Raw genomic sequence first — 104,214 nt, forward strand, 5'->3', positions numbered from 1 at the left:
TGACCTTGTCCGGACCAGAAATCCTCATGGAGACTAAAAACCTGGTCCTAATGAGGCAGAAGCTCATTTGCTGAGGAACTGGTCAAGTTTAAGGCTAAGATTTTGAACTGTGGTTATGGTTAAGGTTGGGGATAATACTTTTAGTTTAGTCAATGAGGTGTCCTAAGAAGGGTAGCTGCACAAACGGTGTGTGTTTTCTTGTATTTATACCTTTGTGGGGATATTTTTGACTGGTCCCCACAACTTTTAAAGGTTTTTAGGATTAGTGTTAGAATTAGATTTAGGTGCTAGGGAATGTATTATGTCTATGACGTGTCCTCACTAAGATAGAAAAACAACTTTGTGTGTGTGTGTCTGTTTTCCGGGTTTTGTGGGGACCTAATTCCGTTTACACACAGTAAATGATTACATTTTAAGATTTATGGTTAGGGTAAGGGTATGGTTTGGCCAGTACTATATGGTTAAGGGTTAGATTAAGTCTCCACGGAATGAATGTACTGCAAGTCAATGTCATGTCCTCCGAAGTAATGGAAACCAGCTTGAGTGTGTGTGTGTTAATATTTATCCATAAACAAACACGTAAAAACATGATAAAAGGCTAAAATATGAGCGTGTCCTCATGCAGAAGCACGTGCATGTGTTTATGCACCGCTGGGTTCACACTGTGTACTTTCCATGTGTTGTTGTGTTCTGATGACACACTGTATTTGCAGTATAATGTGTGTGTGTTGGAGCTGCAGCAGTAATAGACCGCAGTAATGAGTGTTTTTTTTTACACAGAGAACCTCAGCCTTATCAGCAAACTGTGTGCGTGCGTGTGTGTGTGTGCGTGCGTGTGTGTGCGTGTGCACGCTCCCAGTTAGTGCAAGACACCGTGTTCCCCAGTGTCGTGCCGGGGAATAAAACAAAACAACTTCTCAACACTTCTTCTCGTACACAAACCGGACGGATTCAGAGCATGAAGAGGTTTTAAAGCGTCTTCCTGTCGACACGCCTGCAGGAGATTGGTGTTGTTTTTTTAAAAATAAAATCCCACGTTTTACCCCTAGAGCTCGTGATTATTATGCTATTTCTGAGCTGCAGAAGTTTAGCGTTAGAATTATCTAAAGGGGGGGGGGGGGGGAGAGAGAGAGAGAAGTGTGGTTGTATATATATATATACAGTATATATTACATACTCAGATTGTATGCATAATATCATGTGTTATATATTTTAAAACGTGTTTATCTCATTGTTGGGCAGCCTTTCCTATCAAGAATAAGAGTTTTAATAAGTGATTTAAGAAAGCAGCAAAGAGAAGGTGGAGCTTTGACGTCATCGTCTTTTCCAAAATTGCGTCTGACACTTCTGTGATCAGATTACAATGAGATAGTGCCTGACCACTTATACGTACAGGTGTAAATACACCCGAGACACATTGACCGTGATCAGATAGTAATATACGTATATATATATATATATATACGTATATATATATATACGTATATATATATATATATATATATATATATATATATACGTATATATATATACATATATATATATATATATATATATATATATATAAAATATATATTATGTATGTATGTATGTATATATATACATATATATATACATATAATAGCGTATTATGGCTCTTTTCCATTCTACAGTTCCAGCACTACTCGGCTCAACTCGACTCTACTCATAACACTAGCTTTTCCATTAGTACTTGGTTCTTTTATATAAATACCTTTGCAGAGTCTCCTAAACTGGTTCTTGCGTGGGCCCTTAGATTATAGAGTCATAACAGATACAGATGAGCAGGAGGCGACAGGGACAAGTTGGCCAATCAATGAAATTCTCACATCACCATGCAGACTCTGCCGGAGGTTCTGAGGATGAGATCCTGAACATAGAACAGTCTACTGGTTCCTTACAAATATATATATATATATATATATATATATATATATATATATATATATATATATATATGCTTATGTAAAACAGGAACACGGCTCCTCTCAGATGTCTTTCCGCTCCCTTACCTCAGAGCGTCGAGTGCTTCTTTCACAGGTCTGTACATGCAAAATGTATGAAACTAAATAAACGCTCTTCTCCGCTGTGTGTGTGTGTGTGTGTGTGTGTGTGTGTGTGTGTGTGTGTGTGTGTGTGTGTGTGTCCTTGGCTCTGTGTTACTGCCAGAAAACAGCACAAGGACACATGGTTTTTTACATTATAACCACGTACTAGTAAAAAAAAAGCACCGGTTACTGATTCCCTTTACACATATTGCTCTGTACTAATTTCATTTTAGCATCAAACACACACGTATAAATTATGACACCACGTGGAACGGTTCGGTTTGGTTCAGTGCTTTACTGTACTTATTATTCTTTTATAACCAGCCCCAACCATTCCATTCTTTGACACCCTTCCCTTGGGGTACCAGAGTAAAAATGGTACGGTCAGGGTGGATCTACACCGAACAGAATTCTGGATTCCTGAGTGTGCTGCAAATTTTCCAGTCGGAAAATCCAACTTGATTTATGAAGAAGATGCAGGACAAGAAGACTTTTGAGGGTTTTTTTTTTGGTTCCACAGTGAATCATGGGAGACATCACGCGAAGGTTGAGTTGCGTCGCTTTAACAGTTCCCTCACACCGTCTCCTCCCTCAAGCAGCACTTTTTTTTTTTCTCCGTCTCCGTCAGCGATGCCGTGGAGATGAATCACTCCCTACTTTCATGAGGTCACAGCCTTCTCCCCTGTGCTCATTCACAGCATCTCATAGCAGCAGCAGCAGCATCATCATCATCATCATCTTCATCACTCCCTCAAGTAGAACAATGAGTCCATATAATCTGACAGACCTGAGCTGCACGGACGCTTCCTTTAAACTGTGCGTCGAGATGTTTTCAGAGCAATCAACAGATTGTCAGTGGGCCTTCATTCATTAGTCTGCACCTCTCGACTGAGCCCGAATTGTTTGATAGAAACCCACGGGTGATTCTGATTAGACTGCAGAGAGCACTTAACTGATTTTCCCCTATGGCCTGCAATCAGTGTAGGACCAGAGTGAACCAGCGCCGGTTCTACCACTGAAAACTCCCACGTCCTCACATCACTCCTGCAGTGGTTTGTGAAACTGTCGCCGTGGTAAAGTTCGGTTAAAAGCTCGGTCCAGAAAGGTTAGTGGCGCCAGACCCAGCTATGGCTTTTCCTTTAACCCTTAACTCCTTATATGGACATCCTGTGTGTTTATTGGTCACATCTTTGGGCTTCACGGTGTTCTTTTTACGTCTTCTTATGTGTCGTTATGATTAATTATATATATCGCATTGTACAGAAGTCACAAAATAAAGAGTTTTTCTTTTAATTTTGTTCATAAAAACGAGACAAACAAACAAACTTTTACGAACTGTAACTTTGACATAAGTTCAAATTTCCTTGCAGATTAAAATTAGGGAAAGACTGATTATCGGCACTTTTTTAAAAATTTAACGGCCGATAAGAGATCAATTTATTTTATTTATTTATTTGAAATGTCTGTTAACTTTATAAGAGATGCTACTGAGTCTGGGAGCTTCATGCACTTTTTGTTAGAAATTTAAAAATATTGTCCTAGATGAAAATAAAAACTTTAACAAATTTTAATATGTTGCAAATCTGAAAAGCTGTATAATAAACATAAGCTTAAAGGCATTTAAACGAAGTCAAGAGTTGGTGTTTGCGTTATATTAAAAATGTTGACGCCAATATTTTCACTTTTACTGGAAATTAATATCGGCTCCAAATATCGGTTATCGGCCTCCTTGACTACTAATAATCGGTATCGGCCCTGAAAAAAAAACGGTCTATCTCTATCTAATCTATATATCTATATCTATATCTAATTACAATAGTGGAAAAAAGCAGCATAAATGCTGTTCTAAGGGTTAATAATCAACATTGTGCACTAGGACCATAACAATAACTAAATTAATCATCACCTGTTTTGATAGTTGAAAAGAACGTCATCATTTTGAAAGGAGGCGGCCGTGAATTAACATCATCTTCTGTGTTGTGACATTTTCAGTCAGAAAAGTCCTTCTGACGAGGAGATAAAGAGACGAACACGTCCTTATGACAACATAGACTTAAACTGATGAAGACTGAATCAGGTGGGCCTCTTGTTTCCATCATCTTGGAGGAAATCTACAAATGTTCCTCTGTTTATTTTTAAACTGTAAACGTCAGCGGTGACATCAGAGGTCGCGCTCCTGCTCCACGGCTGCTGCACCGGTAATTACAGATTACTTACCATTCAGGAAACTCATCTTCAGCAAGCTCCTCCAGTCAGACGCATGAACCCAAAGCGCTCAGCCTCCGAACGCACAAAATGTCATCCGAAGGGTTTTATCATGCGTCAGTGTGGTCCTCAACTGTAAAAACACAGAATAATCAAAGGTTAGGAGCGCTTCCTGGACTCATATTAGGTTTGTAAGAGGTTTTTCTTTGGATTTCTGGATGGAAAAGAAAATATGAAACACAGTCAAGTCGAGTGGAGAGACGTAATCAGGACTGTGTGAATTAGTTTGCCTGTGGTTTGAATTTTAGTGACCTTTGTTTATAATTAAAAGTCACGCTCTAGAGTTTCAGGAACTGAGGTTTTCATGTGTTTAATTAACAATTACTGGATTGTAAAAAACTCTTGAAAGCTGTTGATTGTTAAAGGAGACATATTACACCCTGTTTCAACCATGTTAACCTAGTTCCCTGGTGTCCTCATGAACATGTCTGTGACATGCTTTGGTCAAAATACCTTAAGGATGAAGCACCATAACAGTTCAATCACTCTGCCAAAACAGCCCTGTTCAGAACGCTCAGTTTTTGAGTGCCTGTCTCTTTAAATATGCAAATGAGACACAGGAAACTACGTCAGCGTCACTGAGGCTCCGGCAGCTAAAAGCAGTTAGCATTTGGAAAAGCCATCATTTGCCGACTCCAGCCGACACATTGCCGTCACGTATAAAATCCATTGGACACGTAAATCCTCTGAGGCTGGAAGTTTGTGTAGAACTCTGTGCTGCACTGTGGAGCCAAGAATAGAACACTTCGCGAACTTTCCGCTTTTCAGGATACTATTGCCCTCGTCTGCACTCTCGCGTTTTTTTAGGGACAAAGCGGAGCTCTGCGAGACGACAATTCCAGGAATGTGTCACTGTGACGCAACAATGAGCGCGGAAGTCAACATTGCGTGTTCTAGACGGCTGTTCTATTTTTTTTTACCCTAATTTAACAGCTTCAAAGTCTAGGGATAATCCGCTGTCTGCTAGCGGAAAACAAGGCCACTTTTATTGTGTTTATTTTATTTTATTTTATTTTAGTTTTCCTTTTTCAGTCAAATGTGAGGTAAGATTGTTTTGGTTGTTCTGCAGTTGTTGCAGATTAAGGGTGGGGGGAATCGATTCACATAGGAATCGCGATTCTAATCATCCACGATTCTGTAGCGATTCATAAGCTTTGTTGTACAGTAAGTACGTTTTTATTTGTTTTGAATGAATAAATGTTAACTTTTGTCTCAAGTGTGCCTTTGTGTGATCACATTTTCTTATACAAACTGTATTGTTTTGATGTCATACTTTGCCTTAACACACTATGTATTGTATCAATTGTTGAATCGAGAATCGATTTTGAATCGAATCGTGAGCCACCCAAAGATTCACGTCCCTATTGCCGATGCTAGTTAAGCAACCTCTCGACTCAAAGGTGTACATGAAGTAGCTTAATAGAAACGGCCAGTAGGAGGCGCCCCCTCTCTGTGGGATTGGTCAGAGTGACACGCCAGGTTCCTTACTTGATTTACATTAAGCTAAAAGGTTATTATGGAATTAGTGATCGTTGACCGTCACCACGTGTTGCAGCTTTAATAAGCAGCAGAGGACGTCGATGCAGGAGAATCCAGTGATCGCACAAAGAGTTGAAGAGGGGTTTGTGTTTTTTGTTTTTTTTTATCCTTCAGCAGGGCCTCTTAGAATTCAGGCCACATGCCAGTCAACTAAGATGACTGAGATGACTCACGCCTGTTACACCATGCCTATGCATCCATCCCTCTGTCTGCTGCGCGTCATCTGTTTCTGCTCTTCTTTTGTCTACCTCCGCTGCCATTGTCTCCGGCCGCAGCTGAGAAGACGCCCGTCGACTTCATTCGTAACAAAAGACACGAGGGAAAACGATTTAAGCTCTCCTCATAAAAGTCTGCAACAGCTTAAGTCAACGAGAACACACTCCCTGCTTTATCTCCCCGTTTACAGCCTTTTTCGACTGGAAACTCGTTTTTTTTTTTTGTTGTGTGTGTGTGTGTGTGTGTTGCTTAATTATCTGCAAACTCTCTCCCACTAAAGTCTGCAGAGAAAATCAGGAGATTTTAACACCACAGCTCACAGGAGTTGTTGATCCGCAGCTGCTTCCGTCAGTGGGTTTAAGTGTGTTATTATGATATAAAGCCTTTATTCAGACTGACCTCAGGGACACAAACGTACTCGGCAAAGGCAGCAGGAGAACAGCAGCTCCTGTGTTCCCGGGAGATAAAAATCACTTGGTTTCTCTGTGGAGTTTGGTGCAGGTTACAAAGCATGTCCTTTTTTAAAATCACTGAAACACATGCATACAGTGACTTCCAAACATTTGGACACCTTAACCTAACCACAATTCAAACTTTAGCTCTAACCAGCTCCTCATAAATGGGGTTCTGCTTCATTTGAGCCAGGTTCAGATCTTCAAGATGACCTTTATGTCAGAAAAGGTCCTAAAGAGTCAAAAAATACATACACACACACACACACACACACACACACACACATCAATCATTTTGCGAGGCAAAAAAAACAAAAAACTTAAAACACTGTCCTCTTCTCTGCCGCCAATCTGTGGCCTCATTCTAAACATATCTCCTGCCTAATTCTCTCAGTTACGTAACACACAATTATACAACCAGTCCACTGTGCTTCTCAAAGACTCAGCCTCACAAGGGCACACACGCGCTGCAGTGGTGAACACTGTCGTGGTGATCGAGAGGAGGTGTGTGTGTGTGTGTGTGTGTGTGTGTGTGTGTGTGTGTGTGTGTGTGTGTGTGTGTGTGTGTGTGTGTGTGTGTGTGTGTGTGTGTGTGTGTGTGTGTGTGTGTGTGTGTGTGTGTGTGTGTGTGTCATTTTAATAAAGAGTTAGAACACAGACAAGTGTCCTCATGGACACATGATTAGGAATAACGGGCGGATGAAGACGCTAGAGAGAAAATTGTCAATTAGGTTGTTCTTCCTGTGGTGACTTAAAGTAGACCTATGCAGGATGTTTTTAGCTAATTTAACAGTGTCAGAGTTTCTTGTGATGCTTAAATGTCTGGGTGAGAGATACACAAATTGCTTCACGGCACTACACGCACACAGACACCACGGCCATCAGGCACGATCAGGTATTTTAGACGCAGAGTTAGACGCGAAATTGTCGTCGGAGGACACGACGAGCGAGCGAGGAGCCACGCAGGCTCCCAAAGTTCCAGTTGTCACTTCCTGGTTTTTCAATAAACCGGCCTGACTATTTCCAGTACGCTGTCGGTCAAAAGATGCAGAGATGTTCTACAGTCGGTGTCTGTACAAGCTACTAAGAGGGTTTAGTGGCGAATTATAGAAATTGGTGGAGGCTTTACACAGAGAAATGCGGCAGTGACGCTTAAATTTAAAATACTTTTTTCATTTTAGGACATGTTGAATTTCTCAGAGCTAAATGTAAACGTTCTTGATCTATATCAGAATTTGAATCACTGTCAAAACCTTAGAAAATTTCCGTTTAGTGCCAACTGACCAAAAAGTCCGCTGTAGTTAGATTCTTCTTGCGTTTGGCATTTATACACAGTGCATGCACCATGTCTTCTCCGAGATACAGCACCACCTACAGGCCTGGCATATATACAACAGCTTCAAAAGTATTTTTTGTCGTTTGTATGAAGGCATTTCCTGGAGTCATGTCCCGTAAACATGTCTGTTTACGGGTCATTTTAACAATGAAACATCAGAAGATCAGGGTTCTCACACGGTGGTTGATATCAAATTCAAGGATTTTTCAAGAACTTTCAAGGACCAATTCCCTCAAATTCAAGGACTGAATGTGCCGACACAGCTTAAGTTGGGAGGGGCAACTTTGTAAGTGCTTCTTCGTCCATGACGTATACTTTTATTTATTTGAATCACACTTTGCATCTGAACAAGTGATTGTCCTTGGAATCCTGGTCAAAGTCGGTGTTTGTCATTTTCTTTGGTGAGACAGAGATGTTGGAGTTTTCAGTTCCCAGACATCACGTCGTCATTTTTCTCTCTTGCTTTCAATGACCCAGGACTATTTCGGGTGATTTTCAAAAAAAAAAGGACCCGTGAGAACCCTGGATCACATAGGGTAAATTCTGTTTCTCACCTGATCACAGATCTGTTTTGTATAAAAGAAACAGCACTCGTGTGGTCGTAGCCTATAAGCTCCCCTCCTCTTTCCCTTGCTGTTGGCCACAAGCTTCCCACTGTTCACCCACAACAAAGCCTTACATTCCTGTGACCATGTGACCTCCTCGAGCCCCTCACCCTCCAACGCTGCAACAAGCTCCGCTGCTGCTGTGAGCGTCAGAAACTACACTAACTGCAGAGTCGGCGAGCGATTAAGTCCACTTTTGTCGCCGTTTGCCGAAGCTAAAAATCAAACACGGGCAACACAGCCTGAGGCCGAGCGTCCAGATGTTTACACGTCCACGGGTTGGGATCAAGATTAAAACATCTGTGGTTCACTACATTCCAGTCATATGCAAGACACAATATGAGAGAAGGTCAGCGGACCAGCTGTTAACACGGAGCACCTGCCTCACATGTACCAGCCACTTGTGAAACAGATTAAAAATATATATATATAAGCATCTAGTTAATTTTCTGCAGCTGTAAAAATAAGCCAAGGTCATTTGTTTTTTTCATATTTGGGGGAAGAGGAGGTACTTTCAACACTATTTATAACAGCTCCACTTTTTCTTCCAGGCTTAATTAGTGTATTTGGAGACGGTCCCTCAGCAGCTGCATGATGAGGCTGTGAGCAGCTCAGACGGCCATGGTCAGGACAGATCAAATGAAGGGGGGAGAAAACATCTGTCACACAGAAGACAAACCAAATGCAGTCACTTCTGATGATACTGATGATAAGATTTGGAGGAAAAACGGGAAGAAATGTCCTTGCAATGTGGAAAAAAAACAAGGACAAGTGGAAGGTTTTTTTGTTTTTACGTCTCACTCGACGGCAGCAGGAGGCGTTTTGATTTAAAGTGACAGTCAGTTTTTTTTTTTGTGAGAAAGTGACACATCATCAGAGCTGACTGTGCTGTCTGCACGTGCCAAGAAGCAGCCTGAGCCTCTTAACTCAATAAAATACACCACTCAATCTGCTGCACCAAAGTTTATAGTGGAAATTAGAATTTATAGCCAACAGTGTGACACAGGAGCTACTGGTCTATGGCTGCATCGTTTTAAATTAAAGTATAAAACCAGTCTTAATTTAAATAACAGCAGTCAGGATTAAGTCTAAAATCAATCCGACCATAAATACAAGTCTCAAGTCAGTTGCAAAAACTTCCAGTGAAGCCTTTAAGGGTTAGTTTTAGGTGTCTCAACATGACTGCAGTCGATTTTAGCCACAAAAAACCTCTAGTAAAAATATCTTAAGAATATGTCCCTCCCTGAAGATTCTAAAGCGCTCACGCTCCCAAACCAAAGTCCATAGAGAAAATCAGTATTTTTAGCTCACAGATACACAGGAGCGACTGGTCCACTACCGCCTCATTTTGGACCGTTTGTGTCATTTAGATAAATTAGAATAACAGATTTTAAATGGCGAAATAACAAAAGAACACATTTGAACCCACTGATGGAGGCGACAGTGGATCAACACTCCTGTGTCTTGTGATGTAAAAATACAGATTTTCTCCATGGACTTTGGTGCAGGGACTGAGGGGTTTACAAATCTGGACTTTAATGAGACTACAATGTATTTCTAAAAGGTGCCATATGTAAGAATGTGGCCAAAAACGGTTACTACATTCAAATTCAAAATACTGAGGTCTTTTAGGTTTGGTTTTTTTCTGACGTAACTGGCAACCCGTGGTTGCTCGGCAGCTGAGACTCTACTAACTGCAATGATTGGTAGACGGCGGTAGGTGGCGCCACATGCCAAAACATGATTTGCAGTCTGCAAAAGATTTTTTTACTGCAAATATTTTGTCTGTACTGTTGTTGTCGGTGAGTTCAGTTTGTTATATGAACATTATTCCTGAGTCTCTGTGACATATTAGGAGGATTTTATGGCCAGTTGCTTTAGATTTATTACATAATGCACCTTTAAATCTTTGTCTCATTGTGAGGATCCTACATTTTAAAAATGAGCTGCAAATATGATGATGTATACCCCATAGCCTTTATATCTAGCTCATAAATATGTGAAATTGTTTAATTTACCTAAATTAACGTGAGTCAGTGAGTGAAATTGGTCAAATCACCACAAACCAGGATCTTTAGGGTCCATCAGAAGAGTCCTGTGTGCATGTGCATTACTGTCAAGACCCAAATACGCTGTACATTATTATCCTAATGCAGAGATTTATGCTAACCGTGGCTAAGGCTGAGGGTCACCTGCCTGTCTGCTGCTTCTGTTACAACTCTAATAGGAGGAAATGGCTTGTGGTAAGGACAGGATCCAGCTCTTCTGTGGGAGTTTAATTCAATCACAGCTCTGGTCAAAAATGAATTAAAACTCTCATTAAACCCCCTCCTCCTCCTCCTCCTCCTCCTCCTCCTCCCCTACCTCATGTGTTCCAGAAACTGAGTCGGCTGCTGCAGGCTCACATGAAGAGATTTGGGTGTTACATAGACGCACCAATCAGCTCTGCAGTTATCTGTCTGTGAGTCAGCCATCAGCCACTAATTCCCTCATATTTTTTTTTTCCCTTTTTTAATTTTCATTTGCCTGTGCTCACCCACACAGTGGAATGGAGTCGGTGGAACGAGCTGAAGATGATCCACATAACAGCAGGCCGTGTGGAAAGTGTGCCGTTTACTCCTGACCTGAGCCTCCCCTGCCTCCGCTCCATATCTCACCGAGCACAGGGAGGATTATACACCGCAGTCCACATCACAGGAACCAGTGACCTTTCCACAGTACACTGTAACTAACCACTCTGGACTGTGGCCGTTTATTATATATGGAGCAGAGCGGCACAATGTGTTGTCCTGTGTCAGACACAGAAAGAGGAACTTGTGTGAAGGTGCTGGATGTACAAAGTCTTTGTGTGTCTGTGGTAAACTGTGGTACGTGTACCACCAGTGGTACGCGGAGCGGAGCTAATATTTACTCAGGTGGTACTTGGTATAAAAACGTTTAAGAACCACTGCTCTAACTCATATGAAAGTTAAAAGTTAAGGTTTAATGACGTGCGCTTTAATGAGGCACTTGTGGTTGTGTTTAAATGAAAAGTCACAAAGCGTATCTTGGGGCTAGCTAGCAATGTTAGCCGTCGATAGCAACGCTCTACGTGGCGTTTTGCTCACACAAATAGCGTAGCAACACGTCTACATATAAAATCTGAACAGTGCAACGTGTACGACTGATTTATTGCGAAACAAATGTGACATAAGTGCAATTAACGGTAAAAGAAGCAGAATGTTTTCTCTATTGATGCGAGTGGCAGCCATCTTGGAATCCTATGGCTGGGTTTGTGAGGCTGGTGCATTAGGTAATAAATCTAAAGCAACTGGCCATAAAAACCATAAACTATGTCACAGAGACTCAGGAATAATGTTCATATAACAAACTGAACTCACCAACAACAACAGTACAGACAAAATATTTGCATTAAAAAACCTACCGCCGTCTACCAATCATTGCAGTCAGTAGAGTCTCAGCTGCCGAGAAACCACGGGTTGCCAGTTACGTCAGAAAACTAAACCTAAAAGACCTCTGTATTTTGAATTTGAATGTAGGAGTAGTTTTTGGCCACATTCTTACATATGGCACCTTTAAAGGAACGTGCCCTTAACTCGGAAATTGCGACGACAACATTCCGTTGACTGAAGGGAATTCTGAGTTGCATCTACAAATGGAACGCACCATCATCATCATTACTGAGCAGCTCGAGACATGGACGCTTACCGTCACCAGTGGTGGAAAACAAGAAAATCAGATTTTGGCTACTCAACAAAAAGGCTTACCAGATGGGTTTGTTTGTTTTTATCTAACAAAATAAAAATTTGCCGATGGGCTTTGGTGCAGCGTTTAACACACTTCAGTCTCCTGTCAAAACAGTGAGATAAAAACAAACCCACTTCAGTTGCTACAGTTCGTATATATTCCTGTCACTGTAGTAATTCTGAATAAAGGATTAATAATGCAGTCACAACAGCAGAGTCAGCGCTGACTGTGAACTAATTTAATTAATTCACAAAAACAAGAACGATCCTTTGAGTGTATTCTGCCCATGTCTTTATTATGTATAATATACAACAGACTCAGGGTTAAATAGAATAATCTGCTGCTGGGGGGAGAGAGAGAAGCCTTGAACAAACTGTAAAACTAAACTAGACTAACATGGGTTTGTCCTTTATCAGCTGCTGCCTAAAGGTTTGTCTCCATGAGGAAAAGATGTCCCTTTTTTTATCGTCGCCATGAGCTTGCAAACGTAAAACACGAGCGCCCCCTGCTGTTTGATATGTGTGTGCAATAAACTGTGTTGCCTTCAGGAGCTCTTTATAATTAACTTCCAAAGAAAACAACAGCGCATGTGAGGAATTGTAAGGAATATAGGCAAGAATTAAAAAAATAATATAATAGATAGATGAGTATTAGTTATACCCTTATAATATCCCATAAGTATGAGATGATATGTCACAGTAATTAGATATTAGGGCTATTTCGAAATTATGACTTAGCAATTACGACCTAGTTTCTCATAATTATGACTTAGTATCTCAGAATAGTATGGTTTTGCGTGTTAAAGTGTGACTTAATACATTTTTATATAAATATGCTGATGTGACGTGATTTTAACAAGTTGGTGAATGGGTTTCACCTTAAAGTATCATTTTAAAATCAAAACATAAAACCACAAACATGATAGAGTGATAGAGATCAATAAAAGCATTGTTCTTCCCACAAGCATAGACCTAATGATTCGTGATAACAAAACCCAAGTGTCCGAGGCGTCCCTGAAGGCAGCATAGTGTTGAGTGGATGAACGATATCGTGGTTCTTACACGTGTGGAGCTAACGCGTGGGTCCATGTGTTTGTAGTGAAACACTGTAGAGCAGCGCTGCTGTTTAAAGAACAACAACAACCTCGTGGGTCGTTTCCGTCGTTCGCGGTTTGTTCTGAAGGCTCTGGTCGAATACTGTTTTTGTTGGTGAGTTTGAAATTTGATGCTTAAGCTAGTAAGCGAACACCGAAGTTACGGGCTAAAAGATGCTGTAAAGTAAGTTAAACTTCCGGTTAGGAATCGAACGTGAACACAACACGCGCTACTACAATGTAATGATTGGTTATTACCAGCCATTATAAGTCAGACTATTATTGTGTTAACACATCGGTTTCTAAAATACGGTGCAATAATTGTCACGTTTAACCGAGCAGGCAGCTACGTTTGCTTTTATTTTGAAACCAATGTGGACACATGCTGGTCTGCTAGCTTGCCTTGAGTCGGTGATGACAAGTGGAGCGTTAAAGCCTTTAGCTACGCTGTGGTTGTTTTTGAAGACAGTCGCCTTAAGCACCACATGTTCGTCCATACTGTGTGTTTTACCGTTATCCGGCTATATTTACAGACTTATGGCAACAATAGCTTGTAGCCGAAAACGGTGACCCAGCTAGTCGTTAGCCGAGTGCTACATGCGCTCGCGGTTTTTACCTCTCGGTGTCGTTCACTTAGCTGACGGTGGCAATCCCGGTGGGCGGTGGTTTCTTCTTCTCGTCTTAGATTGGTGGTGGTTGATGAATTGCCCCTTTTATATCCCGCTCTTTAATTGTGTTTGATTAAGACGCTTAAGTAAAACACGGCTGTATTTTCTTCTGGCAGATTCGTGAGCGAATTTTGTGATTGCCCACCCGCGCGGGCCGCAACGTTGTATTTATCGAACGCCGTGAATGTGCCGCGCTCTGTGTTGTGGCTGGAAATTTAATATGTTGTGCTTTCATCTTTGAGTACGTATTTGATCTAACAAGGGTCAATGTTGTTCATTCAGCCGCCGTCTTTAGCAACTTGTTTGTTTGATTGCGTTACCTTAGCAACACGTGTTACGTCCACATTTTAGGACAGAAACGTGTAAGTGGAGCCAATGTTTTTCGGGAAATTGCAGCAAAAAATTGCAATTTACTGTAAATGTTTCCCAACTTTCACATAATAACATAATGTATAAATAATAATTTAGCTATTATGATTCTATCAAAAATATATTTTGTTCTAAATACAAAATACACACCACAGGTAAATGTCACCCAATACAAAATATAAGGTTCATTTTGTTTAATTCTGTGAGTAAAGATGAAACAACGCATGATTTCCATGATTCTTGACTATATTTAATGTCCCACAAAGCGGTTATAATTATCTTGTTTAACTTGTCTTTTAGCTGTGATGTAAGACATGTTTGTTCCTCACAAACAGTAGTTTAGGTATTACGATAATATTGTGAATAGCCATTATTTAGGATAATGTATCTCTGTAAACTGGTTGGTTTTTCAGTTTTTAAACTTGATTGACTATCTGTGTATTATGCTGTTTTTATTTAAACGTGAACATGAACACAGCTTGAGGGCAAAGTTCCCAGAGAACAATGATGTTGGATGTTTTTTTCCTCCCCCTAACTTTCCTCTTACATCGTGTCCACTGTTTAATTAAAGACATTGATCTTCCAGATACCAGAGCACTATGATGAAGTACATCCTTGTAACTGGAGGCGTCATCTCAGGCATCGGTAAAGGAATCATCGCCAGCAGCGTGGGCACAATCCTGAAGTCATGTGGCTTACACGTGACCGCCATCAAGATCGACCCTTATATCAACATCGACGCGGGGACATTTTCACCATATGAGCACGGTACGACATCTCATCTTATAATATATGTTACAGTTAAGGGTGTGTTGAAGTACGCTGACACGTTGATACATGCAAGTGGGGACAGGATGAAAAACAGGTTTCTTAGGAATCTTAAACATGTGGGGGGTTTTTTCTCAGTGTTAGTAAAGGCTCACGTGGTGTGTTGAAGCCCCATAAAACCTAATTTAAAACCTCAACTATCAATTAAATATACACATGTATGTGATGCACACCTGCAGGCGAAGTGTTTGTGCTGGACGACGGGGGTGAGGTCGACTTGGATCTGGGGAACTACGAGCGCTTCCTCGACATCCGGCTGACAAAAGACAACAACCTGACCACTGGCAAGATCTATCAGTCTGTTATCAACAAAGAGAGACGAGGAGACTACCTGGGCAAAACAGTGCAAGGTAAACATCTGCTGCCCGTGTCTGAAAGAAGGGATCACTGGACACAAGTGGACACAGAATAATATATCCTTTGTCATTCCAGTGGTGCCACACATCACAGATGCCATCCAGGAGTGGGTGGTGAAACAGGCCATGGTACCAGTGGACGACGACGGTTTGCAACCTCAAGTTTGTGTAATAGAGGTAATAATGTCCAGCTGATTGTTATCAGATTTTCTGATAATAAAAAAGATGACACCGAGGCTGCCAACAGTGTCACTGATAATGTATGTCTGTGTTTGCAGCTGGGAGGCACAGTGGGAGACATAGAGAGCATGCCTTTCATCGAGGCCTTCAGGCAGTTCCAGTTTAAAGTGAAGAGGGAGAATTTCTGCAACATTCACGTCAGTCTCATACCACAGGTAAGAGAGTGACGATTTAACACCTTGCTGGTTTTAATCTGAGGGTAAATATACGCTTCGTCCATACTATTCTGATTTAAAAACATGCCTAAAACGTGTTAGCTTGGGAGCAGATTTTACGTAGTGGACTCTTGCTGATGTATAGATGTAAGGTTAGCCTGTTGTTTTTAGCCAGTTTAACTTGTACATTAACGCTCTGTTGTTGTGTCCAGCCGAGCGCAACAGGAGAGCAAAAGACTAAACCGACCCAGAACAGCGTCAGAGAGCTGAGAGGACTGGGCTTGTCACCTGATCTGGTGAGTCAGTGGCTGTTCGCTATGTTTTGTACACGTTTCTTGAAGCCGCTTCTCTAAGATCGACACGCTGCAAACATCGTAAAATGACTCGGTCTTTCTTTGCCGACAGATCATGTGTCGCTGTTCCACCGCTCTGGAGAACTCCGTCAAAGAAAAGATCTCAATGTTCTGCCACGTAGAACCTCAACAGGTATATATCACTGACAGTAAACACATGTGACCTCTGACGAGGAGCCCCTCACTCACTGTCCCGTCGTGTCGCAGGTCATCTGTGTGCAGGACGTGTCGTCCATCTACAGAGTGCCGTTGCTGCTGGAGGAGCAGGGCGTGGTGACTTATCTGAGCAGGAGGCTGAACATGCCCATAGAGACCAGGCCCAGGAAGATGCTGACCAAATGGAAGGAGATGTCTGACAGGTGGGGCAGCAGAAAATGCTTCTGCCAACAGCACACAACAACAGTCATTATCCAGTCCAGCAACTTGATTTCGTCAGTGTTTTCCCCCAGTGTGGCCTGTTGCACATCTGTCAAGCAATCTTGATTGGATAATATGCCGTCAGTCAGTGTTTGGTTGGAACTGTGGCACGTTTGTTTTTCTTTTTCATCTACCGGGCTTTAATGCAGCTTACATCCACGATGTTGCATTACTGCCATCTTCTGGAATAAGCCTGTCCAAGTCTTTCTTTTCCCTTTAGTGTCATCCAATTCTCATCCTCTCCTCAGCCTGATCTCATCTCTTGAGTCTTATCCTCTTCTCATCCTCATGTACAAACACCACCATGACAAAGTTCAGTTCAAGACAAAAAACGAGTGTAAATTTCTGCTTTAAAGTGGAACAAACGGTGAACTAAATGAAGCTGAAATCGTCCGCTCTGCTGCTGTTTTCCCACAGTGTTACATAAGGCAGGTGTTTGTTTGATTGTTTGTTGGTGGTGAACTAATATAATGCACTGTCTGTCGTCATCACAGGTCAGACAGGCTGCTGGAGCAGTGCTCCATAGCTCTGGTGGGGAAGTACACCAAGTTCTCGGACTCTTACGCGTCAGTTATCAAAGCGCTGGAACACTCGGCCTTGGGCATCAGTCACAAACTGGAGGTCAAGGTACAAACACACTGTTGAGTTGTATTAATGCTGAGAACATTCCACTTTAAATTTCTTGGCCTGGTTAAAGCTGTGATGTCTCCTCTCCTCAGTACATAGACTCAGCGTATTTGGAGCCCAGCACTCTTCAGGATGAACCTGTGAAATACCACGAGGCGTGGCAGAAGCTCTGCGGTGCCGAGTGAGTCCTGAGTCTTCATCGATACAGTGAACAAACACAGCATGACCACGACAAGTTGTAGTTTCATCCACTGTTTGTTTGTTTTCTTCTTCTCTCCTCAGTGGAATCCTGGTTCCTGGAGGATTTGGCGTCCGAGGAACTGAAGGAAAGATTCACGCCATCAACTGGGCGAGAAAACAGAAGAAACCTTTCCTAGGTAGCTGCCACTGAAAACTGTACACATTTGCTGTGTTGACGTGGGGTAAAGTGAAAAACCCTTAAACACACTGTGTTTCTGCAGGCGTGTGTCTCGGGATGCAGTTGGCCGTATGTGAATTTGCCAGAAACGAGCTCGGCTGGAAAGGTAAGGCTCTTGTTTTACAACGCAGGGGTTCACTCTTGTGTTTTTCTTTAATGTTTAATGCTGTCCTCTCCGTTTACCATGCAACTAATGACGTCCTTGCCTGTTGTGCACTTAGATGCCAACTCAACAGAGTTTGACCCAGAATCGACGCATCCTGTGGTGAGTTTTTAAAAAAAAGAAATACACGATCAGTCTCAGTTGTCATTTCACCTGAGGAGAGAACTAAAGTCCAGACTCGACCTCCTGCAGGTGATCGACATGCCAGAACACAACCCGGGTCAAATGGGCGGCACAATGAGACTCGGCAAGAGGCGAACCATGTTCAAGAACACCAGCATACTGCGTAAGACATTCACTCTCTACAAATCATTCATGTGCAGAGTTACACCTGGGGAATATATCAATATATATTATAGACAAAGATGAGAGAACTTGTTTTAAGCAGTAAAAATATACTCGATAAATCTCACAATTGTTCTTTGTTGCAGGCAAACTTTATGGAGATGTAGAATATGTGGATGAAAGACACAGACATCGCTTTGAGGTACGTTCTTCTTAAATTGGTTACTGAACTTAAGCGGTTTTATTATTCGTTTTAATTGTTCAGTCCAACAAATGTCAAACTTCAATTGTTCAGTTTCAATGTTTATGAGCAAAGAAAGAAAGAAAAATTCCCACTTTAGAAACTGACTAATGTGAGTGCTTTTTTAATTATTAACACAATAGCACTCAAAGATAAATCTGGTAAACGTGGTCATCTGCTGTCAGCTGCCCTGATTTCTAAAAATCGGTCGTAGAAAAATGCACATCAGTCAACGTCTACTCGTCTGCATTTTTGAAACCTTGTCCTCTTGTGCAGGTCAATCCCGAGCTCAAGTCTCACTTTGAGAACAAGGGCTTCCGCTTTGTAGGTCAAGACGTGGAAGGAGAACGAATGGAGGTCATCGAACTGGACGGTAAATACATTTTTGTTAACGTTTTAGTCACAACTCGCAGAATTCCACGTCAGTCATTGATGCATTTTTTTAAAACATCCTGTCTCTTTCCAGATCATCCATATTTCGTAGGCGTGCAGTATCATCCAGAGTTCACCTCCCGCCCCATCAAACCGTCACCACCGTACCTCGGTTTGCTGCTGGCTGCTGCCGGGAAGCTTCAGGGCTACCTACAGAAGGGTTGTCGTCTGTCTCCACGGTAACCACAACACCATACCCTGACTTATAAAACCAGATCAACATCTCCGGTTATTAAAAACAAAAACTCTCGTTTACAGGGACACGTACAGTGATCGCAGTGGCAGCAGCACCCCAGACTCTGAGATATCAGAGCTGAAGTTGCCCTCCATCTCTAACGAATGACCTCAACTCACTCCCATCTCTGTTCACTTGTAACTTTAAGTGCGGTTGTACGAGGCACTGGAAAGAACAGGCTCTTGACATGGACACTCACTGAGAATGTGACTGCGCGCTGCCATAAACATCTCCACTGACAAATCTACATCTGCTTAAGCCTGGGATTTCTGAAGAGTTACTGCTTTCCCCTCAACCTTTTCCAACTAGAAGCAGCTAACATTTGTCAACTGCTCATCTTCCTGCACCAAAGCCTGTAGACAAAAATCTGCATGTTAGCTCACAACACAACTAAACCATGAAATGTTCAAGTGTTTTGTCTAAACAAAAGTAATCCAGTTGTATTTACTTGTTGCACAGGGCAAAACAGAATTACTAACACATTAAAGATGGAAATCAGAGCTTGTAGAGTTGCAGCCGTCGCTTCCATTCTGTTTTACCGATTAAGCAGCTCGTTTGATAACAGGTTTCAATGCTGAAAGCCAAGTATCCTCATTAGTGGCCAAGATATCAAAAGTATACTATTACACCACACAAAAAAACCTGAGCTATTGCATAGTCTGTTTTAGAAGCAAACATTAACTTATGAAACTAGCATGTCATTTACTACTGTGGCCTTATGTTCAGGTATTTGATTGACAACCTTTCAAAGCTTCAACAATGTACAAATATCAATAAAAATGTATTCATGTTTTAAACTCTTTATTGTTCCATCTTTCCACAAATCATTTACACGACAGTCTACAGGTTTCTTCTTCCAGGGCCTGCAGCAGGTCCAGACTTCCTGTGGTCCAACAAATCCTCATACCTGAAGACAAAACAAAAATGTTAATAAGCAGTTTAAGGTCCTGAAACTGTCTGGAGAATCTTTGCCTGATCTCAGTCCCATATCCGCAAGCTTCATCCAACAGTCCACATATTGTGTTTAGTGATCATCATAGATCAGAGCAATTTACAGCCATTGGATAAATACACTTCACATACCTTTAAAACCAGGAAGGCATCATGGAGCCCAAACAGCCTGAATAACTTCACCTCATGAGTCAGAGTAACACCTGGAAATAAAGTAAAGCCCATTAGAATCATAACCCTGACAGGATGTGCATGTAGGACAGTTGAGTGACTGCTGATGACACAAGGAGCCACGACAGCCAAAGACCATCCTGTGTTCTCTTGCATGCACTTGGAGAACCTTGAACTACTGAACAAGCCCAGGTCCTTAGGATAGCATGCTGGAACTTGGAACTCCAGACCAAAGATCCAAATCAAAAGAATAATCTTACCTTTACATGACTCATCCTCATCTTGTCACTTGTTTATCAGTCATGGTCACCTAAAGAGAGCACCAGCTTGTCAGTTTACAGTTGAAAACACCATTGCTACTCGGTTAAAATGTTTATTTGTGGTGGCTCAGTTCCATTAAATGTCTCAATCAGACCTATTTCAGTGAGGGCAAGTTTGTCATCACAGCCAGAATAACCCTAACCCCCAGGTTCTTAGGATAACATGCAGTAAATTTAACTCCAGATCAAAGATCCAAATCAAAAGTATAATCTTACCTTTACACGAGCCATCCTCATCTGGTCACTCGTTTATCGATCATGGTCACCTACAGAAAGCACCAGCTTGTCAGTTTAAGTTTTAAAACACCATTGCTACTCAATTAATGTGTATTCGTTGTGGCTCAGTTCCATTAAATGTCTCAATCAGACCTATTTCAGTGAGGGCAAGTTTGTAATCACAGCCAGAATTAGAGTTAAAACGTGACTCAGGAACTTACATTTAAGTCATGTCGCTCCTCTGCATTGGATTCTCGGGGTCATCCAAAAAGGAAAACCTGCAGAGAGGTGAGTCATTTTAAAACAATGTATACTAGTTGAATGATTTGACCAGTGAACTTTAGACAAAAGTGATGGCAAAACATTCAAATTACACAGATCGATTACATTTTAGACTAAATATACTGCAGATTTAGTTGACTAAAACATTAGAGCAGATGTCCTTCCCCAAAATGTTGCTGAAACAGTTACTTTGAAACTGAACAGCGACCGTCGGTGAAAGTCTTCATCTCGGCTTCGGTTTGACCAGTCAGTGCTACATGAGAGCATGAACGGCTTCGATCGGAGCCTTTTGTGCTAAAACATGAACTATAATAAAGTTATCGTACCGGTTTTGAATGCAGACGTCCACACTGGGAGCTGCTTGGTGGAGCCATGACTGGTTCAACCTGGAGGGAAAACAACACATTTATACGGTGTTAGCAATCACAAAAAAAACCTTTAAATTGAGCATGGGTCATATACAAATCTAATCATATCCTTAATTACAGATCAGTCTATACTAGGGATTGCCTAAAACAGTTTAGAAGAATTTCCCCAAAACGCGAGCTGTACATGACTTCCGTATTACGTCGTTTCCTTAATTGCTCTTTCGCAACAAAACATAAAAGCAACAAAAGGCGTTCACTCGGACAACTGATATACGAAAAATCTGTTCTAATGAAGATCGTGAAAAAAACACCACGTGGTCCACGCGAGGATAAAGTTAGCTACTGCTAACCAGTTTCAAATAACTAGGAACGGCGCTAGCTGCATTAGTTAATGTGCAAACGTAAAATGGTTTCACGTTATTAAATAAATGTAATATAATATTAAAGGATCTAAGTTGAAAGTAGCGGCCGGGCCTTTCTGACCACACCAGATACTTTTGCTAGTCATGCTAGCGCAGTTACTATTCATAAGCTAGCAAAAATTAAAACGTACAGTCTACAAAGTTACGTGAGGCATTACAAAAAACATGCGCGCAGAAAATTGTAGTGTAAACTGAACAAATGACTCTCCAAAGTCTTACCATTGCAAAATGTTGGACTGGTTTACGCCTCATGGAGAAGATGAAGAAGAAGAGGACGGAAGAAGGTTCCCGACCGTTTTTATACACGCTAGCTCCGAGCAGCTGCTCTCTGATTGGCCCGGGTAGGTCACGCGCGCACCACTTGCATGATGGGAGATGTAGTGTTACAACTTTTTTTACGAAACTGTTGTATTTTGGGCTTTTTAGACTTTTTTTTTTACTTTTTAATGCAACAGTTTTTAAATAGACGAATACAATTACGGGAAATACATGATTATGCGAGTATAATGACACAATTATGACATTATGGAGCGAGACCAAAGCCGGAAGTGGGGTGTCTGTTGTCCTACTTCAGAACCACGGACAGCAGCCTGTCTCGTCCTCTCTCTCTTTCTCTCTGTATGTGTGTGTGCGTGTATTTTAGCAAACAGTTGATAAATATCGCAGTTCCACGTCAGTACTTATATTTAAAAAATGACAGAATCAGACTGAGCCTCGCGACCGAGACAAAAGGCTGACTGTGCGCAACAACGGCAGCAATTAGAGCAGTAACAATAAACCCTCAGCTGCGTGTCCGTGTGACTTTAAATCCAGATTATCCTGCAAACATTTCTTCACGCACAATCGACTCATTCAGCGGGTTTTACAGGAGCGGAGCTAAAGGTGAGGGAGTCACATGACCAGTGCTGCGGTCGCTCCGTGAGCAGCAGTAGAAGAAGAAGACCGAGCTCCATGTAAACACAGCTCCACACAGGGCTTTGTTTCACACACACACACACACACACACACACACACACACACACACACACAGACGGAGACAGTGCTTTGACAACCCGTCCGCTCGTCATGCCATGGATATTTTGTGGCAATACCAGTTCAGGATCATCCTGCTCGGGGACTCCACGGTGGGGAAGTCGTCGCTGCTGAAGCGCTTCACGGACGGGATCTACAGTGATGTGGCGGATCCCACGGTCGGCGTGGATTTCTACGCCCGCTCCCTCGACATCGAGCCCGGGGTGAAGATAAAGCTGCAGCTCTGGGACACGGCAGGCCAGGAGCGCTTCAGGTAAGAACCTTTAAAAATGTATATACATATATATATATGAACATATCAGACAGTAATTGTAATTAAATAATAAGAGAACGAAGCGTTATTTGATTCTTTTGCGTCTTCCATTGTGATGTAACGGAGTGGAAACATTGGGAATAAAATGGTTAAACACACATTCTGGTCTGAGTGACCGTGAATCACTGCATCCATGCACAGATGATGAGCAGCCTCCTCATATTTAGGCCCCATTTTCTTTTTTGATTCCCTCACACAGCAGTCTACAGTCCACAGTCTCCACGGCAACACATACAGAGAGATGGTGGTGTCTATGTCTGAATCTGGGTTCTTGTTAGAGCCGTTTTCCTCCTGGAAAATAAATGTTTTGCAGAATTGAATTGTATTTGTGTAGCGCCAAATCACAACATAAACACAACACTTTACACGCAATAAGCAAACACTAGGCATCAGTGGAGAGAGAGAGAGAGACCACACACAAAGATGTGTGGCCATCTGCCTAGACGGGTTGGGGTGAAAGGAAGAATGGGGGACAGAGGAGAGGCGGGGGAGAGACAGGAGAAGAGGGAGGTGTAACAGATGTATGACATGTTTATAGAACTACAATGAATAATACAATAAAACTACACTGATTATTGATTAAAATGCTAACGCTCCCTTTTTTTCTTTTTCTTTTAAGTTACGGGTGGATTAAAGGCACAGTGTGTAAAATGTCATGTCGCAGCTGAATATTCCTCACCTCGTCACCTTTGTAGCTTTCAGTCAACATCAGAACATGTTGAGTTCGTCCATTGTGGGCTACTGTAAAAAAAACATGGTGTTCCAAAATGGCCGCCTCCTGATATAAATATAAATATAAATATGAAGAGGTCAGTGTGAGGTTGCAATGAATCGCCCCGTCTTCACTCACACCAACCATGTGAGTGGAAATGGGGCGAATCATTGCATCCATGCATTCACAGATGATGGGAAGACTCATATCTGGGACACATGGATGGTTGAGTCCCTGGTACAGCAGCTCGTCACTGTCTCCAGGGCAACACACACACACACACACTCAGTCTGGTCTCCGTGACTTACATTAAATATTTGGGAGACGTTAACCATAACTACTACAAAACATGTTTTCACCTTAAAATGTAATAATTTACATTATGGAGACATGATTTTTGTGACAACATGAGTAACACATGCAACACACACACACCCAATACATACTTGGACAGCAAAGTAAATGCCTAATCTTTAACCAAGACTGTATTCAAACCCTAAAACTGAGTCTCAAAAAGTCGTTTAAAAAAGGTGAGACAGAACACAGGGATCAGCTAAACTGTCCTCACTTTCACAAAATGTCCTCATTTCCTGTTGTACACATTGTTTGTGCCTTACTAGGAGGTAGTGTACATACAAGTACATATTCACCCCTAAACTGAACCGCAACCATAACCATAGTTCCTCAGAAATGAGCTACGACTACTGGTCCAGAAACAGTTCTAAAGAGGTAATAAATACAAGAACAAGCGCACACACACAGAAACAGAGATGTGTGTTTTCTCTTCTTCTCTCATCTGTTGCTTCTTCTCTTTCATGGATCGTCTCTCAGATCTCCTCCAGCGTCTGACAGTGTTTTCCTTCACTTCACTCGTTCACCTCTGCAGTCAACAAGTGTGACTGTGTTTGTGGAATAAAGCAGTCAGTTTGTTCTTGTTGTAATCATCACAGACACACGTAGAGCCAGTATGTGTGTGTGTGTGTTTTAAATAGTCTACTGTTCCTAAAGAGAAACTGTCCCCATAGTCCAGGACCTGAAGATCCTGGTTTGGGGAAACTTGACTAATTCCGCTCCAGAAGAATCTCCAGTTCCCATTTGGAAAATGCTGTTTAACTGTGAGATAAAGTGAAGTATGTATTCTTAAGAGGTTTTGTTGACCTAGTCACATGATATGACAATCCAAGTCTAAAAAAACGTGACTTGGATTGTTTTTATACACGAGGTTGGACTTTGACCTGTCTTAAATGATTTAGGACTTGATTTTGGACTGACTTGACACAGGTTCGAGGATTAATGTGGTCCAGATGAGTTGAGACTTGAACCAAAATCTTAAAAATAAAACCTCTTACTCTGCAAAAACTGAAGGTTTCTGGGAAAGTGTACTTGTTTTGTTCCCCTTAAAAGAAAGGTTTTGCACTAGAAGAATATCTAACTTAACTTCTTAGTGAGATATTACAGCTTACTTTTAACTTTAATACAGACTGAAAGGCGCCATATGTAAGAATGTGGCCAAAAAACGGTTACTACACTCAAAATCAAAATACCGAGGTCTTTTTGGTTTCGTTTTCTCCGCCATTGTAGCTCAGACATGACTGGCAACCTGTGTTTGCTCGGCAGCTGAGACTCTACTGACTGCAATCATTGGTAGATGGCGGTAGTTTTGTCTCATTTTTGTCTGTTTTTCCTTCCATTACAGTTAGACAGTGGCTCCATTTACAAGTTATCTTCATTAACGCCGTCTCTCCTCCTTCCAGGTCCATCACGACCTCCTACTACCGTAACTCCGTTGGCGGGCTGCTCGTCTTTGACCTCACCAACCACAAAACCTTCGAGCACGTGAGGGAATGGCACAAGGAGGTGAGCGAGCACATCCTGCCCCACCACATGGTCTACATCCTCATCGGCCACAAGAGCGACCTGAACAAGGACCGCAAGGTGACGCGGGACGAGGCCGAGCAGCTGGCGGCCGAGCTGGGCATCCGCTACGTGGAGACGTCGGCCAAGTGCAACAGCAACGTGGACCGCGCCTTTGAGCTGCTGACCAGAGACATCTACGAGCTGATGAAGATGGGGGAGATTGTGACGCGCGACGGGTGGGACGGCGTGAAGAGCGGCCTCACCGCCAAGGTCCTCTACCCGGCTGACGAAGAGGAGGAGCTGGCGGCCGCGTCGGCCGAAAAGGGCTGCCATTGCTGACTGAGAACTCTCTCTGTGCCGTCACACCGACAGCCGGCCTTCATCCCCCCCGCCGTCGTTGTCGTCGGCACACGGTGATGTCCTCATCCGTCACTTCCTCACCTTTGTGCTTCGTGTCCTCTGAGATTCTGTTAGGGTTCGTGAACGTCGTGGCGTGTGTCTTTGAAGTTGTGTCCACATGAATGCGGTCGTTTCTGGACTCGTGGACACAGAAACCACGTGGAGGGAGGCCGACAGCGATCTGTGGTCTGAACTCTCGAGGACACTGTGGTCTGGCCCCTCCCCTCCCACCCCCGCGCGTCGGTCCGCGTGGTTTCGTCCTGTCCACGTTTGCTTTGCCTGCCACCCCATAATGACTGTACTACTGTAAATAATAGTGAACACTGTAGAGACAAACGCATCAAAGGTCGCTCAATGCAAATTCATCGTATAATCGCGTGAACAGACACAGTGCACTCTGTAATAATCGTCACCGTGTGAAATCAATGTGCTCCTCCTGCTACTGTAATCTGTACATGCACTTACGCCAAAACTGACTCTAACCTCTGTGAATACATGAGTAAGATTATGTATAAAAACAAATAATAATAGAGATTATTTCTAGGTAAAGTGATAGTTCAGGTTTTATGAGGTCCTGATACACACTCAGGGCTGACTTTGCAGGACAAGCAGATTTTATCCACTTAACTAAAGACTCACAGAATAAGATCTACACCTGCTTAAGTCTACGGTATCTCAAGAATGTGTCTGCAGCTTAATCTCGCTGCTACATGGCCTTTTCTGGCTGGAAATGTGTAGTTTGTAAGCCACTCAGTCTCCTGCACCAAACCCCATAGAGAAAAGCAGTGATTTTAGCTCACAGTGACACCGAATTGAGACAATAACACATGTTTATTACTGATAAGATTCTGATGAAGGCAGCAGTGAATCGACGACTCCTTTGTGCTATGATTGTAAATTCGTGCAATTTCACAATGGAATTTGGTGTGGGGCAGTGAGTGGTTTACAAAATGACACAAACTTCCTGTTTTCTGACAGAAAAAAGGCTGTTTAACGACAAGAAAAAGTCTCAGAAATATTCTGAAGATGTCAGAGAATCACTCAAACACAGATTCTACGCCGATAAGAATTTTTTGCGAGTCGCACGCGGCAACGTCAGCGCCGACTGTTTTCAGCACCTCACAACAAAAACCCTGAATTATCTTGTTGTAATGAGAATATTTAGGTATCTGTAATATAGCAACAGAAATAAGACAAATATCAAATATGTCAGAGGTTAATCTGTCAGTTTTAATAATCTCATCAGTATTAGTAAAATATGTGCAAGAAAAGGTAGTTTAATTTTGTGATATTCTTTTTGGACTCAAAAGCTCAATCGTGCGTTCAGCTAACAAACGTGCAGCGACTCATTAAACTCATGATCACAGACTTACTTACTCAAAAAACAAATCATATGCAATACTAAAAACGTGTGTTTATTATCGCCTGAAAACGAAGACGTGACGTGTTTCCGTAACCGTAGGTTGCGTTGTGACGTGATGGTCTCTGCGTTGTGACGTTGTGACGTGACGGTCTCACTCATGACTCCACACAACAGCAGTTTTAACTACCTTCAGCGCAGAGAAGCGACCGTGTTTGTTTTCAAATCTCCACAGTCTTTCTTTTAGCTGCAGATGCTGTTAATCCACTGATCCTGACCTCTGACCTCTGACCTCTCACACACTCACTGCAACCAGCAACAGATTCTCATTCATGTGATGAAGCTTACTTACTTCAAGCTTACTTTTTTTCTTTTTTTTTTTTACATTTTATGCCCCCTTTGAGTTAAAGGTCCACTGTGTAAAATTTAAAATGCTGTTTTAACAAACTGAAAGCTAGACATAGGAAGACACACACACACACACACAACTCTGCCAATACATTTTACACACTGTACCTTTAATAAATGCTGTATGTATGGTGACTGTGCTGTTCTCACTCGCAGCTTATATCTGGCAAGGAATGTATTGTAAAACATTTGCAACAACCCTTTATCGATATATTTTACTTCCTGCTACAATATTCTTCCACCTCATGTTATATAGTCATATATATATATTTTACTGTATAACAGAGGTTCTCTGTTCCAAAAAAATCTGGATCTTAAGACCGGTCTGGAGAGCAAGGCTACATCAATTCTACTGAGTGTTTAGGTTTAAAAAAAAAGGAGTAAGATCTGAATCTGGATTAGTGCTTTAACCAAACTAATGCGTCTAAAAATGTGTATCATGTGACCATTAAGGGCGTAAACATGAAGCTAATTCTCTTCTGATCGTTAAATCATGGCCGATAAGAACCAAACAGGAAGTGAATGTGGGGGTAGCTTTCACATGAAATTGAAACAGATCCATTAGCATGTTTTAAACGTCGCCATTTTGGAGCTCTTAAATGCCGAGGTAGTGTGGATGACGAGCGTTTCGAGGCCCATTTTTAAACAATATGGAGTAAGATAGACGTAGACAGTAAACCCACGGTCCTTCAAAGGTCCACGCTCCTGACTTTGAGAACCACTGCAATTTGTACAATATGTTTTTTTTGGATAGTTTGACAATCACATGTAAACATTTGGTGTCTGTAGTGAAGATGGGGATCGCCACCTGCTGGCCGGACTGTGTTTAACACGTCTTTTGTCACTCACGCAAACAGGGTTACATTGTACGATGTCTGTCACTGCGATTTGTACGTGGAGACGCTGTTTTTAGCAAACTGTACGCCGATAAACACGATTGTCCAATTCCTGAACGCCGCACAGACAAGACGACCGACTGACAGACAGACAGGCTAAAGGACAAATCCGCTTTTTGAAGGACTCGATATTATGCTTATTTCTATATCCAAAATTTAGACTCCACTTGTAATCTTATAGTTAGAAGTGCCAATCTTCTCTGTTAGTAAAACCTGGGAAATAAGCAGCTCCTATATATACATATACGTATATATATTCTCTCACTCTCAGAGAGACAGCGAATGAGCATGTTCAGTGAAATGTTGAACTGTGACTTTAATGACTTCACGTCACCGCACTGGAAAGATCACATCAACCCACTGACAACAGTGATCATCTTGGAACCTTCCAGCCCCATACACACACACGCTCACATTTCACAGCTTTATTCAAATAAATGTTATTTATTTTCTATATTATGTATACGGGAGTCCTTTATCTGATGTGATTTTACTGATTGGTTTTAAAAAAAAATTAATAAATAGATGCCCAGTGAAAAATGTTTGTCCTGCCTGTGTCATTTTTTTTACAAGGTTTGGCGCCCTCTAGTGACATGTTGAAGGAGGATCATCGTGACCTAGTTTGGTTATTTTTTGTTTATTTATTTATGGCTGTCAATTAAAAGAACATATTTACTGCCACACTAATCACGAGCATGTACTTTGTAGTTAGATGTTGTAGTTAGATGTTGTTGTTGTTGTTTTAAATAAATACACACTGAATATATATTACACATTATCTCACACACACCTAGAAGAAGTCTTCTAATGATATAATAAACTACATTTTCATATTGCGTTGTTTTATTTGATTTTATTCATTGATACAGGTTGTTTTTTGGGATTGGAGATAGTTAATAGTCCCTGCAATACATGAACGCAGCACCGTGTGGTTAGAAGCCCCGCCCCCTTTACCCATAATGCCTTTCGGATATTAAACCCACACAGAAATCTGCTCTCAAACCTGTATACAATCGCTTTTACGTACATATTTATGTACAAAAACGTCGTCATGTACGTCGTAAATATAGAATGTACCGCGAACAAGGTTGTGATTAATGTTGTCGGTTTTTCAACCTCTGACTGAGCGACGTGTTGTGTTTCCGTATATGCTGATGCATTCACGGACTCTGGTTAAAAAGGGCTTCTGCTGTGATTGGCACTGGAGTTGCGGCGAAAGCTGCATATCCAGCGGAATCGCCATCAAAAGATTTCGGAAGCACAATTTTTGATAAACCGGGCTGCCAGTGATCTACTGTCCTGGCGCCCACACATGCTGTTCAACTAAAACTATCATAAAAGCTGAAAGTCTTAATCACAGACATGCACTGGAAATGAGATGAACTGGGGAAATAGTACACTTACTTTTAATAAAATAGTCTATGCACTAATTATTTTAAACACCTTGTTTGTATTTATTGCAGGTATTTATTTATGTCAAGTATTGTACATAAATCCCATTGATGGTGAGGATATTCTCTTCAATATGTGTGATGCTAGTTAGCTGCTGCTTATGCACGAGTAGTATCCCAGAATGTAGCTTGGAAGTTGTGCTGAATAAATACCATCCTGGAGTTCACTTACCTCTCATCATTTGACCTCTCAACAGTTCTCCTCCTCCTTAGGGAAACTACGGAAGCCTTCACGTGCCAGAAAGGTTGTCGCTAGCCTTCGTTTACGCAGTAAAGCTCCAAATCAAAGTACCAAATGCTTGATTTTCTGTTCATGCTGCAAAAGAAATGTGACAGTTAGCACATAATGTCAGTGCTTGTCTAATACTGCATTTCATTTGTAGTTGGAAGTTGGAATTTCCGAGTTAAGGTTGGATGTCAAACCTGGAAATGTTAGACATGCCACATACAGGCCTGGTATAAATACTCTAGAATTTTCAGTCTTTTTGGAAGGTTTTGACACTTTTTTGAAAACAAAAACGATAAGGACCGTATAGAGTATATTGGTCGAGCACGAGTATCCTCTGGGTTATTTTCTTTTCCATTAGCGATAGCTCCTGGTACCTGCTCTGATCAAAATGACATGTCTGATACCAAACCGAGTCGAGCCGAGTAGTGCTAGAACTGTATCATGGAAAAGCACCTTTAAGTATCCATATACGTAACTCTCTTGTCTGTCTGTCTCATGAAACGTGAATTAGTTCATGAACCATAAAATAGCTTCTGAAACACTAATAAGATCATGGTTTATCTACTTGTAAACAGATCACATCCTACAATCGCTTTTACGTACATATTTATGTACAAAAACGTCGTCATGTACGTCGTAAATATAGAATATACCGTGAACAAGGTTGTGATTAATGTTGTCGGTTTTTCAACCTCTGACTGAGCGACGTGTTGTGTTTCTGTATATGCTGATGCATTCACGGATTCTGGTTAAAAAGGGCTTCTGCTGTGATTGGCACTGGAGTTGTGGCGAAAGCTGCATATCCAGCGGAATCGCCATCAAAAGATTTCGGAAGCACAATTTTTGATAAACCGGGCTGCCAGTGATCTACTGTCCTGGCGCCCACACATGCTGTTAAACAAAAACTATCATTAAAGCTGAAATTCTTAATCACAGACATGCACTGGAAATGAGATGAACTGGGGAAATAGTACACTTACTTTTAATAAAATAGTCTATTGCACTGATTATTTTAAACACCTTGTTTGTATTAATCACAAGTATTTATTTATGTCAAGTATTGTACATCAATCCCATTGATAGTGAGGATATACTCTTCAACATGTGTGATGCTAGTTAGCTGCTGCTTATGCACGAGTAGTATCCCAGAATGTAGCTTGGAAGTTGTGCTGAATAAATACCATCCTGGAGTTCACTTACCTCTCATCATTTGACCTCTCAACAGTTTTCCTCCTCCTAAGGGAAACTACGGAAGCCTTCACGTGCCACAAAGGTTGTCGCTAGCCTTCGTTTACGCAGTAAAGCTCCAAATCAAAGCACCAAATTCCATTAGCGATAGCTCCTGGTACCTGCTCTGATCAAAATGACATGTCTGATACCAAACCGAGTAGTAGTAGTGCTAGAACTGTATCTTGGAAAAGTACCTTTAAGTCTCCATATACTTAACTCTCTTGTCTGTCTGTCTCATGAAACGTGAATTAGTTCATGAACCATAAAATAGCTTCTGAAACACTAATAAGATCAAGGTTTATCTACCTGTAAACAGATCACATCCTATGCCATCCTTATCTTTGTTTTCTGTAAACATAGCATTGTTTTTCATTCATTGTCTTCATGCCACTGGAAGAGTCATGAACTGACACAGTAATCAAACTAGATCGGTCAAAATTCTGGATGTGTGTTAATCTCCTACATTTAACAAGGACATTTTTAAAATCTTAGTGTTTGTACAAGAGAAAAGGGCCAGAAAAGTGTAAAAGTACATCTCAGTGCTTCAGATGCAGTGTACTACCAACTTTAACATCATTAAAACACCAATATTATCTCATGAAACTCGTTAAAACGTTGTGTATTGTACTATAATATTAACGCACGTATGTCTTACACACACAGTGAAAACCAGAGTCGTTTAAAATAAAGTGAAATGCAGTAGAATTTGAAAAAATAGAGGTTCTGGTTCACGAGAGCGGGCGCAGATCAGCAGGAAGTCAAGCTACATGAGCGGAAGTGCGCATGCGCCGCAGCTCTCCACAATCTAAGGGATGCGTTTCTGCTCTTAAAACGGTAAGGATACGCTCATTTTCTCCATGTACCGATTCAAATGTGGTTTACGGTTAATTTTAGCCGCTCGTACGCGGCGGGCGGTTGTTTAATCCGCGGCTATCGGGCGAAAAAGCGGAGTCGGGGCGGCGCGAGAGACAGCCTCGCGCGGAATGGAGGGGCAGCAGCGGCGCCGCCGCCGCCGTGCCGTTGTTTGCTGTACGTGCCGCCGCACAGGGAGACGTCATTTTGAGGGGGAGCGGAGAGTTAAAATGCACAGTTACGAAAGGACGTACGGTTCATAGTCGAGCGGCACGTAACCGCCACATTCTAAGTGCCGAGCCAAGCCTGCGTGGGCCACTATAGTTCACGTTGTCACCGCACATTCACGCTACTCGTGAGTTACGCCCTTAATGCGTGAGCCACAATGGCTGCTTAGTATCGCGGCTGCTGAGCCGAGTGAGCTCTGCTCTGCTGCCCACGGACGCCGTGACAGAAAAAACCCACTCAACTTTACCGAAATAGACGCATTCATGGTGAATTCAACACTAGCGTTTACACGTGAATGTGAGCGGGCTGTTTATAGCGTCACTCAGCAGCGGCTTCGATAAATCAAACGTATTTGCGGCTCTCGTTTCCAGATATTGTCGCACTTAGGTCGTCACTTTTGCGCTAAAAGTTGACACTTTAAAAAAAAAAAAAAAAAAGCGGGTGGATTTACGTACACGAGATAAGACGAGTGTGGTCTTGGTGATAAAAGAGCTCATCACAGGAGCCTTCATTTCACATTATTTCATATAAATAAGTCTTTTTAGAGATAAATATATATCATTTAATTTATTTGATATTCTGTTTACATGTACATTTTGAATTTATCTCATATTTTCCATTATGAAACCAGAAAATATTGACATATAAGAAACTGAAATGTCAGAGATAACTTGTTTTAATGATGCAAAAACGACTCGATTATCAAAACAGTTATAATATACATCTATAATTTAGTCTCAGCCCTATAAGTAATAGAAGATAAATGCAAAATAAACATGTAAACAGAAAAATATCAATACTGAATTTATCATGTTTTTTTATATATATAGACAATTAATTTAATAATCATATTTTATATTTTTAATTTGTCTGATTTTCCAGTTTCTTAAATGTGAATATTTCCTGGTTTCTTAATGGAGCGCATGAGATAAATGCAAAATAAACATGAAAAATTAAGAATATGTTATACAAGAAAAAGGCAAAAAAAGAGTTTGTCAATGAAGTTATCTCGTCAGCTGATGCAGTGATTTGGGTTGGGACCCATAGATACATCACAGGAGATTTTTGAAATACATTAAGTGAAGTTTTATTTAATTTACCAATTGACATAACAATATTTTGGTTAAATTTAGCTAAGTGTTTGTGCGAAACTCATTCGTTGTACCATAGATTTGTTTTAGTAGTGGGTTTTAGTCAAAGGGATCATCCTGGTTATTTGAAATAATGACTTACTATTAAAAATGAGTGTCTGATTAGATGCTTATGCTAGCAGTAGAGCAGCAACTAAAAACATCAATTATTTCAATGGACTCCGATGTCTTCAAATGTCTCTGTCTTCTAAGAAAAGGTTGTCCTCTATCAGGTTTTTATCTTCGACTTTCACCTTCTATGATTTGTCCTGTCTCTGTCCTTCAGATGAATACACTCCTGGACAGCTGTCCCGTGAAAGCAGCCGCTCTGTCGAGTCTACTCTGAGCGCGATGGCGACCGCAGATGAGGTCACGGTGTCCATGGGGGAGGTGGTGATGGTGAAGGCCGACGGGGACGGTGACCCCAATGACCCCAATAAGACTCAGGTCATCCTCCAACTCCAGCCAATCACCACTGGGTATGTAGTCAAATGGGAATGATGGTATTTTACGACCTGGGTCTTATGTTTATTAGTTAAGTTTTCTGATTTTTCAGCTTCTTAAATGTGAATATTTTCTGTTGTCTTTGCTCCATATGAGAAAGAAATCCTTAAAACTGAGTAAGTTTGGTTTTTTTGAAGAGAACTTCATAATTTCCAGGTTTGGTAAATATTTTTCAACATTTTATGACACAAGTACTCAAATAATCGAGAAAGTAATCATCGGATTAATTGATAATTGTTAGTTGCAGCTCTATTTTAGTTATCAGTTATATCGGGAGATCTTGCTGTGTTTGAACTCTTGAACTCTACCTTTAGTTTTGTGTTTTGTTTTGTCTTTTTCCAGAGATGAATCTGCTGAAACAGATGCAGCTGTCATGGCGGTTGAAGAACATGCCGGTAAGAGGTTGTTTGTTGTTGTTAGGATAGCATTTTTATTTTTATCGCTACAGTCTCTTCATGTTTAATTGTGTATCTTTTCTTTTTTTTTTTCCCACAGACAAAGCAGATGGAGAAGAAGTAGAACTCGGTTGTCCCATAACGTGTGGCGACTGCAAAGCTGTGCTGCTTGTGAAGAAATTTGTGTGTCCAGGAATCAACGTAAAATGTGTGAAGGTAGGTTGATTCATGATTGTTTTTAAAGAAGACGCTGAAGCAAAACTCCCATCACCAGTGGTTGTTTTTCCTCCAATAATTGATTCAGTGTTTGGTTAGTTGTTTCCCAAACCTCGAAATGATGATGTTAAGTGATTTCTTTGTCATATGGAGCAAATAAACCGGAAAATATTCACATTTAAGAAGCTGAACAATAAGAAAACATGTCCTAATAATGGAAAAAAAGACTGAACATAGTTGGTGATCCATTAAGTAATCAATGAACCTCAAACAAAATGAGTTGGAGGAAAAAAGAAAACAACACCACTATTCTTATTTTATCTAGCTAATAAAATGAAGTAAGATCAAATAAAATACTTAATCTATGTTTGCTTTATAAGCCTCAAAAAAGAAAGACATTATATTGGACTAAACCACTTAATCAGCTTCATTGCTTTGTGACATTATGAAGTTTCAATGTTTCCTAAAGACTGGGTCGGGACCCACAGATGGGTCACAAGATATTATTTTTGGTCCCCAAATTAATTTTTCCAAAGATTTATGTGTATATGTTTTAAAAACATGTTGTAGTCCTGGAAATGATGTAAATTAGAAGCTATAGACACATTTGTTTGCTGTCTTTAGAAGGTTGAAGGTAAACACTGATGTTACTAACCTTTCTCTGCTCCAGTATGAAGACCAGCTCATCAGCCCCAAGCAGTTTGTGCACATCTCTGGAAAAGCCACTCTGAAAGACTGGAAGAGAGCCATCAGGATGGGCGGAGTCATGCTCAGGTCAGGGGACTTTAATGTTCTCACTTTTTAGTCATCATCATCATCATCATCACAGGTTACATGCAGGCCGTCACACGCACGGCGTGAATCTCTAATCTGAAACGAGGACAGAACAAATCATTCCTGTGTAGCTTTTTATCTTTATAACTAACGACACGCTGCTCTGTAACATCTGTGCTGTAAATGAGATGATAATTAGGATTCCAGGCCTCACACTGTGTGTGTTAAATTTACCACTGATGCGTGGTTTCTCCTCTCCAGAAAAATGATGGATTCAGGTCAGCTGGACTTTTACCAGCACAGCACTCTGTGCACCAACACGTGCCGCAGCACGAAGTTTGACCTGCTCATCAACAACACGCGCTTTCCTCCAGACGGCAGCGGACTGACCACGCCCACATCTTCTCAAGGTGAGAGCACATCATTCACGTGACACAACGTGTTACATATGATGTCATGTTTGTGGTCGACTTGTTAGCCTTTACAGCCAATGATATTGGTTAGAATATTCACGCTGTCTTTGTCTTTCCATCATGAACTGCAGCTCAGGTGGTTCTGGGTGATGGTGTGACGGTGGCTGAGGACAGAGCAGAGGCTGTGACTGTGAAAACAGACTGGAGCTCCATGTCACAGGAGTCTGTCGACAAGAAGGAATCTAACGAGATCTCAGGTCAGAGACACACACATGCCAGCACAGACCTGCTGTGGAAGGTTATACATAAAAACTCCTCACTGACAGGTGCTATGTTTCCCTCTGTCTGTCTGTCTGTCTGTCACAGAGGACACACTGAACTTCTGGAAGGGAATCGCTGACGTGGGTTTGCTGGGTGAAGTGGTGACCAACATCAGCACCGAGCTGCTGGAGCTGCTCAACGGTGTCCAGCAGCTCAGGAATCTGGCTGCTTTACAGGACACAGGTACACAATGATGCCAACACACACACACACACACACTGTTCTGCTGAGAAGACTCACCATGACATCACAGCATTGTGAATAAAACTTCATTGACACCTTTTCGTTCTTTTAAAATAATAATTAACGACATGCACAGTCAATGATAGAGATTAGTGAAGTTTGCGCTCAGTGGGATTTAGCAGCGCTTACATTTAAATGCCTTTTCTATTTAGGCCATGTTGAATCCCTCAGGGTTAACCACTAAAAGACAATGTAAACATTTTCCATTGTCCACTTTGTGCATAAAGCTGTAGTTAGTAAAGCTGTAAAATGTCTGTTAGATTCCAATCATTGTTCCATCAGCTCCTTGTGAGGTAAGGAAATAAAAATGATTGGTACTGCACGAACAAAAGGAGGGGAAGAACAAATTCAACAGCCGGTTTTAAGCTGATGGATGAAAAAAACAATCAACAGCAGGACATTTTAAAATGTCTATGAGCGTTGTCAGTGAATAAAATGTACAACGGCTGAATTTGTTCCTTTCCTTTCTGACTGATCACGTGACCCTTTTGATTGATTGCCGCACTGATCCCAGATTCCTGTCTGGTAGAGGTGGCGGTGCTCAGTAACCTGGCTCAAGTGTTCGGCCTGCTGGACTCTGTGAAGAAGGTGCTGGAGAGGAGGAGGCAGCAGACGGATCCCAGCCAGCAGCAGATCCTCAGCACACTCAGCAGTGAGTAAACGTCAAAACACGCCGTTCATCTTCTCGTTATGCGTGAACAGAGCCTGTTTAACCTCAAATAATCACTGTTTTCTTCAAGCAGACACTTAAAGCAGTTGTTTTCCTTGGTCTGTGTTCAGGTCTGGAAGTGCAGCTGGAACAGCAGAGGAAGCAGCAGCAGGTTCGAGCTCTTCTCTCCTGCCCGCAGCCGGCCAAAAGCAAACCCCCCAAACGTCAAACCAAGCGGCCTCGCCTCCAGAGACCCGCCTCCACCACCACGCTCCTGACCTCCCCCATCAACCATCAGGCCACCCTGCACCCGCAGCAGTTCACCGTCCTGTCCCCCATCTCACTGTCCGGTCAGCCCTTCACCGTGGCGGGTTTGCCCATCGCCTCCCTCGCCCAGTCCTCAAACACCGTCACGCTGCTTCCTGCCGGGTCGCAGCTCTTCACGCGCTACATGGTGGCTGGAGACGGGAAGTCGGACACCATCACCTTACACCCGTCCTCGGGGCTCACACTGGTGGGCACCACCGCTGCCATGCAGGACTCCAGCCAGCTGGGGACAATGGTGAGCCCTGTAGAGCTGGTGCACCTGAGCCAGCAGGGCGGCAGCACAGAGGTGGTGCCCATAGAGGCTCAGATGATGGACGGCACCATGCTGGTCCAGAGCGAGGTGGACTCTGGTCAGGAGCACACGGTCATCGAGATCAACCCCACGCCGGTGGAGCAGACGGTGGGAGTGATGGAGCTGCAGCTGAGCGGAGACTCGGGCACAGACGCAGCCGCCATGGTCGTTCAGAGCGCCATGGAGGTGACGATGGCTCCCGAGGGGGAGGAGCCTCAGTGCCAAATGCAGGAGGAGCAGACTGAAGGGGTTCAGGGGCTGCAGCTGGACGCCAGCGGACAGTTGTCTGGCGTCCAGATAGTGGTGATAGAGGACAGCACTCAGGAAGAAAACAAGGTGAAATGAGACTCGTCTGAAGTTAAACCATCTGGTATTAAATCAACGTCTGTCCTGAGAGATCTGACCCCAGGTGGAGGGCGCCGAGTTAGTGTGGCGTTAAAATGCTTCCCACTTCACCACCGCTCTTTGCTAATTCACACGGAAGTTAGTGCAGTTCAGAGGAACAAAATGACAGCACTGTGCTAAAGGTCTGAGGTCGTGTGAGGTCACCAGACCTAAAGTCTGAGGTCGTCTGAGGTCACCGGCAGCTTTATTGTTTTTTATGTCTGACAAATTCTGTCATCGTAGACGTTTGGATTGAAATAAAGTGACTGAACGTTGGTCAATGAGTTAAACTCAGACAACACGGGTATGTGATGAATAAACCTGGTGTAATTCACAGCAGAGATTTGTTTAGTAGGGATGCACTGATACGTACATTAGTATTTAATAATAACATTACAGCAAACAAACTAATGTAGAAAACAATATTTGTTTGCTTCATTTCGACTGTGAACAAAAACAGGGCTGCAACGTTTATTCAGTTAATCGTCAACTATTTTGATTATTCTGTTTTAGAGGGGTTAAAAATTATTAAAACATTAGATACTATTTCTGCTTAAACATTTACAGTTCCCTTTCAAAAAGAATTTGATTTAAATGAATAAAACTTACTATTTAGTGGCAAATCCTTCGATGTTATGTTTCCGTGTCTTTACAAACTGCTGAGTCATTGCGACACATCTGCTTACTGCTGCTCAGCTCACTGTCAGTATCAGCGCATCCCTATGTATTCAGGTTTTAGAGGGTCAGAATGTAAGAAATCACATCTGTGTCTTCCAGATTATGGTTGGACATGGTTCAGTCCCATTTAGGTTCAAGTTCAGATGTTAATCTCAGCGACCATCAAAAATTTAAACATTTCAGGTGCTGGATTGTGTTCAAATGTTGTCACTGTGTGGTCATTCTATCATTTGTGATAAAAGACAACAAATCTAGCGGTGGCCTGAGACTTTTGCACACAGTGCTGCGTGTTTTTAAAGACTCTGAATGTTTGTCATCAGTGTGTCACACAGCGACTGAGACACAGTTTGAACTGAGACGATTTTTTAAAGAAAAGACGCTGAGTGAACCACAATCTTCCACGTGCTGCTGTAAGGTTTCAACCATTAGACGAGAGAGACGAGACTCTAAGTGTTGATCAGTGTTGATATTGTGGTGATGTTCACAAATAAATCAGCGTGTGAAGAGCTAACGGAGTGTAAATAACTGCTTTGAGTTCACAGTCAAACTCTCTAACCGGTGACAACAAAACAACAAAGTGCTAATAAACATGTTCCTTTTTTAAATAATAATAATAATGTAATATTAATAAACTTATTTATATGGAAACGTGTTACAAAGTGCATTATCGTCATAATCAGGTAAGAGAACTGTTAAAAGTACGACATTAAAATGAGTAATGAGTGAAAGCAAAAAAACATATTTAAAACACATTTAAGATGTGATTTGTCTGAAATGAATTGGAAGACGGGGCTTTGTGGTGGAGCAGGGGTTAGCATTGCTGCCTCACAGCAAGAAGGTCACAGTTTCGGATCCCAGTTCAAATGTGAGCCTTTCTATGTGGAGTGTGCCTGTGCGTGTGTGTGTGTGTATTCAGATTGGGATTAGGTTAACTGGGCGCTCTAAGGGCTTTACAACCAATACACAGCTTTCATAAAAATGATGATGTCATAGGCTAACCTCTCTTATCTTCGGCTTCTTTAGTTTGGAGTTTGTACTCAGCAAACACGCTTCATGCACGTCCTCCTATGGAAGCTCGTTTGCGCCATCTGTGTAAAAAAAGACACAACTAAGTCATAATCATGAAATTGAACATGACCTACCAACTTGTATTATTATTTATTGACAGATTTTCAGTGTTGAGCACAAACACAAGTTCCACACACTCTGACAAACTAAACCGAGCCTGATCACTAACCTTAACCATAACCAGTTCATCCTTAACCATAACCATAAGTCAAATCTTGGCCCTTAATGTAACCAGTTCCTCAGAAACGAGATTAGTTTTAGTTTGTGAGGATTAGTCACCAAACCCTTTCAGAGAGCTTCTTTAAACAGTTTGTCCACTAGAGGGCAGTGTCGCCCCATGTTTGCTTATTTTTTGGGCTTTTTTTCATTCAAACAGAAAATCCTGAAAGCAGAATGATGTCATTCATAAAAACACAGACTTTCAGACTTTGTCGTCTCGTCTTTTTCTACGTGAGTGAATATGAATGCTGTGAATCCTCAGACTGTAGCTCAAAACTATAATGGCATACATTAATTATCATTCAAAATATATCATTTATTTATTTAAGAACCTTAAATTCGTCCACTGCACTGAGATACAAACACACAGTGATGTGACTATCAGTGACCATTCAAGCCTAAATATATATTTTTAAGGAAAACCCTTAACTTAAAAACGTTAAACTGTGCCCTGATGTGATGTTTATAAAAGGTCTTAAACTGGCCTGAAATGTCCCATAATCCCTCAGTGTCCCCCGGTGTGTGGCGTGTTCTTAAAGAGGGAAGATTAGAGCGTCTGGTGGAGTCAGACAGAGACAGATGTGTCGTCAGGTGAACCACAGCTCAGCTCTCTGTCCTCGTTCTGCAGCTGCAGCGACACCATCGTCCCTCACCAATCCTCTTCTCCTTTTTCACCTCATTCTCATCTCTCCATCCCTCTCTCTCTCTGTGTGTGTGTCCTCTTCTACCACTCCGTTACTGCCCTCATTTCTCTCATCTCTGCTCTAATTTTGAGGCTGGATTTAAAGCTCCAGTCTGTAACCTGTGTTGTCTGGACCAGACACAGACGTCAGGTGAGTGTGCAGAACAATGTGAGATACTGTTATCTCGCTGACATCAGAGAGGACGGGATCGTTTTATGTGAAAATAAGTTAGACTAACCTCTCTTATCATTGTCGTCTTCTTCTTCATGACATCACTTCATGACATCCTTCTATGGAAGCTCATTTGTGCCATCTGTGCAAAAGTAAAGTCAAAATCATGAGATACTAAGTCAAAATTATGGGCTAGCAAGTCATAATTAAGACACACTAAGTCATATTTTTGAGACACTAAGTCAATTATGAGATGCTAAGTCATACTTAAGAGATGCTAAGTCATAATTAAGACATACTAAGTCAAAATTAAGAGATGCTAAGACATACTTAAGAGATGCTAAGTCATAATTAAGACATACTAAATCAAAATTAAGAGATGCTAAGGCATAATTAAGAGATGCTAAGTCACAATTAAGAGATGCTAAGTCATAATTAAGACATACTAAGTCAAAATTAAGAGATGCTAAGTCATAAGTAAGAGATATGAGTCAAAATTATCAGATACTAAGTAAAAATTATGAGATATAAGTCAAAATGTAGACACACTAAGTCATAATTAAGAGATACTAAGATCCTACTTTGTTTGACACAGTGATCTAAATCTAAATTTACCTGCTGTGTTTATTTGTGGACGGGTTTAAAGAACGACAGCGCTGATCTAAATACTTCAGGGAAAAGAAGAGTAAGAGAGAGTTAAGTATCAGTTTAACCTGGTGTCACTTCATCATCTGCACAGAGACAGGATTTAAATAATCTGAATTAACAGTAATGAGGACACAGTTATAGCAGCAGCAGCAGCAGCGGTTGTTTCTGTGATGTCGTGTATTTCCTGACACAATCCTCGTCCTTCTTATCTCGTGGTTTTGCTTGTTTACCTCTAACTCTCTGTAGGGAATTCCTCACAAACAACATTATCTTCTCGTTTCCCTGGAGACGTCTTTACAGTTTTCCTTTCACGTCGTCAACATTCCAGGGAAGACGCCGGAGTGATTGACATGAATGAATAAATACATATCACAAAATAACCACAATTGTAATTCATTGTCATTGTCTGATTGTATAATAAAACTAGAAAAGCACTCGGAGAGCGCAGACCACCACCAAGGCAGCTCAATCTGCACTTTCACCATTAGATGCTGCCAATTCTTACACACTGGACCGTTAAGTCTTTAGATTGTTTCAGGTTTCATGTTTCATGTTTTTATGTGTTCTTATATTTGTTGCCTCTTTGGGACAATTTTCAGTCATAAACACTGACCTTATCAGGACCAGTATAGTCCTCATGGAGACCATGGAGAAACTGGTCCTAATGCGGCAGAACCACATTTCTGAGGAACTGGTTAGGTTAAGGGCTAAGATGTGGATTGTGGTTAGATAAAGGTTAGGGTTAGGCATTAAATTGGTTGGGGTTAAGTACAAACCACAGGGAGTGAGGATATTTTTGGGGTTAGGGTTAAGGCTTTCTCAGGGTTAAATTTGGTTTTAGGGTCAGTATTGGGTTTAGGTTAGGGATTTATTTACTGAAGTGATAATATTGCGGGGAACCAGGACAGCGCATGTGTATGTTCTTGTATTTATATATTTGTGAGGTCCAATAAAACCCCTAAAAAACAGTCTTTGTGAGGACATTTTCTCTGATCCTCATCTTTTTTCCTCACAGGGTTTTTTCAGGGATTAAGACCTGGTTTCAAGGTTAGGGGACTAGGGAATGCATTATGTATATGAAGTGTCCTCATTAAGATATACAACCAAGTGTGTGTGTGTGTGTGTGTGTGTGTGTGTTGGGAGGAGGTGAAGTGAGGAGTCTCTCTCTCTCTTTAACAGCAGGGGTGGAGAGTGGGAGGAGGGAGGGAGGCACAGGCTCAGAGGGTCCGGGCTGCAGACGCTGATCGTCGGTCAGTGAGCTTCAGCAGCTCTCGCTGTGCGCAGGTTCGCGGTGCGCGCTCAGACTTTTACGCACGGATCTTCAGCTCCGGTGAAGACATGGATTTGACTGAAAAGAACTGACTGAAAAAAGTTGCGTTTGTATGTTTGTTTGAGACCTCAGACAATGGAGAGACTATTACGCACAGTGAAGCCTCTCACATCATCGGGTTCAGCGCTGTGGTGAGGGTGTGAGGAGCAGCGGAGGAGGACACCTGCACACTCACAGTCTCCACACTGACCATCACTGACCATCACTCTGCTCCGTGTGTCCAACTCACGCGCTGCAGCTGCACAAACGGCGCATTTGTTGCGCTTATTTTGCATCAACGAGGACTGCGGTTGAAACAAAAAGAGCGCGAGCATCAACACAGGTGAGTTTTTATTCCAAAAAAACAAAGCATGTGTATGTAATTAATTCACTGAAATGCAAATGAGATGTCATCAGAGATGAAAGAAACTCAAAATTATACTGAACTATTAACATCTCTGATAATAAGGTAATATTTTCTAGATGAATTGAGTAATTGTTCGGCTACAAACCTGTAAATAATGATATTTTCGAATGTCTTGTTTTGTTCACAAACCAAAATGATTCAGTTTTAATGAATTCTTTGTCGAACGGAGCAAAGAAAACAGAATATATTCACACTTAAGAAGTTTAAAAATCAGATATAGTTGACGGTCAATGTAGTGATCGACTAATAATTGAAGAATGGTTGCAGTCCTACTGATACTTGTTCAGTTTATTCACAATCTCTACAGCCTGCACATGTTCTTTGTTTATGTTGTATGTATGCATCTTGTGGTAAAAGAGCTCAGCTCCCAGTGGATCTGAAATTTGGTTTGTGAAGGTTTGCAAATCAAATTATGAGCGAGTGAGCATCTGTTTTAAACTCTTGCTGCTTATTTTTGCATATACTATATATACTATTGTAACAGAGAAGAGAAACATGGGACTTCTAACAGTTAAAAATGAAGGATTTAAGGAATTAAACCAAAGAAATTGCACTTTACATGTTGAGACTAAATGGTAAATGGTTCGTATTAACGTAGCATTTTCTAGCCTTGGTCATCAATCAAAGCGCATTAACACTCACACCATCTCTGAACAGCCAGGAGCGATTCAAACACATTAGTGTGTAGATGAGAGCAGTCGGGGATCAAACCCTGACTTTCCGGTTAGAAGCTGCCCACTGATCCACAGCAGCACCTTACAATACAATGAAAACTGTCATTATTTGGTCTCTCAAGAAAAAAACAACATGCTTCCTTCACAAATCGGAGAATTAAACCTTTAAATGACTCAACAACTGTATATAAAGGGATGAATTTTTGCATTTTTGCTTGTAAAATGTAATTGCAAATTGAACTGAGTAGAAAACTGTATATTTGTGACAATAATCTCTCTCTGTGTGTGTTTGAATGTTGCAGGAAATGAAAGCGGTGTAGATCCTGACATGTCTGCACCGTTCGCCTCGTCCCGTCTCCAGGAAACACAGAAATAAAAGAGAGTAGAGGAAAAAAACACCAAACCCCAGGGGTTATTTCTCTGCACAACCAGTACGACTGTCTCGCATCTGGAGTTGTGACTCACCATGGGCACCGTACTCTCGCTGTCACCTGACTCCCGCAAATCAGGCTACTATGACAACCGGCCCGGCTCGCTCAGCCACTACCCGAGCATCAGCAGCCGCTCTCTCAACAGCCAGAAAGACCGCGGGCTAAAGAGAGGACAGTCCATCTTCCTGCCGGCGCTGACATGGAAGCGACTGGTGGCCTCAACCAAGAAGAAAGGCAACGCCAAGAAAGGCTGCGGCGTTCCGCCGGCGCTCGGGGAACCGCTCAACAACAACAACAACATCAACATCTACCAGAAGGACTCTGTGCTGCACCTCAACCGCGAGAATGTGAAGAAGTCGATGTCGTGCGCTAACCTCTCCAGCTACGAGGGCCCAGCAGGACTGGGTCTGGGGCTTGGGTACGGGCTGGGCATGGGTCAGGGCCACGGATACGCCTACAGCAAACCCCAGCAGCTCTCCTCTGTGAAGAAAGCTCCTCAGAACGTGTTGACGTCGTCGCCGAAGCGCGTCATCGTCCAGGCGTCCACCAGCGAGCTCCTGCGCTGCCTGGGAGAGTTCCTCTGCTGCCGCTGCTACCGCCTGAAGCATCTGTCCCCCGCCGACCCGGTGCTGTGGCTGCGGGCCGTGGACCGCTCGCTGCTGCTGCAGGGCTGGCAGGACCAGGCCTTCGTCACGCCCGCCAACGTGGTCTTCGTCTACATGCTGTGTCGGGAGGTCGTGGGCGGCGACCTGGTGGCGTCGGAGCACGAGCTGCAGGCCATCCTGCTCACCTGCCTCTACCTGTCCTACTCCTACATGGGCAACGAGATCTCGTACCCGCTCAAGCCCTTCCTGGTGGAGGCGGGTAAGGAGGCCTTCTGGGACCGATGCCTCGCCATCATCAACGCCACCAGCGCGAAGATGCTGCGAATCAACGCAGACCCACACTTTTTCACGCAAGTATTTGCCGAACTGAAGAGCGAAGGCGGCTGCGGGCCTCAGGATTACAGTCGGGTTCTGGATCGGTGAGACGAGACATCTCCGCTGACCTCATGCCTTTTTGTGTCTCACGCACAGAAATACACATCTCTGATCCTTTTCTCTGCTGATGCAGAAGCAAAGGAATCTTGACAGCAGACTTTATTTATTCATTCCATCCCCAGATTGAAACTTCCCCACTGAAGATTATTTGATTACCATCTCATAAACACAAGCTTTACTCCCGGAATATCCGCTTGCGTTTGCACAACACGAGGGAACCATTTGGTCCACCTGTCCCACCATCTGACCCCATGTGGCTGCTCCCAGTGACTCCCAGCTGTGCTCTGTGAATCCACGCTCCCAGAACCTGAACCTGAACCTTCTCCATCATCACCACCATTAAGGAGCTTTCTCGAAAACCTTGCACGTGGATTCAGACTGGTCCTCACAGGCCTCGCAGTTATTTTCCTGGACGACACATGGACACATGTTGGCATCGTCCCTGCAGCGAAGAGTGACTCAGACTGACGGGAGCAGCTGAGAAGTCCACGCTTGGTCCCACTGGTCCTGCTGTGCGATGTGTAATCAGCAGAGCAAGGAGAACAGGGTTTTTGTTTTTGTGGAGCCTTTTGGGGGTCGTCTGGCTCGAGGGGACAGTTGCTGGTTTTTCATCATCGCCAAACTTTTCTGTGTTTACGTCGTATTTAATCTGAGGAGAGAGTTTCTTGGTGGATACAGAATTACAGAATGCTTGGCGAGTTTGCGTAGAGTGTGTAGCAGCGCGGTGGACGGCAGCCGGGGTCATCAGCTGTTTACCCCGTCCTTTGTATCCCTGCGTTTTGTTGACAGAGCGCCCACAGCCGTGGTATTAATGAGATTAGCAGATTACCGCAGGCCCTCCAATCCCTCCCCCCACCGCTCTCACCCTCTTGCCCCCCCCCCCCCCCCCCTCTCGTCCACTCAGCAGCTCCACAGCAAACACACGTGTGCACTTGAAACACATTTAAACGCACGGTATGTCATTTCTGCCACTAGGGGTCTCACTCACAATCAAAGATAGACCTAGATTGATGACGTCGGGCAGCAGAGTGGGATCATGGGAAGTGTTTAAGGGGAAAGATTCGACGATAGGTCGCAATGAGTAGTCGTGATCCACTCGCAGCACCAATAATTTCCGTCCTCACTTTGACATTTATCCAAGAAGTTCCAGCAGAGACAGTAAATACGTATTTCTATGGATTTAACAAATGATGGAACCCATTTGGCTAACATAAGGACACTACACAACAAAAAGCATTCAGATACAACATTAGTCTTGCTGTTTTTAGGTTTTTCAAGTCAGAAATGTTACGTACTATGTCTTTAAAGGTTGGCTACAATGTTCGGCTCAAGCCTGAAGGTGGTGGAACTCAGCGAGAGACAGATTAAGGAGCTGTTGTCCATGAAGGAGTTTGTTTGTTGTTGCTGATTTAATTTTACCGTCTCATCTGTCACCTGCGTGCCCCCATCTGAAGATCAAGACACTTACAGGGTCAGGAAGTTGTTTTCCCTCCCTCAAATCTTCATATTTTGCTAAATTAGTCCCTGCTTCGGTAGATTTAATCTCCATTTCCGATGTTTTTTATCCATGACAGAGGTCAGACCCAATATTACACTGAAAAAGCAAAGTGTGCTTTTAAAAGCAGGTCATATTAGATCTGTTTTCAGTGGGATTTTATCTCATAGTTTTCTGTCTCGGTCTGACTGCTCTGGAAGTACTTCCACTTGCAGAAAGTAGATAAAAATAGCAGGAGAGAACAAATCAGCTGCATCACAGAGGCTCTCGGTGCATAAAAGGATGAATAAACAAAGCAAGTACGCATTCATTGCTGCAGGTTACATGTTTGAGTTGAGAGTTTTTAGTGGATGTTTGCATTTTTGAATCAGTCCCAGTAATCTCATTGATTCTGAACCTTTATTACTTCAGATTTAACCTCAAAATCTCAAACTTTTAAACAGTATTGAGACAAGTAGTACATGTATACGAGATGGCCTCCCTTTTGGAATTTGACAAAAAATATCCTTGCAAAAAAATTGCAACTTAATCCAGGTCACGACACCCATGATGGGAACTACAGATTACGAACGCAGTGGCCAACTTCCACCACCATGTGATGATGCCCACAATAGCATGTGGCAAAGCTTTAATCTCATTGTCTTTTGGCATCTGGAGGTTTTTTTTTTCCCCTCCTTCACGTGGCAGACACTCAGCTCTGTGTCGCAACAGTGTTCAGTATATTTACCCACAAGGTCGAATGCAAAACAAAAAACTTATAAGACGTGACATTTACGCACATGTGCATACAAATACTCTCTCCTTGGGGAAATCTAGTCCTAATCCCACCAGCCAATGAAACAGAAAGAGGGAGTGCAGACTGAGAAGATGGTTCGGAAGGTGAGGAGATTCAATGGTGTCGCACTTCTTGTTACAGTTGTGGCTCAGCTCTGACAAAGCAGAGGCCTGTTAGCGCTGATCCAGGCCTGTTAGAGTCAAACCTGCCTTTGTGCTCACTGGTAGAATCTCCACCAGTCGACGAGCGCGATGCAAAGGCAGTGATTGAAGCTCGGAATGAAGTGAAACATTTGCTGCTGTCTCTGTGTCTTGAGCTTCGACTGGCAGCCATTTTGTGCTACTTGTTGTCGTGGCTTATACGTTAAACAGTTCTAGCTCTAGCTCTCTTTACTTCATAGTATCTCCTCAATGTGTGGAGCCGAGTCGAGTCGTGCTAATAGGATAGCGCTATTTCAGGCTCGGTCCTATTTCAGCCCTTGCCGCTACCACTTAGCCTGACTCCTCAGTTTTTGTGTGTTAACATGTCAGTGTAAAATGTCCCACTTCTTGTTGAAATGGCGCGAACCAAATCCAAGGAAGCTAACGCTACTGTTGTAACGCCGGTTAGCTAAAACTGACTAGCTAGCATCATGAGGCTGACATTGTTTAAAAATGTTTTATAGCTAAACTAGTGTTACCGTCATGATTAAAGCTTACACTGGCTAGCATGTTGTGTAGCTATGCTAACCAGAACTTGTTTGCAATCTCTTGTACATAACATAAACTGGTCAGTCAGTATTCCTAGGCTTGGAGGACATTTTCAGACATGTTTGCAAACAAACATTTTATAATTCTTATCGTCCACGATAGCGACAGAATAACAGAATTTCTTGTTCTTGATGGGACCCTACCATTTTCAAAGGGTAGATTTTTAACTACTTCCCCTTGTGAACTAATTTTCTTGGGGTAAAGAAATGAAATGGGACTGGACCTCTCTCTCTTTCTGTGTCTGGCCTGACTCTGGCTTTAAAAAGGACACTTGTCTCTTGACTCTACCCCTCCCTCCCTCCCTCCCTCCCTCCCTCACACACTCAGCTGTTGTTCCCTGACTGTTTCATTTGATTTGACGCCCCACACCCGCCAGCCATTGTCAGGACGAGGAAGGGCAGAATGGGGCTGTTTGTTGGCATCACTGTTGGTGGTGAATGTGGGTCAAAGTTAAGGGCAACATCTGCTTCCACCGGTCCGTCCACCGCGGCCCAGCACCCTAATCAAATCACGTCACGCTGATGGGAACTCGGCGACAAATCAGAAATAATCGGCTGCACGCTCCTGCTAATTCTTCCTTCAGTGACGCAGACACCGAGGAGCCGTGGTAATTTAAGTCCAATCATGATTTTAAACAATTTGTCAAGTTGGCTTTGACGAAAAAAACCAGCAACTCATGGAGCTGCTGCTCCTCCAATCGTTTTACAGAACAGAGCCAATTAACTCGCGTCTCAGCCGAAGCTCTAATTCTGTTCATCCAATCAAAAGCCCTCGGCTTCATCCCCCGAGGTCTTATACGTGAGTGACAGCAGACGGACACATGACGATGATGATGATGATGATCATTTTTGAGACTTGGGAGATTGAAACACTGACTTTGAGTGCAAACTGGACTTCATCATTCTGTGGATGAGATTTCAGATGGGCCTTCGACTGGTTATGTCTTAGAGACGTTTTTGAGTTTGTGTGAAAAATGTGATATGGATTTTTAAGGATGAGTCGGGGGATTTTTTTTTTGTGCTTTTCTTACTGTCAACAAATCCAATGTAGCAGAACTACACTGTTTTATACTTACTATCCTATGGTTCTAAAACTGTGGTACGTGTACCACCGGTGGTACGCAAGCTTCCTCTGGTGGTACCACTAAGGTTTCAGCTTCATAAAAGTAAATATTTTTACAGACAGTGATTTTGAGGTTTGGGAAACACATAATGGAACAAACAACTAATAAAATAATAATTGCCGCATCCACACATGTATATATATATATATATATATATATATATACCTCACAGGTTTCCTTAGTGTAGCATTGAAAAAAGCTCCTGGATCTGATTATTTTCCCGATGAATCGGGGACTTGTTTGGTCCAAAAAAGTGTTTCCCAACTCCAGCAAATATTCACATTTAAGAAGATGAAAAAAGCTCAGACACCTGTTTCAGATACTAAAAAAACATGACTTGACGATCAAAATAGTTGACGATTCATTTAGAAATGGATCAATAATCGATTACAAACAGAAAATATTGCCAGCGTGCATCATAACAAGCCAAAATTCAAGCTTAATGATGCAATTGAATACGGTTTCCAATACAGTTATTGATAACAGATCAATTTGTTTTTTAGTGTGTGTTTCAATGGGATTTGTTTGACGGTGAGAGAAAACATAAAGACGTCTCCTGCTTCTCGTTAAAGTCACCACAGCTCTGTGAGTTGTGTTATTTCACTTTGCTGCTGCTGTCGGTCGGTCAGTGTGAAGTCTGACGATGATGACGATGATGATGATGTACAGATAATATGTGAGCGTGCGACAAAAAAGAGCCATTAAGAATTTAAAAAAAAAACCTAAATAAAAACCTTGCTGTGCAGTAGCATGCCTGCCAGCAGCGTAGCGTAGATACTTTTTTTGTATGTTTCTGTTTGTTTGTGTATGTTTTTTTGTTTTTTTTACACCGAGTCGTGTTTTTGATTTTTTTATATGTGATGTTTTAAATGAAAACTAACTTAAAACCTGCTCTCATTGGAGTGAAAACATGGTGACGTCAACAGTGTTTAATCATGGTGCTTTCTGTCCGTGTGTAGAGCAAATATCAACTCTCCTGAGACGCTGTAGCAGAGCGTGTGGATTTATGCTAACGACGTCAGATCCGTCGTGTTAAACTCGCCGTGCTCGGTTACACGTGGTCACTTTGGTGTTTTTCAAACTGGAGAAAACGTCTCCCTCAGATTCACACAGTTTATGTACAGAGTTAGAGTCGGATCAGTAGCTGTTTTCATGAGCGCGGCAGCTGGCGACACAAAGGCGGCCATTGTCGCGCGCGCGGCGTTTGTCGCAAGGCTGCTCCGTCTCCGGCTGCGTCCGCGCTCGCTGTAGCAGTTTCATCGGAGGCAGAGATTCGATGACTTCACATTCTAGTGATGTCACCACACCTTTTTTTTTTTTCCTTTTCTCGTCTCGTCTTGTGTGACATCACAGGGCAGGCGTTAACACTGAGATTAAACAGTCTAGTTTCCACGGTTACCACCGTTACGGCACATGAACCTCGGGTGACTTTTGTAAAGCCACTGAAATGTGCGTCGCTCTAAAAGTCAAATTTACTGTTGATTTGGGGGGAAAAAAAACTTGAAGAAAAACAAAATGTGATTGTTTCATTTCTGTTGTTTTCTTTTTCATGATGACGATGTTTACTATGTGGATTATTTAATAAAGTATTGAGCTGAAACCTAGCCGTCTTATTTCCCTCACCCTCATACATCTGCAGCACTGCTCACACACACTTTAACCACCGTCGCCTTTGTTCTGCCTCACATTACATGTGATATATTCTCCCGCCCGCAGTGCCGGCTAACTTAAGGCTGGCTGTAAATTTATGTCGCACATAAAAAAAAGCTTAATGCACAGCGACACAATGGCCCTGTGCTGCAGATGGCCTTTTGGCTTCCTGGCGGCAAGAGCTGCTCCCCATCTGAGTTTGTGACAGTCAGTCAGCGCTCTCTGCTGCCGCCACAGGTGGGAAAACTGTCAGGAAATCAGCTTTATAACGGACTAAAGCACGATTCAGACAGGATTAGTTTGACGTGGATAGGTGGAGTAATGTCATTTCACCACAGGACATGTGTAAGGCTTCTCCAAGCTCCTCCATGCTTGAAAATCAGCATAAAAATTTATATGACGGAATATTTACACACATATTCACTGCTGCTCTCTGCGCACAGGATTATTATGACCTGGGCTAATTTTTCCATACCTTTTTACCCAAGGTAAAAGTCACCGTAATCTCTAATGCTACCTTAAAAAGGGTAGCATTACTTAAAAGGTAATGACACCAATCATGACTTACCCGCGGGACAGATGTTTGGCCGTAAAAAACCCCCAAAACTACTAAGACTCAAAAATGGCTTTGCAGTGAAAGCAGCTTACTGGTGGAGTCGCGCTGCGCTCGTCTGCTCTGTGTGTCTCTGCAAATGTTACTGGAAAATGATTATTTAAATGCCATTTATAATCTGTTCACAGGGTTGGGTCCAGAGGGCAGCGGTGGGGGGGGGGGGGGTTAAAAACCATATGCCACCGGTCAGAGACGAGGTCAGTGGACAGAGAGGGGACAGAGGTGAGGCCAGGATACTGTTTTAAAAAGAAGAAGAGGACAGAAGAGTCAGTGCAGATGGCTGCCACACAAGCGTCCTCCACAAATCACCCAGCTCTCTGCCTCCTAGTGTCACACTTCTATAGCAGCGCTGCGTTTTCCCACTGGCCCTGAAAGCATCGGCTGCTGTTCACTGGCTTTTGTGGTTCCTCTGGGATCGACATGCTCCGCTCTGTCACAATCCTGTTTAGTTCAACAGTTTTCTAGGTCATGATCATCACAAACTACTATGTATGTCAACAAACATGCTTTAAAATAACGAATAGTGATTATTTAGAGAGTAAAGATGATTTAACACAGATTTCAAATCAGTTTCTGGGGCGCAAACGTGTTTAAAAATAACGTAAATTGATTGTAAATCAATATCGATATCACTCAAAAGCTATTGGGAATCACGCGCTAGTAAATGTTAGCTTTTCCTCTCCCTAACCTGAACCTGCTGCCAACTAATAGTAACCATGGCAACTACTAATTTTGGCGACACATCGACCGAACTTAAAGCCCCTCCTGCTTCTCTGAAATCACCGGTGTGGAAATATTTAGTCAATTATCTTGTAATGTTACAATAGGGACAATAAAACAATAAAAAACTGTATGATTGTTTGTTTCTCACTTTCTTTCTAAGCTACAGCGGCTAAACAGGAACAAAATAACAGCCTTAAATGTGTCTTACTTTCTATAAAAACAATCTTTCTGCCGCAAAACAAAAGCAGTGCCATTAAACTGCTCCATCTCCAGTATTTGTTTTCATGTCGTCAGCCTTTTATGGATGAACAAAACAAACAAACGCTGCTTTAAAATGACAATTAAAAGCCACTAAATCTGTGTGAACAGTCCCTTCATAAAGTACAGTGACCGGCTGTGTGACCTAAATCTGCATGTGTGTGAAACATTAACTCTGCTTCTGCTGTCAGAATAAAAACGTTCTTTTTACCCTGGGGACAAAAAGAAAGACTTTAAACTGCCGCTGAGCTTCAAAAAGAATAATATCGGTTTATTTCCCACAGATCTGTGTGGAGTTTGGGGAGCAGAGAGTCGCTGGCACCATCGTGACAGAGTGAACAGATGGTTCACTCAGTCATGCACCCAGAAGAAGAGTGGGTGAAGGGCAACGCCAGAGGGAACTCCACAAATACTGCGGGGACAGACGTCCCATTAAAGCCTTTCATAACAACAGAAAGGTAAAACTAGTCACAGCTGATACTAAAGGAACGAAGCGTTAACTATATTTAGTTTTACGTAAACTTTGCTGTAGATACATATGCCAGGCCTGTGTGTGGAGCTGTAGAACTGCTACACCAAAACCAGAGAAGAAGACTGTTTTTTGGTTTTTTTTTACATTACACTGTATAAAATCACAGAAACAGAGACTGAATAAAGAAAATAAAAGTATTCATAAAGGAAAAAGACCAAACAAAGTCCCATCACAAGAAGAAGTTGTGTTCCGGGTGTCTACACGAAAAACACAAAGATGTCGCAATTTTTTTAGACTTTAGTTTACACCACATTTACGAAAAATTCGGATGTTCTTGTGTCACACCGCAAGACAAAAAACATGACATAAATTACATAAAATATCAGGTTTTGTTATATATTTGAGTATAAAAGCAGGTAGAACTACCTGTTGAGCAGCTATGACATTAAAGCCCAAGATTTCAGCTTCTTAACAATAGTTGAAATGTGTAAAAGGACCATTTTTCACAAGCATAAGAAGAGGAAGATGACACAACTCTCAACATGATGCTGGATCACAAAGGAATTAGCTTAGCTTAGCATACTGGAAACAAACAATTAGCCATTAATCTGCGCTGCTCGTAAAATGTTGTAAAAACAGAAGATATGAGCTGTTAAGTCACTTCATAAGGCATTACGGGAATCCCAGTGGAAATTCACCGACTCATGACCAGTGATGTGAAAACATTAATTTGTATAAAGTTTAAAATGTTCATTTTAATCCTAGTGAGAATTAAATTAACCTCCAGACAAATGTTACAGATTTAGAAAAGTAAAAAAATGATATATTTGGCGACAAAACAGCTGAAAATCAATTGCTTTTCTGTTAAAATGTTGCATAAATTGGTTTCCTGTGGAGCCAATTCAGTTGTTATAGCCGCTTCCCTCTGTGTTTGCTATGCTACGTTAATCTAAGCTGTCTGCAGGCGGAGGACACGCACAAGTGTCTCAGTGTGTTTTTCAGACCTAAAGTGTGCGAGGGCCCGGGTTCACGTGGTGACGTGGATGAAAATTAAACCTCCTGATTAGTCCACGTTCAGACTGATGGCATGTTGATTTAGAGCAAAAAACCAATCTGCCCCCCTCATGTTACTGTAATCTGCGGCATGTGACCTCTGCTCGGCCCGTGATGACGGAGCCGCGCCGGAGAACCTGCAGGATCACCAAACCTCTGAGAGGATTTCAAATGGGGAAAAAAAAACACAGCAGCTCTGGGACACATATTATATTCCCACTGGTAAATCCTCTCCAACTCATTACCAAATCCTTGCTGCCTGCATGGCTGCTAATCTCTAAAGAGAGACGGACCAGGTGCCAGGCTTGCTTCTTTTTTTTTTTTTTTTCTTTTTTTTTTTAATGGAATTGCTCGGCAGGTTTTAAGTGATTGCATCAACAATTGCCAGTCGTGATAAATTAGATTAAGAAGTAGCAGAGTCCTGTTTGTTCAGAGCTGCAGCGAGAAACGACGACAACAATCTGAGACGGAAAAGTCATCAAAGTTGTGTGTGTTTTTGTTCACACTGATGATGGCGTTTGAGGGGAGCTGTCAGAGAAGAGGAGGGAAATTTATGTGGAGGAAAAACTGGCAGCAGCTTCTGTGACTGATGAGGAAACAAACACGTGGAAGGAGAAGCTTCAAATTAAAATCATACCTCTGTCAGTAGAGGGAACGATGATAATGATGATGATGATGATGATGATGATGATGATGATGATGATGGTGTTGTCCAGCCCACTCGCCAGGATCATCTCTGCAGAACACAGATTGGTGTCTGAGTTAATGTCCCTAAACCAAAATGACGACGTTCAGATACAGATTGAAGCACGGTATAAGGAAGTGCAGGAAGAAGGAAACAGTTGTTAACGACATTGTTAAACTAACACAATGTAGTGTATTTGCTCTCTGGCTCCCCCCACAGTTGGTAAACAGCATTGTTTGTTACTTAACGTGATATTTGTTGATGAGCCAAAAACGACACCAGTGACCCAAATGAATGATTGTGCATCTAATGTGCAAACATCATCTGAACGCACCAGATCCAATTTTTCCAAAGCGAATTCAAAACCACATATGGAAGTGGTTTTGATTGGCTTTTTAGTGAGTGTGTTCTGCGTCAACAACGACGTAGATCCAGACAGACGACGAGTTAAACGACAGACACTTTGGAAGACATTAGTTTACAGAAATACAAGTGGTCTAGACTAGATACCATCAAGATGGATACACACAGACGATCGTATATGAATCTGTTATGAATCTGATTTGGGATCAAACACATTAGATATACAGTAGATGACAAACTTAACTGTTTACACTTACAGATCCAACAGCTTGTGACGTCTGCCATAAAGTAGAATGTTTTCTGGCACGGACCTGAAAAGCAGAAGTTAGATCACGTCAATGCAGGTGACGTTCAATCTGTTATGACTTGATTTAGCATCAGACGTTAGACATTAAATATGTTGCGCTGAAACTAGTGATTTCACTTGTAAAAGCAGCAGAATATGTTTGTTTTCATAAACAGTCTGTGATACAAATTTGACGGAAAAATAAAATAGCACAGTTTCTGTTTGGGAGACCAGTGTTTGATGCCGTGACAGAGACTCTGCAAATGTGCTCTGATGTGATGATTAATCATTCATCTGCTTTTGACACACACACACACACACACACACACACACACAGTAGTGCAGAGTGCCGCAGAGGAAATGTTTAAATTTGCATCTCCAAAACGCTGCTCTCACACTTCATTTACAAATCACAGCTTTCACATCGATGATTAAAGGAATTGGCAAATCTTTGTTTGTGATTGAATATGTGATATAATATATGACGGACAGTCAACTGTAACTGGGAGAACCGACATGTTGTTTGTGGCGTTTTAAGCGAAAACAACATTCGACATCATTCGCACAAGCTTTGGCCGCAGGTGTGAGGACGATTTGAATTTAGGTCACAGATGTGACTTAATCACACTTTAAATTACGTACACATTGAACTTTATTTTGTCCACAAACACAGTTTGTTAGTTCAATGTTCAAGTTTGTTGGTTTGTGTCTGATGTTTACTCACAGTATACAGAATTCTCAGAAGTTCTCAGTGAACCTGAACAAACTAAATAATTCTTATGTTTTATTTCTTATTGTCTGCATAAGTGCAGTTAAACAGAGAATTATACGCTTTAATGTATTACATCTTTATATAACTGTTTACATCTTCTTTAACTATTTTATTTTTCTATAGATGTATATTTTGTGTCTGGACGTACCTCAGCCCTTGACCTGACCCAGGATTTGAACTGACAACCCTCTGGTTCAGACTGCCCTCTTGTATTTGAGGAGTTGTTGATTACCTGAAACAAACAAACAGACAACCTAACTAAATTAGCTAGTTAGTTAGCTTATTAGGTAATATCGATTTATCTAAGCTATCCCAGCTAGCTATCAACACCAAAACCAGAAAATATCTAAACTAGCGTAGCTTGCTATTCATTCATCTTCTGCTACCTCTACATGAAAAACAAAAATGTCTATCTCTAAGCTATCCTAGCTAGCTAGCTAGCTGGCTATCAACACCAAAACCAGAAAATATATAAGCTAGCTTATCTTGTTAGTATCATTCATTTATTCATTCATTCATACATTTATCTTCTACACCAAAAACAGAACATGTTGTCTACAACAAAAACAGGAAATATCTATTTATCTAAGCTATCTTAGCTAGCTATCAACACCAAAACCAGAACATATCTAAGCTAGCTTGTTCTGCTGCCTCTACACGAAAAACAGAAAATGTCTATCTATCTAAGCTAGCCTAGCTAGCTTACTTATTAAATCATTCATATTCCAACTCTCCTACACCAAAAACAGAAAATATCTATCCAAGTTAGCCTAGCTTAGATTCAGGGCTTGTACACACAAGAATGCAAACATTTTCTATAATTTCAGCTTTATTTTCCAAAAAGAACTGGAGTTTTGTGAGCCCTAAAAATGTTGTTTTTTGAAAACGTGTACAAAGACATTTCCTGAAAGGAGGGGAAAAGAAAAAAGATAATAAAGGTGAAGTTCTGTTTCTGTGAGGATACGACCTACTTAACCCCCGTCAGAGTGTGGGAGGAACGTGGATAAACCTCACACATCCACCACTGGAGAACATGCACTTTAACCTCACACTTCACCACTGTGTTTCCCCTCTCTCCATCACCATCCTCTCACCGGTCACCTCAGCTTTTCCTCGGGGTCGTTCATACGTCGATGTCACCCATTCATCAAGGTCTCGTCACAGTCACGTGAGAGTCGTAAGCGTAGGAAGAATGACGGTGTGAATTGGTGTCAAACGGCCTGTGGGGGGAAGTCAGGACGGCTTTATAATCAGCATGTTCACATGTGAACTCCTGCATTACTGTCTGCACTGTAACACTGTGACATGATGATGTCTTCAAAGGAAGAGGCGGATACAGACTTCTGCTTTGGATCTGGACTGAAGAGGTTCTTTTCATTGATAAAAAGGCTCCAAGATTTTTTACTGATTCAGACCAAACTTCCACTTTTTAAAGACAACAAACTATCCTGAAGCAAATATGTGTGCATAAAATAGCAACATTTACAGGCTTATCCATTAAGGTTCATTTCATTTTGAATAGGAAACAGAATAACTTCTATGAGATGTTTAATAAATTAAATAAAACTTCATTTATATGCATGTTATTTAAAACATATAAAGATATAAATCTTAAGAAAAATGTTGGGAAAGATCTGCAAATGTTCGGGGACCTAAAAATGTCTCCAGTGACCCGTCCGTGGGTCCCAACCCAGATTTTTTCGGCATGTCAAAGATTATTTAAAATATTACTTATTTCTTTACAACTCTTCTGCAAACAGATAAAACGACAATAACGTCAGCTTTGGACTGAAATCATCGGAAATCCTGTCAAATCTAAGCTTGCAGTGTCCGCGTGCTAATCTGGATCAGCTGATCGTGTCCAAGGGGACACAACACAAGGGACGAGACAGGAAATGACTCTTACGTGAGCAGGTCCACTTTTCTCTGGACAGCAGGACACAAAAAAAGAGAATTAAAGGGTTTTTTTTTTGCTTTTAGCAGCGAGGAGACGAGAGATCTTTGTGAGGTGTTTTTTAAAGAAAATATTTGGATCACTATATTATGTGCAGCCTGCAGCCACTTTCATACTTTCTTCGACTTTTTGTTTTTATTTCTACCAACATGGAGTAAATGTCACATCTCTGCCTCTGCAGCATGAGATCGGACACAATAAAGAGTTTGCTTTTTACAGAATATACTCCCAATATGGTATATTTATACATTTTGATGGACACTTTCAGTTTTTCTCCTTTATTTTTCTCATAAAATAACTTCATATATCACTTTTAAAAAAACTACAGTATCAACAAAAATATGAATTTGAAAATCTAATTTCCCAGATTTGTTTACTCAGCATCATCCCTCTGTCGCTCAGGATGAAGCAGACTCTGCTCAGGTCTCAGATCTTTGTTTCCTTGTTCAGATCAGGAGACCTCATGTCCTCCAACACTGAGCTCCAGATGTTTCCAGACTCCAGCAGCAGGTCCATGAGCTCACTCTGCTCTGTGGTTCGTTTGGAGCCGACGTCTTCTAGTTGCCGGGAACCAGCAGGATGAAACCGTCTCGGCACTTCTTGAAGTCCGCGTTGGTCTGACCCGGTTTGGTTTCCACGGTGACCGTCTTGGGTTTCCCTCGCATGTGAAGCTGCAGAGCTGAGGGACACACCTTCACAGGAAACTGGACTTTTCTTACACTGGAAAACAAGAGAGACAAAGATTGATTTTTTTATAATGCGTTTCGTGTGAAGATAAATTGACCAAAACAGAGATTTTTGGTGACGTCACTTCCAGAACTGACCTTTGACTGTCGAGAAGCAAGTAAAAATCACTGAGCATCAGCTCATTTTTTATGTCTGTTTCGTGCCGTGAAGCAATTTTTTACTGGTCCTTAACAATTTATTTGCTTAGTTGCACTAGTCTTTATGTAAATAGTGAGGTTGCATCCAAAAATACCTCTTGTGGTCTCTGTCGATGTGCAAACCTGCAAAATGAATCTTTGAAAATCTCCCCAGAGAAATCTGAAATTAATGATACAAGGAGCACAAAAACAACAACAACAGCAGGTTTGTTGTTGTTGTTTTTGGACAATTCTGGCATCTCATTATTATAAGTGATGGTGGTGGTGCTGCATCCTCCGCCCAGCCTCATCCCTGCTGCAGGGAGGACGAGAAGCTCGGTCAGTGCCTGGTCACTGCGCAGTCAGCTGAAGATGATCCAGTGTGAAGTTTGTGCTTTCCTCTCAGCCCTCGGGGATCCTGTAGCCTCGGTCTGGCCGAGGAAACCTCGCTGCTCCCTCCACCAAACAGAGCTGGCTCTGCACGCGGCGGAGTCTCTGCAGCGTTTCACGCAGAGAGCGCCGACAGTATGTCACAGTCGGAGGCCCGGGAGACTCTACTGCACGTGAGGATGTTTTTCTCTCGCGAGTGGATTCAGAGGGAGATGTTTTTCTGTCTGTAGACGAACTGTGTTTGAACCCGACTTAAAGCAGAACTTTGCAAGACTGGTCGCTGTTTCGCCCCCCTACAGTTTTGGGGTACATCCATCCATACGTTGTCCACTTTAAGGCCCGACACATCGTTGTGTCCTCCTTCACAACATCCATGAACCTTCTCTATGGTCTTCCTCTGTTCCTCCTGCATCTTCAACATCCTTTGTCCAATATAATCACCCTCCTCTGTACGTGACCAAACCATCTCACCCTTTACAAACCGTTGATCTGTCCCTGGAATATGCTCATTTCAAATCCTGTGTCCATCCTATGTAGACAGTGCCACTGTCTCCCAGCCATTCATCATAGATGCTATTGTAGACCTTCTACTGGTAAACCATGATGAAAAAAACATCAGGGGCCTCACTGGACCTGGTGCGACCAAATCTGACATCTTGACCCAACCTGAGACTAATGACCAGAACTTGAAAATACCAAAACAAACCCAAAGTCCAACATATGATATAGTATAAACACCAACAGCAGTACAAAAAAATAACTGTTTTCCTATAGAATCACCACAGTTTGACCCCAGCAGAAGAAGCAGTAGAAGAAAAGCTTGTCATTCACACCATTTGCTTTCCTGCTGCTAAAGGAATTTGCTCTCAGCCTACAGACGTTTCCAAAGCTGTGCTGCTGCTCATTTCACTGTCGGTCGCTCCGACAGGTGCAGCCTTGTTTTTCTGCACAGAACCATTTGGCTCGAGGAACCCCGTTAAACCAGCTGTCCTGACCTCTGCAGGGGTTAGATTCGTTTGAGATACTGATCTCATCGAGCTGGTGAAACCTGACGCTGGTGCAGCATGTCGGGAAAAGCCCCCTCGGGGCTGTGCCTGAGGAGAGTGGATGTTCTGCTGTCTGTGAAGGTCTGTGTTTGTAGAAATGTGCAGAAACCTGTGAGACAGATTTGTCTTCAGCTTTCTGTTGAACAGAGTTTATCGCGGCTGTTGCTCATCAGGTCGAGGACGAGCTACGATCAAAACCCATGATTAACTCCATGCTCTGACTCAGTGGACAGCTGCTGAGCAGTGAAACATTGATTTCCCGCCGAAACGTCGGTCACTTGGCAGCTACGGACGTGACAGTTGTTGCAACGTGGCTCGATAACAACCAGCTGATACGAGGCCATTCGGTTCCATCGATTCAAGCAAGTTCAACACATTGTCCATGGTTACACTGCGTCCAAATTTTTTAGATTTAATGCCACAACTAATTCCATCATGGCATTTAGTGCACAAAAGTCCCAGTCAGGCGCAGTAACACAGGCAGCATGGACATGTGGGCGCCATAAGGCTCATATTCCAGCTGACAATAATACAGTAAGTCCAGATCGGGTTTGTCCGTGGGTTCCATGATGGCCCCACCTGTGTTAAGCATAATTTGTCCACTTCAAACCCAAGCTCACTTAGCACCTACTTAGTCCCCAGGCTGTCGAGATAGGGAATTAAGTGGGCAAAGATGGGTGGGGCCACATTAGAAAACCATGGACAAATCCACTCGGGACCCACACTGTCAACCCACATATAATATAACCCTTATGGGGCCCTCATGGACATGCATGCTCTTAAAAAAAAGCTTTAAAAGTTGCTCATGATCTTGTTTTTTAGGCCTATCATCGGACAAGAGTTGGAAATTAGCAATAACTATAATTTGTATACGTAACGCATCGGTTTATAGAGTGTGATTATATCAGGCTGGAGTCAGACTACGATATTTTGCATTGTCCCCATTAAATTAACTACATAAATAAACAGAAATAGTCGCAAAAACCTGAAGTAATTTGTCAGATATGAAACATAAAGTCTTTATATCAATTTGTAAGATTTTGAATTTGGTATTAATTAGTAATTGATGCTAAATTAACTCTGATCAGGAAATTATAATAAAGGCAGAAAGTGCCTATTTTAATAAAATAAATATTAAAATTACATAGTGCATAATAAGAACAACACGTTTTCTCTCAGCTTCTAGAAATAAAATGTATATTTATAAGTCATTTATTACGTTTTAACTGTCAATAAATAATTGACTGGATTTTTAGTACTTTCTCGTCACATGACTCTTGTGTTCTCTGAACACGAGCGTTTACATGAGAGTTCACGTCACGTGAAGTGTAGCGTTCAGACTCAAAATGGCCTCCACGGGCATAATAAAGGCAGCAGCACAAGCGGCTTGTTTTGACATGTGTCTCTCTTTGCAGTTTTATATGTGTGATCTCTTTGTGTGTGTGTGTGTGTGTGTGTGTGTGTGTGTGTGTGCAATGGGATTCTGTTCGTAAACAAAGCCCACGGTCGACTGTCTGCCAACAGTCCTCAAGCTGCAGTCGGATAATTCAGAGAGTGAAGCTGCAGACAGATCTGGGGCAGCAGCATCAGCATCAGCAGCTCCTGGAGGACCACACCACTCCTCCAACCACCTTCAACTGCTCTCCCCTTATCTTTTATTTGTCTGCCACCATCCTTCATCCCCTCTGTGATTCAGGCTGCTGCTAATCTGACATGAAAACCTGCCTCTGGTGTCTCCATTATGGGGAATTACGGGCCGTTTTATTTTGCTCAGCCGAGCCGCAGAGGACGGACGCGCGGCGAGGCGTCGCCGAGGATCTGAGCGCTGCGCCGCGTTACTGATGCTGTTTGTGCCGCATTGTGGGGGAAAATCAGATCAACACCAGGCCCGGGCAGAAGCCGCTCCCGGGGGAACGACGTGTCATCTCAGATAAAAGATGTTTCTGCTGACAACATCAGCTTTGTTCCCTCCTGGAGGACAAAAATCTTTCCACTCAATAAACTGAAAATAGAAAAAAAAAGAACTTTTACTTTTACTTACAGGAAAAAGGCAAAAATAAGGGCTCAGAGAACCAGACAATATCTCATCACTGAGTACGAGTCTTGGAAGTTGGTCATTGATCAACAGATGGAGATCAAACGGCGCTTTTCCACTACATGGTCCCGGCACGACTCGCCTCAGCAGGGCACGTTTTCGTTGCTTTTCCATCAGTGATAGTACCTGGTACTTTTTTAAGTACCTGCTTAGGCGAGGTTCCAAGCGAGCTGAGCCAATACTATGCGTCATCAGACTGCCGACAACTGATTGGTCAGAGAGTGTCGTCACTGGAAGAGGCATGAGCGAGAAGTCTGACGCAAGAATCAAACCGAAGAATACCGAACTGTAGATCAGTTAAAAAGGCTTAAATACCCTGAAAACCAAGGCTGAAAATAAACCAGCCGCTGAAATGTTTACATTTTGACACAGTGGATCTGTATAAAACTCTTAATCTTAATCTGTTAAAATGAGCTATACACACCTGAACTCCTTCAATGGGACTGAACCATGTTACATTTTGATTGCCACCAAATCCATAATCTGAATTAGACCTAGATGAAATCTATTCTGATAGTTTGTTAGAATCAGAGATATGTCGTCGTTGTTTTTTGGCCATTATAAGAGATGGATGTTCCCATTACATTCCAATGTAATGGGAACATACTTGACTGATCACCGACCAATCATAAGAAAATTCTGATTGTTGTCCACAACTGTGGACAGGAAGTTGCATTATTTACAGATAAACTCCTTGACGGAGGTAAAAACCCGGGAGCCATCACATAATCAACTGTGTCTTTTCGTCCACACTGGCCTCTCTGACAGCCCCACATCAAAACAACCCTGCAATTTTCCCCCATCTTAATTAGTGGTTCCCCAGCTGCCTGGCAACCATCACTGGGGCAACAGCATCATCCCAGAAACGGTGGGGGGGGGGTTTGGACAACGTGGGCCGAGGCCGCTCGGGTGTCTACAGGTGTGAGGTGCTATGGGTGAGGGAAGTGCAGGGTCTGCTTTTTCCATCACGGCGTTGATCACCTCTGATCCACTCCGATATAATTAACACCGCCGTCATCGGGAAAACGTCTCCACCAGAGATTCTAGGAAAAACTTAGTCATAGCTGTAAAAGCAGCAGGACGTAATGAGGCTGTCTATAAACGGTGGAATCAGATGCAGAGTAGACGCTCACGGCTTGATTCATCGACGCGTGACACCGGCCGTGACGTCGTTAACCAGGGGGGGGGAATCAATCATTTTCTTAACACCGATTATTTTTCAAGACCCCTGACACATTAATGAGAAAGTTCAACAGTGAATCGGTGACGGAGGGAAGTAAACGGAGACTTAAGCTTCTCCTCAAACCAATTATCAATGGGAAGAAATCTTTGCATCCACATGAGACCTTGGATGAATCATGGGTGTGACTTCTGGCGCGTAAGTGGACGATAAAGAGAACGAACCTCAGAAGAGAGGATGTGATCATTCACCGTCTTCTTCTGTATAAATATTACACCTGGTGAAAGTAACGCTGAAAACGTCAAATACAATGTGTTCATTTGAACTCAGTAAGTGGTTAAATTTACCTTTTTTACTGTTATTTTGGCACAAGCTATGTTCACATGGACATGGAAGTTATCGGAATAAAAGCCTGATCAGAAAAAATGATCATATGAAGATCATATCAAGTGGAGATCCGATCATGACTTATTGGGTCGCGTAGTTTGGTTTGGTTTCAGTATTTTTTTGCGTTTCCTTGAGGAATAGTGTCAAAATAACCAGCCCCCTAACTGTTCCATTCTCTGGCACGCTTCCCTTGGGGTACCAGGGTAAAATGGTACGGTACGGACCGGCTCTCGTAGTCTATTCTCATACAAAGCTTTGACGTCTTGTTGAGACAAACACAACCGGAGCAGGACAAAAAAAAAGCTACTTGAGGTCTTCCATTGTTTCGTGTTGTGTCACGTTCAATGTCATCTTTTCTTGGCATTGCACAGTCCACATGGCGCCTACCAAGTACAGGTAGGCAGGGTTCTCAGCCAAAAACGCAAGCCTGACCATACCAAACCAGACCGTACCATGATGGAAACAGAGGGTTGTGTCAAACATGCCCAAGTCTGGGTTTAGTTTATTGCAGCTTCGTCTTTGGTTCCCGAAGTTTCACCCACCATGGTTTCTCCTGCAGGACTAAGGTTGGACAGCAGGGACATTTAGCCTTGTAAACAAGTCAGCTGTTTGTGTTTTGTGTCTCCAGCGCAGCCAAACAAACATGTGCCGGACTGAAGATAAAAGCCTTTGTTTAAACTGTTAAATTTGCCGTGTAGTGCTCGACACAAGTGCCACTCTGTGGCGGAGGAATCCATTTGTCGCACTCTTGCGGGTCGAATTTACAGGCAGCACATGTAAGATGTTCTGAATCCACAAAGAGGCCTTTTGATGGCGCCGCGAGTTTTCCGAGGTCAGTCGCCGAGTCGTTCGCCCGCTATTCCACGAGGCTGTGTGTGTGTGACGCCGCTCGAGCGAGTGTGCGAGGAGGCACAGTGAGGATACAGTCTTTATAAAAAGCAACCGCTCTGCCGGAGGCGACGTCTTTGATGTGAACGTGTGGGAATGAGCTCATGAGAAAGATACGATTGTGCCGCGAGCGTTCACCGCCTTTCCCACCTGTGCCATCGCACGGTTAAACTCTTCAACTTCACCTCTGCTGCTCCCTCATTTACAGTATTTACATTCAATCTGGGGCAGAGGTCAGCATTTCACCTCCGCACCATGATATTATAAATCATTATTTCAAGATTTGGGAAACACCAATCAACATTATTTCGTGGATCAACAACTCGATTAATTGAGAAAATCATCAAAAGCTTCTTGGAGTGGTGAGAAAGAGTCGTTACCCGGACACTTTAATACTGAGCTCACTTGTCATGAAGGTCACATGGTTCGTATCGCTGACTATTAGTGAAAGCGTCCGTGTAATTCGCCAGTGGCTAAAACACAGCAGTATTTTATGACCCACATCCTCTTGTAATATTAATCCTGTCTGAATGGAGCTTTTGTCAAACGGACAAATGAAGCATCTCAGCAGTTCAAGTCAACACAAAAGTCCCCTCTTTATCGTCACATGCTCTCGTTACTGTCAAGTCAAATATATAGATATATACTCACATCCTGTTTATTACACTAACGATCATTTAATTAACGATCAACATTTGCCTCCAAACATCCTGGAATCCTCTTCCTTTACCACTGATCACCTCACTCTTTAGATGTAAGAGCCTTTTATTTATTTAGATCTCTGCTTGTCTGTGTCCTCGCTGAACCTCGACAAAAATAAACATTTTTCAATCAAGTTGCCAAAGAAATCAAGAGTGAGTCATCCTCTTTACTCTTTCTTTGATGGTCACATGGTGCGAGGGGAGCTCGAGTCTGACCCCCCGAGTTAATTTAAGATCAACTCCGAACAAAGAACGACAGTAAGAGGCAGATTTGCTTTTTCTCGCTTTGTTTTGATGAACATAGGAGCCGTTATGATCCATCTTTGACATCAAAACAACATTGCCAGAGCAGTACCCTTTTCATTTTTGTGTATTTGTGTTTGTTTGTTCTTTGTGTGAATCATGAGGTCACATTAAGGTGACACTATATTTTGATTTTGATAGTCCACTCTCTCTAGACCAGGGGTCTCAAACTCAAATGACCTGGGGGCCAATGTGCAACTACTGTGGTCAAGTGGGGACCGCCCGGGAGAACAAAAACTGTAGCATCATGATATCACACGTATACTTATTAATACTATTTATGATGCAAAATTAATGTATTAATATCAAAAACAGACATTTCTTTTAAATTACATAAATAATAGTGTGGACAACTGTAATTAAATTTCGTACCAGGAGCCGTTTCGGCCATTGCCATTCGAGGCTCAGGCCCTAACAATAGTATTTATATAATTGAATGTTGTATATGACACATTTAATAATGGGATAATTATGACCATATGTCTTAGTATTACTGTTATAATAAACATTGCTAACAATGCTACTGTGTGTAAAAGACGCTGAGGTGGTGGGCCATGTTTTCATTATAACATGATATTAAGTGGGGCTCCTTCGACAGTCAGCTGATTGGGCGACAGGAAGACGTGACTACTTTGCGACCAATGTTCCTTCAAAACCTGCAGTCTGTTCTCATACAAAACCGAGCTGCTGGACGTCCTCCATTGTTGTCTGTTGTGTCACGCTCAATGTACTGGGATGATGTCGCAAACCTGACTGTTCCTCAACCGTACCAAACCAAACCGAATCATCCCATGGTGGAAATATGTCACAGACTATGAAGAGAGGTCTGTTCTGGTGCTTTTCCACTACACAGTTCGATCGTGAGCCGAATCACAACCCGTTCAGTCATATTTCAGTTCAGTGACTGTGTCAGGAAGTACTTTGTTTTTGATTCTTTGATTCTGTGAACAAATCTTTTTAATGAGCTGATTCTAATGATTCAGTTACACCGAGAACAACTGCTTTACAAGTCACTAGTTTGTGTCTTTGTGTCGCGTAGAGAACCACGTCACGGCAGTTTCATGCAGCCGTGCTATGACGACTTCTACTATACTACAGTAATGGAAAATCATACCAGACCGAGTAGAGTTGAGCCGTGTCGTACTGTGCCAGAACTTTATAGTGAAAAAGCGCCATTTGATTCAGACAGAAAATCAACAGATAGATTGAGGCAGGACTCTGTGGTTTAATGGGGAAAAACCAGTGAACCACATGACCGAGCCAGCTTTTATAGACGAGTAAATAGGTCAGGTCTTTATATACATCCACCCCAGGTTAAAAGCTGTTGCCATAGTTACAATCCATATGATGAAAAAGTGCACAGGCTCTGGTTCCGTGCCATGCATCAGGAACCAAAGCAACAGCCACATCAAAGCGAAAAAAAAACAAAAAAAAAACTGACATAAATGGAGAGAGAGGGGGAGTAAATGGAGCGGGAGGTCGAGCAGCCTCTGCTGTCCTGTCACTGCAGCCAGCAGGACTGTCAGAGACACCAACACATCGAGGACAGACACAGAGGGAGGGGGGAAAAGAGGGGAGGCAGCAGAGAAATGAAGGAGGCTATTTCAGGCTCAGGATGACGCCTTCCACGACCTAAAAAAAAAGTGAATTTAGAACAGAGACGGACAGGACGATTTTCGCCGCGGCCGACAACAACCTGACAAACTGTTGACGTCCTTCAAGGTCGAACAACTAAGTCAACAAGTTCTTCTCACATCAGTAGCTGTGTTTATACGTGCGTGCGTGTTCTTGTATTTGTTACCCAACCCCACTGGACCCTTTGTCCTGGCATAAACACTGACCTTGTCAGGACCAGTAAGTCCTCATGGAGACCAAACAAAAACCTGGTCCTGATGAGACAGAACCTCATTTCTGAGGAACAGGTTAAATTTAGGAGTAAGATTTGAATTGTGGTTATGGTTAAGGTTAGGGATAAGGCTTTTTTTAGGCTGTTAATGGAAGTTTATGCAGTGGGTTAGTGTGGGCGTTCTTGTATTTATTACTTAACCTCACAGGACCTTTTTCCTGGCATGAACACTGACCTTGTCAGGACCACTAGTCCCTCATGGAGACCAAAAATATGGTCCTCATGAGGCAGAACCTCATTTCTGAGGAACTGGTTATGTTTAATGAATGGCTGTTATGGTTAAGGTTACTGTTACGCATTAACTGGTTATGGATCAAATTAGGGATAAGGCTTTGGTCTTTTCTGTCAATCCTTAAAAGGGCTTTTAGGTAAGGTTAGGGTTAGGGTAAGGGTTGGGGTTAGACCCTTAGTTGTGATGGTTTAGGTCTACGGGACGCATGATAGCTATGACGTGTCCTCTCTAAGACATAAAAATTAATTTGTGTGTGTGTGTGGTCACTTCCCTTTGGGAGTTCATTAAAGCCACATCACAAGACCACACTAACATATGCTTTGAGGTTAATGAAATGATGTTGTTTTTTCTGAGGGTGACCCAGATGATTTCTATTAATGCAGGTTTTTATAAAGAAGCAGAGGAACTGCTGGAGAAGAAGAAGAAGAAGAAGAAAAGAGGAAACGTTTTCTACAGCAACAGAATAAGAGTGATGCTCGACATCACAAAAATGGAACGCAGCATTATTTTCTTCTTCGTTGTTGCAAGTCAAACTTAACTAATGTGGACTCTGAAAACACATTTTTGATTAGTTGTGAATTTTATATTTTATATATATATATATATATACTCCTCTGGCCCACAGCTCATAAAAAGAATATACATTTAAAAACAGACTCATAACGTCCCCATATTGACTTTTTAAGTAAAGATTCCTCCTCAATCTTTAAGGTTGAAGCAGATCTTCCCCGAAATCCTGTCTGTGCTCCCCCAGCTGTCCCAGCAGATGGTCCATGAGGCCGCCACCCCCTTCCCAAACACACACACACACACACACACACACACACACACACACACACACACACACACACACACCATTCATGGTAACAGTTCAGACTGATCCACATGCAAACAAAGGTGTCCCTGTATGATCTTTTAGATTTTTGGTTCTTCACTTCGACACTAAATGCTGTAGTACATGTGCCAGGCCTGTGTGTGGCGCTGTAATGATGTCATGGAAACGGACCAAACACAAGAAGAAAACGGCGACAAAGTTGGCGACAACAAATGAGAATCCCAAAGTCGCATATTGTTTGTACACAAAAACACAAGGGTGAGGTTTTGACGTTTTTCACTCTGGGAATGAACCATCAGAACACTTTTTCAGATTCTCCTAAACTCACTCCCATGTGTCCAGTTCCTCAGAAACACGAGGACGTACAGGAACGAGCGACAGATGAAGATAGAGGAGGGACGTGTTTCTGTCTTTGAAGTCACCGTTCTACCCCGTGTTGCCTTCACTGACCCAGTTTTTTGTACAACAAACAAACTGAGCCACTGCCACCAAACATCTTCTCATCTGTAAACACTCCCACATCAGGCTCTCTCATGTTTGAATTAGAGCCATTCAATTTAAACAACAACAACAACAACAACAACACGAGTCACAGTCTGACTTCACTCTCCGAACATCACAAACAAAAATGACGCCCGTGTGACTCGCCCGTGATCTGACTTCCTGACAGAAGGAAGCACAAGAGGAGTGTGTGTTTGAATCCTCCTCCTCCTCCTCCTCCTCCTCCTCCTCCTCCTGCTCCTCCTGCTCCTCACACACTTTCACAGCTCAACCCTGACATTGTCTCATGAGTCTGCTTTTAATGAGTAGCTCTGTGGAGGTCACAACCCCCACCCTCCGCCCTCCATTCACCGCAGATGGCGGCACAAAGACAGGCGGAGAGCGGAAGCTCGCTCCTGATGGTCGGCTCTCCTTCTCTGACACCCGACAAACACCGGCCAGAGCCGTGCAGCTGCCGCTGCTGCTGCAGCAGCCTCTCACACAACATTCTTTCTCATAGACATACTCTTATCTTTAACCCAAACCCAATTCTAACCCTAAAACACAGTCTTATCCCCAAACAGGCCTTTAAAGTTGTGGGGAGCAGAAAATATCTCTTCATTTTCACAAAATCTCTTCACTTCCTATGGTTTATATGTCAGTTATGGACATATCCTAATTTTTTAACCTGACCTGACCTGACTTCATCTTTCACCTAAACCCACTTCTAACCCTAAAACCAAGTCTTAACCCTGAAAAAGCCCTTTAAAGTTGTGGGGACCAGACAAAATTACATAAGAACACACACCCACACACAGTCTTGTTTCAATGACTTTAGAGGACATTACAGTCATTTCCTGGAGACGTAACCTTAATCATAACTAGTACTGGCTGAAATTTAACCTTAACTCTACCCTCATCCTAACATGCCTTCACCTTGAAATTTATTTTTTTATGTTATGGGGACTTTTTGTCCCCATAATGAAGATATGTCCCCATAATGTGAGTGTGTGAGCAAATGTAGGTCCCCACAAGTAATACCTGAAACACACACATTCTTGTATTTCTGTCCATTTTAAGACTCTGCATTGACACAGAATAACCAAGGCTTTATCCCTTACCTTAACCATGACCAGTTAATGCCAAACCCTAACCCTTAACTTCACCAAAATTCATATTTTATCCAGAAAACTCCACAGAAATATGGTTCTATTTTATTATTTAATTTAGATTTTATTTACTTTATGGTTCATGCTTTTATCAGTCCCATGTTAAGTGATTTCAGACTTTTTTTATTATTATTATCAAGGTGGAATCGGAACAGGAATTCCATTCGCCCTCAATAAAGTCACTCAAATTGTGGTTAAAATCAGGACGTCCACATTAACCTTTGTTTTGAGTTTTTTTTTTCATTTACAAATGTTTTAGCGACTACTTATGTAGTTTATTTCATGTTCAGTCATATTTATTGCTGCTTCCAAACTTTATAAGTAGTCACTGAAGTGTATAGTGTTTCTAATTTTGTAATCTCGCCTGAGTGCTCAGAGACAACAGATGCAAACTTGAAAGTATTATTATTATTATTATTACTAAAACAAACCCCTCAAGCTCTATATAATGACAAATGGTTTATGCCATTATCACATGACCCACGTCTGTGTGTCGAGTCTATTTTGGATTTAATATCTTATATTATTTACTTTGTCTTAAATGTCAAGAGTCTGATCTATAAAGTTAATCTATCTATCTAATTATCACAGCATAAAAAAGCATAGATTTGTTGTTTTTGGGCTGAAACACAATGAAAATACACAAAATGAGCACTGATGTGAGTTTGTTTACTTTTTCCTCTCGCTCTCTGCGTCACCGAGTGTGATTCGTAGAGGATTTAAAGGACTAATACTTAGCGATGCGTCTCAGCGGGCTGGACTTACGACAACTTGCCCACGCTCACCGATTATCACCGCAACCCAAACAGCTCTGCTCTGTGTGAGAACTTGCAGGTTGCCCCATTCAGATCCAGCTAAAAGTGGGCGGAAGTGAATCAGATTCATAAACAGCGGCGACACAACAGGTTCGCGGCGATAAATGCGATAAATGTCAGCGTGACTGATTCATTTCACGGCAGTTATTCAGAGAAAAGGCGCAGACGGCGACAACTATGACAGTGATAAATGCCAAGAATATGATTTGTGTAATTGTTATGCTGCGTTAATAGACCTTGCTTTTCTCCAAAGGCCTCTGACCAGCGACAAAGAGTATAATGCTGCGTTGTTTGTGCATGTGGCACAAAGAGCCACAGGGCTGCTGCCTGTTTTCTTAGCGCATAATCATTTCACCACCTGATGTCACCAATTAACTCCTCTGTTTCTTTTCTAATCAGTTCAATCAGCTACTGGAGAGTTTGATAGTCAGGGAAATCTGCATAACAATTACTTTATTAAAACAAAACTCAGTCATCGATGCAAGCAGGGCGTTTAAAATGTGTTGTGAATGACCACTTTTAAATTCCACTTCAACCACCAAAGATTTTGTCATGACAGCAACTAACAAAGGGTTTTAAAATTAAAACTAAATAAAAAATTGAAAAACTGAAAAACACTGGTTAACCTGACACCCCAGTTAAAATACCCATAATAACACTGACGTGTTTAGACGCACACGTCACAGCAGCTGAAGTCATCACAGCTATAACAGTGGAAAAGACTGTGAAACTTTAGCTTCGGTGTTAAATTCCATATGAGCATTTCATGTCAGTATTCAGTACCAAAGCGGCCGTTTTAAAAAAGTGACTTAAAAGCATGTCACTACTACAAAACAGAGTCAAAAACCTTTTATTTACAGTTTTTTTGTGTGTAGATAGCAGGTTCAATAGCTAGGCTAAATAATCTAGCTAGATAGATCGATACAAATAAACAACAAGGTTGCTAGGTAGGTTAGCTTAGATAGATGTGTTTTTTTTGTAGATAGCAGGTTCAATAGGTAGGCGAGCTAATATAGATAGATAGATAGATAGATAGATAGATAGATAGATAGATAGATAGATAGATAGATAGATAGATAGATAGATAGATAGATAGATAGATAGATAGATAGATAGATAGATAGATAGATAGATATTTTAAGTTTGTATGAAGTACTGATAGCGCTAGAGCCAACCAAAATCGCTGTTAGTGCTAACATGGCTGCCAGCGGAGATACAGGGAAAAACCAATTTTAGTCACTTAACAAAAAATCTGTGCCTATTTTTGCCTACGATAGCTTAAGAATAGGTTTGTCGCTTCATCTAAAGTCAGTCAACCGCTCACATGTCTGCACCAAAGTCCATAGAGAAAATCAGCGATTTTACAACACAACTGCTGCTTTAATCAAGTGTTAAAATGTATTATTTTTGACTTTATTGTTTGCAAATCTGATTCAAACTGATCAAATGAAGCAGCATTAAACACAGATTTTCTCTATGGAGTTTGGTGCGGGCGAGTGAGCAGTTTACAAAGAACAGTTTCCATTTTGGAAACAGCTGCCTAACATAGCGATAAAGATGTGTCACAACATAGATTATTTTCTCTCTAGAATAGAGAATATGATGATAGTATTATAAAGTAGTAATAGTAGTAGTAGTAGTAATAATTGTTGTTGGTACTGACCGTTTAAAATAGTCGACCAGCGCTCCCACCAGTTCGCCCACTCGGTCCTGGTTAGGGCACAGCTCCCCTCGCTGCAGACAAAGCAGTACATCATCCTGTGTAGACGTGTGTAGCGCCACCATCTGGTCGACCCCGCTGGTCACACTCAGTCCTGTGAACTGAAAGTGAGAAACATGAGAAATGTGAGTGTGTGATTCAGATTCATAAAGGTGTCTTATTATCACAATGCTACACAATGTGATATTGGTTTTTGAGTTCACTGTTCGTGTTCATGCCTGACTGAGCAGCGATGAAAACACTGACACATCAATGAAAAAGGAAAATAAAAGACTACGACGATATAAAAACTGGCTTTTAATATGTCTTAATATTTGCAAATCACAATACAATCACGGCAAGAGCAAATTTGTCTAATTTACAGCTGTAAAACATAATTTTGAATGAGTAAATTCATTATTTCCAAGAGATGTTTAACAGGAATAATAACATTTGATTTTACGCAAGTCATTTCAACCATGCACATAAATCTTAACTAATAGGTTGAGAAAATTCTGCAAATTTGTTTTGGGATGCAAAACATCTCCAGTCCACTGCATTGTATAATAAAACAACATATAATGCACAGGAGCTGCATGTAGGCTAAGAGATACTCAGTGGTATACATATACTGTACTTAAAGAAGTGCCAGAATTTAATTTGTTTAAAAATGTCAGGGATTATCACATCAACGTATAACACCGGTGAATTTAATACAGTAGAGCACCGTATATCCTGGATATAATAAAAAACAATAATAATGCATGAATGAAGTCAGCGGATTATATCTGCTCTCCGTATGTAGAGTGAGAGGAATTGCGCCCACGGTACACGTGAGGTGCAGCGAGGGGGAAAATCATGAGGTGTGACCCAGTTAGAATTATGTATGGATTTAATGCGGCTGAGAAAACGTGAACGGGAGAAAGGTGAGGGAGTGCGAGCGAACGAAAGAGCAGGGAAAAGAGAAAGTGGAGTGTGCCAGAGATTCTTAGAAAGACAATGGGAGTTCAGTCAGAGTTATCTAAGCCTCTTAAAGCCACACAGGTTAATCCAGCAGTGACGACCGTGTACAGGACGTCCCTGCTCGGTCAAGGCCAGAGTCTCGCCCTCGAAGTGACATGAGAAAAAAAATGATGAAAAAAAAAAAATTGACATCTCGAGTTTCAAAGTCAATATCTCGAGTTTCCCAAAAATTATTTCAAAAAAGAAAAAAAATGTGTCAATTTTTTTATTTTTTTTTTAAATCTCGAGTTTGAAAGTCGAGATCTTGAGTTTCCCAAAAAAATCAAAAAAAAAAATTCATAATTTTTTGGAAACTTGAGATCTCGACTTTCAAACTCGAGATTTCAAAAATATTATCCAAAAAATGATGAAAAAAATACTTGAAATCTCGAGTTTGAAAGTCCAGATCTCGAGTTTCCCAAAAAAATATTTAAAAAGCAAAAAAAAATTGGTTAATTTTTTTTGTTTGTTCTTTCTAAAATCTCGAGTTTGAAAGTCAAAATCTCAAGTTTCCCAAAAAAAATGATTTAATTTTTTTTTTCATAATTTTTTAACTAGAGATCTCAACATTGAAAGTTGAGATTTCAAGTTTTTTTTTTTTTTATCTCATGTCACTTCAGGGGCTCTGTACATTTCTGAGTAAAAAGTAATGAGAATAATTTTTGAACATTATGTTTGTTGCTTTATTCATGGCTTTTATCATAAGGAAAGTGAAGTCTGTAAACTGCTCACTTGCCTGCACCAAAGTCCATAGAGAAAATCACCAATTTTACATCACAGCACACAGGAGTTGTTGATCCACTGCTGCCTTAATCCATAAATTCACATATATATATTTGACTTTGTAGTTTAAAATCCTTAGAAATCAGATTTATCCGAGTGACTTAAACTAAGTAACTGGGGCAGCAGTAAACTAGCAGCTCCAGTGTTCCAGTGAGCTAAAAACACAGATTTTCTCTATGGACTTTGGTTCGCGCACAGATGTCGATGTGTATCGTATTGTTTTTCCTGTCAAACATGAGTTCTTCTTTTAAAAAATTTTTTTATATCCAGTGGATTTAAGAAAATCGGTGAATTAGCATCACTGTGACACTGCACGTTTGGTTCTGAAACACCTGACCGTCCAGCAGATATATGATGGTCAGATCTAAAGAATCAGAAGCCATGTTCAGTGTGTGTGGTCATGGCTTCTGTGCGTCTTTACTTCCCTGTTTCTGACCTGCATAAGACTCATACAAGGCTCCGTCTGAGCGGCAGAGCTTAATGGCAGCAGCTATCTTTAGTCGCTCCGCTGCTGCATACTGATGCTTTTTAACCCTCTGGCGCCTTTTTGAGCCATTTCCTTCTTCCTCTCCTTCTTTCTGTGCCTCGCTGGCGTCCAGCTGTGCTGACTCATTTCATTAAGTAGGTGTTGCTGCCTTTCCTTTCTGCACTAATGCAACATTTCAACCTGAGAATATCTTCCCTCCAACAGCCAATGCACGTCAAGCCACAGCGAGGGACAATTTCATGAATGGAGCGACACATAAAAGACAAACCACATGAAATGAGAGAAAGATCAGCATTTAGATATATAAATATAAGGAAAAGAGACATTCAGTGTCCCTTAACAACCATATAAGTATATTAAAGTGGAACTTCACAGGATTTTTACCCTAATTTAACAGCTTCAGAATCATTGCTATGGTTGAATGTCTTGTTGTTTAAGAGGCCGCTGTGACATTGACCTTTGCTGAGCTGAGTTTTTGTTATGTTCTTTTGTCGTGAACTACACATCAAAACAAACACTTTTATTTTGAAATTGTGAGCAATATTATCCTGGATATTTACAATTGTACAATATCATGATGGATTATCAAGATACAATATTAATCACTGAACAGTTCATTTTTTTTTCAAATCTGTTGAACTTTTATCGCCCCCTACTGACCAGCCTAGAAGTTCACTGGACCTCCAGGACATTTTGAGTTTGAGGCCCCTGTAATCTTGTAGCACAATAGTCACAGAGCATATATGTATTTACAGCTCTCTCTCTCTGTGGACACAGTTTGCTTTAATAATAAACTGCTGAACTCACTAAATGGTCAAGATAATTCCAGCTTCTCTTGAACTTCTCTGACATTTAGTCCCTGCTGTCCTGTTTCCATCAAGTAAAGGGGGGAAAAATCATGACGAAAAAGCTATTTGAAATGACCTGAAAGGATCAGATTAAATAAAAGTGTCATCTACCATCTTCACTTTTAGTCTCCTTCAGTAACCCCCATGAGAACCCTGATCCAGTTTCTCAGATTAGACCATAAAAATTAGCCAGTTTGGCCCCAGACGACAGAAAACCTTCAGACTAGTTAACTCAACACTGCAGCATCACGTATACACGTATATACACAATAACATCATTGTGCTTTTTCTCTGGGTTACAGATGAACGGCAGAGACTCAGGTTAGAGTTTGGGGGACAGTGAGACTGTATGTGTGTGTGTGTGTGTGTGTGTGTGTGTGTGTGTGTGTGTGTGTGTGTGTGTGTGTGTGTGTGTGTGTGTGTGTGTGTGTGTGTGTATAAAGGACATCTGGGATGAAGTACAGCACACGTCTGACCCACATTAGCAGCAGCTGTTAGGAAGTGGAGCTGCTATTTGATGCCGTTTCCTGTTCATTAAGAGCCATATTTTACCTTTTTTTAATATTTCTTCTTATTCAACATCATGATTTAAATCCCCTACAGTAACCAAAACTACACGGTTTTATAGTGAATCCTCTTGACAAGAACCCATGGATCTGATTTAGAAATTTTGGAATAATTGTGTATACTGATGAACCAGGGTCAAATACAAAAGCCCTATTGTAAAAAAACAAACAAAAAAACAGCCAAATATTCAGAAAGTGATTTAAAAGTTCTTGTTTTAAGAAGAATCTGCCAACGGGGGAAGCAAAACTTAAAGGTGCCATATGTAAGAATGTGGCCAAAAACGGTTACTACATTCAAATTCAAAATACCAAGGTCTTTTAGGTTTCGTTTTTTGACGTAACTGGCAACCCGTGGTTGCTCAGCAGCTGAGACTCTACTGACTGCAATGATTGGTAGACGGCGGTAGGTGGCGCCACATGCCAAAACATGATTTCAAAACATAAACATGATTTGCAGTCTGCAAAATATATATTTTTTTAATGCAAATATTTTGTCTGTACTGTTGTTGTTGGTGACTTCAGTTTGTTATATGAACATTATTCCTGAGTCTCTGTGACATATTAGGAGGATTTTATGGCCAGTTGCTTTAGATTTATTACATAATGCACCTTTAAAACTAACAGACCGTAATGTTCCTTAAGAGGAGGAAAAACTGAGGCTAAAAACTAGACCAGGTCAAAATGTAAAGAAATTCTGTCGGGTCAGAAATGTTTACTTAAAATAAGTTCTACTTAAATTGCTTAAGCTGAATTTAAGAATTTATACATGGAATGTCTCATACACACACACACACTATTCTGTGATAGTGAGTTTTAGCTTGTTACTGGTAATTAAAGCATATAGTAAAGCTTATTAAGACAAAGTCAGAGATTTATTTTCTTAAAATTAGAAGATTTTTCTGCTGCCCAATATTATTATTCCTCTTACGGCAAAAAATAAGACCAATATCCCAGAAATGAGGCAGGGCAGAGTGAATATAATCACTGGTGACTCCCGACAAGCATCACAGATCAGTGTGTGTGTTCCATTTCTTTGTGTTTTCTCCCACTCGAGTACTCACTGCGTCTAAAGGAAGCTTCTTCAAAACCTTGTACTGTTTCTTCGGCTCTAATTTGTAGACGCACTTGTCGGTGACGAGCACGCAGCGATCTGTGCTCCTGTTGAATCTGTTCACCTGCGAGGGAAAAAAGGAAGATCATATAAGTACAACTGATGTGTTTTCTGTTTTCATTTAAAGAGCCGTTGTTTGCTGCTTGTGGAAACATCTGGGTTGAAATTCCGCGCGGAGCCGCAAACACACATGAACAGCAGAGGGCGAGCCGAGCCGCTCTGGTGTTTCCGTCACTGTTGGTTCTTTTATTCCCGTTATCAAAGCCCACATTTCTTTAGATGTTTTAAATCTAAAGCTTCACTCAGAACGTAGAGAACGCCTCGCGCTGCACAATCCCTGATAGAGAGAATATGGCCATTATCATCTCCAGAGATTATAAGAGAAGGTTCATCAGGAGGTGAAGTCATCAGAAAAAAGGCTTTGGCTGCCGTCCATGGAAACAAGGATGAGTCTTAAAGGTTAAGATAAGTTTAGAGATGAATTCATACTTGAGTTTCTTTCATGATTAATCCTTTGATTTTTTTTTTCTTTTTATTATTACTCTCTGAGAGGGTTTTATTCACTGCTGCTGCATGAAATGTTGAAAGATGAGCTCGTACAAGCACGAGGGGTTGGGGGGGAAAAAAAAGTGAGAAAAACATCCCAACAATAGAGAAGAAACTCCTTGTGGCGACAGAGCAGATATTTTCTATCACTGTGTTCTTTTCCCACCTTCCTGCAGAAGCTGGAGAAGAGGACCTGACTGTACTCGTCCCTGTTCCTCAGCTCCTTGGACGCTCGGATGAAGCAGGAGCTGGTCTGAGGACAGTCTCGTACCTGCGGACATGAAAGACCGTCATTATCACATGACAGTTCAGACGGCGTCAGATGGCGAGAATCGTCATTAGTCGTAAAACTCCCCGTGACCTCCCTCAGACTCTCTTTTTATCGCTGTAATTCCCTACGTGGAAGATCAAAGCCTCGGGGCCTGGAGCTGCTGTTACCAGACACGGCGTTTGACACGAGGGAGCAGGGAGGATGATACTGGAGCTAAACTGCCTGATGAGAAATACAGTCACGGACGGCGGAGGAAGAAGGAAATTTAAAACCGTGTCATAGTCTTGTAGAGCCGTCACGATAATAACGTCCTAAATCTTCTGCGGCAGTTTCTCCTCACAGCTATTTTACATTCAAGTATGTAAACGGAGGACACGGAGTGACCCGGCTGGACAGATGAAGCTAAACTACAACGTAAAGACAGATTTGTCTACGTGGGGACAAAAATAGTGTCGCTCAACACTTCGGTCGGATGTCACTCACCTGAACAGTCTTATTTGTTTTTTCTCTTAACATTAGGACGTAAACATCTTGTTGCACAATGTCCAACTTTGGCAAATTTAGGGGTTGTCCACACGAAAACAAGGCTAGGTCAATGTGCCGAAGTTTTATTTTTATCGCGTCGGCATTTCATCCATTTTTTTTGTGTAGCCAACTTTTTTTTTATGTAGCCAACATTTTATTGTGTAGCCAACGTTTTATTGTGTAGCCAACGTTTTATTGTGTAGTCAAAGATTTTTTTGTATAGCAAACGTTATATTGTGTAGCCAAAGTTTTATTTCCTAGCAAAGTTTTTTTGTGTAGCCAACGTTTTTTATTGTGGAGCCAAAGTTTTTTTGTGTAGCCAACACTTCATTGTGTAGTCAACGTTTTATTGTGTAGCCAACATTTTTGTTTGTGCAGCCAACGTTGATGATGAAACAATGTCGTCATAGTTCCACCTCTGTCTCACACTGGCTTTCTCTGTCGCCGCTATCTTTGTCTTCGTTATCATCGTCCTCCTCTGGAGATCGTTTGGTCTGGTGTTACAGCACCACATACAGGCCTGGCATATGTACTACAGAGGTTTGAGCATTTGGAAGACATTTCCTGAAATGATGGCGTGTTTACAGGAAATTGTTTTGATTGGTTTAACATACATCCAATTGTGTACAGAGGCTTTTTGATCTACATCCATTGGTCAGACCCTTTTCCAGACCTTTCTGGTGTTAGCCAGGCTACAATACGCCACTTCAGTGCGGATAAAGACACGATACAATACAAAACTTTTGCGGATTCTCCTAAACTCGTTCATGTGTATGGGCCTCTAACTTCAAGTCAGTTGTTCAAGTCTCATGGTAAAAAAAAAAAAAACACAAAACGTCTATTAAAACTGATAGCGTGTCAAGTGATAAAGTGTTAAACAGCCACCTAAATACAATCCAGGGCGTCCACGTGCTGCGTCACACGCACTTATCTATAGGTCTTTGTAGAATTAACAAAAATCACGTGAAGTTGAAGCCCAGAAGGAGGTCAGGCAAGTCATGGATCATGTGACTGAGTAACGAGGAGAGTGACTCAGGATTGTGTGGCGGTCATGCTCACAGTCCCCTGAAGGCACCGCTCAAGCCTCCGGCCACCAAATAACCCCAGATTAGCTGCTAAATGAGCCCACTGTGGGATTCATTAAAACAGGCTGTGTTCACCAGCACCATCCTCCTTTCATTTCACGCCGTTTATTGCGAGTCCCGTCACATGCGCCGCATACATTCACAACGACAACAGATGATTTTCTGTGATTCTATTCTACACTGCGAGGTCATTTAAGTCCTGCTCCCTGTGAAACTCCCACCAGGAGGCAGGGAAAGTCCAGTCCACTGGACAAAAGAAGGTGAGGACAAATATGACAAAGATTTGCTGTTGTAAAGTAAATAAAAAGCTCACATCAATTAGAAAATAAAGCCTGGATGACTTAATAAAGTAAAACTGCATTAAAAACCACACTGGAACCCAGGCTTCATCTGATTCTCTTACGTTGGCCAGGTAGTCCCTCTCCCAGGCTCGACTGACCCCCCAGTCTTTCCTCTCTCCGCTCAGAGCCGTCAGAGCCGCCACCTTGGCCCGAACCTCGGCTATGTCAGACGGAGGGATTTTCTTTACGATCTGCCTCGCCCACCACCTGACAACAAGGGACGAGAAGCAAAGAGTGTGCTGCGTGGGCGAAATAATAAATCAAAAGGTGCTGTACAGTAGGAGCTCCAGGTAAAAATAAACTTTATCTGCAGAGCCACAACACACTATCGATAAAACACACAACAGCTACAACAGCAAAAGACTAATTCCAGCTACAGTTGCAGAAAATGTTTTTCAGTACTTTTTAAATAATACTTCCAGGTGATTTTTCTAAAATATGCCTTTTTTATGTTTTTGTAATGGTTCATACACAAGTATGGAGAAGCCAAAAAAAAAACTCAAAATACATTATTATTATTTATTGTATCTGTATTAAGGAAACACAGTAATACATGTCATAAGTGCTACAGAGACTAATGTAGGCTAAGCTAAGTGCATGCTAGCTGAAGTTTGAAAACGCAGCAGCCATGCTGTAATTTGTCCCAACACAGTTAAAACACAGTTGTTGTTTTTTAAATTTTACATTAAATGTAATGAAAAATGAAATAACATTTTTATTACATTTTTCATGACATAAGAGCCCTCCAACTTCCTAAATGTGTTTATTTTGTTCAGCTGCTGTGCTGTAGATGCACATGTAGCGCTGTTTGCATGAGCTAGCATGCTATCACATGCTCACGCTTTTGCTGTCTATCTTTTTCATGACCTAAAACAGATTTATTTAATATTTTTAATTGTATGATGTTATTTTCACATTTGTGTATTTTATTGCCTAATGTGAGCTTTTATGTCTTTTTTTCTTCTTCTGTACAGCACTTCTACTTTATCTCCTTGTTCAAAGCTGATTTGTGCTTTGTTTGGATTAAAAATATTTTTAAAATATTCTTGTGAGTTATTTATGGTGTTGAAGTTCCCTTTAATAGGGTCTGACCTGCGATGCAGCATGACAGTATTGCTGTGAAACTGGGACAGAGCTGACGGCGGGGTCGGCCACTCGACGCTCTTCCCGTAGTCGGCCATGTTTCGCACATTAGCGAACCTCTGCGCCACCTCCAAGAAGTGAGCCTTGACCTTGTAGCGTTTATAGCAGCCCATGATGGTGTAGATGGCCCTCATTCTCTGGCACCTCATCCGAGCTAAAGCACCACGCCAAACCTACGAGTTTTGTGAAAAAGAGGGACGCGTTAAAGAGAAGGACGACGTCCCGCTGAGTTGGAGACAAATTTGCGCTCCGGTTATAGAATCAGACTGTGCACAGTCATCAAAGTAGGTTAAGGAAAGGAGAAGGATTTCTCACTGAGCAAGCAGAGTAATTGACTTTAATGTAACTATACTCTGGATCTCATTAATTCTCCCAATTATTGTTACAGGAAATTAGGATTCACGCTGGCAAGATGAATTTCAGTGAGTCATTACCAGGAGCCACATATTCATGAGGCTGTGGGGCAATCTGCCATCTCCATTTTTAAAACCCAGGAGCCCAATGTTTGAAAGTGGAGGAGATAATGTTGTAGATGATCAAATTAAGTCTCTGTGACGATTAATTCTGTCTGTCACATGGATACATGCCCATTATATTACGAGCGAAGGTTTTAAGGGAGGGAGGGATTCGAGATCATGTGGAGGACGTAAAGAAATGATGGTAAATTACCTTCTGCAGGAAAAGCACCAGGATGGGGATGAGTGTGGCTCTCTGCTGTTCCAGGGTGAAAAGAGAGCGCGGCGTTCGGACAAACAGCTTGGTGTGACCGTACGCCACGTCGTCCTGGAAACCATGCTGGGTGACGATGGCCTCCACCGCCTCCCTGTCGGAGGCCATCAGGTGGTTTGGCCAGGTGTACTCGCATGTCATTTTATACCTGGGAAATAAGTCATCTTTTATGAACAAAACAGTGCTACTCAATATCTTCGGTTTACTCTACAAGGGTAAAAGTAAAAGATGTCATACAATTACTACTTTGAAATCAATTCATTATGGTTATTTGCATTACAGCAATCCACATTTTCTTGTGCTCTTTTTAATAAATTATTTCCACAAATTATGCCATCTGAATACACCTGGAGTGCTCTCTGAAAGATAGGTTTTTCTGCATCTGTGCATAAAGACAGATTTTAGCCACGAGCAAATAAGAGAAAGGTCATCTGGTTTCACTTTATTATGTAAATTCTCTTTAAAAATCAGTGAACAGCATCTAGTTTGAACTTTCTCTTTCCTAAGGTTAAAAGAGAGGATCATGTGTAGCAGGTCTTCATTGTCAAATGATATTTGTTCAGTCAAAGAACTTCCTTATATACTTCATTCATAATTCCTTAAATATCCCTAATTTGAAGATTTGACTTGATTTCCATGATTACTCCATGTATTTCCTTATAATTATATATGATCTATAGAGAAGACTGAAGACGGAGCTGAAATCCTGAGGAAATTCTGTTTCTTACCGCTGCAGGAAGCGAGCGTAAGGCTGCCTGTAGGCGAACCCGGCCCTGCGAACCCTCACGTTCTCCAGCAGGCCGAGGTACGCCACCTGGTGCTGGCAGCGAGCATTGTCAAATAGCACCGGCGACTTCACCTCGTTGGGCTTTATGCAGCGCACATAGTACGGCTCCTAGAAGACAGAGGAAGGGAAAAGCAAAATAACTGAGCATTTACGACAACTGTTCAATCATCATCAACTTAGCGCTAACTAACTTTTATAATTAAAACTAGGGATGAGCTGATTCGACACTTCAAAATCACTGGATAGGATGTTGGAATGATGAAAATGTGAATACAAGCCTATATATCACATGCTTCATGATGCACAGACATGTAAATAAAAATCTGGATTTTCAAGAAAGAAAAATAAGCTGAATTTCAGGGAAATTATTTTTTGCCTGAAAAGAAAAAATAATCTTTGCAAGCAAGTTTTGTACCTGAAACATCATTACCGTCAGGAAGTGGTAATAGATTTAAGATGGTTTTAAGTATTCAAACCATTTAATTTAAGGATTATTTTTCTTAAAACAAGAAACAATCAATCAATTTAAGAATATTTGACTGTTGCAGTGATCAAAATGATCTGAATGGGGCAAAAAAAAACAACACAAAAAATATGGTTTCCTTTCATTTCTCCTGAGCCACAGCAGGACAAGATAATACAACAGCCTGACAGCAGGCCATCCCAAAATAACAGCAGGAAATGTCAGACTTCAGCCAGCGAGATGAGGCCAGCAGAGGTGAGCAGCAGCGGCAGCAGCACATCCTGTGGTCTCCCACCTCCTCCCTCACTCACTCCCTCACTCCAGACTCCACACAGTCAGACAGGATGAGGACAAGCAAACCTACAAAAAGTGTCTGACACCAAAAACACGGCACACGGCCACATGTGCGTGTTCCTTCAGGACAGCTGCTCACTTCCTCACACACACGCCATCATTTCATGATGAGAGGAACAAAAAGTCGCAGAGGCACGTCGGCCGTCTCAGAATAGACCATGACTCAGACAAGATCGGCTTTTAAGAATCATGTTGTTGTTTTACGTAACCTTTTAGAGGGGTTCTTAGGGATTATCTTGTTGGTTTGGCCTTTATACTGCTGCACTTTACTTTATTATACATCTCTCTTTTTCACTCATTTAATTACCTCCTTCTAACGAATATATTCTTTTGTGAGAATATTTTTATCCGAAATTGGTCTGTGCTTCTATCTTGACTAAATGTCATTGTAGCAAATGAAGTATCTGCATAAGATGCTAGCTAGCTAACACAATGGATAAGTTTCACTGTTTTTTTTTCAGCCACTGACTCGAAATTCATATAATGTGATTACGTGATATTTAAATACCTTGTGTGAATGTAATAAAGTGTCTTCTACTGTACATATAGTAGACATTGGAAGAAAAACTAGCCAAAAGTGGCAGTTAAAGGTGCCATATGTAAAAATGTGGCCAAAAACGGTTACTACATTCAAATTCAAAATACAGAGTTTCGTTTTCTGACGTAACTGGCAACCCGTGGTTGCTTGGCAGCTGAGACTCTACTGACTGCAATGATTGGTAGACGGCGGTAGGTGGCGCCACATGCCAAAACATGATTTCAAAACATAAACATGATTTGCAGTCATTTTTTAATGCAAATATTTTGACTGTACTGTTGTTGTTGGTGAGTTCAGTTTGTTATATGAACATTATTCCTGAGTCTCTGTGACATATTAGGAGGATTTTATGGCCAGTTGATTTAGATTTATTACATAATGCACCTTTAAGCACCAATAGCTGGATGCTAACTGCTGGATGTGATACTAGTAGCAATCTTAAGGGCTGAAATAACTTATTGTGTAATACCTACCTACCTTGAAAGCCACAATAGGCCTACCTAAACGTTTTTTCTCAACTTCACAGCTCTCACATTGTCAGAATCAACTAATAAAGAGCTTTAGTCGATCTAAAAATTGCAATACGAACATGTGCAGCTTCCCCTCTGAGGTTAAAGCAAGGAAGGAAGTCAATCATGAAGTGAAACCACTGACCTTGCAGGCCAATTTATCCACCAAGGCCACAATGGAGTTCTTGAAGAGGGTGGCGGCGGTCAGAGGTCGCTTCGTGACCTCGGTGATGCCCAGCTGACCATCTGGCCACATCTCCTTCAATACTGGGTTGGAACTAGGAGAGGGAGCAAGAGATGGAGAGGATGCTGTTAACTGGGCTAGTGAGAGGGGGGGGGATAAAAACTCTCATTTCCTCTTAACCCAGTTACTGAACTGTCAAGAACAACATGATTAAAAATTTGAGAATGCATTCAGCACCTGTTGTACATAAGACGCTTGAAATCTTGGAACAGCAGGTCCTTGTTTTTGTCCAGAAAGCCCTCGACGGAATATCTGGAACAGACATAGAGGGCGAAAAAGTGAGCGTGATTGGACAAAAGTAGTTCAAAAGAAGGTGGGAGGCCTCGCTGAAGGGTCCTCAGACTAAAGCAGAGGTGTCCGGATGCTACAAGTCAGACAGAAAACAAGACCGTTTGAAAAAGCATGTCTTTAAAAGGGTCACCATCATGACCCACTAACTGACTGTAGTCTGCACCGGATGATTCACGGGCCTCAGGCCAGAGGATTAGAACTATAGTCATGCTGCTTAGATGATTTACAAATTAGGAACATGGTGAAAAATGAAAACACTTAGTTGTCGACAAACTAATCTGAGCGGCTGATTCCAAACTGCCCGCGGGAGAGAAAGGCTGCTGTTGTACAAACACTTCCTCAAATCCCTTTATCTCACTCACTTACATCTCACACAGTGTAAATACTTTAAATAAAAAAATTAAATTGATCTTTTCATCAGACACTCTTCTACTGAAGCACAACACAAATACAGTAGCCGAGTACTCTATCTGCAGTTTAATATTTGTTCAAACATATTTAAATATTGGAGAATTTTACTAATTTGGGCCTTAATATTTGCTTCAAAGAAAATTTAATTTAGAAGCAAGTTAAAAGCAAGTTTCGGACATGAACGGGGTCCACATATACATATATATGTTCTTGCCGTTCATATATAACAAACCCAGTGGGAGATTGTCTGGGTCAGACGCTTTCACACCTTCACAAGCTGTTCTTGCTGTTCTCACTTGGACATTTTCTGCAAATTTAATTAAGGAGTTGGTAAGAGAAGTTCTGGAAAATCTTTCCAAACTTCTGTGCGTGTTTGAAAACGGCTTATTTCCCAATGTCAGCTGAAGTTGTCTCCTGGATGGATGGATGGATGGATGGATAATACTCTTAAAACTTCACTGCCATAGCGTATTTCTTGGGGCATACTTTTAAATATGAAATATTTCCTCTTACATTCAAGCCAATGCACCATGGGACTCTATGTCTCGGTATAATGGTGTTTTGAATCCCTACATTTCCCCTGCTGCGCACAGGAAGTGATTTATTTTATGTCGAGACTGACAGAGGCATGGATAAAGCGCAATGGTAAAATTGAGCTATAATGGCTATTGTGGCTGGAAACACCAATAAGCCTCAAGAAAAGTTTCAGGAACCGATCAGTTTGATGCTTCTAGCAACTGAGTAGCATAGGGGTGGGGGTGTGAGATCACCTATGGACATTCGTCATGTAGAGACCGGGGGGCGAAGTCCCATACTCCAGGTATAGGTTCAGTATAGTATGTCTTTTTTTGTATTTCCATTAGAAATAGTACCAAAATAACCAGCCCCATTCCTTCACTTGGGGTACCATGCAAAAGGGTGTGGTACGATCCGGACGGTTCCAACCACGACAGTCAGCCGATTGGGCGACAGAAAAAGTCACTTCCTTTGCGATTGGTGTTTCTTCAATGCCGTCTATTCTCATACAAAGTTTGATGGGTTCCGTTGTGTTGGTGCAACATCACGCTATACTCTTAGAAATAAGGGTTCCGAAAGGGTCCTTCTACAAGGGCTGAGGTTCTACCTGGAACCATTTGCTTCTGAAAAAGGTTTTTTCAAGGGTTCTTGGTAACACTAATGGTTCCAGTAAGAACCATTTTGATCCAGAGAACCCTTTTAAACCACTTTTAAGGGTTTTAAAAGGGTTATTGGTGGAACCCTCCAAAAGGGTTCCAGGTGGAACCTTTATAAAAAGGTTCTCCTATGACGACAAGCCGAAGAACCTTATATGGTTCTACTTAGCACTTTTATTTCTAATGAGTGTACGTGGCCATCGTGCACAGCGCACACTCCGTCTATTAAGTGAAGGTACCGTTTCTGAGTTGAAAAACACAAGCCTGACCCAGGACTTTACCATTACAAACTGAACCGTACCATGATGGAAACATAGCACTACAAACAAACAACACGTCACAGTGTCTCTGTTTGTGTCTGTGTCCTCATCCGGAAGCAGCGGTTGTCCATGATGACGGATGTGTCCCCTTTGGACACCACAACCACCGGACCACATTCTGGGACGCTCGATGAAGGAGCGAGCAACAAGAGCACACACTTCAACAACAACAAGCCACAGCGCTGGTTTTACAAGGACAGGACATTGGATGGAACAGGACTGACAGGACAGGACAGGACAGGACAGGACAGGACAGGACATGCGGTGATAAAGGCAGAGGCTCTCCAGAGACCTGAGGAATGATTTAGAGGGAGGTGTACTCATGTGAAGGTCAAGGTTGGTGAGAGGGGAGAGTCAGGTGACACAAAGATGAGATTTCTTGTGATGCGGAGTTGTGCAGCATAAGGGACAGTGATATATATCTAATGGCCGGCGAAAGTGCTGCATGTGCAGGCTTTAATACTGCAGGGAATTAAGAAGGTGAGCGTTGCAGTACAGGAGAAGAAACAGGAGGAGGAGGAGCAACAAAGTAGGTCAAAGCTTGTGATGGTGCAGTGGTGTTTTGGTGAGAGGAGGAGGAGGAAGAGGAGGATAGGATGGGACAGGCGATGATGGGGGGGCGTTGCCGTCAGAAAGCAGGGCATGAGCGGTGACAGCTCAGCTGGAGTGACCTCAGATGTGGCCCGAGATGAGCTGAATCTGCCCAGTGATGAGGACAGGTAGTGACAGTGCTGAACATCTGTCATTATCGCTGCAGGTCTGTCACACACGCCCTTATATGGGCCGTCAGGTTCACAGTGGTGGAATGTAGAGACAAGTACATTTAAAACAACGACAAGGGGGAAATAAACCTAAAACACCAACAATAACTATTTTGTCCACTTGGAAATTATAGAAATATAGAAATGAGAGAAATAAACAAAACAAATGGTACAGCCTTTACCATCCAATCAGATCTGTGTTCTATTCTACTCTTTTTGCTCTGTTTTTGGTCTCTACCAAATCTTGAGGGAAGTCTCCGACTCTGAAATTTGGAAAATTGCTGTTCATTTCTCAACAGTAAAACGTCTAGAGCAGGGGTCACCAACGTGGTGCCCGCGGGCTACCAGGTGCCCGCGGGCAGCCAATACGGTGCCCGCGGGCTCACTTCACTTCACCTCACTTGCATGTATCCGTATGATCTGTCAGTAAAATATCTTTGATATTGTTTATAAAAACTGGTAATCGTTAGGAGTAAGCACTGGAAGGAACGTGTATGCAGTTGAATGCATAATATTAATCATTTAAATGGTAAACAAACAAAAAAATATTATATGGTAGCCCTCCATATTATTTTTTACCCTTAAGGTAGCTCTCTGACTCAAAAAGGTTGGTGACCCCTGGTCTAGAGCATCCAGACAGTGGATGGTACCTGTTTGAGCAGGCAGGACACACTTTGTTGTCCACTTTTGGACAATAGAAATGTAGAAATGATCATCACTTATAGTCCAACCATTACTATACATTCAGATATAATCCTATTCTGGGTTGTGTCTGTCTGTGCAGAAGCCTGCTGTGTTGCTAAAGGGAACACAGAAATGTGTTTTAACTCTTTCTGGCAAATTTAATTGGCCTAAAACTCAAAGAGAAAGAAAGAAAAAGAAAAGGATGACCTGTGCACAAAGCAATGCTTGGGCCCTAATTTGCAGCAAAAAAACAAAACAAAAACCACAATAACAATAATTCATATTTTCAGTACGAGTATGTGAGAGCTACAGTGTATGAGCTTCAGAAATGGATTGAATTTGCAGATTGTTTGTGTGCTTGATATCATGAACCCTGCTCGAGTTCTTCATGATTGCTCCATCTCAAAGAGCCAAAGATTCTCTCATCAGCTGCCTCCATCCCTCCTCCTCCTCCTCCTCCTCCTACTGCTGATTCCATGTTCCCTTGACACATTAACATCCTTCCCCTCTCTAGACTGAGGCCAGTACACGTGAGCATTGAGGATCGTCTTGCCCAGAAGTCACAGAGGGTGACTGACTGCTGACTGTTGGCCAGGAGGCCCCATCTGGCCTCACTGCCACTTTAAAATCCACTGAGCACATTAGGGAAGTGGAGCATCGATGGAGGAGGAAAACACACACACACACACACACACTGTTTCATCTCCACTCAGTGACTCATGAACAGAAAAACCACAGACTTCAACACAAATTACTGTACTTTCAGAAAAGGATAAAAACTAAAATGTCTCATTTATCAAACAAAAACAATCACAAACCTTGAATCTCAATCTCAATATTAATAAAAACCATAATAGTTTTATCAGTATTTCTTCACATTCTCGTATTAATCTTAATAAACGTTTGGATGAATAATTTACAAAATTCATCCCACGGTGCCCCTTCAATAAGATTATAAAGGTTTAGCCTCCAGCATATGAACAGAGCGTGTCTATGAGACTCACGTGACGTCTCCAGCGTAGTGACGAACACGAAAGTGTCTCTGGAAGTCCATGGTTTTGTTAGTGGGGCTCAGCTGGAAATGAGGAGATGGTGTGAGTGTTAATAAAGGGGAAAAATCTCTCATTGAATGTATTTTTAAATCACAAACATGTACAGAAAACAACACAGATGTTGACCTTAAGACTATTTGTAGCCACTGAATTATTTTGAATTAAAACATCTTTATTTCAGTCTATTATATATTATATGTATATTCTCTTCTATGTTGATGTGTAAAAGAAGTCTGAGCTCTGAATATTAGAGAAACTCTGCTCTCTACTGGCAGCAACACAAAACTGCACCTGGGTTAGAGTCACACTTATTTTTAACTTTTGTGTATATAAAATGATAATCAATTTAATCGAATAACATCTTTTCTGAGACACATACAAAAAAATGTACATATTTTTGATTGTATTATTTAACTTCACAAAAAAAAATCCCATTATTTCCTGTATTGAGTAAATGTTCCATGAGGATGACTCAACATTCAACATGACACAATTTGCAAATGTATATTTTTAGTTAGTTATTTACTTTCACGGTTCAGCTCATCATAAGTCATTCACAGTGGACTCCGTGTGTTTATGACCTAAAGTGCGTCTAATTTGAGGTGTAAAACAACTTGAGGATTGTTTTGAAATCTGTCACTATGTTTTTTCGGAAAACGGTGACATCTGTGGCTTTGGCTAAAAATAAGATTTACCCACTTCTGTTTTTTACCCCCTCACAGTTACTGTAAAAGTCTGAGGATATGTCGACAAAGAATCGCCACTTCCTTCTACAAGACACGACAAATAGACTTTTATCTTTTGTTAACACGCTAAAAACACAACCTAAAAATGTGATTATAAATTTACCATCACAGGCGATTAAAAAATATATATATAAAAAATTCAAATCATGTAAAATTCAGTAAAAGTCACTGTTTGTCAGTGTTTGGATATTACCGTAAAACAATCAAATTGCAAGCGACATTTCCACATATTTGGCGTCAGTTTAACAACATACCGTAGTTACTGTACAAAAACTCAGAGCCGGTTTAGCTAGTGCTGCTCTCTGTCTCCCTCTGTCTCTATGAGTGGTACTGCAGCCTCACAGCAGGAGTCTGCTCTTCTTTCACTTCTCCCGCTCTACTTTAGCTCCTCATTTTTAGCTGTTTCAGTTTTTCTGTGTGTTTTTACATCGAGACACATTTTCAGGATAAAGCGCTAGCTAGCTAGCTAGCCAGCTGAGATAGCTAACAACCCAAAGACAGCAGTGTAGGAGCAGGTGTAGTTTTAGCACCATCAATTTAAATCAGAAGTCAGAACTGGGAATACATTTACCTCCAAATTGGCCTGGGTAACGGATGTAAACATATCTCGTTTTGTGTTGTTTTTGTTATTTACACAAGTGGCAGCCATCTTGGCTAGCTATCTAGCAAGCTATGTGAGGTTTTGAGAGGTCACTCCCAACTTTCCGAGTCGGAAATCCTACATTTGATGACAACTGGAAACACACCGTTTCACAACTTTTGCTAAAGCAGGACAGATCTTATTTCTAATTCTTTACTCTTTTCTTCACGTTCTCAGCCACTATTGTGTGAAGAAATGATTATTCCGGGTATGGTGGAGAAGCTGACGTGTTAATGACGGAGTCATGGTATGAGCGGCAGAGACGCAGCTCCACACTTCACGCTGCGGTCTGTTCTCACCTTGCGGGACGTGTAGTGGGGGTGTTGGGCCAGTTTGGTGTCCATGCTGTCCAGGCAGACTGTGTCTGTGACGTTACCCACGGTGAGACAGGCCTCGTCCAGGATGGAGATGATGCCTTTGTGCGGCTGCTCCACCAGATCCACGATGATCTGGTTGTTGAAGTAGTCGATCTGTGTGAAACGGAACAGAAAAACAGCGGTGTTGTGAGGAATAACTGTGTTGATCTCAGAAATGTGGACGTCCTTCTGTCAGTGTTTGCCTCTCACATGTTGCCAGGTGATTCCCTCTCTCTGATATTCGCCCTGCTCCTGTCGGAGGATCAGCTCGATGAAAAGCTGCTGCAGCTTCTCGTTGCAGTAGTTGATGCAGAACTGTTCGAAACTGTCAGGAACACGACAAAGAAAGAAAAAAGCTCTTCCGTTAACTCCGTCAACCATGAATCGCGTATCAAAAAGGCAAAAAAACACTGACCTGTTGTTCTCAAAGATCTCAAAGCCGTAGATGTCCAGGACTCCGATGACTGTGTTTTTCCCATGAAGCACTGGGTTGTAGTTTTTCACTTCAATGACAGTGTTGATGCGGCCGACGATCCAGCCGAACAGTCTTTCATAAAGAGCCTGCAGTGAGGTGAGAGTGTGTTAACAACGTTTCCTTACACTAAGTGATTCTAAATGCTTCGTCAAAAAACAAGAACCTTGGCAAAAGCGTTCCGTCCGAAGCAGGCCTGCTGCTCCGTGTGACCTTTCTCGATGACCTCGCGGCCCCCGGTGGCCACAGTTCGGTACAGCAGGCTCTTTGTGACGCTCTCTGGGTCTGTGGCCGTCAGCTCAGCGATGTGGTTCACGGTCTCCACTCCCACGATCTCAACACTCTCACCGTCGCTCTCAAACTGCATACTCCCCTGAAGAAAAGGAAAATCAAATTATAACTATAAGAGTTTTATGCAAATTATACCTTTTTCTACATCAAAACAAACACTTTTATTTTGAAATTACAAGAAATATCATCATGGATATTAAAATATTGCGACATCGCGGTCAAATATCCTGACATTAAGCTCATGTTGTTCACCAGTACTGAACACTTGACCACACTATGACACTCATTGACCCTCAGTCCCGGTCATCTAAATCCTTTTATATGAGCTTTACGGAGTCAAATCATCAGATTGTGCTGTAACGTACCAGCAGAAGAATGGAGGCCAGGATCTGGTAAATCGAGTCAATCTCGTCTTTTGTAAAGCCGATAACTTCCAGTGCGCTCCTGACTGCTTTGTGGCTCGTGTGATCATCGTTGAAGGTCTGAAGAAACAAGGATTATTGATCAGAAAATAATGGACTTTGACGACTAAAATCGTAAAAATTTAAAGCGCAACTCACAGTTGCTGCTGCTCCCTCTCTGGTGAACGTATAAACAGCAGGGTCGTTCTGCAGGTGAAGCGACTGCAGCATTTCACTAGAGCCTCCACGCAGCAACTACACAAACAAACACAGACGCACAAGTTAAATAACAGAGTGTCATCGGCGGGTTTTGTAGCAGCACTGATGATACTTTACCTGGTAAAATGAGTGGAAGTTCCTCTCGCCCTCCTGCTGATGAACCACCCTGGACTTTAAGGAGAAAACGGCAAAACATTAAATTCAGTCTGAAAAGAGTTCTCCGTAAAAATGGCATAAATTCAAGAAATGTCATCATATCAGAAGGTAAGAAGGTGCTTATGCATAGAGCTAGCTGGGTAAAGGGTTAAAGGTCAGAGGTTTTTCCGAAAATAGCCTTTTACGATTCCAAAAATGCCGGTTCTGTGTGGACAAGCCAGATACAAAACTAGCGTAACTGTTGATTCTCCAAAACTCATTAACGTGTACGGGCCAAAAACAGTTATCGTTTGTGTTTTAGGTGACCCTGGGTGATTCTCAGAAAAATTAAGTTGAGGGTCAAGTTTAAGGGCTGTATCACCCTCAATATTGAGATTTTCCAAGACCACCCTTGGGAGTAAGGGCTACCCAGAATGCATTGCGTGTTTTGACAGAACAAAGATGGTGCCGAAAGCAGCAAAATGAGTACGCTACAAATTAAGTATTTTCTTTGTTAACAGAGATAAAAATTATGAAAATCATTGCGTTATCTTAGTTTAGGCCCATATTACGGATTACTGACGTCATTGTTGCGTAACATTTATTTTTTATTTTACGATCTTTTGTCAATAGCTGGCCGGTGCGGACAAGCGATCGTTTGCTATTGTTTACTTTTCAATAAGCCGTGGTGTGTGGTTAATTGGAGGTCCTAAATTGACCATAATGTGAGAGTGAATGGTTGTTTGTCTCTGATGTGACCTCATCTTTGTCCCCATGTCAGCTGGGATTGGCACCAGCTCCCCGTGACCCTCATGTGGAGGATAAAGCGGTAGAAAATGAATGAATAAACGTAAATAGGATGTACACAAAGAGGGATAAGCTGTCAGATCAAAATCTACCATTTATCTACAGAAACCCTCTTTTCTCAGCACTTCAAACAGACATGTCCAGGAGAGTGTGTGTGTGTGTGTGTGTGTGTGTGTGTGTGCATCAGTTTAAAACTGATGGCTGCCAGGGCAACAGCACCGCTGAGGAACAGCGTGGTTATTTCTGCCCTCTGAGAATGAATCATGGCACCATCATTCACACTGACGCCGAGCGCCAGACGGTTCTTCAGCGGAGAGAATAAATACAGCCGCATGGAGAACTCCCTGCAGGTGAACCATTCATTAGCACAAGAGCAAGAGCAGCAGCCGCCGCACACTGGCTTCACAGACGCGTCTATTCGCGGATGTTCCCTCACACCTCTTTGTCTTTGCCTCGTGAAACATTCATGGTCGGTGGGGAAAAGTAAATGAGCAGAACTTTTTCCTCTTTTGTTCTGCAGGTTATTGGACACGTGAAAGGTCTCCAGTCTGAAGTGGAGGCCTCTCCATCATCGTCCCACCTCCACTCACCTTCTCCAGCAGGTAGTTGTTGATGTGTCCTCCGGTGGGCTCGCCGTTGAAGTTGAAGTTGATGTCCATGTACTTGCCGAAGCGGCTGGAGTTGTCGTTGCGATTCGTCTTGGCGTTCCCGAAGGCCTCCAGCACACAGTTGGACTTGAGCAGCACATTCTTCACGCTGATTTATCGCGGGAAGCCGGTGACGGAGGCGAGCGAGGAAGAGAAGAACGTGAGATGATTTATGGGAACATCAAACCCTCACAATCCAATTATTTAATTGGGTTAAATTTGGAGCTACATTTGATTTCATAGCACTGCCTTAAATTAATCATACATCATCAGTCATGTTCTTAAAATGGCAGCACTGCTCACCTCTCGACCTCTGCCCTCTGACTCGGGTTGGTGATGGCCGCTATGTACTGCATGATGTATTTACTGGCTTCTGTTTTTCCCGCACCACTTTCACCTGAAGGACAAAACACAACAATACTGATAAAACAGATCACAACAGCTACACGTATCAGTGTAAACTTAAAAGTATGTATGAAATAGTGACATCTAGTGGTGAGACTACAGATTGTGGTTGTCTCTGTGATCCAGAAAGGATTTTGTTCTTCCCTTTTTTATCGCAAATTTACACTTCAAAAGTACAGATTATGGCTAGTTTGTCCTTTCAGGCTGCCATATGTGTGTTCCAGGTTCCTCCTGAAGACAAATAGGAAGTGGAAATATATTGAATAGCCACCAGGGGGTGAATGGAAGTTTTTCGAACGTTTATTCTAGCTCTTGATTCATTTATAACACCAGTAAACATTTTCCTGAGGAGTTAAATTTGCGATTCTGGAGGCTTCAAAACAAGAGTTTAGATTCAGGTGTGCTGCTTGGAAAAAAGAACGTGGTAGCTCAAAATGGCCGCCTCCTTAATGCAAGGCCCTTACCAAATGTACATATAAAAAAAGATTATTCTCAGACTAGGAAAAAAAATAGAAGCTGGGACAAAATGTCTTTAAATAGAAGTCATGTTTTCATCATGAGAGTCTGTTAAAGATGATGAAGCCCTCTTTAGAACTGTTGCTAGGAGACCAATCACAATGTTCTCTCATCTATACCTGGAATTAATACATGGAAAAGGTCCAGACAGACCAGACAGACAGATGACGTGGAGCCAAGAGACTTTGGAACATGCATTTAACCGAGTCTGACCACATATCTCAAACTGTTGGGCTTAAATTCCATTTGTCTCATATCGTTTTCAACACAGCTACTTTCTAACAAAAAAGTATACAAATAACAACACTTTTTAATGATGGCAAACTATTGTGACCCAGATACACAAAATGTATAGAAAGATGAATCAACTACACTCTTAGAAATAAAAGTGCTAAGTAGAACCATATAAGGTTCTTCTGCTTGTCCTCATAGAAGAACCCTTTTTGGTTCCACCTGGAACCCTTTTAAAACTCTTTAGGAAAGGGGTTTTAAAGGGTTCTCTGGATCAAAATGGTTCTTACTGGAACCCTTAGTGAGTAAGAACCCTTGAAAAACCCTTTCTTCAGGAAAGGGTTTTTCAGAAGCAAATGGTTCCAGGTAGAACCTCAGCTCTTGAAGAAGAACCCTTTTGGAACCCTTATTTCTAAGAGTGTCAAAACATCATCAATAAAGCCACGGAACCGATGACTGTTGTCAGATAATACCAAAAGAGTTCTAAGGTGTAAAACAGTGAAGATCTAATGTATTATCTCTTTCATGTGCTGTGCAGGTTTCAGGTCAAATCTCCCACACTTTTGGTTTGTTCCACTGAGAGAGGAAGTGAGACTGTGGCAGACCTGATATGACGATGCACGTGTCTTTGGCTCGTCTCTTCATGGCCTTGTAGGCGGCGTCAGAGACGGCGAACAGGTGAGGGGGGTTCTCGTACAGCTCCCGGCCCCGGTACGCGTCGATGGTGTCTTTGCCGTAAACGTCCATCTGTCTGTAAGGATTGACGGAGACGACCACTTCTCCGATGAAGGTGTAGATGCGACCCTTCTCAAACCTGTCAAAAAAAAGACAACATGATGTGAACCAACATTACAGTATTAACTGTAAATGTGTGTGTGTGAGTGAGTGGGTGTTTCATTAATTAAACCGCTCATTTGAGGAAAGAGAACATTTTTTCGAGTTTCCCATGATGGTTTCACACCGCCCATCACCCTCAAGATGACAGAAAGATCACGCATCAATGTCATATGTGGCTGACAGGAAGTGACACAAGTGTGTGTGTGTGTATACTCCGAAAGCAGGAAATGAAAACTTGTGGCTTAAAGGGCGTCACAGCTATGTGTAACCTCTGGTAGGGTTTTTTTTTTGTTGAGCTGAGAGGAGTGAAAATGTCATAACACATGACACACTAATCCTGCAGTAACTGTGTGGAAATATGTGTTATAGTAACCAAACAATGGGTCAATATGAAGAGAAAGAATGCTGATTTAATGTGTGATGTCTTAGTTTGAGGGATCAGATGATGTAACTCACCCTGGATTACCCCAATGTTTACTGGAATATCTAGGCAGACATAATCTTCTGATGCTCAAATGGATGAAATGGGGGGGGGGGGGGGGGTAATCCCAGTAGTCTGTTGGTATTACTAAATCATTAAACACTAAATCTTGGACAAGTCTTCAGTAAATAAAAGATACCAGAAGATGTTAGTGAGGGTCAAACCATCTACGTATTTAAATATTTAGTCTAAATTTGAATTATTAAAAGCTGGGCTTGTGTTTCACATTTTTGCCAACGTCTATATTAAGATCAGGGGTCTCACATTTAAATCACCAGGCATCTAGTCTGGTCAGTTGGGGGCCAAGTCAAACTTTTTTGGAAAAAAATATTCTTTAGTAGGGGTTGGCAATGTGAGCGTTAAAAGGTGCATAATGTAATAAATCTAAAGCAACTGGCCATAAAATCCTCCTAATATGTCACAGAGACTCAGGAATAATGTTCATATAACAAACTGAACTCACCAACAAAAACAGTACAGCCAAAATATTTGCATTAAAAAAAATCTTTTGCAGACTGCAAATCATGTTTATGTTTTGAAATCATGTATTTTGGCATGTGGCGCCACCCACCGCCATCTACCAATCACTACAGTCAGTAGAGTCTCACCACGGGTTGCCAGTTACCATGGGTTGCCAGTTATGTCTGAGCTACAATGGCGGAGAAAACGAAAACTAAAAGTCTTCGGTATTTTGAATTTGAGTGTAGTTGGAGTCTGGAGGCTGGAGTTTTTGGCCACATTCTTACATATGGCATCTTTAAAACTAATATACGTGATGGCTGATATACCACAGAATTTCAAAATAAAAGCATCTACGTTGACAGTAAAAGGTATCTATATTTACACTGACTCCCATTATGACCTGATATTTCTTGTCTTAGCCTGAGAAATTATTATTCTACACAATAATAATAAAAAAATGGGACAGATAATCTAAACAGAAGAAGCAGCTCTGGATAAACGATGACTGAAATTGATCATATTTCTTTTGAGGTTTCCACTGAGGAAGAGCTGGACTTGGCTCAGAAAAGAGAAGTGACCGCTCGTCTCCTTCCTGGTTTTCACTGAACAAAACCACTATTAACTGTAACTAAGAGATGTGGCTGAATGTGAACACTTATAGATTTGACATCAATTCTGTACTGAACCGGGGGGGAAATACATTTAAATATGCAGGTACTTTTTCACTGGAACTTTTTACAAAATTGTATATAAAACTGAAAGATAAGAGTAGGTTTTTGTACACTATATGCTACATGTTAGTTAGAATAGTTGTAACCTCATCCTCTTTAAAATATCGAGAGAGATTAGCTCAGGACAACAACATGTTAGCATTATTTAACCAACTGAGAATGAGACATCACATTTTTCTCGTTTCATTCCTACGTACTAAAGCTTTAAGGCTACAAGCTACTAAAGTTATAAACTAAAACATCTCCATGTAGCTAACAGACGTAAAGCGTGACCACTTGCTAACGTTGCTAAATTGATTGCGATGTCCTCCCTTGTTGGGTGTCTGACATGGTTTGATTAGCTAGCTCTCGCGTTAAAATAGCTACATAACGTCACTTGATTAGCCGGCGCTCGCGCTGCCACAATGAACGGTTAAAATTTTTCTACTTCTGTTTTTTCGAGTCAGTTAGCAGTTTCAGTTGACACCTCGGCCACGAAGGCTAACGATTTAGCCTTAATGCTATCATATAAAGTCATATAAAGTTTATCAAGTGAACAGGGGGAATTGTGTAAGTTATAACACGGTTTCAATCAGCACCAGACAAGTTTTAACAGGTGAGAGTATGAAAAAGAAATATAATTCACTGTGGTAAAACCAGTGGAACTACATATGTGACCAAATGTTAATTGAGGGTCTTGAAGAAGAAAGAAGTGCAGCCAGAGTTTATCTCATGTTATTGAGACGGAAAAAGAAAGTAAAAGTCAAAGACAAGTGTAAAATCACACATTTCGCAAGACAAAACAAGGAGTCAAACTAACACTTTCACTGTGACAGGTGTTTTTTTTTTTTTAGGAACCGTTGTTGTGTTTTGGTATAATTTGCTCGACATGACAACCACTGTGATGTGGTGATGAGCCAATCAACCACCTGTTAACATGTAAACCCTGAGGGAGAGCGGGAAACACAGCTCCATGATTCATGCTCGTATTCAGTCAGCTTAAAGCTACAGTACGTACTCTATCAAATAAAACTATCAGACCTGACTGAGGGAGCGTTTGGATGTATGCAGCAGCAGAGCAGAGGCGGGTGGGGACAATTAGATTGTATTCCATTAAAGTGCTAAAAACCTGTTTTTTTTTTTGAGCAGCAGAATCAAACTTATCACTTCCTGTGTGCAGTGTGGGAATGTCACCGGGTGACACAAGATCTAAACACTCTTATACTTGTTATACTGCACTAAGTAGCATTCAAAACTTCATAACCAAATTATTAAATAATTGTTAGTTTGTTAAACTTAAAAATTTAAGCTGAATTTCAGTTTAATTTAAGTTAGCGAGTACAAGCAACTAGCAAGTTTAAACAACTACTTTTTTTTTACAGTGTTGTCGAGCAAATTGTGTCTCAGTACAGCATGTTTAGCTCTTGTGTCGCCCGGTGACACTGCACACAGGAAGTGATTTGCTTCATGTCAAGACAGAGGCAACTTTGTGTTAGTAAAGCAAGACAAGCTAACAGGTTTTTAACTTTAAACAACCACTTTTTTTTTTTTTTTACAGTGAATGGTTTGAATGAAAGACATTAAAGGGTTTCAGAGACAGCTGAGCAGCACGTTACAGCAAGTATTGCTTTTCAAGAAAATAAATGAAACAGAAAACAGAAATATGAAGTTCTCCCTTTTATACAGCAGGTTCCCATGAGGCGTGAACCTCTGCATCTCTGACACCCGGCTGCTTCCCCTCTTATCTAACAGGACCTCAGGCCTTACCTTAACTTCAGATTCTCCATAAACTGCTCCATCGTCACCTCGTCCAGCAGCACAAAGTCTGACTTCCCAAACTCCAGGCCCTCCAGCTCCGCCATACCTGCGTCTAACCGGGAGCGAAACACACCAAAAAGAATCAGTCAGACAAGACACAGAGGAAGAGAAAGCAGCTCAAGGAAGAAGAAAGAGAAGTAAAGTCGACTTTTGGGGCCCGGTAGTGTGTGTGTGTGTGTTGTGGGCGTGGAAGTGGTGGAATCAAGGGTGTGCTTAGTGGAGTCACACAGAACTGTGGTTTACAAGCTGCAGCACGTCATCCTACCCGTCAGCCTATGCCCTCACGCCTGAAAAGCCTGAATATAAAAAGGCCGGCGTCTATCTTTAAAAAGCTTCTGCATCCTCTTCTGTCCGTCTCTCTCTTCCTGCCACAAAACCTCCATGTTTCTAAACCCTAAACTCTCTCTCTCTCTCTCTTCTTCTTCTTCTTCTCAGCTTTGACTTGTGCAGAATGTTTGGGTGAAAGTCGGTTCTTCCCAGATGCAGGAGCACGAGTGTGTGCCGGCACAGTTAACCTTGCAAAACTTGAGGTTTCTAGGGAGGAAAAAAACGTGGCCTTTATCTCCTGGGAACGATCGAGGCATATTTTCTATACTTAACTTTGGCATCGGCAGCACAACGTGTCCCTCAGGGTTTTTCACTCTCAACCTCAGGTTCCCAGCTCAGTGTTTGGATGCTGGAGCCAAAAAGTTTTTTGTTTTATTTTGTCAGTGTGTGTGTGTGTGTGTGTGTGTGTGTGTGTGTGTGTGTGAGGTGAGTTCAAGCAGCATACAGGAATGCTGACTAAGTATTTCCTAATCCTTCTTCACGCCACTTGCTGTTTTTTCTTCAAACCACAAGCCTAATTTGTGTTTGCTTTATACACAAACATGTTTACTTTTCTATACAACTTTGAATAAACATATACCACATTACATCCTTACAAAAAATAACACTTTAGATCAGGGAACACATATTCACCATTAACTAGGTGCTTACTAACGTGCATATGAGCAGAATACTAGCCCTTTATTATTAAACATAAAGCATGTATTAACACCTTATGTAGGACAAATCTTAATTCATGTCATAATAGATTAAGATTATGTAGAATCAGGTGTTAATACATGCTTATTGATTACTAATAAAGGGCTAGTATGCTACTTAGTATGTCACATATGTCAAACTCAAGGCCTGAGGGCCAGATGTGGCCCGCCATGTCATTTTATGTGGCCCGCGAGTGGTTAATTGGTCTTAAAAATCTGTGTTAAAATAGCTGCTATGCTGCTTTAAGACAGGCATTGACCATAAACTACATTTCCCACAATGCATGGCGATTGCGGTACCCGCAAAGTGACCGCATCACCATCGCGAACCAGGTTACATCTATAATGCATCATATTTGTAACTTGAATAAGTAATAAATACAGAAAGTTATTTAGCAATATGTTACGGAGTAGTTTCCTTTATTTTACATTATATTTGGTTACATTTATCCTGTATGACAGTTACATCTGGCCAAAATGAGTTTGAAACCCCTGCTATATATGTCAGTAAGCACTTATACCCATAATCTAAAGTGTTACCAAATTTTGATGTACTCACTGACCCCATAGGTCTGTTGATATATTGACAAATAAAACTGTAGTTGTGGATCATTAATGCTAAATAATGCTGGCCTTCTGTACCTCTACTCACAAAAAAAATAATTGTTTCAGGGCCTTTTATTCAACTACTTATTGTCTAATTTGTTGATAATAGTTAAAACTGTGAGTTCCCTGTTCCCTGATCACTGTGCCTTTAAAAAGCTTTCAGAACACGGACAAGTTCACACACAGTCCAGAGTTTCAACATCACATGTCACAATAAAGAAAAGAAAACAACAGAGCGGCTGCTCTGACATGTTTGAGCAGCGGACGCTCATCTGTGCAACAACAGACCAGAGACTCTTTTCTGTGTCAAAGCTACAATCGAGGCTTATATTGTCTGTTGAGCGACAACATTCATATTCAAATTTTTCACTTTTTGTCAATTCTTTTAATTCAAATCTAATCTGATACTGATTATTTTTGTAATCCTGTCTTTGAAAATGTTACGACATCAGTGTTGATCAGTGTCTAGATTTATCCTTCTCACTGACGGTGAATGAAAATGAAATCAAAACCCTTTTTGTACATGTATGAAAGACGTGGTATCTAAATGAGGGACTTTTTCAGCTACACTCTTAGAAAGGTGTTCCAAAGGGGTTCTTCTACAAGGGCTGAGGTTCTACCTGGAACCATTAGCTTGAGAAAAACTCTTTCCCGAAGAAAGGATTTTTCAAGAGTTCTTGGTAACACTAATAGTTCCAGTAAGAACCATTTTTGATCCAGGGAATCCTTTAAAACCCATTTCCTGAATAAAGGGTTTTAAAAGGGTTCCAGGTAGAACCTTCTCCTATGAGCACAAGCCGAATAACCTTATATGGTTCGACTTAGAACTTTTATTAAGAGTGTATCACATTTCTTATATGTAAAACAATTATGTTTGGCTTCAAATTTGACGTCCAAATGAAGTGAAAGTAATTTAAAAGGTGCCATATGTAAGAATGAGGCCAAAAACGGTTACTACATTCAAATTCAAAATACCGAGGTTTTCTGACGTAACTGGCAACCCGTGGTTGCTCTGCAGCTGAGACTCTACTGACTGCAATGATTGGTAGACGGCGGTAGGTGGCGCCACATGCCAAACCATGATTTCAAAACATAAACATGATTTGCAGTCTGCAAAAGATTTTTTTTAATGGAAATATTTTGGCTGCGCTGTTGTTGTTGGTGAGTTCAGTTTGTTATATGAACATTATTCCTGAGTCTCTGTGACATATTAGGAGGATTTTATGGCCAGTTGCTTTAGATTTATTACATAATGCACCTTTAACTGAAAATCTCTGATTACTTTTCATGTAGCATATTGAAAATAATTAACATTTTCTGGGTTTTTCACATAAAAAAACCCCCTGACATTTAAAGGATCAAAACATTAAAAAGTGGTACCAAGTGGAACAAGTGTGACTAATATTATTAACACCCCTAAGCATTAAATCACTACATACAAGGATTGATTAGTTAAAGGGACCTAAAACATCACAATGAGACTTTATGACGCCAGATTACATCACGTACCTGTTTGTCTAGACATGTTCACGTGTCCCGCTGATAAACTGGTGACCAGTCCTGGACGAACGCTCGCCCAGTGTCTGCTGGGATGATTCTCTCCAGCTCCTTCCTCAACCGTCTGAAG

The 104,214-nt window shown here is 41.7% G+C and overlaps 5 protein-coding genes and 1 long non-coding RNA gene across 6 annotated transcripts; 4 read left to right on the top strand and 2 right to left on the bottom strand.

Annotated features, from left to right (window-relative positions):
* The first annotated feature begins 13,292 nt into the window (after positions 1–13,292).
* Positions 13,293–19,816, top strand: ctps1a (CTP synthase 1a). Its single transcript, XM_083900214.1, has 18 exons — positions 13,293–13,434; positions 14,943–15,124; positions 15,364–15,534; positions 15,617–15,717; positions 15,819–15,935; positions 16,148–16,231; positions 16,341–16,421; positions 16,496–16,647; positions 17,200–17,332; positions 17,425–17,513; positions 17,615–17,709; positions 17,794–17,856; positions 17,972–18,015; positions 18,106–18,199; positions 18,345–18,400; positions 18,716–18,812; positions 18,906–19,050; positions 19,130–19,816. The coding sequence occupies exons 2-18, from the start codon at positions 14,956–14,958 to the stop codon at positions 19,212–19,214; spliced, it is 1,776 nt and encodes a 591-aa protein (XP_083756340.1). The 5' UTR covers positions 13,293–13,434; positions 14,943–14,955; the 3' UTR covers positions 19,215–19,816.
* Positions 19,817–19,890: 74 nt separating this feature from the next.
* On the bottom strand, positions 19,891–22,095 carry LOC310936190. The gene is made up of 7 exons (XR_014592999.1): positions 22,056–22,095; positions 21,373–21,432; positions 20,986–21,042; positions 20,765–20,814; positions 20,489–20,538; positions 20,190–20,260; positions 19,891–20,013 (listed from the first exon to the last, which is right to left on the bottom strand). It is a non-coding gene; the product is annotated as an uncharacterized lncRNA (long non-coding RNA).
* An 811-nt stretch (positions 22,096–22,906) lies between these two features.
* Positions 22,907–26,089, top strand: rab42a (RAB42, member RAS oncogene family a; the record flags this gene model as incomplete). The annotated part of the gene is made up of 2 exons (XM_083899942.1): positions 22,907–23,121; positions 25,648–26,089. The coding sequence occupies 2 exons, from the start codon at positions 22,907–22,909 to the stop codon at positions 26,087–26,089; spliced, it is 657 nt and encodes a 218-aa protein (XP_083756068.1).
* A 6,437-nt stretch (positions 26,090–32,526) lies between these two features.
* On the top strand, positions 32,527–39,313 carry gmeb1 (glucocorticoid modulatory element binding protein 1). The gene is made up of 10 exons (XM_083899331.1): positions 32,527–32,557; positions 34,220–34,412; positions 34,780–34,832; positions 34,933–35,048; positions 35,719–35,822; positions 36,084–36,232; positions 36,367–36,492; positions 36,602–36,739; positions 37,314–37,451; positions 37,580–39,313. The coding sequence occupies exons 2-10, from the start codon at positions 34,285–34,287 to the stop codon at positions 38,410–38,412; spliced, it is 1,785 nt and encodes a 594-aa protein (XP_083755457.1). The 5' UTR covers positions 32,527–32,557; positions 34,220–34,284; the 3' UTR covers positions 38,413–39,313.
* Positions 39,314–44,794: 5,481 nt separating this feature from the next.
* LOC310936235 (cyclin-dependent kinase 5 activator 1) lies at positions 44,795–45,787 on the top strand (the record flags this gene model as incomplete). The annotated part of the gene is made up of 1 exon (XM_083900260.1): positions 44,795–45,787. One exon carries the CDS (start codon positions 44,795–44,797, stop codon positions 45,785–45,787), a length of 993 nt encoding a protein of 330 aa, XP_083756386.1.
* Positions 45,788–59,327: 13,540 nt separating this feature from the next.
* myo1g (myosin IG) lies at positions 59,328–97,308 on the bottom strand (the record flags this gene model as incomplete). The annotated part of the gene is made up of 21 exons (XM_083899550.1): positions 97,254–97,308; positions 95,800–95,893; positions 95,440–95,605; positions 94,025–94,078; positions 93,848–93,943; positions 93,653–93,769; positions 93,163–93,369; positions 92,940–93,085; positions 92,735–92,849; positions 92,468–92,638; positions 90,735–90,805; positions 86,269–86,343; positions 85,993–86,125; positions 83,925–84,091; positions 83,137–83,344; positions 82,417–82,640; positions 81,387–81,531; positions 79,269–79,373; positions 78,507–78,620; positions 73,724–73,881; positions 59,328–59,490 (listed from the first exon to the last, which is right to left on the bottom strand). Exons 1-21 carry the CDS (start codon positions 97,291–97,293, stop codon positions 59,328–59,330), a joined length of 2,769 nt encoding a protein of 922 aa, XP_083755676.1. The 5' UTR covers positions 97,294–97,308.
* Between the last annotated feature and the right edge of the window lie 6,906 nt (positions 97,309–104,214).

This window comes from Microchirus variegatus (assembly GCF_963457635.1).
Source record: "Microchirus variegatus genome assembly, chromosome: 13".
Taxonomy (NCBI): domain Eukaryota; kingdom Metazoa; phylum Chordata; class Actinopteri; order Pleuronectiformes; family Soleidae; genus Microchirus; species Microchirus variegatus.

Excerpts from the sequence above, each read along its gene's own strand:
- gmeb1 (XM_083899331.1), top strand. The coding sequence starts at position 34,285 with ATGGCGACCGCAGATGAGGTCACGGTGTCCATGGGGGAGGTGGTGATG. Across the intron at positions 34,833-34,932 it reads GGCGGTTGAAGAACATGCCG|ACAAAGCAGATGGAGAAGAA; the intron begins GTAAGAGGTTGT and ends TTTTTCCCACAG. Across the intron at positions 36,493-36,601 it reads GGAATCTAACGAGATCTCAG|AGGACACACTGAACTTCTGG; the intron begins GTCAGAGACACA and ends TGTCTGTCACAG.
- ctps1a (XM_083900214.1), top strand. The coding sequence starts at position 14,956 with ATGATGAAGTACATCCTTGTAACTGGAGGCGTCATCTCAGGCATCGGT. Across the intron at positions 15,718-15,818 it reads CTCAAGTTTGTGTAATAGAG|CTGGGAGGCACAGTGGGAGA; the intron begins GTAATAATGTCC and ends CTGTGTTTGCAG. Across the intron at positions 18,401-18,715 it reads GACACAGACATCGCTTTGAG|GTCAATCCCGAGCTCAAGTC; the intron begins GTACGTTCTTCT and ends CCTCTTGTGCAG.